Source organism: Ptychodera flava (genome assembly GCF_041260155.1).
Source record: "Ptychodera flava strain L36383 chromosome 3 unlocalized genomic scaffold, AS_Pfla_20210202 Scaffold_27__1_contigs__length_13241970_pilon, whole genome shotgun sequence".
NCBI lineage: Eukaryota > Metazoa > Hemichordata > Enteropneusta > Ptychoderidae > Ptychodera > Ptychodera flava.
The window spans coordinates 11,290,719-11,412,614 of record NW_027248281.1 but is presented as its reverse complement, the minus strand read 5'-3'; the positions used below and the strand labels follow the sequence as shown (position 1 = coordinate 11,412,614).

The 121,896-nt window shown below is 37.8% G+C and overlaps 3 protein-coding genes and 1 long non-coding RNA gene across 7 annotated transcripts; 3 read left to right on the top strand and 1 right to left on the bottom strand.

The window, feature by feature from the left end:
• Positions 1–13,772: 13,772 nt before the first annotated feature.
• On the top strand, positions 13,773–19,786 carry LOC139126263 (uncharacterized). 3 transcript variants are annotated; one of them, XM_070692310.1, is made up of 5 exons: positions 13,773–13,811; positions 14,344–14,374; positions 17,171–17,506; positions 17,966–18,064; positions 18,661–19,786. In XM_070692310.1, the coding sequence occupies exons 3-5, from the start codon at positions 17,195–17,197 to the stop codon at positions 18,820–18,822; spliced, it is 573 nt and encodes a 190-aa protein (XP_070548411.1). In that variant the 5' UTR covers positions 13,773–13,811; positions 14,344–14,374; positions 17,171–17,194; the 3' UTR covers positions 18,823–19,786. The 3 variants fall into 3 exon arrangements, with proteins under 3 accessions (XP_070548411.1, XP_070548412.1, XP_070548413.1); XM_070692311.1 differs by lacking the exon at positions 14,344–14,374 and having other exon boundaries at positions 13,780–13,811; XM_070692312.1 differs by lacking the exon at positions 14,344–14,374 and having other exon boundaries at positions 13,801–13,811; positions 17,193–17,506.
• A 16,332-nt stretch (positions 19,787–36,118) lies between these two features.
• On the bottom strand, positions 36,119–49,066 carry LOC139126500 (guanylate-binding protein 6-like). 2 transcript variants are annotated; one of them, XR_011550604.1, is made up of 15 exons: positions 48,749–49,066; positions 47,142–47,412; positions 45,892–45,933; positions 44,553–44,833; positions 43,793–44,000; positions 43,058–43,229; positions 42,553–42,826; positions 41,640–41,932; positions 39,895–40,173; positions 39,639–39,763; positions 39,180–39,239; positions 38,183–38,399; positions 37,439–37,489; positions 37,150–37,185; positions 36,119–36,940 (listed from the first exon to the last, which is right to left on the bottom strand). XR_011550604.1 is itself a non-coding variant. In XM_070692554.1 (7 exons), exons 1-7 carry the CDS (start codon positions 44,569–44,571, stop codon positions 39,665–39,667), a joined length of 1,344 nt encoding a protein of 447 aa, XP_070548655.1. In that variant the 5' UTR covers positions 44,572–44,708; the 3' UTR covers positions 39,638–39,664. The 2 variants fall into 2 exon arrangements, 1 of the variants encoding a protein (XP_070548655.1); XM_070692554.1 differs by lacking the exons at positions 36,119–36,940; positions 37,150–37,185; positions 37,439–37,489; ... (3 more) ...; positions 47,142–47,412; positions 48,749–49,066 and having other exon boundaries at positions 39,638–39,763; positions 44,553–44,708.
• A 5,565-nt stretch (positions 49,067–54,631) lies between these two features.
• Positions 54,632–59,855, top strand: LOC139126517 (C-type lectin domain family 10 member A-like). The gene is made up of 6 exons (XM_070692567.1): positions 54,632–55,195; positions 55,883–56,032; positions 56,286–56,377; positions 56,514–56,661; positions 57,241–58,684; positions 59,521–59,855. The coding sequence occupies exons 1-5, from the start codon at positions 54,844–54,846 to the stop codon at positions 57,324–57,326; spliced, it is 828 nt and encodes a 275-aa protein (XP_070548668.1). The 5' UTR covers positions 54,632–54,843; the 3' UTR covers positions 57,327–58,684; positions 59,521–59,855.
• Positions 59,856–114,185: 54,330 nt separating this feature from the next.
• Positions 114,186–119,835, top strand: LOC139126386 (uncharacterized). Its single transcript, XR_011550557.1, has 3 exons — positions 114,186–114,286; positions 116,025–116,115; positions 119,613–119,835. It is a non-coding gene; the product is annotated as an uncharacterized lncRNA (long non-coding RNA).
• The last annotated feature ends 2,061 nt before the right edge of the window (positions 119,836–121,896 follow it).

The following is a 121,896-nucleotide window of genomic DNA, read 5'->3' as shown; positions in this document are numbered from 1 at the left end:
AGTGAAAATTTCAGAAAAATCAGTAATTCAGAGCGGACATTTTTACTCTGAATGGTCTGTCGCTTTCAGCTTTAATTTAAATAAGGGAGACTACACGTCTGTGAAAGCTTATCCTCCGACAATATTTAGTTGATCATAGCATGCTACCAAAGCTTTGATTAATTCAGAACAAAAATACAGAAATTTATCAAAATTCAGTTACTGACCCTTGGAAGTTTAAATCTACATTAGAGATGAACTGAGGTTCTTAAGCTTGTTTCCAGGCAGCTACCTGTACACTCATCTTCTTCGTTATCTGTACCACCAGCTTCTATAACAACTCTTCGATTTTCAGTTAAATCCAACTTTTTACATCCTGAAAAAATGCAACAATAGGTAATATGGCGAGATGAAACTTTAAATGAAAGACAAGGAGCTGATTAGGTAAAGGAAAAGGGGAGACTTTCATATACAGTGCCTCTCTTCAATACTGTTACAAAATATTTGCTGCTTCTTGTCATCAACTGATTAAAATAAAAAAGCCAAACTCTCATATGCTGAAACAATACATTGTATACTCTACGATGTTTAACTGATGTTTTACATGCGATTGTGTTTGCTAAAAGACATGTATTAGCTGTGATTACGCAGCAGTACTACGCAAGGCGTATCGATCGCGCTGAGGTCAAGGGTTATCGCTACATCAGTGTTGAGTTGACCCTTGACCCGAGTGAGATCGATCGATAGGCTATGGCCAAAGTACAAATGCGTAGTCACAGCTAATTGTTGGTATAGCAGCCATGAAAGAAAAACAAGGTTTCCTCACGCAGTTAAGCTATTTCAAGGTACAATACAATTAATTTCAAAGGACGATAATATAGATGCTTCAAAAATCTAATACCTTTTACTATTTTGGAGAGGAAACTTACCCTTTCTGGTCTTGCTTCCGCACGATCACGACTTCAGGGTGCGCTTACAAGAAAAATGTCGCAACTTCCGTTTTGATGCATCATGGGATAGGAAAAGGCACCAAACTTGAACACCAAGTGTTTAGAAGTAGAACGCCTCTTGCACGCCGATGTTAAAATTAAAACATTCATGGTGGTTTTCAGATTTTCTTTTCTAATTTTTGAACTTTCAACCCGTAATAAACGTGTAAAATTATTTTGTATACTTCCTTTTTTAGAAAAAATATGCTTTCAGCTATTGTAGGCCGGAAATATTTTTCACTTAGTGTGAAATTCGTTACACCAAAATCCGTGTACGTTTACCGGACAGTGAAGCAATAGTAAATTTAATATAGCCATTGTAAAGTAAAAAACACAAAAGATTGTTAATTGTTTCACAGTTTTGTAAAATTTCTGTGATTCTCAGTTTTTGAACACTTGAAGGAGATTGTTGTTAACACATAGTGTTCAGGTTTAGAACATCATTGTTAATATTATGAACACTGTTGTTAACAATATGAACACTAGCCGTTCAAATTTGACCACCGACATGTACATTTTGAACGCGTAAAGACGCGTCTAGCATCCGCTATTTTTACAGTGTATAAGAGACATGATTTTAGAACAGTAATTAGCATGTCAATTAAAGTTCGAGATTGTTCTTATATGCTCTTATGTAAGCACATGGGTATAAATAGGGACGAGCACAGCTTGCAGTCAGACATTTCGGGATCGTGTCTTTTGTGTGTTACTTCAAGTCTTTGGAAACTCCAGCAGTATTAATTTCAAGATTGTTCAAGACCTTCACTGCCAACGCTGCACTGTAAAGTTAAGTGTTAAAGAATAGAACACCAATTAAACGCCTTTTTGTAACACTTTTTGAACGCGTCTAGACGTTCAGAAATTTAACCCTAGGTGTTCAACCAACGTTCAATTTTTTAACACACGAGTGCAGATTTTGAACACTATGTGTTCATCAGACATTATATTGAACACCATGTGTTCCATATCTGAACACACGTTGCACATGAAATGCGTTCAAAAAATTGAACGCATTTACGCGTTCAAAGGGCTGTAACACTTTTTGAACGCATGGACGCCGTTCAACGATAAGTGTGTTAAAGGTTAGAACACATGATATGCACTTGTTGAACACCTTTAATTTTGCGCGTTCATGGGGTGTTCAAGCCTGGAAATAACAAAACAGACCACTTATATTCAGTAAAATTATTTTATTTAAAAATACAAAAAATTCCTCTAGTAAAATACAATTATTTAGCGTCAATTGGGCACATAAACACCGTTGGTGTTTTCCTCTGACAAACTTTACAAAGTGGCCATATGGCCACTTTGTAAAGTTTGTCAGAGGAAAACACCAACGCTAATTAACACCTTCCTATCAAAACATAAACAAAAGAAAATCCCCATGAACACTGTAGATCGTTTTCAAACAATATGAACAAAGTAGTGACAAAACAGGTTTTACTTATTGTGGATTACGTTATATGTTCGTACTTGCAAAAACGTACGAAAACATCTGTTTGAAAAAGCTAAACATTCGGCTTACTTGAATATATCACATTTTGATAATTCCTTATGTCTTAAAAATGTCTGAAATGTCTTTAATGTCTCAAAAATACAATTTTGTGTATTTCATCATAACTTGTACATATATGATTAGGAAAATCCCCGGAAACCTGTACTCCAAATATTAAATGAATCGTACTGGCCGTTTTGAAGAAAACGCTTGGGATGTAAACATTTGAGGATGATGCCACACATTTACCTATGATATAAGGTCTACGTCCTTAACAGCAAAGCTAAAATCAGTAACAAACCGAGAACAAAAGACGTCTTGATCTAAAATATAAAATAATCAAAGATTTGGTAGCAGGTTATGATCAACTAAATGTTACTGGCATAAGCCTTCAAAGACGTGAAGTCTCCTTCATCAGATGCTAGGGTGCAATGAAGATTTGAAGCAGAAAGCGACAGAAAATTCAGAGTGGAAATTTCAGAAAATTCCGAAATTTAGAGTGTAAATTTTTTACTGTGAATTTTCTGTGGCTTTCTGCTTTAATTCTTCATTCCACCAACGCATCTGATAAGGGCGACTACAAGTATTTGAAAGCTTATTCTCCAGTAAAATTTAGTTAATCATAGCGTTCTGGACATAGCTCAGATAAATTCAGAACAAAAATACAGAATCTTATCAATTCAGTTACTAACCCTCGAAAGTTCAAATCTACATTAGAGATGAACTGAGGTTCTCAAGCTTGTTTCCAGACAGCTATCTGTACACTCATATTCTTCAATTTCTGTACCAATAGCTTCTGTAATAACTCTTCGATTTCACGTCCATCCAACTTTTCACATCCTGAAAATAATGCAACAATAGATAATATGGCGACATGAGACTTCAAATGAAAGACAATTTGGCCTTATTAGGTTAAGGAAAAGGGGTGACTTTTGTATACAGTGCCTCTTTTCGTCAATGTTACAAAATATTGGCTTCTTCGTGTCATCAACTGATGAAAAGTAAAAGCAAAGCCAACTCTCATATGCTAAAACAATATTCTTCGATTTTTTAACTAAAGTTTTAAATTTACATGCGATTGTGGTTACTAAAAGACATGTGTTAGCTGTGATTACGCAGCGGTAATGTGGCATATCGATCGCGCTCGGGTCAAGGGTCATCGCTCCAGTGATGACCCTTGACCCGAGTGCGATCGATACCCCATGGCCCAAAACACTGCTGCGTATTCACAGCTAGTGTATGGTCCACCAGCCACTGAAAGAAATAAAGGTTTCTTCACGTAGTTAAGCTTTTTCAAAGTACAATACAATTAATTTCGAAGGATAATAATACAGATGCTTCAAAATCCAATACCTTTTAATATTTTGGAGAGAAAACTTACCCTTTCTGGTCTTGCTTTCGCACGATCACGACTTCAGCGTGCGCTTACAAGAAAAATGTCGCAACTTCCGTTTTGATGCATCATGGGATAAGAAAAGGCACCAAACTTGAACACCAAGTGTTAAGAAGTAGAACGCCTCTTGCACGCCGATGTTAAAGTTTAAACTTTCATAGTGGTTTTTTGATTTTCTTTTCAAAATTTCAAAATTTCAACCCGTAATAAACGTGTAAAATTATTTTGTATACTTCCTTTTTTAGAAAATACATGCTTTCAGCAATTGTAGACCGGAAATATTTTCAACTTATTGTGAAATTCGTTACACCGAAATCCGTGTACGTATGCCGGACAGCGAGGCGGTGGTAAAGTTAATATAGCCATTGTAAAGTAAAAAACACAAAAGATTGTTAATTGTTTCACAGTATTGTAAAATTTCTGTGATGCTGAGTTTTTGAACACTTGAAGGAGATAGTTGTTAACACTACGTGTTCAGGTTTAGAACATCATTGTTAATAATATGAACACTAGTGTTAACAATATGAACACTAGCCGTTCAAATTTGAACACCGACATGTACATTTTGAACACGTAAAGACGCGTCTAGCGTCCGCTATTTTTACAGTGTGGGTTTATACTATGGACTTTGTGCAACTTCAAGCCTTCAAGCCAAAGGACTGTTCATTCATCCGACTGACTGTTACAACTCTGAGACTGGAGCTTTGCCGTCCCGGCTGAGATAAGTAATCTGTGCAATTTTACAGTTTGTATTCTATCCCTGACTTAGCAATTAATTTTATTTTCGTAATAAATTTCGTTTTACACGGAAACTGCTGAGTTCACCTTTTGTTCGTTTTTGTCACGTAACACTTGATAACATGTCAAACTCTAGCAATGTGACCACATTTTGACTCGTTTTACTTATTTTGATACATAAATTAAATAGGACGCGGCATTGACCACATGTCGAGTAGTAACCCATAAGGAGCTCAATCATCAGTATTCAAAGACTCGTGTATCTCTCTTATCATTTTGAAACCGAAAGGCATGCCTGGAAATAGTCATAACTTCAGCATTTATAGTGCAGCAACAAACCTTTCGCAGGAAATAGGCGCTTGTGTCTACCATGTTAATGGTGCATTTATAGCTTAGAATTGGTTATACACAGAGAGTTTCTTGCAGTAGTGGAAGTTATCTTGATATGGTTGTGCATTTAAGTTCTATTACATGATATTTTATCCACAAGTGGTTTTTGTTCCTTCAAAATACACCCTTGCTGTAATGGTAGTGAAAAGAAATATCAGGATTTGATTAAAGATGCAAAAGAAAAAAATTACAGAAAAAGACAACGCGTTGTTAACAAGTTGTCACTAAATTCTACGATTTCGAAGAGTGATCAGTGTTTAGTACAGATATGTTTTATGAACTGTCCACACTGCTCCCTTGTTACTTCTAGACACTATATTTCGATTAAATGATTTTGAGATCTGTGGTATCCTTCACTTATTCGTTTGAGTACTCAAGACCTTAAATGAGCAAATTGACAACAAAGGGCTAACACCTTGTAAATACTCAACGTCAACAAGAATTAATCCAACAACCATGGATTTTGGACTGCCCCTTTGACTCACTTGTGTTCATGCTAACGTTGCCAAGATAACCGCTTTCATGTATTTTTATTTCAGGCATCTGGCAAGAATACCTATATTGTTAAGTAATCAATCTTTTCTCTTTTGAGCAACGAATGCAGCTTAGAAGAAGGCCTTGGTGCGATATTTCACTGAAAAGATGAATGTAGCATAGGTTTTCCACCCTTTGAGACCGATCGCAAAATTCGTATTGAAAACTTGTGACGTATTTCTTGCACTGCTTGTAAGAATTACTTTAACAGTGCATTTCATGCCTTGAGAAATATCTGGCTTTTAAATTGATTTGCGAAATTTCGATTTTGAGAAAGACACTTTATGAGCCGCAAATAGGTATCTCAAATGCTAATATATCAAGCAATGATATTGTTGACTGCTCGGTAGATGAAATGACTAAAGGGAACATAATTGAATAGACAAAGGCATGAAAGAACAAACGAAAACCAAACAAACAAATTAGCAAACAATTAACTGAATTGACGATGATTAAATAAAGACATATAAATTATTAAAAGAACAATAACTCTTTCGATTGAAAAATAGACAAACCTTTTACTTTAAATTCCAAAATAGCTTGGAATTATAACGTTCTTAGGTGATAAGATAAAAACGTTTCTGATCATAACGCCAACACAGCATCCATTTCAAACGTTCTCCTGCGATATATTTTGCAACAATTTACCCCAATACGACGTCCACTGTTCTCAATTACAGAATACGTTCAGTGTGGGAGGTAGCAATCATTATACCAAACTATAATGCCGTACCGAGAAAAACGTACCGTTAGCATTATGTGCAGTTTTATGGACGCAAAACGTGATAAAAGCAAAATAAGAATGTTCAAACAGTTGAAAGGGACCTAATTTTGCAGCAAGTGGAGTCAATAAAGTTTTTCTCTGCTTAGTTTGGTGAAAATTGTGAATTTTGTTTGCCATAATGGATATTGAAAGGGATGGTGGCCATTTTGAATTTCAAATCCTGATAAATATTGGATAATTTGTTTCTCTAGTGGCAAAATTTGTACACTGACCTTCAGTTTTTATTCCTGAGGTCGAAAGAGAATGGTCGAATTTGTTTGAGGAAATTTCGAGCGAAAGTTTAAGTCTTTCAGGTGTGAACTACCTTCAAGACAATATAACACAAGGGTATGTTTAATGGAACTCTATGTTATCGATGTCTAGAAGTTATTATCGGCGTGAAATTCAAAATGTGGATGGTAACAGTCATAGCGAATGTACGGTGCTGGTTATGAAATTACATTGTTTAAAGAAAGTCACAATCAATGTCGTTGAATACCTACAATCATTTGAAGTTCCGTTGGGAGATCACTTATACTCGGTGATGTTGATTAATCTGCTGTTTCCAAGTAACCAACTGATGCGCCACATAGAAATTGTGTAACAGAACTTGATTTCAATCATGTATTTTTTACATGAACCATGAAATAACGCTATTATTGTGAGAATGATTGACGATGAAATGAGAGAACCGAAGAGACTTCGACAATGAAGAATAAGTCCTCTATTAAATAAGAGCATTAATAACGGAACAGAACACGAAAATCGATATATCAACATGATTTAAATTGTTCGCACCAAGTCGGTCAACAGAAATAAAAACCAAGCAAAAGAATCGCAATCGATGCCTCTAAACACTTATATTCATCACCGTGTCTACCCCGACTGTATTCGGACTTTACAAACTTGGATTCATCGATTTCCAAAATACAGCCGGGATCACAAATTTGTTCGGAGACATGGTGGCGTCGAAATGGGGAACAAATATTTTAAAAGAAATTAAACCAATCGATAACAAGGTTCGAAAATATAGACAACTGAAAATTTAAAACACCAAAATATACATAAACTGTAGAATGGTGACAAAAAGTAGGTGATATCAATCAAAACAACCGACAGTGCGGACTGATCTAGTCGCACCGCAAGAGTGGTCAAAAAAGCACAAGATAGTTCATTATAGTGTCGGCACAAAGAGTGCGGGTTTGTTCAAAGAGTAACTGAAAACATTAAGGTTTCATGATTGCTTACGCTGACTTCTCTTTGGCAGCTACAGTATTTTAAGGGGTGAAGATATGCCTTTAGAGTCATGTGTAAATGACAACAAATTTGATGTATCGAATGTCAAACAGGTGATATTATGAGGTTATTACAAAAATACCGCAAAGGATGCACGAGGACATTGGCGCGCCGTATTCGCGTCGGGCGATGCGAGGCGCTAATGCACTGTACGATAATAAAAGGTGGAGTAGAATGAGGAAAAGACGCAGAAGACACATTGGAAAATAGGGAAGCAGAGGGATCGAAACTTAGATGAGAATGAAATGAAGAAAGAGATAAGTGTGAACGTGACGAAGAGGAAAATAATGAGGCAGAAGGATCATAAATAGGGGAAACTGAAGGTAAAGGTTGAGAAAAATAAGTGGCATCAGAATCATAGATAGAGGGAGCAGAAGATAAAGGTGGTGAAAAATGAGTAGAATCAGAATCATAGATAGAGGGAGCAGAAGATAAAGGTGGTGAAAAATAAGTGACATCAGAATCATAGATAGAGGGAGCAGAAGATAAAGGTGGTGAAAAATGAGTAGAATCAGAATCAGAATCAGGGACAGAGGGAGTGGATGGTAAATAAAAATAGACGGGTGATGCTTTGCTTAAATGAAAGTTTACTGGAGATTGACTACGAGAACATGGCCGAGGGGGTGAAGTTAGAGAGAGAGAGAGTGAGATGCAGAATGATGAGGAGTTGGGGGAGGGGGTAAAGTTAAAGAAGAGTGAGACTTGGAAGGAGACTGATGAGGAGTTTGGGGAGGGGGTAAAGTTAAAGGAGAGTGAGAAGACCTAGAAGACAAGAACGGCTCCCAACTTGACCAAGTGTGTTGCCAGTAATGAGTTGCCTCATCCTGGCCACACACTCGGCAAAACTGTTGGGAGAGGTGGAGAGGTGAGACATTGGAAGGAGAGGAAGGCAAAGGTGGAAAATCTAAGTGAAGTGAAGGAAGGGAAGAAGAACGAAAAATAAACGACTTTGAGGCAGTGCCGGAAGAGAGCGCAGGATCTGATTTCGAACGGGAAATCTGTAACAGAGAAAACCAGCTATAAGGTGACTGGCTATAGCTAGCTCTGATTTACGTCGAACCTGGGACTGAATCATTGTTTCAAAATACATAAACACCAGCGGTTAGCTCTATGAATTACACCCAAACTGAGGCACACGTGCACACTGCGGATCATTGTCTTAGCTAATATATAGACATATACAAGCGGCTGCGTCTACAGTTAATGCCAAAACTGGGACACTGAATCTTTGTTTCAACTTCTAAATTACATTGTTCCGTTCGAAAGCCTACTAGTTTTACATACATAAAGCAAAGTCAACCATGCGGTATACCGATTGAAAGCTAGAAACATGATCAAAACAGTTACGGTTTCAAAAATTTGCAAAACATCTTCCGAAAAAGCATATCGGGCTTCAAATTTGGGTAAAATTCCAATTTTCAGTATTTCTTGATTTATGAGAACTACAAAAACGACAGAGAGAAAATAAAACCGTACCTTTGTCGCCATTGTAACGCCTGATCGAAAGGTCAAACTTGTACGAAGTCATTTTTAAGTCCAACGAAGAAGTAGGCAAAAAACACACGAAATTCTCGATTTTACGCACCTAATTTGCATAATCATGTAAAAGGAAAGAAAAATCCAAAAGATGGTGGATGTGGTATCACTGTAAAAGTTGGAATTTCGTCTTTTCAATGAGCACACTGTGAACGAGGTTAAATTAAGACCCTCCATGTTAATGGCTAATCTTTGAGTATCCCCGGCTTTCCCCAGGATTTTAATGTGCGCCCTCTTTAGTCCTCTCCTGTACATGCGTGTGCGCTGATCGTGATGTATACCGGGAAACATAGCGTCTAGTGTAATGTCCTCGTGCATCCTTTGCGGTATTTTCTTGATAACCTTATTATTATACATTTTACATTACTGGCTGGGGTATTAAATTATCAGAGTCGTTACCATTTTCGTGCAATGCAACAATTTTTCTTCCGATTTTATCGCGCCAGTGTGGAAAGCTATCTCCGCCGCGCTTCTGCAAATTTTTAGAGTGTGTTCACTGCACTACATACGTTATACTCTCCAAAGTCGCTGTGCCTTGTTTTGTGCGCGCCCACGATGGGCCTGCATTCAAAGGCTACGCTGTGCATGTGATCGTGAGCACGGGCTGCCAGACACAGCGACTGTCGGTTTTTTTGCAAGTATGTGAATATTCATAAGGGCAGTGACGTCAAAAGAAATACCTATCTAACAGGCCGGAGAGAATATATACTATTAGCTGGTAGATCTATATAGGCGGTATGTTTTTATTTTTGATTTTTAATTTTATTTGGCTTTGTTACTTGTCATTTTTTTTAATTAACAGATGTGTGGAGTCTGTACAGTACCCGGATCAGGTAGAACGTCCCTAGAAGACCCTAGGATTCATGTTGCGTTTCTGAAGGGCGCGCGAGTGTTCCAACAGGGAAGAACGCGAATCGCAGGGCCCAGACTATACACGCACGTGACTATTTTGTCCACCGAAGAACGTCCCCGGATCATATGTCCCTGGGACATTCACGAGATTTTGCGAGAACCAGGGACATTTAGCACTACAAATGATCCAGGGACATTTAGCACTACAAATGATCCAGGGACATTTAGCACTACAAATGATCCTGGGACATTTACCATTACAAATGATCCTGGGACATTTACCGATACAAATGATCCAGGGACATTTAGCACTACAAATGATCCAGGGACATTTAGCACTACAAATGATCCAGGGACATTTACCAATACAAATGATCCAGGGACATTTACCAATACAAATGATCAAGGGACATTTACCAATACAAATGATCCAGGGACATTTAGCACTACAAATGATCAGGGGACATTTACCGATACAAATGATCCAGGGACATTTACCAATACAAATGATCCAGGGACATTTACCACTACAAATGATCCTGGGACATTTACCAATACAAATGATCCTGGGACATTTAGCACTACAAATGATTCAGGGACATTTAGCGCTACAAATGATCCAGGGACATTTAGCACTACAAATGATCCAGGGACATTTAGCACAACAAATGATCCAGGGACCTTTACCAATACAAATGATCCAGGGACATTTACCAATACAAATGGTCCAGGGACATTTAGCACTACAAATGATCCAGGGACATTTAGCACTACAAATGATCCTGGGACATTTACCAATACAAATGATCCAGGGACATTACATTTACTAATACATATGATCCTAGGACATTCACCACTTAAAATGATCCAGGGACATTCTTCTGTGAATGATCCAGGGACATTTACCACTTAAAATGATCCAGGGACATTCTTCTGTGAATGATCCAGGGACATTTACCAATACAAATGATCCTAGGACATTTACCACTCAAAATGATCCTGGGACATTCTTCTGTGAATGATCGTGGGACATTGCAGTAGAAATTGAAGAGCTGATTCCAAATGATGAGATGAATAGTCTGGATTTTGCTTTGATGTGATTCGTAATCCACAAAGAAACTTTTTCAAGTAAACCACCAAGACTCGAGTGGAAAATACATCATTACAACTTCTTCGCACAGCACACCTTACACGCACGCCGTAAATCAAACATGGCTGTACGCATGCACCGAATACAGTTCTCGTGAAATCTCATGAATGTCCCTGGGATATATGATCCGGGGACGTTCTTCGGTGGACAAAATAGTCACGTGCGACTATACACACGTATGTACAGACCGCGCGAGACATGTTCTGGCACTCGTCCAACTGGTCCCTTGAAACCGTTCAACAGTGGACTAGGACGCGCAGATACAGCCGCAGGGGATGGGGCGCCTGGAAACCGTACGTGTTACCCGGGACTTAGGTATATTCGTCCCAGGTGTTACGGAACGGACGTTCCGTACGGCTTTTTTAGTGCACGCTAAATCCTATTGTTCTCGATGGTAGATGTATAATAATTTATTTTATTTTATTTTATTTGTTCAGCTTTGATATGAAGCCAGGATGAGTCGCACATATGACTGACACCTATAAAAAACAACCCTCCACAAAAGAACAAAATGTTACAAGTAACACATACAAATTAAAACAGAAAAGACAAATGATTTAAGATAAATTCAAAAATATAACAATAACAAACCTATGCAAAAAAATTTAAAAACCCAGAGAAATTAACAGAGACGGCAACTTTTACAGTGACACTTTCCCACCCAAGTACAAGTGTTATCAGGATCATTGTTTAACAAACCCGTGTAATGTTTTAATATAGACTTGTATGACCTATTACTTGTTGAGAATTTGCCATGGAAGGGCATTACACTTCTTGAGTAAAAACTCTATTAAAAACAAATGACGAAACTATTCAGTTTTAAAAAGTAGCATCTTCATGGAAGTATTATCAGGGGATTTGAATGTGCCAAAATGACTTAAATTTAAATCATACATACCAATAAAATATTTAGCTAAAAAGACACAGTCATTTAATTCTCTCCTGTAGCTCAACGGAAGCAAATTCAATTTGATCATACGTTCTTTGTAATTCATCTCCTGGGGATATCCCAGAATAAATTTTGTGGCTCTCTTTTAGACACCTTAAAGATGTGGCAATGATTGCTTTGTCGTGACAGTCAATGGCTGGGATGAATAATCGAGAATACTACGGACAAGCGATAAATACAGTTGGAGTATCATTTTAGTGGAACAGATGTGGCCATATGTACGTTCAATCAGTCCCAGCATGCATTTTGTTTTTGTAACAGATATATTGATATGCTTATCCCATGACATATTGGAAAAAACTTCAACTCCAAGATAACGGATGCTGTCAACTTTTTTCTAGGGTAACACCACGCACTGAATAAGTATAGGTAATGGGCTTGCGTTTTCCACTAATGGTAAGGAGCTTGCATTTTTCAGCATTGAAAAGCATGCTCAATTTCTCACTCCATGATACTTAATTGTTGATATCACTTTGCAGTTTTAGACAGTCAGAAATGTCGTTGATTTCATCGATATATTTAGAGTCATCTGCAAAATGTGCAACCATGTTGTATTTGAACTAACATGGTCTGGTAAATCGTTAATAAATAACAGGAACAACATTGGCCCCAGTATTGAACCCTTAGGTACTCCGGACGATACATTACGCCACTGTAAATTTGAGCCCTCTACAACTACTATTTTTAGTCGGAATGAGAAAGAATTATTGCAGCGAAGATATGAACTTACTTACCCTAAACTATAAATATGATTTTGGTCTTCATCAAACTTACTCTAGCTCCGACACTTTGGTCAACTCATCACAATTCCGGGCCCAAGCTGTGCTTTACTTACACAATGACTAAGCAGTCGGAAATTGTGAAAGTAATTCGAAGAAGGTGAAAATTCTTTTTGTTTTAGCTTTATTAATTAGTCAGCGATGTTATTGCTAGGTGTCTGTGTTATGCGTACAGGGATTTTGACGTCATTACACATTGGTTGTACCTTTGTAAAATTGCACCCTGTGAAGTTTTAAACTCGAACCCCTCCCCTTTTGCAGTGGCTACCTGGTGACGTTCTTGAAAGTGCAAGTTCATCATGTGCATCTTTGTTAAATATACGCTTCTACACTGATATATGAACACTGAAATTGACGGGAGTGGTTGATTTCTTTATATGTATGAAGTTTGACTTTAGTCAATGTGACATGTGTCACTCGCCCCTTTAGATAGTTGCCTTGAGATAACACCGATGATAGATGTGATGGCGTTGTTGTAATTGGTGAATATTTACCGAGGACGGCGACTGTGGCGAGGACGAAAACTATACGTCGATGGTGATTATGTCGATGATAATGATGATGATATGGATAATGATTATTATGGTGATGATGACGACGACGATGATGATGATCATGATGACATCAGCCTTTGTGCTTGAACGTGTAAATTTCCATTTACATGATGCAAATTTCATTGGGTCGAAAAATAGCAAATGAAAGACATTGGCATTCTACAGAATAGTCTAAAACAGGTTGGAGAGCTTCCTTACACATGATAGTGCGGTACACAGAGTTTGCCTTTTAATTTTATATGCATGCTCCGCCCCGCCCGGGACTTCGAATGGCTGAAGGATAATCCTCCGTCAAGTAACAGGATTGGATAAATCTGCATGTGAATAATGTACATATCTATAAACAGAATCTATATAAGCACCAGTCAAGTATACGTTGGTCATTTAGCATCCTTGGCATACTGATATTTACAGGTAAGTCCCTGTTGCAAAACATTACTGGATACAGAAAGGTTTACGTTTAGATCATAAAAGTCAGAGTTATCAAAATAGCTGCTCAATGATACCGTGGTGAATATTCATATTTTCAATTCAATTCATTTCGATTCAAGGAGACTGCGAAATTTGCGGGTCTATTAGTCTCAATTAGTGTTTCAATCAAAGTAAGTTACTATGTACCGTCTGCAGTGTATCGGAAGTTTAAGCTGCATGAAAAACCTTGAAAACGACACAGGCATTTTCTATCATTTAGTCAGGAAACTGCGACCCTTGACCCCATTCAAGATGCTTTTTATTTGTTATTGTATGAAGCAACTTTTATTTCTGTGCTTGATTATTATTGTATTGCATAAAATAGTAGCACAAAAACAATGTACATAGACTTAATCAACTTCATAAAAGAGCTGGTAGGGTTTTTTGGGGAATTTTATAGTGGGAGAATGTTTACATTTTTTCATGTCCTACTAATATGTAATATACACTAAAATACTCATTTGCTTCCTTTCAGTTTGCTTTTAAGTCTTCGGCCTAAAGTTAATGTATTCTTCGTCAGATTGATCTGCATGTTTGAAATTGTTTTGTTTGTTTATTTCTCAGCTTTTAGAGTTAACGCTTCCTCGTTCCTTTAAGTTACCATTCCAATCACCTAGCATGCCACGTATTTGGATATATAATGCAATATCAAATTCAATTCAAATCGAATTGAAGTCATTGTCATGAAAATATCGGACACACACGCACACATGTTGCGGTTCTGCCGAAGGCAGCTGTTGCCCACCAAACTTAGCGGGATTATATTTATATTGATCAATCTAAAATGCAACTTTACCATGTGCAAACCTCTGCCACACCTTCTGGGCGGTCTTCTGACAAAGCTGCCACAAATACAGCTGATTCACACCTATCTTTACAGGGGTTTATCGTTATTAATACATTTGTCAAACACGGCAGGTTCGTTAACTGCTACGCTTGTACAAACTTAAGGAAAGCTTTCGCTTAATTTTATGGGGATGTGTGCAGCACAACAACATGCTTTAAGCGAGAGCGGTGTTTTCACAACAAACCTATTTATTAAAACAATGTTCAACAAATGATAATTCATTTCGCTTTTTCCTGGGCTCTTCCACTAGTTAGGTATTCAATAAAACGCAACTTTATCATCGATCAATATTCAATAAATGACCTTTCCTAAGCTGAACATAATTCCTATCATTTACGTTTCGGGAGAGAGGTTTCTCGCCGAGAAAGATGTTTCTTACAACAATGTGTAAACATTGTCCTGCTAAAAGATGCATCATATGAGCACCAATGACTTAGATTGTGCCTAGATTTGTGATGGTGTCGTAATGTAACACAGCCCTCCCTATCAACATGCTTCTCTCATCTTGTGCTCTCTATTTACTTCATTATCATACATGCTATGCCTGTATTGCCATTCTTCTATTGTTCAGACGGTACTGATATGAGCCCATATTTTAACTAGTGAAAATACGAATTATATTTTCACTGTAACCGAACTACTTACAGCGACGCGGACGCGTGACCTTCGCTGTATGCATGACCTTCGTTGGTATGTGTACATACAAAACAGCTGAGCGAATAAGACAAATGACAATCCGAAACGTCATTATGATTATGGTCAAAATTCTGTTGTTTGCAGTCACTTCATGGGCATTGCCCTTAGACACAAGTACAGTTGTACCAAAAACATACAAACAAACGTATTGAAAATTTGTATAATTTGCCGACACCTGTCAATTCACGGCCGGTCCCGTGGGTGGCGGTGCACGGTGCAGTGTTTTCGTGTCGTCTACGCTGCTGAAGATTACACCATGGAAGTATCATTACACGTAAAGATATCGGTTGACTGAGCATCATGATAGAATCGCTTTACGACAAGTTTCCTGTTGATGAGCTTAAAGTATCTGAGCGGTGAATTACATCGTTTACAAGTCGTAAATGAGCCACGAAAATCCAACCGCACTGAAAATACTCGCGACAGACAAGGTTGAAGGTGCACATATTTCCGATTTGTACCTGTGAGTTCACAGGTCATGATCGTGTCTGGTGGCACCGATGCGGTGCGGGTTTCAGATACAATGTACCATCTAGGGAAAGTCAAACTTTCGTTTCGGTTGTTAAAGGAAGTTTATTTCTATTTAGGCCAACCAGGAAGGAAAATATACGAGCAGACGACGGAAATACCTTTGAAATGTACTTTTATTCGTACAGCAACAAAATCACGAACGAGTTACGACACTACAGCTTACAGTGTACTCACTTCATGTTTTCACTAATCCGCTTACTGAGATGGTAAATTCGGCATATTTGACGTCTGGGAACATGTATAATTCTTCGAGATAAACTGACTGGTACGAGTATTATATCCACCGTATGTGCATTCATAGATGTCGCAGAGCTGCTTGCTCTGTGCTCTCAGCTGTTCATACTCGATAAGAGTTTGAGCGTGGCGCGAGTATTTTGACCCGATTTTGGCGGCCTCATAACTTTCACGCAGGGATGAGGTTATGTATTAAAACACGAAAACACACCCATTTTGTGAACTCCCGCCTATGTTTTACATCCACCGTCATTTTAAACTAAAAATAAATCTTCTTCAAATTGTGAAAACCTGTGTCGACATCATAATATTTAAATTGTTTGCTTTAAAAGTGCTCCATAAACCCTCCTTTGCAGTGGAATGGCCCAATAGCGGAATAATATCAAGAAGTGATACGGTTGTCATCACTCCTTAGCAACCAACTTTTTATAAGTACAGCCTGGAGGAAGCAAGGTCGATTTCAAGTTGATTTCGTTGCTAATTTCGGAGCGTCTGTAGGAAAACAGTCATAACCAAAGCATGCATGTATGATAAAGGGGTTATTACACGAAGTTAGGGCGATACCGCGTCGTATATTCGTGATGTGTCCGTATTTTGACCCGTTGCTGCGCAACTCGTCAAAATACGGACACATCACTCGAATACGACGCGGTATCGCCCAAACTTCGTGTAATAACCCCTAATTAGTAATTGTTTCTTTACGGATCATTTGAAATGTTCTGCTTTGTAAATATTAATATGGGATTAAAGTTCTTGATATCTGGTGAATTTAGTTATTTGTATCAGTTATAAGGTTATTAAGCAAGCATCTGTAGTCCTAAGATTTTTCCATTGTGCGATCGCCTACATCCTCATGCACATCCTATACAGAATTCATCTAATATAAATCGTCATTTCTTTATGCTCCATGGGTGACCGCGAAAAAAAAACTTCTTCATTCCTTCTGAGAAATACCCAAGCAAACATATGTATTCCTTTCTTTACATTTGTTCAGCACTTTTAATTTCAAAGCAGAGAAATGAAATCCATCATCGTCATAATTTTCGCATTACTTGCGGCCGAGATTGGCGCCAAGGATGGAGCGTTTTACTCGTCCTCGTGGGTGTGTGCGTTTGCAAGCGTACGGGTATACGACGACGCCATATGGAACGTGTATGTTACAAAGGGTGTCGACTGTCCCGAAGACGTAAACGAGATACCTAAACTTGTTGAAAATGAAACACCGGCGAAGGCATTCGATGTATATTACGACATTGGTTCATTCATAGAAAACACACGTACGTTCCGTCTGATGTCTGTGGTAGTGGATCAAGTAGACACGATTGATTTGGTAAACGCGCTATTCAAAATATCACTGGAGTTAACTTGCCATCGCTATGCGTTTTCTCCATCTTTATGCATGTTTTGCGTAAAACCCGTATTAAATCGTTTCCGTCTGTATCTATTTGTACCTTGTTTGCCTGCTACTTGTTTTTGCCGATGCCCGGGAAATGTGTGACAGTGTCTATATCTGGTCCATGTGCTTATTTCTCGCCAATATCTATCTATATCTATACATTAAAAAAGTCGCTGTGTATGGATGTTTAGTAGTGCAAGACCTTTTCGCCTCTCTCTATCTCCCTTGTTCTGCTCTTCACATTCTTTCTTCCTATCTGGTCTAGGTCTCTAGCTGAAGTTATTTACTTCTTGAAAGTATAGAAGGGTAGAGTAAAGGAAATAGTTTCCTTTAACCAAAAAAATCAATATCACATAGAAACATTCAGTGACATTATTTCCCATTCTATTGCAGGGTGAACTCTTGCCTGAAGAAGGACATAGGGATTGTTTAAACTGCACCCTGAACTACTACAAAGGTGACATACTGGAAGTGATATGCGATCCACCTGAAGTAAGTTCACACATATATCATTCTATTCAAAAATATTCATTAGTTGATATGGAAATGATGAGAAAATTAGTCCAGTATCTGTATTGCAAACAGGTAGTGTAATTTCAGTAATTTTAGTATGTGACACATATCATATTCGTTGGTTTATATGCAGATCTGGAACGATAGGTTTCGTCATTGCTTTACCTTAATATTTACTCGAACGTTGTAACATTTCTTGTACTCACAATGTACCTTTCCAGACAAAGATAATAACAAACAAAAACAGCTGGTAAAACGCTTTGTCAATTCATGCGTAATTACAAATACTTCAATTTAGAACACTTTACTGACCTTCTTGGCTTTCAATTGAAGAACTCTTTTAGGCGTAATTTTCCAAAGAGATTCAGTATACATTGTGTTTAACAATTATCGGTTGTTTTTTGTGCATTAATTTTGAATTGTACAATTTACAAAATTTTCTGATTTCTCCCGCCTTCTTTATAATTCAAATGTTACACAGTTTTGTCTCTTACAGTACTCAGCGACTAATGAAAAATACTTACATGACTTTCAGTCACTTTGAATAAGTTATGCTCTCTGCTTTTTGGATCCAGGTTTGTCCTAACCGTCTTACCGAGGGGGTGTATTGGGGTCAACCGGAAGGCACGAGCATTACCTTCTCAAGTCCAGTCGTGTACTGCGCCTACCAGCAACTTGACGGTACCGACTATCTCTTCTGTAAAGATTATCACCCTGACAATCATATGGTAGAATAAACAACATATCTACTCAATTGTTCATGTTGTTGCATCGCTATCTTGTGACAACAAAGACAAAACTCCAGTCAACAAACATAAATTTTTACTATAACCCAAACGGGATTCGAACCCCCGCACACTCACGGCAGCATGTAACCCGGGTATACGGTCTGACATCAAATTGCATTTTGTTGGTCACGTAAATTGGTTGTTTGAAGTTTTCATTCTATTTGAATTCTAGGTATAGACGACAACATAGCATTAGTATAATTTGCTAGCATATTCATGATTGTATTGTCAAATTTTCATTTTTTTTGGCGGGCATTTTCTTTAGGAAGATACATCCTTACCTTAACATATTATGTTAAAAGAAATATTATTGCATATCACTATCAGCAGCTCTTTAACTCCCCAGAAACCTTTAAACAAAATATAAGATGGGTTGATTAAATATTAAAGTTTACCAAAGGCAATTGTCATAACAGTGAGAAATAGATCATACTGTAATAGAAGCAATTTGGCAGGAAAGATAAAAACCTGGCTTTAGATCCGTGGTAGATTGATAACCTGGAGTCACCCGAATATCTGACAGGTAAATGTTGCATTTAGTTTAGATAGGCCAACCTTGGACAATACTGGTACAATTCGATTCCTTTATATCGCACAGAATCAGGACGTTCGAAATCCTGTTAACATAACATTTTATGTATTTTCCTTGATTTTTAGTTCTGTTTATAAAGTAATTTGGTGGAATGCCTCATCCTCAATTAGTCATATCAGTCCGTTTGCTAATGATATCATATTTTGCCATTATTTAAAACAGCATTTAAGTCCTTACTATGGTTAATGTATCAGCTATAACATTGCACATTGCACATTATGTATTAATTGTGTTGGCATTGCTAAGACCTTGTATTGGAAGATAATAAATCGTACTTGTTTCATGGAGCAAGAATTACGAAAATTCAACCAAAGTTAAAAAGTATTATTCCTTTTAACTAGTCTTCCAAAGAATTGTGCGCCTCACTCATATGAAAGCAACACATTAACGGCAGCAAATCAAAAGGCATGTGGGTACATGCCAGGCGAAGGATGGGTCCACATCTTCAGAGTTATTTGGAAGTTATCTTTGTTTTTTTATGAGTTCATGTGGCGGAATTACTCCTTGATGAAGCTGATGCCTTGAAGAAACTTGCTCTACATATTTTAGTTTTATATCATTTGCATTAACAGCCCCTTCATCCACCCAAACTTCCCAAAGCTCCATGTTGTGCCATTTAATTTTATGGACAGCCAACAGTTCACAGCACGTCAAAGTTTGATGCTGAAGAGGCCGTAACCGCTAATGTGTGACACTGGAAATGCACAAATCAGGCAAAGAAATGTGTCCTTTCTTTGACAATATATGGTCTCGACGTAAGGAATGGAAAACCGATTTTTTGCACTCTTATACGTTATACACATCATTAATTGCTGGCATTTGTATCATATAACTATCGTGACATCTTCAACGATATTTGTTTACATTTTCATCTATAATAACAATGAAATATTACATTTCATACATATTGAATGATGAACTAATTTTATAACAGGTGCAATGCAATAGTCAACCCATATCCTTGGTATTGTAACAACTATAAGCTCGCTTATTGAACCAATCTTTTTTAGATCGGGGATTTGGCTGAGTAGTTTTGTCCGTGGCTTCTCCTCTAGATGACTGGGTGCCGTACGTTGTGAACCCAATTGAAACCACCGTATTGAAACACAAGTAAGCAAACATGACAAATTTCAACAAAAATATCAAAAACAAAGTATTCAGCATAACACCCTGAACAACCACAGCTCTTGAGTAACCATGCAAACAACAAATAATATAAAAGTTTATTAAAACAATAACAAACCAACACACAAAACACGACAATAAAAAAACCAAAATAGGAATAAATAAATGATAACATAAAAGGCCATTAATTAAATAAAGAAAAGACTAAACAAAACCTAAGCCAATTTAGTCATTACATGTGAACAGAATAAATCAGCCAGTTCCTGTGTAGCATTTTCATCTTAACCTTAATATGAGACACTATACTTCCTTTTTGCATCTGAACTCATGAAGTACTGGCTATAGGTAGTGCTTCAAATACAAAAGGTCCTTGTTTTAAGTCCCAGTAGGGGTACTGGTTATTATTAGAAAAAAACATAGTAAATGAACTCATGAATATCTCAATCCCGCCCGGTTTACCAACTATTCTTTTTTCACAGGTATCATGCTGGCTGAACTGCATGTGTACAGAGTTAGGACAGTAGAGTAGGATGAGACATTAGGAGGGCTCGACGTGAAAATTGGGACTCTTCTTTTTCAATCATCTCTCCCTGTTTTCGAGCTACTTTCCTTAAAAAATAAGTTATTGCCCCTTAAAGAAAATAACCTTCGACCTTATTTCCATGAGTACATACAAACATTTGACGTCATCACTTAGTGACTATACCAGTTGTAATATACTGCAACTAAAGCTATACGAAAAGATCATGCTCTAGTTATGAGAGAACTAAATTGCAATTAACACGTACATGAAATTTTAAACTAAGAGCTCAAACTATGTTGTGTTACAACCCTAACTTAAGTTTCTGTTTACTTGATATATTTTTGTGATACTTGTTTTGCACTAAAGTTCTTGGTTATGTGTCGTTGTCTACACGTCATGAATGTGCTTTAACTTTGCACTCTGCAACTGACTGCTGTTAATAAACTATGTTGTGCCACAATCTGGTGCCGAAATCCGGTAAATAAGGACTGCCAAAAATGATGTCAAGACCTCCTACCTGAATCAATTGAAGATTTGAAGAACTTGTGGAACTCAAGACGACTAGGTGCGACGAGTAGAATTCTGATTCTGTTCGTTTACTACTAGACTACTAGACTCAGGCAGTCATAGGTCTTACATAACTGAGCAACTGGCAGAAAAACTGAAGCTAGCTCAGTAAGATTGAAGAAATTCTCTAGTTTTATTTGGGACTGAGAAAAGTAAAATCCCCAGAGCACCTGTTACTGCCCCTTACATTAGTTCTCCAAGACAATACTTTAATTATTATCTCAGCAAATGTGATATCAACAATTACTGGAACGATCCAAAGAATGTCCGTTGTTCCAGAACTTTGCCAAAACTTTGAGTCACTGTGGGATGATATTCCACTTGCTGACTCTCTCCCAAACGTCTACCAACGAGATGCTCATTGGAAATGACTACTACTAAGATATGATCCTGGCTTCAAAACCAGGCTCATCCTGGCTTTCAACTATCTGGCTCTAGATTAGAAAGAATGCTCACTGGTAGAACAAGTGGACTACCTTAACAGCACACAGACCCAAATGTGCTGAAACTTACCTTTGGTACTCAGGTGAGTAACCGATCAAGATCCTTCCTTACCAATATGGCCAGACTTTTGTCATTTGGAAAAATTGGCATGAAAGGTTCCTGTCAAGAATCTGAAGAGACAAAGCACTGGTAAACTTCAATCAAACTGTCAAAGTTCCATGATTGACGGTATTGTGTCAATTGACCTTGAAAGGAAGAAGAAGCTACCGGAAAGTCACTTTTCAAACAACTTACAAAGATTCATGAATTGCTTGAAAGCTAAAACTCTATCATTATTGATCGACCAGACAATCTCAAGTAAATATTCTTTTGAGATTTTGACGGATGAAATTGAAGAGGGTCCTATCAAGCACTAAATTACACATCATTCTATCATCAATAAAAAAATCAAGCAATAAATTTCGCATTATGTGTGATGCATCTGCAAATATTAGGAAAGCAAGCAAGAATCTTAATGTCAGTGCATATATCATGAAACTAATATGCTGAAAAACGTATGTGTCTTGGTGATGCGAATCAGACTGTCCGAAATTGCAATCACAGCTGCCATCGAGAAGGTTTACCTTCAGGTTTGTTTACAAAATCCACATAAAAATGTCACTCAATTTTTCTATCTGAAAAACCAAAAACAAATCTTGTAGAAGGTAACATTCAAATTTACAGATTTTGTATGAAGCCATTTTGAGTAATGTCAAGTCTTTTTTTCTTGCTGCTACCATCGATCATCACCCATAAAACGATTGAAGTCCCACAGCAGATCAGATAAAAAAATATTTTTTTTTGATAATTTGACTACTGGGATAGATTCTTCTCAAAAAAACCTATAATTTCTACACTGAAGCAAAGCAAATACTTCAAGGTGTGTCCATGAAATGTATTGATTGGTCATGAAATTCTCAATGTTTGTTGATTTATTTTCCAGCTGGAATGTGCAAGACTACTCCCTCCCTGTTTTTGGTTTAGACATGGACAAAATATCATCAGCTGCGTTGAAGAGAGAAACACTTCGAGTTGTTTCATCTGCCGTTGATCCTCTGGGTTTTCTGGCACTTATGAACCTAAAAGCCCAAGCTTTTTCTGCTAGAATTAAAAAAAAACTTATAAATTTTCTGAAGCTAGTCTGTGCCAAAATGTGCAGCATTGTTAAAGACTTTACGTTTGTCCAACTTATCAGATTTCTAGATTCATAGGATCAGGAATGCCTCAAACCGCACGTATGCAACGGTAGTTCCACCACAGTTGGTTAACACAAAGCAAGGCTTTGTCATCGAAGTCCTTAACTCGAACGATCATTAGCTATGGTGATGTTGTACTTCCTATCTGTCACATTGCCAATAACGAGTTGCAATGAAATGCCACAGACTATTACCTTGACTTATTAATCGTCAGATAATTGACTACAACATTGAACATATAATGACAAGCTAGAGCTGGGCTAGATTGTGACTGAAGCTATTCACTCGCTATCTCTGTATAGTATTATAGTCAAATCAGTCTTTTACATTTTGAGGTGTTGACGAGTTGTTCCGAGAGGATAAAAATTTTCCCAATTGATGATCGGTAGCAAAAACTAATAGAGGGACCAGGTTTGACAAAGCAATCATGGACTATTTTGTTTTCCTTTTTAGTCCCTACGGACACCGTCCAGAGGGACTGATAGCTTTGGTCATGTCTGTGCGTGCGTGCCTACATGCCTGCGTTCGCCCGTCCGTTCACGCAGATATCTCAGAGACGCGTGGAGCGATTTCATTCAAACTTGGTACATGGATTACTTCATATGTCATACATATGCACGTTGATTTGTTTTGTGATACAATCCAATATGGCCGAAGTGGGGCCATTTTATTACGATTTTTTCATGTACGGAGCCATAACACAGGCATATCTCAAGCGATTTCATTCAAAGTTAGTACAAGGACATTAACCTATGCCATACATATGCACATCAATTTGTTTCACGATATGATCCAATATGGCCGCATGGCGGCCATATTATTACAATTTTTATTTCCTTGTCCATAACTCAGGCACGTCTCAACCAATTTTTGTCCAAAGTTGGTACAACGACATTGACCTACTTAATACATATGCATATTGATTTGTTTTGTGATACGATCTAATATGACCGCTGTGCCGCCATTTTGATACAATTCATTCATGTATGGAGCCATAACTCAGGCACATCTCAACCGATTTTTTCAAAGTTGGTACAAGGGCATTAACCCATGTCATACATATGGTGGCCACATGGCGGCCATTTTGTTATGTTGTTTTTTTTCATGTCGAGAGCCATAACTCTGGAAAGTCTCAACCGATTTTATACAAAGTTGGTACATTGACGTTGACTTTATGTCACACATATTCAAGTTGATTTTTTAGATGGTAAGATCAAATATGGCTGCGTATTAGCCATGTTGTTATGTTACAGAGAGCCTTATCTATGACATATTTCCACCAGGATCATTGAAAATTCGTAAGAGGACATTGACCTATGTCATATATATGCACATCAATTTGTTTCAGGGCATGTGGCAGTATCATGTGAATAACTGAAGCTTCGTAATTAGGCTAATATGTCAAGAAATACTGCATCAAATTTCATAAAACTTTGTACAGATGTTAAATTCACATTGCTTTAACAGGGAAATAGACATTTATCAGCGTAATGTTAATTAATTTGTGACTGCATATGTAATGAACTTTTCTAATTAGAGTGAGATATCCATAAATACTGTGTCAAGTTTGATGAAACTTGGTACAGATGTTGATCTCATAGTGTTGTAAATACTGCATCAAACTTTATGAAATATGGTACAAGTGCAAAAGTGTTTGGCAAAATCCTGTTGATACATTACCAATTGACTCATGCTGTAATTAGGATTGCGGGCTACATGTGGTCTTTGTATTTACCGCCTTGAAACTCATTCTTGGCCATTGAGCCCCATCTGTATCGCAGTATTTTATCACAGACCTAATTAATGAAGAGGACACTATTCTCTCTGAGGACTTATAATTAAAGTACTCATTAACAAGTGGGGACTGTGTCATCAGCGATGACTTGTTATTGAAGTATTTAACACGAACACAACCTGGCACTGTCGAAGAAGGTGTTGCAAACTTTTTATGTATAGAAATTAATTGACCCTGTGGTCAGTTTGACAGATGATGTCAAATACGAAGGGTGCGATGATATCGGGGCCTGTCCGTGAAAACACCGTGCCATCCAACTGTATTTTATCTCGTTTACCTCTACGAATTTGTCACACAACCTTCAAATCATAGAGTCTACGCCACAATGAGACATCCTCAATTAATGTCACATCAAATGTGTTCTACCATTTGCATAAATATCCCTATTATCTTATCATATTTATTTAATAGTTCATTTTTATTCCAAAATAACCGTCAGCTGCTTTAAACTCTTGGCCTCGAATAACGTATAAATCTTTCAATAATGCAAGGTAAGCTTATTATTATTGCCCATTTCATACTTGAGCCAGCTCATTAAAAAACGGGACACCTTATTTATGTCTATCAAGTTCATCAAAACACTGAACACACTGTGTGACACCCTAAATAAATTGATCGCCAGAAGGAACAGAGAATGACAATTATGAATTTAATCTTTCTGTTTGATAAACTTGCTCTAGAAATGGAATAAAGAGGAATAATAGCAGCAATGTTAAATTAAAGACTCGGTAAAGGATATTAAGCTGGATTACGCCTCGGGGAAAGATATTTTAATTCTCAAGCCGTTACAGCATGCCTTGTTGCCTACCATTAGGGGCTCACTTTTAAGTTTGTGGAATTTGAAGAGTTTTCCCGTCTTAGTTTCGTGACAATAGTGGATTGTATTTCCCAAATTGAGATAGCACGGGAGTGACGGCAATTTTTATTTCAATATTGCTAAATATCTGGTTGAAAGTTTTCTTAAGTAAAGTTTGAGCGAAAGTTTAAATCTTTTGTCCGTGATCTACCTTTAAGGCAATATAACACAAAAAAGCTTGTTCGAAGAACTCTTTTATTGTCTTTCAGAAGTTGTTATCTGCGTGAAAATCAAAATACGCTGCTGCCTATGAAACACCATCGTTTGAAGAAAATCATATTCAATTTCGTTTCAATACGTGTGAGTTAAATAATATTCCATAAAAATTCTGTAGGAGATCATTTAAGGGCCGTAGATAATTAAAACATGCGCATGGTAAACGCAACTAAGTGCGTTTTGGCCTAAACCCCACCCCCAAGCGAAAGTTAGGAAGTGCGAAAATCGAACCAAGCATCATTCTGTAACAGCATACATACAATCGGTAATTATGTCGCTATGAAAAATCACGCATACGCTACCAACCCCTCCTCCCTGGCAAACCAGTTCTAAAATCAATCTTTGTCCAGCGCCAACTCGACAATGACGAAACCAACAGAATGAAGTGAATTGAAACCGCGTATCCAAATTTATTGTCATGTTATTTTATTCGTACGCTGAACCACATGCTGGTGTAGCGCCGGTGCCAGACTGGCCTGGTACACACCAAATAATATAGCGCGATATTTTGCTCTACATAAAAACGTGTAGCAGGATGTTGTGATATAAAAACAAGTAGTGCAATTTTTGCGAACGGCAATCGAAATACAGCTAAATCCCCTCTCCCGCTAAACATAGAAATTGCGTTTACCATGCACGTGTTTATCTACGGCCCCTTATATGGTAACGTTGAATAATCCGCTGTTTCCAAGTTACTAGCTGATGCGCACTTCAGCCTCATAATTATTAAGGTAGAACGCACCTCTGGGACAGACATTCCGACTCTCAAACTTTTACAGTTCTCTTCTGATATACCACATGTGGGGGTTCATTTTAAAGCTCTTGGTGAAAGAAAACTTTTTACCGGCTTAGTTTTTTGAAATTCGAAAATTTTATTTTTCGCCATAGAGTTAACACAGGGATGGCGGCCATTTTGAATTTCTAATATCAGTAAATCTTGGGTTATTTGTTTCTCTAGTACCAAAATTTGCACGGTGACCCCCTATTTTTATTCTTGATTTTGAAAGAGAATGATTGAAAGATTCCTTGAGGAAAGTTAGAGCAAAAGTTTAAGTCTTTCACTTTCGAGGTGCATATTACCTTAAGTAACAGAACTTGGTTTGCATGCGTGGTTCTGCATGAATATTTCCATAAAATAACGCTATGATAATGATGATCGTAATCTGTTTTACGCGTCGCTTTAACATAATCGAATTACTAATGGTTGTTCAGTAACTGATATCAAATACAAGTGAAAACATGGTAACGCTGAGATGTCTATGAATACTTTTTTGTCATCCCTTGTCTTATTTGTTCATTTTGATTTGTTTTGGAAGTACTTCCTCATTCAAAGTGGGCATTACACTTCAACTCTTTACCAACTTATTGGTACCATGCCACGTCATATAAGTTCATGGAAAGTTAGTGGAGATAATGGAATGTGACAGATAAATTTTCAGTTTGATGACTGTACTTATTATTTTTTCGAGGCATGGTTTTTGATTTTTTGTTGGCATATACAGTTTTCATAAAAGGGAACAATAGTAAGTAATGTGTCTTCCCCCAACTACCACAATCACAACCGTGATTACAAATGTCTTGTTGTCATTACATTTACCACGACTGCTCTGTTAGTACATTTTGCCCTCCCTGGGTTTATTTTATTTTATTTTTTTGCTGAATCACTTACTGAAGGCTGCCATTGTATTCCAGCTCCACACAAAGATACCAACGGTATAGGCATAGAGCTCAGCCAAGGATGTATGTAATGTTACATTTTAAGTCCACGTCGAATGAATAACTGGTGCGCTGAAGTGATCGCTTTTAAGAAATGTACATTTTTATGCAGAAGTCTTCAAAAGCATTTTACAATGAAGTGATATCATCGTCATTATCATTGTCACAAGGTCCGGTAACAAGCTCATTTAATTTGATAGAAGTGTTGGAATTGCGTATAAAGACTCCGTCATCGCACATAACAGCTGTCATTGTGTACCGCCCTCCGCCAAATAAGACAAACGGTCTCACTGTCCATAATTTCGTTGAGAATTTTACGAATTTTTTGTCCTCTGACCTTGACAAAAATTCGCCATTAATCATCGTTGGTGATTTTAACTTCCATGTCGACGATCACAATTGCACAAATGCCGGGAAGTACCGTGATCAGCTTAACTCTTTCTCCCTGCGTCAATGGATCTCCGGTCCCACTCATCGTGCTGGTCATACTATTGACCACATAATCACACGCGATGATGATACTACCATTACCGACGTCTGAGTTGTATCTATCTATGCCATATCTGATCACTATCCTTTGCTATTTACTCTAAACCATCGCCATTGCTCTGCGAAAAAAAAACCGACAGCGTATAATATCAAGAAACGTGAAATGTTTTTCTGCTGATTCATTCGCCCGTGATCTCTCATCATCAATTCAGCTTCAGCCAAACACCAAGGTATCGAGAAAATGGGACACAATGAATCGTGTATTACGTGACATATTTGATAACCATGCCCTACGTGTGTGTGATTTGTTCAAAATAGACAACCTGCACCATGGATCACCAAGTCTGTTACGAATGCAAGATCAGAAAGAATGAAAGCTGAACGGATTTGGAGAAAATCTAAACTAGAAGTACATCGACAGATTTACAGAGAGTTGCGGACTCACTTTGTTCGCCTCGTTGAAAATGCCAAACGTGATTATTATTCAGACTTGATTGACAGTAGCAAAGGCAACCAGAAACAGTTGTTTAATATCGTTGAACGGTTAATCGGCCAACCTCGGAGATCTGTTCATCTTCCGAAGCCTAATAACCCGTCAGAAATCGCCAATCGCTCTGCAGATTTCTTTTTATTCGCTCTGCAGATTTCTTTTTTTTTCTTTTTCCATCGTGTGAAGTCTCTAGTCTTGAGCCAGTCATCCGACGATCTTCACCATCAACGCTCGTCTCCGATTTGCGATTTGAAACCCGAGTGTCGCTTCGAAACTTTAATGCCAACAACCACAGAGGAAGTCTTGCATTCCATTCGGTCATCTTCTTCGTCCACATGTTGCCTAGATCCAATCCCTACTAAGATCCTGAAGCAGCAAGAAATCCTACAGGTGTTACTACCGTACATAAATGAGCTCTCCAATGACTCTGTCGCGCTGATAGTCAGGGGTATTACGAGTTGAGGTGCCAGTATGGATCGTAATGCTTTCAGTAACTGAAGCTGACACACCAAGATGTAGATTGTAACACAACCTTGTACTTTATCGCAAGATGGCGACCGTAACGTTCACCGTCCAAGGTCTGATCTCAAGTCTCTAGTCTAAGCTCTCTACAAAGTTAAATACATCTTCAAACTAACATAATTACAAAAGTTATCACGTGGTAATTTTCCCGCCAGTCTTTGATTGTTTCTTAAGATTAAATAAGATCACACCATGGAATATCCCGTTCTCGATTGTTCTCATTGAAATCTTAACCAATAATTAGTTAAACTATCACACTATCTCTTATCTGCTTCTCGTACGATCTGAGTCAATGACCTTCACACGCCTTGGCCACGTGAGGGACGCTTCGAGATAAAATCTCTACAGGGAGGGGCGTTACACACTCTTTACGTGATGGTATTGTACCCACTGATTTTAAACACGCTGTTGTTAAACCTCTTCTCTAGAAACCATCTCTCGATCATAAGATCCTTAAAAATTATCGCCTTGTTTCTAATTTACCATTCCTATCAAAGGTATTAGAACGCAAAGTTGCTACTAGACTGACCAATCATATTGCTAGTCATTCCCTGAGTGATCCGTCACAATCTGCGAACAAATTTAAAGCTGGTCACAGCACAGAGATTGCTCTCTTAAAGTGGCACTTCCACTTGGTAACATTTTTAAAACACATTTATTTAATGTCAACGGTCGATATTTGACGTGGCGACTGCGCGCGGATCGCGAGATATCGAGATAAACATGTCTTCAAAAAAGTAAAAGTTTGAATTCCGGTTGCCCACCTATATTCAGCTTCCGAACATCGAACGTTCGGCAGTTGGGCCATTGTCAACTAAGCTATGGAGTACAAATCTACGCTGACGCTGCTGTACGCCACAGCACCACTCGCGTCGGTGATCGGTCATGCCCTGTGGCAGAAAGCTGAGTCTTACTGACTTGGCGAAAAACGAAAAATAATTTTTGCCGATTCAACCAGAATTCGCAGGGGTGACTAACACAGTTACGCGCGGTTGATACAAAGCGGCCGCGGCGAACCACAACGTACTGTGTGGCAAACGACAAAATGTAGTCATCGAAGGCGGCTAATATTTAACATGTAAAAACTGATGTTTATGTGGTATTGGTTAAAATATAATACAACTGATTTAGAAGAATGAAAACGACAAAAACTAAGGACATTTTTTAAAAACACGTACCTGAGGTAAAGGCATAATGCTGTATAGAAAGTCTTCGCGGTGGGAAGTAAATTAATTGCGTCGTTCGAACTTATTATAGACTCCCTAGAATATCGTCAATCAGAACAACAACAACCTTCGGGGATTTCGGATCAAAATCAGAAACGATCGTAAAACTTCGGTACTTGAAAATACGCTCGGGAAATAATATGTTTTTATCAATATCTCGCGATCCGCGCGCAGTCGCCTCGTCAAATATCGACAGTTGGTATTAAAAACGTGTTTTAAAAATGTAACCAAGTGGGAGTGCCTCTTTAAAGGTACCTAATGACATATTGTTAGTACTTGATGCAAAACATGATGTACTTTTGGTTTTACTTGATCTTTCCGCAGCGTTCGATACCGTTAATCATGATATTTTATTAAGTTGGTTGTCAGACCTTCTTGGTGTTTCAGAAAATGTGCTTAATTGGTTCCGCTCATATCTTTCTAACCGTAGCCAGTGTGTTGAAAACGATTCCATTAAATCATGTTCCCGTCAAATTGATACCGGGATTCCACAAGGGCCAGTTCTTGGTCCAATACTATTTAATGTTACATACATCTCCCTTGGTGAAATTAGTTGCAAGTCATGGTTGCCTGTATAGTTTTTATGCAGATGCTTCATCATTATATATGTCTTTTAAGATCAATGAAGCTTCTGTTACAGCCAGCAATCTTGAACTTTGTATTTCACAAGTTATGTCTGGGGTGTCTGCAAATTTCCTTTGTCTGAATGATGATAAAACTGAATTTGTAACTTTCTCTACATCTTCCAGTAATGCTTAGGATGATGGACTACAGGAGATACAGGTCGGTGACACCTTGATTCCTGCTCAGAATCAGGCAAAAAGTCTTGGAGTTATCCTGGATTCTGGTCTTAAGATGTACCCTCATGTCAACAATATCTGCCGCTCAGCTATTTTTCACTTAAGACGCATTGCAAATATTCGCATCTTTCTAGATCAGACACGGAACAGTTGATTCACGCTTTTGTGACATCTCGCATTGATTCATGTAATTCTCTTCTCTATGGTCTTCCGAAATACTTAGTTAATCGCATTCAACGTATTCACAATATAGCTGCTAGAATTGTAACTCGCTCAAGAGTCACTGAGCACATCAACGAGATTTTGTTTCAGTTGCATTGGCTGCCTGTTTCTCAACGTATTGTTTTTAGGGACGGATCATTTGATCTTGGGAGGGGACGGTCACAATTAAATTGTGAAATTTTTTTTTACAATTATCAATTTCCAAAAAAAAATATTCAAAATGAGAAAAGCTGTGCTAATTTTTTTGAGAGGACAAGTTTTCATATTTATAACTTTTTTTTAGTTCGACGCTGTCTGAGGATACAATGTACATCCATATCACTAGCGCAAATAAGATTGTGTGCTGTAACCCTATAACATACATATGACCTAGTGAATTATATTGCTGATAGATTTCTTGGACACTGAATGTCCAACAGTACTGCCTAATACTGGAACAGAAGGAAATGAAGAAGTGGTGGAATCAGAGACTGCTTTTTGCACAACCAAAGACAGTCCATCCGTCACTCCTGGTTCTGAGACAAAACAGAAAAAGGACAATGTCGGCAATGAGTTTCCCTCCCTGTATGATGACAGTGTCCTCCGTAGGATTTTTTACAAGAGGGTGAAGATGTGGTGCGGAGCACCACAAGCGACCGCTGGCGCGGTCGCGGGGGGAGGTCAGGAGGGGGTGTCCTCCCTCCTGCCATTGGAGCTTTTGAAAAATAGAGATTAAAATGGTGTTATTTGGTGCCACTTGGGAAGTGTTTTTTTTTTCAGATTACACATCTTCCATTGAAACATGGTCTTCTTGCTCCTCAGAAGCTTCCTATAGTTTTGAAAATTGACTATTTGGGTTTCCTGGCTTCCCTTTCTACTGCGTGGCGAAATGCCTACATTCACCCCACCAAACATCATGCATACCTCATGATTTACAATTGATTTTGACAAGCTGAGAAGTTTTTAGCAAAATATATTGAAATTTGCATATTTGTGTTTTTAGGGCAATTTGTGCCCTTGTTTGATCAAAACATCTATTTCTCTGTAGCAGCATATCCAAATTGATTGGATGTGTCAACGATATAGATGTGGTGAAATTTCAATATTTGTTTTTATAGGGCAATTTATGCCATTTATGGTAAAAAAATCTGTATTCTCTGAAAGGGCTTGTCCAATTTCTTTGAAAGTTGCTACATAAGTCCCTTAAGATTTGTTAAAGTCATGCTCTTTTTTGTGGTGGAAAAATTCTTCAGATAATTGTCATTTAGCATTTGCTACACACAAACGATTAGTCATGCAGATTTATTCAGTATTTGCTATACAGACACCTTCAAAGTTCAACCCTTCTGTGTGTTTTTGTGTTGGGATTTTTGGATAGATGGCATTCAACGTAGTGTATTGTTGAATGTTAAAAATGTGTTGCTGTTGTTTTTAAGGCTGTTTTTTGAGAAAAAGAACTGAAAATGCCTTTTTATAAGCAAAATAATACATAATGACTTGATACGTTTTTTTATCATTATTGACGTGTTTCTAGTTGTTCACCCATTCTTGCATTCATCATTGCAATAAAATGCTGTTAAAAAAATGAACCTGATGTGGCCTGCATCTGTTCACCTTGATCTTAAAAGGCAAATATAACTTTCTGTCTTGACAACCATACCATAGTCACTCAAATGTGCCTGGAGGATGTACTAAAAATACAGAAAGCTGCTTCCTGTCGGTAAAATCTAAAAAAAAATCAAGATTTTAAAGACTTTTGCATATTTTTTTTACGCTTTTGTTTTCTTCTTGTATTTTTTTTTATTTTGCAAACTAGTCTGAAGATTTTTTTTCCTAACCTTCTGCTCTGAATTTTTTTTTCTGTTTTTGACCACCCCCTCCCAAGGTCTAATGGTCCATTCCTTAATATTTTTATCTTCACCTATAAATGTATCCATTCACTCGGTCCAAGTTATCTTTGTAGTATAGTTAATTTGTACGTCCCAACCCGTAATCTAAGGTCCGCTGACCAATTTAAACTGTGTCAAAGCAGGTCGCGCACAAAGAAATATGGGGACCATGCCTTCAGTATTGCCGCCCCCTTTTTATGGAACAACCTTCCGATTGAGGTTCGTCGCTCCCCAAGCCTGCCAAGTTTTAAATCAAGTCTTAAAACACTTCTTTTCAATTCTGATTTTAACTCATCCATTGTATTTATGTTTTTTGTTTTGATTTTAATTCTTGTAACCTTTTGTAAAATTGATTGTATTTTACCCATCATCTTTGATCACACTATTTGTGTGGATTTAGTCGCTTTATAAATGAATAAATTATTATTATTATTATTATTATATTATTAGAAATGACAATTGACTCGGATTATGATAAAACGTCACCTAGTCTCCCCCTTTTTCTTTTCTTTTTTCTGGTTCTTAATTAACTGTGAGAAATGTTTATGGATTCTCTAGTGAAATCTATATCTGGCAGATACAATGGAAATTGACCCAAGTAGTGCAAAATTATGATGAAAAGAGGATATAACAATGGATTCGTTGTCAGTATGCCTGTCACAATCTTTCTCTAAATAAGTGCTTTTAATTCACCCTTTTGTTGCCCCCTTTTGTTGTATTTTTGGCAAGAAAGAACCCCAAATAACGACCTAGAATATTACAAGGCTTAGTTTTGATATCAGGCAATAAATCATGAAAACTACTATATCTCGTGAAAATATGACATAAAATAAGTCTCTTGCACAGAAAAATAAAGCAACGACGGTATACGTGCCCTAGATTATTATTGAAGTTTAATTATATATATTATATGTGAATTATATTATAGATCTAGGTGACCACGTAAAATAGCTAAACATGGCAACTGAATTCATTGCGATATACAAACTCACAGTGCTTCGTTTGGCCTTCAACAGGTACATGCGGTCGGTAATGGTAACTTGTCAACAATCCAGGTTGGCCGTGGTACCGATCGCACGGTTTAAGGGGTACAACTACTATTGTTCAGTGATATGGTTCATAAGTTTTCGATTGGGAAGTGACGGTCATTCTCTGGTGTCACGATAGCTGGATCAAACCAGACTACACACACTGATAGCGGTCAAACCAAGCAAAATGCAAACACGTCATACGGTACGGTCTTGGATGGATTCCCCTCAAATGTTTCCAAATGCAAATGCACGGCAACTACTGAATGAAAGAAGACTAGCAAAAGAGCTCAAGTAAACCATTTATCCGTCACAATAGTTGAACCATAGACTGTATTATTTTGCTAGTAATGTCTATGTTATACGAAAGGCGGAGTCATAGATACGAGATTCTATGAAAATCAACCTTCGTAAGATTCTTTCGGAGATACTTGAGGATAAAAAAAACTTGCAAAGAATATACTATTTTGCAGTCGAATTGAATCATGCCTATACTTAATTAATGTCGGCGCATGCGAATTTGATATATGCATTTCGATCTGACAGCACATGTTTTGCTACGTGTACACATAAGGGGTATTCTAGTTTATGAGCGGTACGTCCCCATTATTTGCGTATACTTGTCAAAAGAAGGCTGACCTGACAGCATAGGAGATAAAGTACGTCCAACGTAACAACAGTACCATATGGTCCTATAATCAAGCAGTAGCTAATTAACCCACCTGAATCAAAGACTGGCCAAATAGTTTCATCAGAGATTATTGTAAGTTTTTCCAGTCATATTGGGCGCATTGTCGCAATCCAATGTCAAAAACGAACCGTCACAATGATCTATGTCAGTCGTGATCGGCGTTTGCTTATCATCGTTACGGTTATAAATTGCAGCCACAGTGTAAGATCGATGTTTGCTGTTTGTTGAATATTAACTAGTGCGGTCAAGTGTGTTTTTTCACTCTGACTCTGCGGGTGTAAAGATTCAGTCTATGATGACTGACCATGTTGTATTTGTCTTCTTTAATAAATCGAGGCACGTATATGACATTGCTGTGTAAAACTTGCATGACCTCTTTCTTCGTGTAAAAAACGACCGCTCATAAACCTACACACTCAATATACAGTGTTCTGTTGAGTAAAATTAAGAGAAATGATATGCGATCCAACGTTTTATTGATTGATTCGTCCATCCCCCTGCTTTACGTAGACTAACTTGTTTACACATCTTTGTCCGATTAATCAGAGCTATCTGTGTGGATCTCCAAACTGTTATAATGAATTACATAAATTCATAGCAGTGTTGATCGAATACATTATCCAGGTCATTTTTCAGATTTATTATCAGGTAAAAACCTTGGCTAGGAAAAGATAAACTTTGCAAGTAAGCGTGTTTTTTGCACTTTTAATTGACGTATATACTACAGAATACTATGGAAATAAGTCCACAATCTTTGTATTCTAACTTCATCGACAACAGCGTTAACATGTAAATCAAGGTCATCGAAGGGCATCAATAAAACGGTAAAAGTCAAAGATATTGGGAAAATTGTCTAGCGTTTTATTAACATATTTGACTACATGAATAGCTAGATCAAACATTGTTCAATCATCCCCGTCCAAGAAGACAAAAATATGTAGTATATTGCATAGTATTGGTGAAATTATTTATTTATCTTCATCATTGCACCCCATTGTTGGAAATATATTATGCCAGGTTACACACGGGTTAACATTTAACCGATCGCACATTCCCTTAGACTGTCCTAGTAGCTCTGTCCATGGCACGGTAACCATCAGTACACGATGACAGTTTATGCAATTTAAAGCCCATCATATCCGAAACAAAATCCCTGTCAATTCACGCAAAAAATGGTGAGTTTAATCGACTTCAAAGCGAGAATAGGATATGGTATACAACTGATACATTTGTGAAATACATTCTTGCCAGATACAGAGACATAATTATCAAAAATAACAGAACTCAAATAATGGCACTGCCTCTGACTGCAAATTAAAAGCTACAACAAACCACTTAGATAACAAAATAAGTCACACAAAATTGAATAAAATGATGACTACAGATAACAGCTTTCCGAAAATATATAAAGACACACTCCAAACTGTATAATACTGAACATCAAATGGCAGACTTTTGAGGTTTAAAGGCCAGTGCATATTGCATTCAGAAATATATAAAAACACACTCCAAACTATTCAATACTGACAACCAAATAGCAGACTTTTGACTGGGGTTTCAGGGACAGTACATATTGCATGTCAAAAAAGAGATGACGTAATAGTAACGTCATTCAGAGACAACAACAATGCCATGACGATTTTTTCTTCTTCCAGTCGGTTTCTGTAAAGAGAAAATAGTAATACTTTATCGAAAAAAGAATTAAAACTGGCCCCATATAGAGTACTCTCTCTCTCTCTCTCTCTCTCTCTCTCTCTCTCTCTCTCTCTCTCTCTCTCTCTCTCTCTCTCTCATATATACGTACACACCACACAACACCACACAACAGATCTATGCACGACACATACCATAACAAAATGGCATTCACCAACCTTCTCGTTTCAGCTTCTCGGATTCACGTGAATACTCTTGATTAAAGAAGTAAAAAAGTAAAGGACTTCAGTGAACTTGAACTACGATATTGTGATAATTAGAGGTGCTTATGATGCAGACTGTTTTTGTAAATGAGTAGTGCTGCTTCTTGCAATGATATATGAAAGAAATTACTGAATACGTAAAGAGTAACACTTTGAACTAATAGCCATTCTCTGGCAACCGAAAAAAAAATTCACAAATTATCTATAGCGTGAGACACTTGGCGATGACGATGTGGAATCTCACCTTCTTCTTGTTTTTTGCTGTCCTCTTCCAGTTTTATTTCTTCTTTTCTCACTGAAGTTAAAAAAAGAATAGAAAACCGTTATAAAAATATTGGTGACAGCTTGCTCGAGTTGCTGCGCTAATCTATTGCTTTATACATTACATTCCCTATGCTATAAAGCTGACAAGAGTCTGCAGAGCCGTAAGGTGTTGAAATACTAGGCACACTAACAGCGGTAACGTCGTAGCTATAAAGAATATTGATGTTCGAGGCCGTATTTATACACAAAAAATCGACAACTCGCGGTAGCAATATAGATGAATCAGTATGATGTTTAAATAGATAGTGGTCTAATGGATTTTCCCATGCTTCATCAAATCAATGATTCCATCCGATCGCTGACTGATTTGACAAACCGTCTTTGCCTAGGTAACTTGATGTGACAAATGGCGTTACTGCTCCACAAACAGCGTACAAAGGCGAACTATACATTCAAATGCATGCGTTAAGTCGACGATGTCCCATGGATGACTAAACGTAACCCCTATACTTACTTACTGATGACCTTGATTTTGAGACTGAAGCTCAGTTCGAACTTTCCTTTCGAAGCTAATAAAACCAAATCCGGACCCTATCATCTAAACGCTGGACGTCCAGAACACAAGATTGGTGTCATATACGTGACAAGCATTTTAGGTCGCTTACATTGCCAGTATCGCAAACATTACAGGTTCAAAGTTCATTGTCTCTGGTTAGATACTTACGGCGATTTTCGACCTCACAGGTGCGTTTTTCCAGTTCGTCAGTTTTGACAGTATGTTTTCTCTCCAACTGCCTATCAATTTTCTCTATCTTACCAATGAGTGTGGCGTGAGTCTTGCCAAGGGTTTGACTTTTCTGTCTCAACACTGAGCGTATGACAGTTGTATCGTTTGTACGTTGTTTCTGCTCTCCACGGACGTCTTCCAAGGCGGCGAGTAACTGAAAGATATGGCGATGCCTCTCAGTATATCATGTAAAGTGAATGATCTTAATAAGGGACGGACAACCTCATCAGTACAAAGAATGTTTCTATAAAACCGAAATGGATTTTCATTGGCAAGCAAACAAAACTATCAAAATCCTCTTTGAGAGAACGATCTCACGTGTATGTTGGGAAGCAATCATTGTAAAACAATCTTCTGGTCTGCTGTTCGTGTATGCTCATTTTGAAGCCGATGGAATGCAATTAAAATATTCGCCGTGCATGTTTTTTTCTGCATTTAGTTAGCACAGGGTACGTTTGTGGATGCTGTTTTGAAAGTTAAAGACTATTAAAGCTTTGGTTATCTGTTTCTAATCCCATCTCTAATTTTAGATTGATTAGGCGACAAAACGGTTCAATTTTTCCTTCTGGGAAAGTTTGAGCAAAACTTTCTCTTTCGCAACACATAGTACCCTAGGGACGACGAGTCAAGAGATAAATTCTCTTCGTCTTGGATTGACACCATTATAGAAATGTTTCGTGTTTATGTTGATTGTATTTTAAACTGTGTGCTTTAGTGAATCCTATTTGCATCAGCGGTATGTGTACCACTGATTCAGGATTAAGCTTAAATCCACACTGTACAGATATAGCACGTCAGTCATTGAAATTACATGGCCGTCAAGTAAAACACGAGGATCTGGTACAAAATACACTATTTTCCAAAGTCTGTAACTTGGCCAGTGTCTGGATTACGTAAATTCAAATCTTACGATCAAGATAGACCTTAAACTCACCACAGCCGTCTTCTCAATCTGATTTTGCCGTCGTCTTTTCTTTTGAGAATTTCTTTTCTCCTGTGGAAAAGTAAACGTGGAAAGAGCTTACAGAGGAAACACTATGCTGGCGCTATACAGGTTTTATGAAGCCAAGCCTTGAATAAGATTCATACATATTCCATTTAAGAGACATTGTTCCATGAAATCTGCTTTGATGACAATCGGTGCCTAGTCATATTTGTGAGCAAGACAGCGGAAAATCGGTTGTGATTTCGAAATCTCGGCATCAGGCATCCCAAGGTACTTATTTTGCTCAAGTTGGCAATTGCGGTTAAATGCTAGTACGATATTGATATATATTTACAATTTTACTGTTGTAACAATGTCATATGTTGATTTTTTCTTATATTGATTTTATTTTGTTTCGTGTTGCGGTCCGACTGATTGTAGCAGCATCCCAATAAAAAAAATTATTACCATTGCATCTGCTGCTGCCCGTGCTTTCAGTTCGCCTCTCTTATCTTCTCTGCTTCCTGCGGAGGTCTGAAGTATTTCAACTGACTTAAATACTCAATGTTATCATTGTAGAACCTCATAATTGCCTGAAAATGGACAAGAACATGCCACGTATTAATTGACAAATACAACTGACATACTGGCACATACTGATACCCGAGAAAGTAGTGAAATAACAATTTCAATCGTATCATATCAGTTCTAATATAAAACATACCTTTGCTATTTCCTGCTCATATATTTCTAGCTTTTGAGGCCGCCTAGCGCGGTCGTCGTACATTTCGTCGATTTCCTGAAGCACCTTTTCGATGTCCTTGAATGTGGCATCGTCGTCGGCACATTTCTTCACATCCAGACCCCTTAGCTTGCTCTCAACAAGTTCCCTGGCAAGTCCACGGCAAAACGCCCTCGATCTCTTGATGTTTATTTCGAGGAGTTGAGGCAGGAGACCTGTGCTGTATGCGTTGTTCATCTCATCGTAGACAGCGATTTTTTCCTGCGAACAACACAAGCAAAATAATACAAACATGGTTGGAACTAACTTGGCAGAATTGGATCTTTTAATTGTTCAAGTATATATATATAAAATAATCGCAATCATACCAATCCATAATCCAATAACACTAGGTCAAAATTTGTAAGACAATAGTTGTAAACATAGACACAAAACAGCACAAAACAGACAGTAAATAGTATATATTAACTTATATTAATTTTAGGTTCCCTATAGCTGAAAGTCGCAACATTACAAATTGCTCATAAAATCAAGTGCCTTGCAAAAAAGAAAAGCAGATGAGCTTCCATTATCATATGAAACCAACATTGGTACACTATCCAATAATAGCGAATTAGTTCCAGTGGTGTTTACAATACATAGGTCATTTGAAGTTGCCATTTTGCAAAGGAATATCGTGATACTATCTTCGTCTAACGGCTATTACTTTTAATTTAATAATTTTGTCTTTCTGTTTAATTTTGCCGAATTTGAAATTTTGTTCCAGCATACATGTACGTTTATGTCACTATAAGTTGAATATTGAAAGCAAAATCTAGTCAATATATGTACAAGTAGAAGACGAATAAACGTGTTTGTGATCATGCAGGTAGATAATTTCACCTTTTTTAGCATATTTTTTGTGATTTTACTTCCAAACTAAAACAAGCTCATGGGATTGTACTCATTGAGTGGTGTTTATACAGGTAGAATAAACCGTCAACCTTGACAACATCTGTGATTTTGAGAAAGATAAATAATAAATGTTTGCCCAAACATAAAATGGCGCCCTCATGCAAATAAAACAAAAATACAGTACGCAGTGCATATATATATATATGCATTGGAATCTTCACAGAAACAACAGAGTAGTCCAATGTAATGCATAGTGCTGAATGTTTTCCACTGGGACCCCATATGCTATGTTTTCTTGTAATATTCCCAATTTTTAAAAGTGGCTGGAAATCAAAATAACGGTTAAATTTAAATGTACTTGTCAAATTTTTCGGTGGGAAAAAGACTACATCCTTTAAATCTGTATAATTTAAAGAAAACCAGAGGAAATAGCAAGCCTTTTCCAGGTCAACAAATTTCAAGAGTTACAGCTAGAGGGACTTTAAGTACGGCAGTGACCTTGACGAACTTCGAGAGATTAACAGTATCAAAGTATCAAATCTGAGAACAGAAACAAGCGACATCCCATCATTGATTCTTCGACCCAGCGGGGTTTTTTTCTGTGCCAGCGGATTTATCATAATATATAACTTCTGCTTTGCTTTCCGGATGTGTTTATTCTGTGATAACGTAGCTATCTCTAAAACTGTCTTTCGGGTCAGGTTGCCTTGTTTATACTCCAGTTTAGTAATTCTTCTGCATAAAAATGGAAAAGACCCCTTCTGTTACTGTAAGTTGACAAGATAACGATCGACAAGATATCAGTGACATGAATTGATTTTTGTTGGACTTACCACCAACTGCTGCACATACGTTTCTGTCATTGTAGCCACCTTAATGCTCCGCGTGTTCTCCTTGAAAATACCCAAGCTACCTTGGTGAACTTTGCCGTGTTCCGTTATGATTACATCCTCGTGGCATGGACTCTCCTTGTTGACGAAATCCAACATGGCTGCCTTGTAGTGATCGAAAGCCTTACTGACAGCGTAGTGGTAGACCGTGTTCAACACATTATCCCAGACAGACAGCAAGTCTACGGGACCACTTTTGAGACTTTGTACGTAGTGCGTCAGCAGCTCAGCAAATTCTTAAAGATAGGAACATGTTAAAACGAACGCTAAATGTTTGTCAAATCCATAGTAATATACATTGGAGAAATATTTTTCAATTTTTCATGTTGTCGAAGGACATTTGCACGTCTCGAAACATAACGGCTAGATTATAGTGATACGGGATTTAAGTAGATAAACTATGACACACATTAAACAACTACAAATCTTTCAATTATCGTCGTCAAAATGAGCCATATAAATCCCTCATAACTGGCATGCAGATATCTAGAACTTGGATGGTGTTCGATTGTGGTCATGATTTTATTAAATAAATGGCAGAATTTAACTAACTAAAACTCTCTAACTCTCAAACTCTCTCCCTCTCTTTCTCTCTCTCTAACTCTCTCTCTCTCTTTCTCTCTCTCTCTCTCTCTCTCTCTCTCTCTCTCTCTCTCTCTCTCTCTCTCTCTCTCTCTCTCTCTCTCTCTCTCTCTATATATATATATATATACATATATATAGATATCTGATATATATATATATATATCTTTCGATAGATAGGCTGTCGATAGATAGGATCAATTGATAGATATAGATAGACAGACAGACAGACAGATAGATAGATACATAGATACATAGATACATATGCACTTACGTGTGCCATTCACACAGCCTGCAAAAGGCCACGCTGTTTTAGCTTTCATGGTTTTAGCTGTGGCTGCAGGGAAATCATCAACAGCTTCGACAAAATTGAGTTTCAGACTTTCTCGATAAAACCCACTGTCCATGTTGCCAAGGACATCGACGTCGGCAGATGGTAGAGGCAGTGAGTACACCTCAAAGTCCGGAAAGTAGGTCAGCATTGCTGTTCGTATCTCGTTGTTTTGTTTAGTCACCCGTTTCTTTTCATTCGGTTCCAGTTGGAATACCTGTGAAAAGGATAAGGTTACATTAAGATTCCTTTCTGAGCAATGTGACAGAATTTGTAGTACAAACATTAGCCTCAATCAGTATACGTAATATCTATCAAATCTGAAGTACATACTGTCTACCATATTCATTTAGCGAAAGTCACGCTACTACACACCAATAAATTTTAAAATGTCGTTCACTAAAATAGGCCACCATTACCAATTTAAGGAAGAAGTACATTTCCGCACCTTTCGTAGAATGTATTCTTTAACGTCAACTTCTTCATCGTCAATTTTAGGAACCAGTTGTACGTCGCGCAGTAGCCACAGGAAGTTTGGGAAGAAATGGATGAATTCTTCTTCTGTTGTTGTACCATTTTCATTTCTGATCTTCACCGCGTTTACAAGCTGAAGAACCCAGCTGGAGGGTTGGAGAGTAAAAGGTTTGTATTATCCGGAGTCTTAATTTGCACGTTAGTTAGTCGTCTTGAATGTCGGTACCGTTACTTTTTTCAAAACTGTATCATGCACTTACATTTCAAAACGACGACGATAGCAGCAAAAAAATCAGGAAAATAAAAAGACAATGCTGACGGTGGTGGTGATTATGACATTCTTCTTGAAAGGTTTTTACCAATTTTAAACTTCCCTATCGTTTCTCACACTCTGTTCCTTATTTCGCCTTTTAGACTAAATGCTTGGTGTCGCAAGCCGGTTACTTTCCGCTTTTCACTATCCACGTCATTCTTATTATGAAAGGAGGAACTGTGGCGTCTTAACACTCATCGTCTTTTACTGCAATCTATTTAAAAGGGTTTAAGATCTGAAACTAGTCTTTCAACAATTATATGAGTTACTTAACCTAATGACCTTGTGCTTCATCAACTCTATCTTATCTGAATGTTCGTATCAGAGAGAGAGAGAGAGAGAGAGAGAGAGAGAGAGAGAGAGAGAGAGGGGAAGTGAAGTAGATTATTCACGTACTTAAATTTGCACAGGTCATCAGCCCTAGGCACACCAACACTGTTATAAATCAAAACAGACGACAAGAGGACGGTCAAACAGAATATGTTGATTTCGGAGTCGCCATACGCAGCGTGTGAACCGAAACCTTCCGTGTCCAAGAGAATGACAGTGACCTCCTTCCCGTCATCGAGAGTTTTCTTGAACGGTGAAGTGCTCATCCATACACCTGTGTGAAACGAATCAAATGATACGATGGCGATTTTGTCTTTTACAGCTGAATGCAAATTTTGTACCCATCGATCTTCTATTACATTATCGTTTTTGTATACCCCGTGATGAATGAATCTGAAATGCATAACTATTGCAAGGCTTGAAATTGAAATTGCCACACTAACTGTTTCAGTCAATTCTCGTGATATGGTAGTATTTCTCTTATAAATGTACATATCTACAACGTGTCAGCATACTTAAACTTAACCTTTAGAATGATTTTGTTGGCAAAAGAAGAGAACTGTGGCTAGGATACCCTAGGCAAGAAACACGACTCCACAGACTCAATGTTTTTCGCTAGGCCATGCTAAGATCAACTGTACTTGAACAGATTTCAATAACTACATGTACATGATGGAATAAAAACACACTAGTGCATCTTCACATTATATAAAACTTATGCAAAAAATGGACAGGTCCTCAGATTCTCTCTACTTTCTTACAGAAATATTCACATCGTCTGCTGAGCTCTCTACGCCTAAACTTGTATCGCGATTTCATGGCCTACCTTTGGTCTCAGGGTCCATGCTTTTGGAAGTTCTAAAAATACAATCGATTGGTCGAGGTTCCTGCAGTTGACTGGTAATGTAGGACTTTCCAGACCGGCGGGTCCTAATACAGCGACGGGACAAATGGGACCGTCTATTCCACGCAGCAGATTCAGGGCGTCGGGACAGACCACGAGACTGTCATCGTCGTCGTCGTCGTCCATTTTGATCAGAGTCCCTCCACCGGCATCCCAGTTGTAATTAGCAGGGTAACAAAGTGGTATACACGCATGCTTTTTTTCTATGTACAGTCAACATGTCATTAGATTTGCATTACATAATATTTTTTGAACTATATATATATATATATATATATATATATATATATATATATATATATAATATATGTGTGTGTGTATATACATATATATATATATATATATATATATATATATATATATATATATATATATATATATTATATATATATATATATATATATATATATATATAATGATATTGTGATTTGAAGCGGAATGATACTGCAATTAATCTGACTGTGTTGGGATAACACGTGCCATTAGCTGGTGATTTCATTTGATTTTTTCCACCTAAAAACACGTGGTGAGACTCACTTTTTTGGGATCGTTTTTATTTCAATTTCGATGAAGCCATGCACGTCATCTTTAAGACAGTAATTCTCATCCTCTTTAATCCGTTTTACCACTGAGAAAATACTGAAGTTATAAAATTTTATATGCATCATAATGTGAATATATCCAAGTCCAAGCACGGTTTACACATTTTGATGAAAAAATGCATTTTCTTTAGGGAATACCTTGAGGAAAGGTCTACACAGAGATTGCATTAGGACAGACATCTGGGTAAACAAAATTAAATGCAATGTATGCAGATGGACGCCATTCATTTTTATGAGACGCACAGATAAACAGTGAGTGAATGAATGTAGTCACTCAGACGTTTGTGATAGACAGAAGTGTAACTTCAATTTAGATCTCATCAACTCCATAATTAATTGGACACCTCAATCACAACACTCAAAAGACCCATCTTTTTATCTACTAAGTTGTTTGCTGCACAGAAAGTGTTTAAAACGTGACATATAGGCAACTGACAAGCTTAGATGATCTTCCTGGTAAAACGACAAGAGAACAGTTGCGTATGGAATTCAACAAATAGGACCTGAATGGACACTTCACATTAAAGGAGAAGTAATTAAAATTAAATCATTTTTATAGAGTTGGGATGAGGAACGTACTTCAAATAATTCTACACATTTTGTTTTAAAGTGAGGGGAGCCTAGCGCCTCGGTGACCGTATTACGCCATGTTTGCTTACCAGCTGTGTCGTCATGACCATTCTCTGTTGGTCGCCATGTCCCTGCCAATAACATAAAAATGTACAGTCACCATTCAGTTGTGCATTTATGGTTCATTGTGCTCACCCTACTGCCGTTCTACAGTGGAATGTACATGTACGTCAAAATGTATTTGCTATACTGATGAGGAAGACTGCAATATCTAATCCAATGTCTTATCATTCACCCCGCGCTGTATTTTGGCACCGTGTGTTTCCTCAGCGATAACTTAAATTGCACGTAGAGAAACAACTTCTGATTTTACATCGAATTCCTGATATTTCCACAGGGTCGCCCACGTGTCCGTCCCCAGGGGTGGGTAGGTGTTTTGTTGTATTGCTAATAAAGGTTTATTCCACCAACCTTTGGTGTTTTGGTCTTAACTTAGCACTGCCCTTGACAATCTTCCGTAAACGTATTATCAGCATGCTGCATCTATTATCTTAGGTGTTTGAGTACCCAATTCACCAAAGTAAGCAAGGATAAATTACTAATCTGTGGACGCTGTCACCAGATTATCATCGGATTAACTTTCTCAAAGTCAACAACGAACGCACCAGCAAGGTATATACCTTGCTGGTGCGTTTGTTTTTGACTTAGTCAAATTTAATCCGATGATAATCTGGTGACAGCGTCCATAGATTAGTAATTTATCCTTGCTTGCTTTTGCGAATTAGGCAATCAAACGCATCAGATAATAGACACAACACGGTGACAAAACTTCGATTAAGATTGTCAAAGGACAAATACGAAAACAGAAATCGTTACAAAACCAGTGCTAACATAAGACAAAGACACAAAAGCTGCAAAGAAAGGTCGGTGGTATAAATCTTTATTGGCAATATATATCATAGTCAAACGTATGAAAATAACATAAACCATAGCAAGAAGAACCTTGTCCTGAGACCAAGCACCCCTACCCCTGGGGACGGACTTTTGTGCAGTTCCCTATGATATTTCACAGCAGCGAATATGCGCCGAACGTTGTCTGTCAATAAAATTGCAACCCATTCTAATGAAAAAACTTTGACTATTAGATAACACATGTCTTTAATACAATGACGTTCACTGAACAAACTGATATTACTTATTACAGTTGAAACTATATGATGGCAAAACAGCCATGACTTAATTGAAGAACACTGCTCTATATGACACATGTCAAACATGTCACATGAACATTTGCACTCCAAAAGGTGTACAAGCTCACCAGGAATAGAAAATAACCAACCTCTTCCTTGGTAGACATCCATGACGCTCCGTTCGTCCAGTGGTAGCAGTCCAAGGACACTCATCTTTTTCTCAAGTAGTTTGTAAGTATCGGCTCCATGTTTTTCCATCAACTCCTCGATAACTGCCGTGACCTTACCAGGTAAACCTGTGTTCCTGTCGGCCAGCAGTTCATCAATCCAGTCTTTCTCAAATTCACAGAGCACACATAAATGTTCCACATCTTTCGTGTCAAGTTGTTCCAAGGCTGCCAAGATATCGTTGTCGGCCATCTTAAATAATTTGAAATTACGGGGAAAAAGAAACGTCAGTGTAACAGAATTCACTGTTGTTGAATTGAAGCATTTGTCAATACCTGCTCTGTGAATTTTTGTAACTTTTCAATAGCTTCTCATAAGTGCGCTCTTTTCGCGTGACAGTTTTGTGCCTGTGTGCGTATCCGGTCAGCTAGTACGTGACCTTACATGCCCTCGTCATTTACTTAAAATCGTTAGTTCTTGTTCAGGGAATGATGTCACGGAAACCAACTGGTTGAAATTAAGTCTAAAATTTAACGACCAAAACAAAATTAACAATGTCACGACTGAATCGATTACAATACACATGAATGCGTCGCTGTTTATGAGATATTTAAATACTATTATTCCACTGTACAACAACCAATTGACTGCGGAATCCAGCGACAAATATAAAACAAAGCTTATGTCTAGAGAATTATTAACTTTTTCAGCATACCACCAGACAAATCTGCTCGAAATGTTTGTGTGTTCCCATATCGGTGGGCCACTACCGTTGATTTCTACAACGAAATCACAATAATGTTCAAGTTGTCCTTGAAAACAACGTAAAGCTAGTTCCTCGATTAGCGTGCAAAGTCCACTAGCTAGATTACTCAAACAATTCCTTGATTTTGGTACCATGGCGACACAAAATTCAGTATGAATTTATGCGGATTCTGAAACAAGAGAGATGGCACTTAGAGCCCATTGATGCTTGTGACCTTAGCGTAAATCAGGAAGCATTGCGCTTAATTATGTAGACACAAGCTATTATAAATAAAGTGCCGATCTGCTCGGCCATGTTTGATTGTGTGATCAAAATATCAACACATGTCAGTGAGCGATACCTTCTATTCGCGTTCATCATAGTGTATGGCGTATATCAAATACAGCTTCTGTTAGAGTCTAACAGCACAACGAACAGCGCCAATTGATTAAAAGAGTTGAATGTTGTCTGACATCGAGGTTAGTGTCTTTGATCTGTTACAATGATACGCAATACCCGGAAATTGTGGAACTTAACAAACAACTGCAGAGTGACACATTAAAATAGTTGTCGTAGCCGACACAGTATATTGCTTAAAGATACACCCTCATTGCAGACAATGGTGCAGTAAATGCCTGTGTATCTAGTAGAAAACAGTCGCAATGCAAGCAACACTTCAGTAATACCAATTGATTGACTGTTGATTGTGTTTTACACTGTGTCCATATGCATACCCAAGGATGTGAAAATGTACCCCGACATACCAGAATAACGTCAATTTTGGTTACACATAGTATGTATCATAAACATTATAAAATATGAACATGGAAGCACGCTACTCACCATAACGTAGTCCTATAGCACTATGTATGAATTAACACAGGCCGTTATGAACGTCCCACTGTAACGAGGTTGGTTACAACGTACACTGTGGCTGTGGTGACCTTTACCTGCTATTGAGCGGTTGCATTAATATGCAAATACTGCTCTGGTTTAGCTTCCACCTGTTATGAACAAACTTGCCTGTGACCCCTGCCGCTGGGAGGATGGTTTGAAGCGACACGCCGGCCAACGGTAAAGCTCGACATGAAGTATTTGCAATTTGAATGGGGAAATGTCATATCCTGTTTGGTCTCACGGAAAGGTCGTGATAAAAACTGACCCTACTGTGAGGTCATACATCATACATAGTCATGTGACTTTCAGCTACTACTATGGGACGAACGCAGTGACATTTAATACACGTAACAAGGCCGACACAAAACAGAATAAGACCTAATGATACTTTATAAAAATATATGGATAATTTTGATGGCCTAATGGCTTTGAATATCGTTGTGTTAAATATTCCCACGAAAAATGACACTTGTAGACGACAAGACATTTAATGACATCACCATATGATGTTACAAGGTTCGTCAACGCTGTAGTTGCATGATATCGATTTCAACTATGACGTATAGTATTTTCATTTGACTGTGACAGTCCTTTGTGCCTTTTCTTTTCTGTTATTGGTATGGTCTCTCGCTAATACGGGGAGGGAGGTTCCGTAAACGTAGTGCCGAAGTCGCGTGCTGGGAATGCCGCAGGCGTGGCCTCGAAGTTTGTCTATCTTCGGAACTCGCAGTTTAATATGCCTGCATTGGTATAATGTGCACAATAGATGTAATATAAACTTGTAGGAATTATGGAAAGTAAAGTAGCAGAGTTTAAGAAGCTGAATTTTGAAGTTGGAATTTTTTAAACCTCAATATAACATTTCAGTGGGACAAGTAAAAGCTGCTCGCAGGTAACGTTGTCCTTCCTAAGCGATCTGAAAAAGTTCTCCCCTTCTTTCCAATGTTCCCACTCTGCATTGCAAATTTAAACATCACTTTCCTCTTGCTGCCAGATTGTTACCCTCATTCCCTTTTGAAAACTGGAAAATAATCACAAATTTTACTCAATGCCCGCCCAATATACATTAAATTATTTGCTCAAAGAGTGGTAAGGGAAAATTAGAGCGCCCGCTGAATAACGAATATCGCCCCACTGTAACTAGTACAAGTTAACCTATATTTGTTTCCTAAAAGAGTTGTCGGTTTCCCCCACGTCACAATAAATTAATATTATGCCATAGCCATTCTTGTACCAGAGCTTGTCTTGTCGCATAACCCAAATCTACATAGATCACAACTGACAAGATGAATAGGATGCCGCTATCGATAATTCTTGACAACGTGACAGAAGACTTTCACATCTGGTCTGACCTAGTTAAATGCTCATAGTTTGTAAGAGACGTTTATTGATGTAAAAAGTTTTACGGACATTATACAAGCATTGAAGGGTTTCGATCGTTTTTCCATAGTAAGTGTCCCTAAAAGTTAGTTATTTTGTATCTGTTGTTTCTACGGAAAACCTCTATGTACATTGACTTGTGCCAACCTTGTATTTTTATCTCACTGAAAAGAATCTCGATATTTGTAATGATGAATGCAGGTAACGACTCTACAGTGGTGACCCTGCTCTTGGTTTTCTTCGGTAGTTAAAAACTGTCGAAGTGAATTTGAAATTCAAAAAGTGATGGTTTTAAAACAGGAAGATCACTTACCAACGTCTGAGAGGCGACAGCAAGAGAATACCGCGGAAGTATACTCTATATCTGATTTTAATCAGATCGGTATATAAACGAGAATTACTTGCAGCGGCGAAAAATATCATCGCCTGTATGCAATTGTAATACAAAAATGGGGTCTTGATGTATTGCATGAATTTCAATATTTTATCATGAAATAATCGAAAAGGGACCAAAGCAACAAACGGCTCATTTCCTCTCTACATCGATAAGTGAGGGCGCGCTTTCTTATACTTGTAATCCTGTAAGATCAAAAATCCAAAAGCCAAGTGAATGGAGGATCAGTGCGCCAGCAGCGTTGGAAGTAATTTGATTTACTTACTTACTGCTATTAATATGCCTAATACTGACAACAATGTCCTTCTCATTCAGAAAAGTTTTTATTTTCTCTCAAAAATAGTAGAACTTACTGCTAAATATCCACGACACATGCAGAAATCGTGTTCTTATAATTGCGACAACTTTGTTCGGCAGTTTTGTACACCTAGCTCATCTTAACTCATTGTGAAGTATACTGATTGTCCATCAGCTGCAGTAGAACACGGTACTTTCTCACGATTAAAGATGACTACTCCTTGACGCAAAAATCCTTGAAATATTGCAAATCAATGGAATTGCCGATACTGCACCACCAGGTGGTAATCTATTATCTTAAAAAAAGAAAGTGCTTGGTCACATAACTATCAAATACATGTTTTACAATATGTTGAGCATTCTTTATAAAAGCAAGGAACATTCAGATAGATATCTTCAGTCCATCCATGAAAGTGAGACTTTGGCAACATCTCCTTAATCAGTCTCTGGTGCCCTCAGAAGACCTAGGAATTACATTATTATTATTTCACTTTATTTCGGACATATAATTCTGATTTCATAAGAAGGAAAAGTTTCTTAGAACATTACAAAAATATGTTTCTTTTGTATAATATTGTGTTGGTAGAGAGAGAGACAAAATCAAAGGTACAGGGAATCAATCCACAATTTACAAATATCGGAGATGATATACAGACGATCATGTACCTGCCTTACGATCATATTTTCACTTCTCGATAAGCGTGTCATAAAACCATACATTCGTTTTCTGAGAAGTTCACCGAAGTGCACAAACATTTTACTGGCACTACTCAGTTTATCAAATCCTAGAAATATCCGAGCTGCATTGTTTTAGGCGATCCTCAACTTTTTATTTTCTACGAAAACAAGTTTAACGCCATTAAGATACACCGTAGGCAAACGAACAGTACTTGACTTGTCAGGAGCGACACACAAACATTCAGTCTTTTTAGTATTAAAGGTAATGTCGTAAACATCCATCATAATTACTACATGTATTTACCAGCTTCTATGTCCCTTTGACAGGAAGACTTAACAAACAAATATTGTCTATGAGGTGGTTGTGAAGCAAGCCCCTACGGATGGGGGCAGTGATTAAATTTGTTTCATTTAATATATCCTTGTAAACAATCAAAATGTACATTTGAGCATTTCTGTGCAATAAGGGCATTCTGAGACAATTAAATAGATTAAAATACGGCTAGTTTTCAATCGGATTCGAACCCACAACATACGGCATCAGTCACCTAGCGGAGAGGCCACAGAGAGAACCGCTCGGCTAAATCTCCACTCCAAACCAGATATGAACTGAAAATGCTCACGTGTTTCATTATATATTGCAGTTATGTGTAAATTTGAACCTTTGCCAAATGTTTGCAACTTCATTGAAAGTATTATGATCAACATAATGAACAATATTCACCACCGATTAATTCTAAAAGGTCATGAAGTATACAAATATGTAATTAGCTGAAATGAAAATATTAAAGTTCTTTGACTGCTGTCATTGTATCACCACTTTATATAGCAAGTGTAATTACCTTTGGCCAAGTCCTTCAAGCCATATATGCCGAACTGTGAAAGCTCATTAGATATGCAAATTATAAATTAGCTGACATGAAAATGTGAAATGACTTTCGATATTGTTTTATGCTGGTATAATCATCAATGTACATAGCATGGTTTGCCAACTTTGATCAAGTGAATCTCAGAGGAAAGATCATCGAAAATGCAAATTAGGAATTGGCTGAAGAAAAATTGCTTAATGACTTTCAATAATGCTGTATCATAGTATCTTTAATGTGTATAGCAAGTTTCATCAACTTTGGTCCAGTCAATTCAGATATATATCCCTAATTAGCAAAGTTCATGAAATACGTAAATTAGGAATTGGCTGAAGTAAAAATGCTTAACGATTTTTAATATTGCTGTATCATAGTGTCTTCAATATATGTAGCAAGTTTTGTCAACTTTGGTCAAGTCAATTCAGATATATATCCGTAAGTAGGAAAGTTCATTAAATATGCAAATTAGGAATTGGCTGAAGAGAAAATGCTTCATGACTTTCAATAATATTGTATTATAGTGTTTTTAATGTACATAGCAAGTTTCATCAATTTTGATCAAGTCAATTAAGATATGTATCCCTAATTATAAAAATTCCTTTAATATTCAAATTAGGAATTGGCTGAAGTAAAAATGTCTTTTGACTTTCAATAATGTTATATCACAGTATCTTTGATGTATATAGCAAGTTTCAATAACTAAAATCAAGTTAATTCAGATATATATCCCTAATTAGGAAAGTTCATTAAATATGCAAATTCGGAATTGGCTGAAGTAAAAATGCTTAATGACTTTCAAGAATGTTGTATCATAGTAGCTTCAATACATGTAGCAAGTTTCATCAACAATGGTCCAATCAATTCAAATATATATCCCTAATAAGCAAAGTTCATTAAATATGCAAATTGGGAATTGGGTGAAGTTAAAATGCTTAATGTTAAATCATAGTATCTTCAATATACATACCAAGTTTGGCCAATTTTGATCCAGTCAAATCAGATATATATCCCTGATTAGGAAAGTTCATTAAATATGCAAATTAGCAACTATCTTTCATGTCACCCCTTAATGCTTCCCACTGCTGATATATCTTGGTGTGATCAACATTTGTAGCAAATCTCATCAAATTGTGTGCAGTCGTTTTTAATGTATATCCGTTTTTTCTAAAATCATTAATTATGCAAATGAGCAAAAAGTATGCAAGCCAGACCCACCAAAAACTAATCAGTTCTTGCCATTTGCAAACTCAATCTATGTACCACATCCTGATCTGATCAGACGTTTTTGAGATATCGGACCAACAGACAGACACACAGACACACAGACAGACAGACATCGCTGCGACATATGCTCACGTGTGTGAACACGTGAGCAAAACAGAGTGGTTCAATAGCCGGCTAAGTTGTTGCATTTTTCTGAATGAGACCGCTCCATACGTTGTAGAGTTCGTGAAGCACTCACGCACGCATGCTCACTATCACACATCGCACATACAAACTTTATCGAAGCGAAGCAACGAATACATCGCTTTAACTAGGTGAACGATAACCTCGTGGACAATTCTGTCCACCAGCAGAGTTACCAACCCAGGGTAGAAAATACGGCTAGTTTTCAATCGGGTTCGAACCCACAACATACGGCATCAGTCGCCTAGCGGAGAGGCCACAGAGAGAACCGCTCGGCTAAATCTCCACTCCCAAAAAAGAGTGGTTCAATAGCCCTAAGTTGTTACATTTTTCTGACTGAGACCGCTCCACACGTTGTAGAGTTCGTGAAGCACTCACACACGCATGCTCACTATCACACATCGCACATACAAACTTTATCGAAGCGAAGCAACGAATACATCGCGTCATTTACGGATTCGATGAACTCAGGAGTGGCGGATAAATAAAATCACGCGAGGGTTCCTATCATAAAATATTGATAATCGATAGACTTACATACGTTGGCAAACATAAACCGGGTCACCAAGGTTTGTTTGTCTATTTGGGGTGAAGCGTGCCGACCAGGTACTTTACAATGTCCGTCCAACAAAATGTATAAACAAGAATTGACATTGTTCTTGTGCAAAAATAACACATTTATCAGATTTAATGTTCAATAACAGGAAACCTCTTGACTGACAATGCCTTATATTCAAATTACTTTTTCAATACTGATACAGTTTGCACTGTATATAAAGGCAAACTATACAACAAAACATGTTAATTGCAGTGAGAAACTAACATGGTTCTCCTGAAGACTGTAGCGTGTGCTCTCCTGCATCAACCAACTTACACAGGCTGCTGTCACTCAGCTTGGTCAGCGTGAGTGCCCATCCAATGATGACTACTGTTACAGATCCGATGTGTGTGCTTATGTCTTCACCTTTCCAGCCAACGACGACGAGACTTGCCCAGGCCGCCAGGACACTGTAACTGCCATGAGCGTGGTGAGAGATGAGCTGAACAAGCAGGAATCCAGTATTCAAAAAATTGCTGACGTAAGTGACGGACTGGTCGACAGCTTGAGTAAAGCTAAAACACATCTCAAAAGACACGATGAAAGCTTGGTGAAAAGTCAGAGATATATCGCAAGTGTTTCCGACACACTTGACCAATTCAAGGACGAAGGCAGGGCCAAATCTGAAGTCCTAGAAGCAGAACTTACGCGACTAAAGCGTGAGAATGAAGAACAACAACAGATACTTGCAAATCAAACTAGAAAACTGATTGAGCAAAGAGAAGAGATCAACTCAATACGAGATAGTATCACCATTACAATGCCAGACGCTGGTGAGTGATCTTCCAAATTCACTTCTACTGTGATTTAAACTACCGAAGGAAAATCCAGGGCAGGGTGCAATCGTTACCTGCATTCATCATTACAAATGTCGAGATTCTTTTTCACTGTGATAAAAATACAAGGTCGGCACAAGTCTGCACGCGCATTGAAGTTTTCCGTAGAAACAACAGACACAAAACAATTAACTTTTAGGGACACTTACTATGGAAAAACGATCAACACTGCCCCTATAATGCTTGTATAATGTCCGTAAAACTTTTTCACGTCGTTAAACTTCTCTTACAAAGTAACAGCATGGAACTAGATCAGACATAAGTCCGATGTGACAGTGTTCTGTCACGCTGTCAAGAATTATCGATAGCGGCACCTTATTGATCTTGTCAGTTGTGATCCATCACTGTGGGTTATGCGACAAGACAAGCATTAGTACAAAATGGCCATGGCATAATAACAATTTTTTGTGATGTAGAGGAATCCAGCAACTTTTTTTGAAACAAATGTAGGTTATCTTTTAGATCGCTTTGGAAGGACAACGTTACCTGCGAGCAGTTTTTACTTGTCACTCTGAAATGTTATTTTTAGGTTTTATAATTACAACTTCAACTTTAGGAACATTCGACAGATTGTTATTGACTTATTTCGTTTCCTTGTCCTTGGTTTCATGTCAATCGTTGTAGTCTGTGAGGAGAATTGGCATTACTACAACAACCACTGCTACTACATCGAACAAGACATCAAAACGTTCCGTGCAGCGGAAGACAACTGTCAAGGAAAAGATTCCCATCTTGCGAAAGTGACAGACATAGAAGAATCTCACTTTCTGACTGGTAAGTACAAGCGTGCTATGATTAAAATAGGGTGTTGTCCTGTCATGCCAACTTGACTGATTCCAGCATATCATTAACATATCATCATATTGTTGTAAATATATACAGTCTTATAAGTAGCTGTACAGTGTGACAAAACAACAATAATGTACTGTTCATGGTTTTTCGATCATTTCAAGCTAAAATTGCTGAGACAAATGACGATCGAAAACGGTTTCATGATAGTAATTGCTATTCATAAAAATGTCCACAGGTATACTTGGCGACGCAGACTGGGCTTGGATTGGCTTGGAATATAAGGGCCTTTCGCAAACTGGACGATGGGAATGGATTGATGGAACTCAGGTAATCTCAATTTTGCACACTTAATGCACTGGTTAAACTCTACTTTTCTAATGTTTTTATGTATAGATGGTTTATGTCGAGAATAATTTATATCAAATTACACTAACCTTTCATTACTATCCCATTTTTACTTAAGGCTACGTTTTTCGATTGGGTTCCCGGAGAGCCAAATAATTTCCAGGGAACACGAGAAAATTGTGTTCATATCAGAATGGAAAAAGATGGTCAGTGGAATGACTGGGCTTGCTGGGGTGAAATCAAGTCGATATGCGAAAAGGAAGCAGGTAAGTCAACTTCACAGACAGTGCCGTGTACACATTGTAGTCAAAAGACACTGTACAACACTGCTTACTTGACTTTGTTCACGCTTTGAATCTGAAAGTTATACACGTTTGCTGATATTTGCTTGATTAAACTGTCGGCCATTCTCTTACAAAATCAAGAATAAAAATTAGAGGTCACAGGGCAAAATTTGGAAATAGAGAGACAAGTTATCTAAGGTTTTCCGATATTTGAAATTCAAAATGGCCGCCATCCCTGTGTTAACTCTATGGAGAAAAATAAAATTTTCGATTTTCGAAACAATAAGACGGTTAAAACTCTTCTAACGCCGAGAATAAAATGAGCCCCAACAAGTGGTAAATCAGAGTAGAATAAATAAAAGCCAAATATCCGTCCGTGGGACGCGTTTTAGTCCATGATAATGGTATTATTAGAAAACAGTTACAGAGAGATATCTCAGAAAGTACAAAGCAGTTGCAACCATTGATAGGATACTGTTCGACGACTATCAACATCCACGTTAAAGGATTAACGTGTTTTATTGTTAGTAACTAAAACAGTAATCTCTATTTTTTTATCAGAAGCTGCGATCGAAGATCCTGTAGAAGCGAGACTTTCCCGTCTTGAAAGAACTCTGCTTACAATAACAACAGATTGGCAGCGTTAGCAGATGATGTTGCACAGCTGACGCAACTTATCACCGAACAGGGTGAATTGCTACAACAGCAAAGTCAACAGCTGGACAATCAACAGTAGGATATATGAAACCGTTCCGAGAGGAGTAAGATTTACGATGGTCTAGGAGCTCGAGTCAGAAAATATACATTTACACAGTCAAATGAAGCTTAGAGATATGATCCTTACGAGCCATATTCATGAATTAAGTTAAAGTTATGTAAATGGCAACTTCATTCTTTTTCAAAGGACGAACAAATTAGTAGCTTCTCGCAGATTTGGCTATTGTAGGTTTATACCTTGTCGTCATTCATCTAATATACTGACAAAATCATTTGTTTTTATGAACATGGACCTTACCTTCTAAATTTCTCCATTAGTGTACCATGGCCTGTGTACAAAGTAATGACAGCAACAATGATAGATATAACAAACAGTTCTATATTTCTCTTTATGTACAGTATTGTTAAATCAACTCAAGTGTTACTATCGTGCTTGTACAATTTAGCATCATATATTGCCAGATCACAATTCTGTTATAATTTATAGTAACTAAAAATAAATTCTTGGTGAGGAACTTAAAGCTAGCTATGTCCATCTACCCATGTTTATCCCAAACAATCACTGGACAAATATTACCACTTCGCAACCACTTTGTTGAATTTGTTTATGTATTCAACTATTTACACAAACTAGCGTAACTAATTCAATTCGTACGTGGTACATCAAAAGTGCAATCACACATCAATATGCGAGGTTAATACTTTCGGAGCCATTTTCGTGATATGCTTTACAAAGTTCAATTTACCATGATTTCCGTTAATGTTTTCCAAATTCATTAACCAAGCGGTGACTTTGTCATTTTACAATGACTTGTAACAAATAAATCTAGAAGGACGTTTTCAAGGGCATTGCACTCCAGCGAAACCATCGTCTGCAAAAGAAAATCATACTTTATTGCCAAAAATGACGGCAAATAGCGCCACTGTAGGCGGTACATCTCCAGAGAATATTAGAAAATAGTAGGATATGGGAGTCAGGCTTTTATGAGTTCAAACGGTAAGTGAGAATTGGGTAAACCCAAGTTTTATAATGATTACGTAAAATTGAGTAGGACATACACAGAAACAAAAATATACATCAAGCAAGACAATCACGGGTTTTGCGAAACAATGCAAGAAAGTCAAATTATGTTGAACAAACCTGAAATTGCTGTGAGGGACAAGCGAAATTTGATGACGAAAACATGGGTTTGTACACAATCCCTCCAGTTGGAGGGACTCTCATAGTGGTTTGAGGATGAAGAACGTAAATACGACCGAGCCTACTGCAGTTGTTAGGAACATGAACGTAGGATGTATGAAAAGAGAACAACGGTGCCAGCATTATCGCCTATCTATGTACTCCGTTTATGATGACTATGTCTTGCAAACCACAGATCGATCATATTTGACAAAACGGGCATACCACTTTTAATACATTTATAAACCACTAATAATTTATTTTAATTTGTCAAGATATCTGGATGGATCTCTGAATCTCTGACAAACAATATCGTCAAAGAGTTGTATTTGGAAGTAGTCGTGTCAAATGTCTGATAAAAATCACATTTTACACTTTACAATCTCGAAATTTAATGATCTCGTGTTAACCAATGCCAAGATTATTGGAAGTTCAAACGGTGATGTCCCGTACCATTAGCCCTAGCTCCTTTTCTCTATCACAGACCAAGAGAATCATAGACTAGAAACACGGCATGCCGTTTGATGTCATAGTCGTCTCTATGAACTATGGCTTCTTCATATTAAAAAATGAGCTTCACGGGTGTCCGATTTCGTGCGTGGTTGATAATTGCAGGAGATTATACGAAAAATACGACAAAATTTCTCAGATTGTTTTTTTCTTGTCTGTATAGTTTTGATAGACTGAAAGATCCGTGGCCCCAGGAAGCTCCCTATGCTCCCCTCCTCGTAAGAAGGGGGAGCGTAGAGAACGCCTGGAACGCCTTCGAGTGACGGATCTTCCAGTCTATGGTTTTGACAAGTCGATGGCGTCGTGCTGCCTGTCGCGTGTCAACCATGTTTACCCTGTGTGCTGTCAGGGCAGAAACACTGCTTCGCGCCAATCAAACGTACCATAACACGCCAGCAGTTTCATTAACACTTCCTCCAATGAAAGATTTGCAGAAGAAACAATATGACTAACAATCTGACTGAAGGACTTTCAAATTTGATTCAAACACACTAAGTATTCATTAAAATGTGAGAGGAATTTTTAAAATGGTAAAAGTCATCTCTCGGAAGCTCAAACCTCTTCCCGTTTTCGCCAGCAGGCCAATTTCCCTCAGCACTACATGACATCAGCAACACGAACTTTGCCTAACATACTGTCACTTAAAAATTGGCGAAAATCCGGAAACTTCCGAATGGTGCATGTTTCGGCACTCTTCGGAAAACGGAGTCGAGAGATACCTGAGGCAAGGCATACATGGAGGGGAATTACATTTACATCTTAAACAATACCCGTTTCTAGTCTGTTTCTTTTTGTCTGTATCTATATGGACCTAGGAACCACTCCCGTACCTCTCTAATCATGCTTACTTGTCAGACGAATCCAGCACCTCTGCGGGTGGAAACCTTTTCGTGCAACTGTTTGAGTAAGGTGATTGTCATGGCGATTGCGCAAGAAGAGTCCACAAATCATCAGTTTTAAAAAGCATGTCCTCATTTAGTTGACAGCGTTTGGCGCATCAGCCTCGTCTGACACGTAGTGCTGATAATCTTTGAAGGAACGTTACTCTGGCAAACAATTGAGAAGGATGGTGATTGAATTGCTCTAGAACGAAAGATCGTAGTGTAGCTTGGGGCGTAATTATGGAAATGAGTCAATGGTGTCAATATCGATTATGGTGTTGTGATCGAGGGCAAGGACATTCTACTCACTTTTGCGCGACCGCTTTAAGGACAATCTCTTACTTTGACCTTACTGTGACCCCGGACGTCGACCTACTTGGCGCCGAAAACAATTGTCAAACTTTAGCACTGACGGTAATGAACACAACGGGTACGACGATGATTGCTGAAAATGGTATCTTCATTGTTGCCTCCTAACATGATACAGCATCCTTTGAGTTACAAGATAGGAATATCATATTCATAACAAAGAAATTATTTGTTTAGGCTGCATTCACAAACACATCTTGAGGGGGGATACAGGCCTCAAATACCCCAAAACAAATCACAATGCATTCAAATCCCCCTCCAGATTTGCTATATTTTTGAAATCACGCCCTCAAAAGGATGGAACAGAAAATAAAGGCCTTATAGGTGCGATTGTGAGATAAACCGATCTCAAGTTTCTTTGAATAAGAACTATTAAAAACTCAAAACGTGTCTAACACTGTCATAAGTGTCGAAAGTGGCATGTATATTCGAACGTTATATTATCATTTTAGATTTCCCGCCATTTCAAAAACTAATCATGTGACAAAAAATATAGATTACAATATCAAAATGTTGGCCATCGTGTGTTGTGCATTCAAGTGAATAGAACCATGCTAGTTTCTTTTATGATCACGATGTACATGTGCAGAAAATACTGCATTTTTTGTACTTTTCCATGGAGGCGCCATTTTATAAGTGCGGCATCCGTTTATTATTTAAACTATTAAAATACGTAGGCATAGTCCAAATCAGCTTGCAGTGTTACTTTCATGCATGTCCTTCGCACATTTACATGAACAAACTTTTGTTTGAAAATAAAATCATGCAAATAATGCATAAACGTCCCAGGTATTGGGGATTTAAATGTGGTCATATTTTTGTTTTGACGAACATTATTGAAGGGTCATGAAATTTTACGCATAGCTTTTCGGGGAGGGTCACCTTTTTGGCCGATATAGTGCTTCGACGAAATATATCAAATCATAATACATGGGAGTCTACAGGGCAAACTATTAACATTTTCTCATAAAAACAACTTACATCTGTACATTCATATATGTTTGAAATTCATGTACTTGCACTTTGCTGGAACTTGCAGGTAAAAAAAGCATGTGTGTACAAAAATATACAAAGAATGTACTTGATTCAAATATGGTATTCGAAAGTTCATAAGTGGACAACAAAATAATATGATATTAAAATTTCATTCAAAATTATTATTCACTTTTAATGGTAGTCTACAGGTAAACAATGAATATTTTCTCTATGATTTGCTACATTTGAAAAAAGTAAATAGCTATGTATATAATTATGTAAGTGTTTATTCTGTAATATGTAAGTGTTTATGGTGTAATACGTTTCTTGATAAACAATAATAATGCTCTCCGTACAATTCCAAGCCAAACTATAAATGAAGGTATACATTACAGCTGACGTCACTTTTGCGATCACTAAAGAAGGTTTGGAAACAATGAACATATTTGTTAAAAGGGACATAGGTGTACCTCTTGGCCAATTAAGTATGTTTATTGGATATCGACTGCAGTTTCTTGTTCTACACCCAATAGCATGCTAGAATAACAAACCTTTGTCTGGCAAATTCTTTGTATATGCATGTGTAAAGACCGCAACCATCGTTATTGATGACAAATGAATTTAGTCTTGACTTTAATTCAATATTAAACAATAATACTGTACACATGTAGATGTGCTGGACGTTTTATCACGCTTCAGGGAGTAGAACAAGAAACTGCAGTGGATACACAAAACAAACCACCCAAAATTAGCCAAAGCTTATAGCTTAAAATTCGACTATAGAAATAATGGACGACGCGCTGACCATTAACGTTTATTTATGGGCAAGGGCGAGAGGAAAGGCATGCCTCGCCCCGTTAATTTGGCTTTCCTCTCGCCCGCACCCATAAATAACGTTAATGATCAGCGCGGAGTCTGTTATTTCTATTATATATCAACGAACCCCGAAAAACCGTCAAAATTTACAAAAAATTATCGTGCGAACGACAACGGGGCCTCAGAACCTTCAGTGAGTAGTGCGCGCTGTGAAAATTTTCTAAATGCGTATATTGTTTTGAAAAAAGCGTCTAAACTTTGCCCACAAATGCTTTATTTTATTTGTGGTTGATTATGATCTTTGTACAAATCACAATTTACGTTTTAGCCATAAAGTTACTATGTTTACAATATTATTCATATTGACGGGCATGGAAACAAACCATTACTGTGTAATTGTGGGCAGTAACGTGGTTAAGCTCGACCAATTAAAAGCAATGGACAGGGCACGGTAATATAATTTATATTTAATGCAAGTCAGAGACAGTTTTGTTTCGAGTCTACCCCTTTAAGTCCCCAAATCTTTTCAAATGCCTCCCAACATACCCTCGATATTTTCAAGCCCCTTCCCGTCGATCCCCTCTTGGGGGTGTTTGTGAATCCAGCCTTATTGTGTACGACTTTGAAATACAGAAATTGAATGAACACTCAACGTTCACGTTTTAATAGCAAAGATCGATTGTTGACCGGGCGCTCCGAGGTGGAGCCGCTGGACACCCTTTTCAAATATAATGAAATTTGACCATTATGTGTTCTTCAAAACAACAACAATAGAAAATCGAACTGGACACACCATGGATTTGAGGCGAACCAAGTAATTACTCAGCCTTAATTATCGGGTGTTATCTGTGGTTGAAATCCTGTTTCTTTTTTTCGCATATTTGCCTTGAAAAGTATTAATGTAATATTTTAATCGAAATATCACAATGTACTAACCGGGACGTGCAAAGGATTGGGTATAATTTTAAAACCAAAGCAAATATATTACAAAAAATATGGTTCTTCGTAAAGTGTAAGCTACCACCTTTTATCATTCCATGAATAACAAAATAAGTCTGATGATAAGGGGGATTCTGACTTGTAATGAATATTGCGTTAAACCATGGTTGCTTGCTTGCTAGGAGTATAGATTACAATTAAACCACTCTAGGCATTTGGTAAAAACAATGTGCAGGGAACAAGCTCAAAGAAATTCTGAACCATTACAACACTCTCTCCTTTCACCACAATTAACGCTTGAGGGCAAAATTTAATAGTTCTTATTTTGTTCTGAAGTGACCAACGGAAGGAACTCGATTTCAAACGACGATATGATATGCACAGACACTCGTTCGATTCGTCATTGTTATGATGACAGCGTTTTGTCAAGACACGTTCGCCCTTGCAGTTTTGGCACATTACACCATTCAAGGAACCTGTGTGGCCGACATCAATGACATAATGTGTAATTTGAAGTATGTCTGCGGCATCTCTATTACGATACCCAGTTGTTTGTATTAGGTCAACACACCATCATGCATTCTCTGCACATAATGTGTGTTCACCAGACACCGAAACGGCGAGGTTAACTGAAACGGGCATAATGAATGCAAGAATATATTAGTTACTTATTCATTTAAGTAAAATAAAATAGGCGAAAACTCAGTTACCAAATGCAGCGACAAAGAGCAAAGTGCTTTGCCTCATGGAGAAACAACATACTCGAATTTCGGACACACCATCATTCAACAGTGAGCATGGCGGTACGAACAAACTACCGTCACGATGGTTTTTCCATTGCACGTAAGCGTTACAATAAACAACAGTTACCGTATTGTAGTTTAATTCGTGTAATTGCACCAAGAATCTGTGTGAGTCATTATGACATTTCATACAGCAAGAAAAAGCATCTTAAATGTAACGAAAATAGTAACAAAGTTAATGTCAGATGAGGGGCAGCCTCGGCTCTTTCGCTAACCACTACGCCTTTCCATGTCGTTTGTACATCTGAATGCAATCGATCTGTAAACTAATTTTTCGATTAGACAAATGTGATGCTACAATAATATTTTCTCACATTCGTGACCACTGGGAATGTGGATCGACTGTCGGGGAAACATCAATCCCTTACTCTCAGAACTGTGTGTATATGCGCATACACGAAAGCGGTATATTACAAGAGTTCTGATTGGATAATAAATGGCCCTTCGCTCCACCTACAAAATATTAACCAATGGCGCAATGCGAGTACCACATTGACCGGAACTACATAGTAAATGGGCCACAATGCAGTAGCAGACGACAGCGTTGTCACGATTTAGGATAATTTCGTACTTCGTTTCGTCGGTAACAAACTCACAAAATACGTTCGAATTTTCCAAATAACTACTCAAAAGAAAGAAGTAGCAGACCATTGTAGAATATCACACCCCAAGGATCGGGGATCAGATTTCTCACACCATGCCCCAGTGCAAACGTAGCTGGCTAACAGACAACATAATCATGTTAATTTCATTCAGCGTACTGCAGAAGACGCGTATATATCACTATCGCGTTGAGGTAGAATGTTCCTTGCACTCTCGACTTTCTTACAATTCTTTTCTGAACTATCATTTGTGGAAGTTTATTTTGAAGCTCGTGGAGTATGAAACATTTTCTCCAATTCCGGTTCGGGAAATTGAAAATTGATATTTCCTCATGGAGCGAACACAGAGGTTACAACTATTTGAAATTTCAATTATCTGTTCACGTTTTGTAGTTTTTTTATATACGAAGTTCTGCACAGTTATGCCTGATAGTATTCTTGATCTGGCATGAAAATGCTTAAAGTTTAATTGAGAAAAGTCCTAAGAGAAACACTAGTTTATGTCATTTACTTTCATGTATCTATCTATCTATCTATCCATCTATCCATCTATCTATCTATCTATCTATCTATATTATCTATCTATCTATCTATCTATCTATCTATTTATCTATCTATTATCTACACATCCTTCACTATATCCCGTCACACACATGAACATTTGCAAAGATAATTTTCTTTCCCTTTACGCTGTCTGCTGAAATCTGAACAAAGAAATGAAATAAAAAGCCTTCCCTGGCGTTTCATGTGAATTCCTCCCTCAGCACACAACATGCTCTACAGTATTATCAGGCCGAGATGCCTTTGGGGAGTCCTTGTGATATGCATTATTCCATTTTTGGTTGCTTCTATGCATGTGCCATGACCTGTCAAATAGCCTGACATATCGAAGCGCCTGGCCTGACCCTTTTAGCAGAATAAGTCACTTTCTTGGCAACCAACGACTTTGTCAGTCAAACGCTGTCATAACACCTCTTTCTGGACAGAACAGGTTCCTGCGCAGGACAGTAATTCAAACTTGTCCTCATCATTAACGGATTGGGCGTCGAAGGCATCGCATTATCTATCAAGACTTAACCGATCCCGTGTTAGGATAACAGTCTTCACAAGGTGAGCTGATCGCGATCATATGAGCTTTTTTTTAATTTCACCAATAATCCCATCGTTTAGCGCGATATAAAAACAAAACCATTTAAGCGATTCTTTTTTGATGGCTCTGAAATTGTGCGTCCTGGTAACATTACCTATGCTAGTCTGAGTGTCACTTTGAATGTTTTTTCTGGACACTCTTTGTGTGCTATTAATTCTGTTAGTTTTTCGGTGATAAGATTTCAACACGATATGACCAATCACTCTCCCTCTGAGATTGTTCCTTGTTTATACGTAGTACATGGACGTCAATCAGATATGAAACAAGAGGACAGTTAATGACTGTCCTGTCTTTTCTCTTTATTTCGTCCTCGCTCATTTAAAGCTCCATAAGCTGTATCTTTTGGCCGGATTAGAATTCATTTGTAAACAATAATTAATGATCACTACACACATACAAGCTGTGTTGACAAAATGTATACTAGAAATTTCAGCATGACAAACGGATAGGTTCAGACAAGCTAGTTGATATACAGGAACCTAGTACTGAAAAACTTGCCACAAGTTACAGCTTTTGTCCTTTTAATTCGATAAAAATAATGACATTTCATGGAATGTGAATCAGACTAAATCAATTTTGTATCGATGGTATCATTTTGAACATAGAAAAGCTTCCATCAAACTTTCGCTTGAAATCGATATGGCTACGTTGTCCTCTTGTGGCTTTTATTCAAAACGTCGTAAGGTGGATAAACAAGTCAGATGTTTTGTGTACAGGTACCCAGTTGCTCGTATCTTCGTATTCCTTTAGTTGATTGTGCGCCTGCTCAGCTATTTCAAGGAAGGGAAATTCTGGAAATTTTGCAACAGCAATGTTAAAGCCCCAATAGGTGTGAATGTGTGATAAACTGATCTCAAAATATCCTGAGTCTTTAGGAGATTTCTTTGAATAAGGGCCGAAAAAGTGTATAACACTGTCATAAGTGTCGAAAGTGGCATGTAAATTCAAATATTTTAACATCAGTTTAGATTTTCCGCCATTTTTAAAAAGTAATCATGTGACAGAGAAAATTAAGATTACAGCAACAAAATGTTGATCATCGTGTATTATTCATTCAAAGAAATGACATAATGCTTGTTTCTGGTATAATCACGATGGGCAAGTGCAGAAATACTGTGTTTTTTGTACTTTTCCGTGGGGGGCATTTTATGAGAGCAGCCACCGTTTATTATTCAACCTGTGAAAACATGTCGACATGGTCCAAATCAGCGAGCATTGGTACTTCTATTCACATTTACTACAGCACATTTACACGAACCAACTTTGGTTTGAAAATAAAATCCTGAACATAATGCACAAAATTCGCAGCTATTAAGCTGGCTATTGGGGCTTTAAGGGACTGGACACAAATTACAGGGGGGGGTGGGCCGGTGTTTTTGGGGGTGGGTCGCCATTTTCGCGCAAGCATTTTTGAAGGGTCATAAAATTTTGTGCAAGCCTATGGGGGAGGGTCACCTTTTTTCATGCATCAAAGCTGAAATTGCATGTGCACGTTATGGAATACTGAAAAAAGAAAAAATACCTCCTGGCACTTTCATTTTCTGCCATTACCATTTTCGGCGCGCCCTTCGGGCGCAAATTTCAGGTATAATAAACAATGTATTGATGATCCAAGCAGCCACATTGATTTAAGTTGTCATGATTTCTACTTATTCAACACTATTGTGCATAACTGTCCCCTATAATACTCTTTCAATAACAATTTGGGAGATTACTTATTTGACATCATTCTCCCATTGACAAAACATTGGGTATAGGTCGGTGTCAAACGTTCATGTCGCTGTATGTACATTTTTTAATTTTTTGAGGACATTGACAGAATACAAACTGTTCAGAATAGTGCATAGTGTCATCAATAACAACTGGAAGCTTCAGGTCGAACAACTTTTGAATAACAATTTAGGATCAGATAACCTATGAGTTATTTGTAGTTTCCTCATAGCCTACAATGTATAGTGAATCAACATTTTGGTGAAATTCCAAAATCAAATTTCTTGCACAACCATTGACTGAAACCACTCTAGTCTAATCATGAATATTATACTATTAATTAGGTGTACATAAATGCACAGGTTTACCAAGTTTTGTATTGGAAAAAAATTATTCATAGTTTCATCATAGACTGCCATGTATAGTGAATGGACATTTCAGTGAAATTCCAAAATCAAATTTCTTGCACACCCATTGACTTGAAACTACTCTAGTCTAATCATGAACATTAATACCAATAATCAAGTGTACATAAATGCACAGATTTTCCTATTTTTTTATTGGAAAAAAATTATTCATAGTTTCATCATAGACTGCCATGTATAGTGAATCGACATTTAAGTGATATGCCAAAATCAAATTTCTTGCACAACCATTGACTTGAAACCACTCTAGTCTATCATGAACATTAGTACCAATAATTCAGTGTACATAAATGCACAGATTTACCTATTTTTGTATTGGAAAAAAATTATTCATAGGGTTTCACCATAGACTGCCATGTATAGTGAATCAACATTTCGGTGAAATTCCAAAATCAAATTTCTTACACACACATGGACTTGTAACCACTCTAGTCTAATCAAGAACATAAATATCAATAATCAAGCATACATAAATACACAGATTTGCCAAGTTTTGTATTAAAAAAAATTATTCATAGTTTCTTCATAGACTACAATGTATAATGGATCCACATTTCATGCGAAATTCCAAAAACAAAGTTATTGTACACAGATGCACGTGTTACCACCCTCTTCTAATCAAGCACAATTATGTCAATTATTCAGGGTCATATATACACAAATAGTGCATATTTTTAATTCTGAAATTTTTTTTTACAGTTTTGTCATAGACTCCCATGTATAGTGGATCAACATTTTATGCGAAATTCCAAAAAAAAGTTATTGTACACAGATGCACATTTTACCACCCACTTCTAATCAAGCACAATTATGTCAATTATTGAGGGTCCATATATGCACAAATAGTGCAAATTTTAATTCTGAAAATTTTTTGACAGTGTTGTCATAGACTCCCATGTATAGTTTTGTCATAGACTCCCATGTATAGTGGATCAACATTTTGACAGAAATTCCAAAATCAAATATCTTGTTCACATGTGCACTTGTAAACAACCCATGCTAATCAAGTATATCTATATCAGTTATTAAACATCTGTATATGAACAGATATAGCTAGTTTTATACTGGAAAATACACGTTCGTAGTTTTCTTATAGTCGACTACATGTATAGTGAATCAACATTATCGATAAAATCTAAAAATTACATTTTTTGTACAGGCATGCACTTTTTACCTGCCACTTCAAGCAAAGTACATTTACATGAATTATCACACACATATGATTTGATATTTCTTGGACAACGCGTTATATCGGCCACATTTTGCCTTCCTTTCGGGAGGGCGACTTAAAAAGTATAGCAAGTCAGAAGGGGGTCTTTAACACATTGCAGGTTTTTTTTTGGGGGGGGGTATTGAGTAACAGGGGAGGGTCACTTATTTTCATGCACGGATAAGGGGGAGGGTCACTAATTTTTGTGCATGAACTTTTGAAGGGTCACTATTTTTTACGCAGCGGTTTTTCGAAAAACACCGGCCCACCCCCCTGTAATTTATGTCCAGTCCCTAACATGATGTAACAGCCTATTTCCACTCGCTCACCGCGATAGACATTTTAATATCATTCAAACAATGCCGCATTCTTATACTGGCTCTATATTTCGCACACATATAAATTATTAGTAAGAGAATCAGTAAGTCAATGCTGGTAGCTGCCAACAACTCGTTCCTACTATAGCCTATAGTTGTGACGGTCACTTTGTCTATACTTAAAATTGGCATGGCACTATCGTACTGTAGCTGAAGCAACATCTGCATAAGTTTGTTTCCGAAGGCTGACACAAGAGACGAAGATAAAGATAAAAACAATAACATTACTATAAGACTGAAAAACAAGTGTAAAATAATAAGTTTACGCAGTACCGCTTCTACGAATGGCCGAATCTGCACTTGCCGACCAATTCGTTTTAGTTCCCCACAACGTGCAATCTCAAATCATTAGCTGGGAGAAATTCATGATTTCTTCTTTAAACTATTCTGGCTGTTTTTGTCAGGAATCATACTTTACAAAAGCAGCTTCTTCACGATCTTTTCGTTAAAATTCCATGATGTCACAAGAATACCTACTATTCTCCTATACTATTTATCTATATACTGGAGTAGGACTTCCGGTGACAGGCGTGTAAACAGCGTAGGGCTACTCTTTAACTGTTGAAAACAGTCCGCCACAGTTTCGCAGATCAGCAATCTGAGTTATTGAAGTTGGTATTGAATTAAATCTTACATGATACTTTAAACAATTTTTACCATCAGAAATCACCATTGAATTAAGAAATCCCTCTGAGGCACAGTAACATGTCGGGGCATGTTTTCAAATATATTTAATAGTGCGCTCGGGTATTTGGTTGCGGATATAAATTTCTGGAATGAAAATTAGCATATTTGGCGGGAAATAATCACCAAGCGAAGCAAGGTGACTATTCGCCCACATATGCTAATTTACACCCTTATGGTCCTATATCCATAACCAAATACCCTAGCGCACCGTTTATAACTTCATAATGATATTATAAAGTTAAATACAAGCAAACAATGTTGTTATTAAGAACGCGAACATTTGAACGAGGAATCAGGAGCTTACCTTGAGCACAGATCATTGTAGTTGATTCCACAGAATACGGTAACGAATCGCATCGATACCGCGACTCTACATCGAACTTGAAGGATTTTACTCGAAAAATTTTCAAAAAAATGTGCTGCTGTTGTTGTTTTTACATCATCGTCGCTGCTTGAACAAACTTTTTATATGTGAATCCAGAGAGTTGCACCAGGCAAAACTTTAATAATTAAATTAACCTCAAGTCATACATCTGTCCGACATAATGGCACGTTGAGCTCTAAAGCATGAGTTCGAAATGTGCGCAAGCTTCCAAATGTTACGCAGGTCCGGCCAATCAGATGGCCAATTCCATCTAAGAATATCATAAGCGTTCAAAGAATCGTTCAACATATCAGCAATTATTAACGTAAAAATACTTGTACCTTTGAAAAAGATTGTGGCTAGTAACTTTCAATCGAAAAGCTGTAGTTGAACATATCCTAATATCGTTATTTTCTGGTTTTTCAAAATTGTCGTCGAAATTTGGAACTTTGAACGTGACTGATAATTTAATGTACTCACTTCATGTCTAAGATGGTAAATTCGGCATATTTGACGTCTGGGGACATGTATAATTCTTCGAGGCAAACTGGTATTATATACACTGTGCATTCATAGATGTCGCAGAGCTGCTTGCTCCGTGCTCTCAGCTGTTCATACTCTAAGCTTATCGAATTTGAAATCGAACCGACAACTTTCACGCAGAGATGAGGTTATGTATCAAAACACGAAAACACATATATTTTATACCAGCCTGTGTTACAATCACCGTCATTTTAAACTAAAAATAAATCTTCTTCAAATTGTGAAAACCTGTGTCGACATCGTAATATTTAAATTGTTCGCTTTCAAAGTGCTCCATGAATCCTCCTTTGAAGTGGAATGGCCCAATAGCGGCATAATATCGAAAAGTGATACGGTTGGCATCACTCCTCAGCAACCACCTTTTTATAAGTACAGCCAGGAGCAAACAAGGTCGATTTCAGTTGATTTCGTCGCTAATTTTGGAGCGTCCGTAGGACAACAGTCATAACCAAAGCATGCATGTATGACAAAGAGGTTATTACACGAAGTTTGGGCGATACCGCGTTGTATTCTCGTGATGTGTCCGCATTTTGACTCTTTGCTGCGTAGCTCGTCAAAATACGGACACATGACTCAAATACGACGCGGTATCGCCCAAGCTTCGTGTAGTAACCCCTAAATATAGATACTATAAGATACTATAAGGTAACAAAAAAGACGATATTAAAAAAAGATACGGTAGTTTTTACCGTCATGTTCTTACACTCGGAAATCGTTGTTTACAGTACCGAGCTGCCCAAGTCTCTTAAAGACGTCAACTCAACAATGCGTTTAGGTTTCAGTCCTAGCAGTATTTCAAATTTAACGGACTCGAATATAATGTTGTAAGACACTGCTGTTTGAGACTGTTGCCTTGAAATGTTTGGAGAGCCTGTGGATCACAGTCATGACTTTACTGTGGGTGAGATGAACAGCGCGGTCAGTTTCGTTCCGCCGGTCACGATCAGTGTGCGAACGTCGGTCCGACGGTCCGAGACCGACAGATTTCTCGTCGGGCCGAAAGATTTTAGCAACATGTCGGTCCTTATGACCGACTGGAATTTGGAATAAATGATGAAAATTTCTCCGTCAAGACCTGTAACAGATGCAGATGATGACTGACTTTGAATCATGTGATTCAGATTTGAATGTCATGCACCTATCAATGTTTTCCACCGTGGGAGTGCGGGGCAACAGGGGATATTGATCGCACTTCGTGTCCTCGTAGTGGGGAATTCGATCTATTGGTACGCCAGACCGGGGGGTGACAATGTCGCAACAAAGTATTTTTTTGTCTTGGGACGTTTACATTTACGAAGAGTCTAATCCCTCCGATCGACGCGCATAGCACGGTGCAGCCCTTCTGTTTTACATTTCAATAAAAAAGACGCAGTGATCAATGCTACATATTCATACACTGCCCCTCACTCATGACTATTTTCAGGATACTAAGCTATTTACTGACTCTTCTACCACTCGCGTTGGCTATTAAATTTCAGAAGTGATTTTCAGCTCGCTAACCATTTTCAAATCACAATATCACATGCCCCGGTGTAGTGTACAATTGCAGACAGTCATGTAGAGAACATCATCCTTCATAGAAAGTCATGAGAGACAAACTCTCTCGCTTTCATCATCCACATGTAGCCAGTGCATGAGCCTGTATTCCCCGGCCCCTGGGTGTTTGACATCATTTTATGGTCCGAGAGTTGGGGATTTGACATGGCTAGAAAAAATGTCAAATTCTTCTGTTAGTCCCATATCCCCAATATTGGAAAACATTGATAAATGTGTGCGCATGACAGTGAGAAAGATGAGGGCTGTGATCTTTTTCAGATTCCAGATCATGTAGATGAATGATTCATTCACTTACACTATTCTGCAATCTATGTAAACAATAGTCTTTTGGAGTGAATACTTACTGACTCTATTGATAAAAGGACATGAAAAATTAAATATAACAACATTCAAACGCATATAGTATTGGTGGAGAGAGTGTTGACTTTAATGGTCGTTAACACTGCATTTATTGAGGACCGGCAGTTTTCTGTAAGGACCCGAAGCTATGGCTTGGTGCAGGTCCTTATGACCTAAAGCTATTTTCTCTTAATTTCGCACACTGGACGATCGATTATGATCACGCCGTGGCTCGTGTATATTATATCGATGGCGATCACAGGTGGGACTCGTTCAGCGGGCCTTGGATGAGCCATCGTGACATAACCATAAAAAGCCACATTTTTGGTTCAAAAAGAAATAGTATACCGACGAAGTTAGGGATCTTCTTCTTTGAAATTTGGACATCGGCATAACATTGATATAATGGGCGATATTGTTGAGTTCCAGTGATCTTACACTACCGGGTTAATCCCAGCTGATGACATAGTGTAGGCATGGAGGCGAGTACACACACATACCTACCTTCTACCTCATTCGAATTATCATGAGCATAGTCTCATAAAAATATGAAAAAACTGTGTTAAGTAAATCGCGGCAGTTCAGTGTGCATTCGCACGTTTTCAGGTTTATATCTATTTAACATTGTTCGTTTGAGGATTTCGCTGAATTATGTATATCGTAGGTTATCCGGTGTACACAGCAAATGTTTGATCATTAGCAACTGCTGTGCGTCAGTATGTGATTGACAGCAGTTTGAAATGGTCAACGGCTATGTTGTCGACGCCACTAACCGTGTATAAAACGAACTTTTCATCAATAACTCGCTTGAAACTATTAAATAGATGGTATTAAGCTCACAATGGTATGACCAAAGTATTCAGAAAAGGTACTTTGGTGGCACAGAGCTATATATGTATCTCTATAGAAATATTTATGCCAGTTTTTTTGGAGCAGTTGCTCGCGTTGTTTCCACGTGTCTGTCATTCGAAAAAATGAACCCACTAAAGTAAGCTTTCTTTTATACCCAAGGAATGGCTTTAAGGACTGTCAATTAAAATACATGGACTGATTTGCTGTCGCAATTGTGGCTAACTTTTGATCCTGGCTTCTAACTTTCTATAAGGTGCCAGGTTTAGTTTGACGGTATAATATCTTCTTGCGCCTCAAGAGATTCAACAATTGCATCACAACACCTCCCAATTTAAAATGTGATCATTGTGTCAAAAAAGCAAAATTCTAAAAGCTTTACTAAAATGCAGTATATAATTGTCGGGGCAATATTCCATAGAGCTATCATGAAAGGCATTTTAAGACAATTGTATGCCAACAACAAAATGTAATGCACCCAGCATTTTTAAAGGGATATAGTCGTCAAAACTGCGCCTGTGCGAGTTTCTTGTTTACAAACAATGTATTTCGTGCACGAGATCAAGATGCACCTCATCATCATAGCTGCAACATTTAAATTATATGATGACAGATTATGACAGACATGTTTTAACTGTCATCATTCGCTGTTGTGCCTTGGATACACTGTTGCCATGGGTCGTATGGGTCCCACACGACCTTTGAGCGCAGTTTCGACGACTATATCCCTTTTAGTACACTGTATTCTTTGTTTGAATAATAGCATATTTACGTTTTTACGAAGTCTCAAAATTCGACTTTCCCTTGTAGTGAGCGACATGTCATCAAAACGGTTTTGCACTATGGTGAGCGTCACTTCTGTCTCTTAGGTAGAACGCGCCTTGGGGACAGATATTTGGACTCTCAAATTTCTACAGTTCGTTTCTGATCTACCACGTGCGGGGGCTCATTTTGTAGCTCTTGGCGAAAAAAACTTTCACAGTCTTTATTAGTTTTCGAAAATCCTAACGTTAATATTTCCCCATATAGTTAACACTGTGATGGCGGCCAATTTGAATTTCAAATATCTCAACACATAGGCAGTTTGTTTCCCTAGTTCGAAACTTCACACGATGCCCCTGATTGATACTGTTGATTTGGTTAGAGAATGGTTGAAAGTACCATTTAGGAAAGTCTGAGCAAAAGTTTGAGGTCTTTCACTTTCGAGACGCATACTACCTCAATACGGTTGATGCTGAAACATGTCAACTTTAGCCCACGTGCAAGCACCTTCGAATATTCTCTCCTAAACCTTAACGTTGAGGGCATACGCAGTACTGCTGCGTAACCAGACTTTTTGTTTGCAGTTGCTTCCATGACGTCTTAATGAGCATGGTATACGATGTCCATCTTTCTGGGTTGAAACACCACAGTCTATGTATTGCGAATGAATACAAAACATTTAACCGGAATAGAGTGACAAATTAACTTTTTTATTGTCTTCAACACAGTAGGTCCAATATCTGTTGCTCGCTGATATTTCAATGACAGAAATGTCAGAAGCCATCCACTATAAACTTGAAGTAGTACTCAATCTGATTTTGATCCGCGGACATTAGGTGTGTCTGTAAAACATTCCACCGTTTCGATGTCAAAGTCAATCCAGTGCAAGTACACTCTTTCTTTCTCGTTTTAAATGCATTTTTCTTGAAGTTTGATATTAATCGCGATGAGATAAATTAAAAGCAGGTTGATGTGAAAATATATTATAATTTTCGAGTTCCCTTTCATTGTGCGACGTGCATTTCACGCTGACTCCGTAGAGGTATAGATTGGGGAACTTTCAGACATGAAGAAGACATTGGTAAACCGTGGCTCATGGCAAATGAAGGAGAGTAAGTCCAAACATTAATCTAAGACTTGGTGTATTTTAATTAAATTAATTGACACAATAAATTGAAGAGACACTATCATGTTGCATTCATTAGCATAAATGTTGTCTTGACGAAATAGGATTTTGCTCGGGAACTCGACATCAAAGTTTTGAAATTGCGATTGCTTACCGTAACAGGAAACTGATATGTTCCGTAATATCTCCATAGCACTTGAAACAAGTCATCGTTGATGACACAGTCCCAACTTGTTAATTGGTAATTCGATTACAGGTCCTCTGAGAGTGAGGATAGAGTCCCGTTCATTAATTTGGTCTGTGATTAAAAATACTGCAATACAGATCAGGCTTAATGGCAAAGAATGAGCTCCATAGTGGTGAAAACGAAAAAACCAATCTGGGCTGCCACCCTAATTACAAAAATGATTGAAGTAGTAATTAATTGACAAGATGTTGCCAAATATTTTTCATTCTATTATTATAATGACAGATTATCACCTGTACCACATTTCATACAATTTGGTGCAGTGCTGTTGGGCATACACCACTAAAACAAAAATTCATTATTTATGCAAATTAGCAGTTCATTGAAATGACAATGATAAGTGTCACTGGGATGTATTACGGCACTGTGAGATCAACATCTATACCATGTTTCATCAAATTTGATGTAGTATTTCTGGACATATTACTCAAAACAGGAAAGTTCATTAATTACGCAAATTAAAAATTTATTAATACGGCACTGACAAATGTCATTATTCACTGTTAAAGCAATGAGAGCACAACATATTTGTATCAAGTTTCTTGAAATTTGATGAACAATTTCTTGGCATACCAGCATTAAAGGTATACTGTCACCTGTTCCAATTTTGCCACAGTTACCATGGAAAGAGAAAATCTAACCAATCACAGATTTTAAGCGGGTGGCCGCATTTTAAAAACAGCGCCCTCACATGGGCATTTTGAATACCAAGGAACGCCCCTTTGACCATATATGGCATATTTAGATTTCAGGTGACTGTACACCTCTAATATCACACAAGTTTTCGACCTTGGCGAGCGCGAAAGATTCAGTTCGATGGCACACATTATACATGTAGTGCAGACCGTATTGTGTGTTTGTTTGTGGCCATAATGCTGTCGTCACCGATGTCGATCGTCAATGTTTACATCTTACGGACTTTGATGTTTGCAGTGACACATATCTCGCCCGAAGATACATCCTAGTTTTGTTACTTGACGGAAACTCTGTTATGTTGTGAGTGTTGTCTGAGTCAAGTTTCGAAATACGTCGGATTCCACAGCTTATGTCCTCGTTACGGCCTTGCGCTGCAGGCTTAACGAGCGAGAATTTACGGAACTTTTTGTGTGATGAAGGAACTTTTATCGTTGTTAGTCGAATGACTTTATGCTTTTGCCTCCTATGTCGCTTTCCCGAAGTTTATACGGTACTCAATTATTCAGTTGAACATACGTTGAGGTGTATATTTCAGGTTTACCGCCAACCGGGATCGCCGCCAGGTAGGATGTCCACATTGAGCCTTGCCTTACGACGCGACGTTACTGAGCCATTAAAATAATACGATCGACGGCATCTCCATTCCATTCTTGGGAATAGCTTTAGTGTTAGCGACTCGAAATTTCGTTGGACATGCTTTTCCATGTGTGGATTTGTCGGGTCAAATTTTTGTAAAAATGTCAAGAGAGCACAGTATCGATCACGACAAATCGGTCTGTGTCCGTCGCGACATGCAGGTATGAACGGACACGGTAACATGTAGGAAAAAAGTTCCAGTTTATGACGCAAAAGAGGGTAATATGGATTTTTTATCTGTGCTGGTATACGTCACAGAGGTGGAGATACGGGCAAGTTCATGTAATAAGGAGTATAATCCTATGGTATTTTTCTCTGTTTGACGTCATCGTATACTCGTGTTTTTCGCGGAGCCGTACAACTTCGAGCCGAACACCATAGGATTATATATAAATATATGTACCAACTTTCAATGATTATCGCTCCCAGCATCGTTCAGAAATTATATGAACAGACACACAATCGTCAAATTAAGGAAACATAATGGCTGCCACACGGTCATTTTGGACCGGATCTTAAAAAAAACGGTGCCACTGTGGCATATGATCATATATGGAGTAATCTCTGTACCAAGTTTGTATGGAATTGCTCCCAGCATCACTGACCAATTTACGTGAACGGACGCACCGACATCAAATACACTAAACAAAAATGACCGTCAAGCGACCATATTGGATTTGATCACAAAACAAATCAACATGCATATGTATGACATAGATTTTAATCCTTGTACCAAGTTTAAATGAAATCGCTCAAGGCATCACTGAGATATTTGCGTGAACGGACGGACGGACGTACACAAACGCATGGACATGACCAAACCTATAAGTCCCCCGGACGGTGTCCGTAGGGACTAATAAACGCCAAATTGTTACACGTGTTGTTATTAAATTCGTATTACATCATACTAGTATATTGCTGGCGCAAATACGGTGATCTGATTAGTGGATACGTGAAAAGAACCTAAGCATATTCGCATTACACCACAGCTGGCACAAGCTCGAGCTCTGGGCTGTGGCAAAAATCCCTTTTTGACTTTTAATGCCTGAGTTTTAATATTCTGTCAAGATATAATAGCAATAAATCGCACGCAGCGACGGTATACTACTCGATTTTGACCAGTTCACTTATTATATGCACTCGCTATCTCTCGTGCATATATGCAGGGAAGTGGTCAAAATCTTGTGGTATATCGTCGCTTAGTGTGTTTATTGCTGAAATATACTACTATCAGCACATTTGTCATTCTTGCCTAATGAATGTTGCATGATTCTCTGACTAACATATATGTTCTTTTGGAACTGACTCGTTATTTTGTTTCAGGTGATCATCATGGATGTTGTAATGAAGATCTTGGTGTTTTCTTTTCTGCTTACATTTGTAGTCGGTAAGAAATGACTTAAACTAAATATAATAAATATATAAGTAAACGTATCAACAAAAATACTTAAATTGACTGATCCACTATTGAACGTTTGTGTATTATCTGCTCTAGAAAGCATCTCCATTAAACTATTTCAGAATTTTCTCTGTAAAGAAAGTATGTTGATTTGCAAAGCATAAGCATCTAGACACGCCGCATTTTTACTGTACGCGATGTTTTTTGACAAATGATTGACGTCAAGTTGTCCATAAAAAAACAACAAAAGCTACAACTAATGGAGATATAACAATAATTAACGGCAGATTTAGCGACAAATTAAAAGACAAATTCAAATCACTATCCTCTGCTAACACACTTAATGAAGACTTTGTAACTGAGGGCAGTCGTCTGAAAATAGAAAATATTAGACGTTTATCATTTGATCATTACAATGAAAATGGAAACCGTTAACGTTGCATAGTGTCTACATTCCTTCTCAATTTATTGGTGTCATTAAATCTGTAGCCCATTTATGCAAGTTGGTTTTGGATAATATCAATTCTATAATCTGTGCCAAATGCTGATTGCTCGACAAGATCTCTATCAACGTTATCCATGATTTGCGACTAAAGACAAAATGCCTTACCTATGTTCTGTACAATGGATCGGAGGTTATACAGCTACCTGTATGGCTGTACATACTATATGATTGCAAACACAATCTCTTACCAAGAGGCTGCTATGAACTTGTAGCTGTGGCGGTTGTCTCTGCTGGCAAACACACACACGTTGATATGGGGACCATTGGACTTTTCTGATGTGCGTTAAATCTAAATAACTAATACTACAATTCTGAAAAGAGCAGCATGGGATATATCTGCCACCAATCAAGTACTGTGTAAGAGAAATCACTTGCCATGACAAACTTTTCATTCTTTTGTCCTTTTACGTCTCATTTGACGTCAGCTAACATGCGAGGTCAACGATAGAGCATCTGATAAAATATCCGGTATGCGACAATGAACTGTTATCGTGGATCGTGAGAGACGGCCATGTTGCTCTGAGTCACAATTGTTTTTACTTTTACTGATTGAATTTTCGCTTTTCGAAGAGGCTGTAAAATTATATTAAATTCCTCGTCATATACTCAATCATCATTCTCTGTTGTTCGATTCAAGGAGAATGCTATCACACGACACAAACTATCACGTTTCTTTCTGACAGACGATATGAGCTTAAATTTACTGTATTCACATTATCTCTGGCCTCACAATCAATATCTTTCAAACAGTTACACTATTGAAGATTTAAACGGCAATGGAAGGGGATTCTAATCATGATCTGTTACAATGTCAACTTAGGGATATGAAAGGTGTAATCTGGTGCAGTTTACATGTAAAGACGATTTTCTTTATCAAAGTGCATATAAGTGTTAATCAGTTTTTATTCATATATTTTTGATTTCAAGAGAGAAGCTCAGCTATTGAATGCTACATGTGCACTTCGGTATCGGTAGCGGACAGTGACACCTGCGCTAATCCAGTAGCTGGAACGACTACCACCAGAACATGCGATGGCGAGTGTCAGGTAAAGAGATAGCAGCAAAGGATATTTACAAAATCTGAAGGCAACTCTGATTTTATCAAAGCCGTGATTCGAAACCTTAAGAACGTTTCACTTGTATACTACGTCAATTTACTTCATGGCTCACTCTAGCTGTTGATGTACATTTTACACTTGCTCTAATCTACAAATCCTGTGTGTGTGACACAAACGTGTCAGGGTCAACCTATGATTACGGGCTCTGCCATATTGCCAGTAAAGTGTGCTATAAATTGACTTATGGAGCGTTCAGTTATTACGGCAGGAGTGGGAAGGCAAAGTCTTCTTTTTATGATAATATTCTAGGGTGTGTAATTTATCCAGGCCTAGGGAGAGTCGTGTCAATATGTTGGGTTTGTTCAACTCAAAGCATGCCTCGATGTTTTACACAACGAATATGTAGTAGTTTCTGCAGACAAAGCTTCAAACAATATTACCTGTCTGTAGGTCCGTAGGAATTATATCCAGTGTACAATGAATTAATTAAACGTTCATCAAGATAATGGTACTAGAACCTACACTCTTACCTCCCTTTCTGATGAAGACAATTTTTCAAACCATTCAACTGTGTTAATGAATTTGGTATTCCTTTGAAAGAGAAGGACAAAATACTGCCTATGTTGTGTTGGATACTTAAACTGCACAACAACCCTTGCAATCAACGGTTTATAGCAGGATCAAGCAAATGCACTACTAAACATCTGTCACAATTATTGACTATAATTTTAACAACCATCAAAATGATCTTTTTGATATCGTGACAAAGTGTATGAAACGAGTGGGTTGGATTAAATGTGGATACTAAAAGTTCAAAGGAATTGTTGCTTGATTTAAAAAACAAGGAAAAACAAGTACAGGTCAATCCGAACATTTGACTTTTCCACATTTTAGACCACCATTCCAAACAATAAACTGAAAACAAGGCCATCAGCTCTTGTGAAACAAGCTTTCCTGCATTAAAGTAGCAGTAGAATGTACCGTTACATTACCATCAAACATAGGTCAGGTTATTTTAGTAACAACATGGATGCCCAGCACAAATACACATATGAAGAAATTATTAATGCTTAATATATTGATTGACAACATATTTGTACCAATTGGTACAAATTGAACACCCCTGCCTTGCTGACTTATTTCAGTATCATATGAAGCTGAGTTCCTACAATCTCTCTACACATCAAGGTCTAAAAAACTTGCAAAGCGTTTGAACAACAGATATATTGATGATCTGATTAGTCTAGACAATCCAGACATATCAAATTACTTACATCATATTTATCCAGATGAATTGGAAATCAAAGAAAAACAACCGAAAGAAAGAATTCACCTTTATATCTTGATCTGTTCCTACAAGTGGGTACTGATGGATTACACAGTAAGCTGTGTGACAAAAGGGGTGATTTCGATTTTGAAATTATAAATTATGCTCACTTGTCAAGTAATATTTCGTCTGCACCTGCTTATGGCGGAAACTTCTCTCAACTTCTCAGATATTGTAGGGCTTGTGATTCCGACGCTGATCTTCAAATGAGACACACAGCTCATTGCATCAAAACTATTGAGACAGGAATACACAACAAAAAAGACTAGTGAAGATTGTGGCAAAATACGACACCTCGGTCTCTCAAATGATTAGCGACACCATTCCTGGCTTTGACTTATTACAGTAATTCATATACTGTATCACTTCATACAATATTTAGACAATTTTGACCAATCCTGACGGGTGTAGCATGCTAGCAGGGTACGCTTACCCATTCAGGACACTTGGTACCACCACTTACTATAAGACGTTCAGAATAGTCCTACTTAACTTTGTATATTACAAACGTCCCATGAACCTGGTAATGTATAACCTTGGATGGCAATTGTTATTAGACCATGCAGAAAATTATTTTTAATTTCCCAGAAGGTTTTTCTACACTGATACTAGTCTTTGAGGTGATGGATTTTTAAGAAAATTAAGTGACTCCTCTATGCTGTTTGAAAAATACATGACTGCTCATCACCCTGCAGTTTTCCAATTTAATATGACCCCGCTGAATTTTGCCGGTCCACCCATGGCCTTAATAACTAACTGAAACGCTTCCTTAACCAAATAAAGTTTGAATCAAGCGCTTGGGTTTCCTGTTCAACATCATTCTGAAAGCCGAATATTGATCATTAAGTGTGAACCACGTCAAAAAGCTTACACCGAATTCATAAGGAGATCATTTTGAATAGTATGTATTTTACCGGTACGAACGTAATATTTACACAAATGATAATAAACACGCAGTTTGGTTAACGCTTCTGCAAAGAGCTGTGCTGTGATTCACTTAATATATCACGACGATAACAAGGCATTGAATAAGCAAGGAATGGATTTTAACGCTCGTGTATATACTTCAAAACGTTGATTGGTTTTCTTGAACGTCTTTCAGACTACTTTCACGTATCTGAGCAACTCGATCACAGCTGTTACTCGTACGTGTGTTGCAACATGCTCAGAAACTAATCCAGTGTCAGGGACAGGTAAGTATCGCACAAGTCATGTGTTCAGTATACAGTAAACGCTACTTGCAACCAAGCTAAAACGAGCAGGAGGAGATTTTCACTACATTTGAGGCGACAGAGACGAGAAGACAATATTTTTCTTTTGGTCTGACCCTGTATCAAGATATAGGTTCCTTATCTAATATTTTAGGCAGATTGGGTAGTATTATCTTGGTAAAATGCATTCAACATGGTGCGTTTATTTGTGATTATAATAGCTTCTTTGTCCTAATGCTTCCGTCTGCGTCTGATTATTTCTGAGAGAGAGAGAGAGAGAGAGAGAGAGAGAGAGAGAGCTTAACTATTAGAAATAAGTGTGTTTAGCCAGATTTAGGTACAAAGGTGACGTGCTTTCATTATCATGGGTAATTTTCTACACAGGTGCCGACACTGAATGCTGTGATACAGATAAATGTAATAGTGACAGCGCTTCATCCCATGGTGAGAAAGTTCAAAGAAATATATTTTTTGCTCAAGACTCTCAGTCTTAGGAGGTTTAAACGCCGGCGAAAACATTTACTAGCAAATGAGATTTGTGTGGTGTACAAGTCACTTACCACTATTTTAGATTCGAGGATTTAAAGTTATTATGGCGGTAATGGGCTGGTATATTCTGTGCACCTGGTGAATATATGAATTCGATCCATCTGTGGAACTCCCTGGAAAACGCAGAGGGCGCGTTGCAGTCCTATAGCACTTTTCATGATATTTGAATCCGCTGATACCATAGCAACAATCTAGGATTTATGCAATTCAAGAGTTATGAAAATTTGCGTAACATTTAAAATCTTTACAATTGTATTTCTCAGTCAATAGATGGTTTTAAAATCTGATCGTAAATAGTCTTAATCATGGCAAGCAATGCAAAGTACATAAGATTTAAGGTACAACTCCTTGTATGGCGTAAAATCATGATGAAAATTTGGAAGTTTTTTGTTTCGGTAAGTGACAACATTCGGGTTGAAAGCGATGATAAATACTCTTTACTATAGCCAAACTTTTATTTCATTTAAAGTTTATTATTATAATCACTCTAGTCAATTTCATGTCAGTTGCATTGCATTAAATGAAAATGATGACATCAGCAAAAAGCAGAATGGATAAAATAGATTCGAAAAAAGAAACATCTCCTTGCTTTGATTCAAAGTCAGTTGCCAGATCTATAGATAGAGAAATAAAGTCTGAAACAGGTTGTCTCTCTGACGAACTCGAGAATATGTTTAAGATAGTCCGTGTGAAAAAAACAGTTAAACATTTTAACAAAACTTCAATATTCTGATATTGCGTTGTTTCAAAATTAATTTATATAGCATCTATCTCTACCTTTACCGAATAGAACTTTTTTCTGTAAATCAATGAAAAGAGTGAAGTCAAGTAATATGGTTGGTACCCTATTTCTCGTCCTCGAAATTTCCTGGAAGTTTTGAACTTAAAAAGGAATATACACTCGAATAGCAGCAGTTTGTAACCTATTTCCTCATTAATTGAGTCAGAATCAGTCATCTTTCGTTACTGTCTTCATCAGGAATCGAAATTATAAATGTTGTATCCATGTTTCTGGTAATTTCCCATGTCGCTACGCAATTTAAACACGTCGAAATGATTTTAAAAGACCTTTGTTTTGACTGACTCTCGATTGAGATGACAAACTTGACTTCGAAATTAAGTCGTTTGCATCAACATACGTACTAAATTTGAAAGTCCGTGGTTTAATCGCAAGTAAGAAAACTGACCCTGTATATTGATATTGGGATATTTCTCATCTTTTGTAAACATCAGTAAACCGATCTGCAAAATCTAAACGCTAAATTGTAAGTGACAAAAAAGAAAGTGGCGTTTAAACAAAAAGGATCGCCCAACAAATTGAAATAACCTTTAAATTTGAATATTAGATCATTATGAGAAACCTGCAAATAAATGTATAAGTAATTTGACAATTACTTTCGGGATAATGATCCTTAAACAAACAGTAAAATCATGACACAACACATTTAATATTCAATGTTTGGTTTGAAATTCACAGACATATTATTATACACCATGATTTCGAAATATGTTTTGAAAGCCAATAAAATGAACATGATTTGACTAAAGTGAACAAATTGGAACTAAAAGTTCCATCAAAACATCGGTTTGAGAAATCCGAGTGGCTTCCTCTAAATAAGCAAACAAAACAAATTTTATCCAGTGACCATTTCCGGAAAAAATACTGAAAACGAGACGGGGAGGGTCACTAAGAAATGTAAATACACAAGCTTTCACGGTCATTTGACCATGACTAATTGGAATCGACGGATGATATAATATTGATGTCCCTGGTGATCACCAATCTTATGATCCCAGCGTGCGTTGCGGCCGGTACTAAAACCTTTGGCATGATACCGACAAATTTGCTATTATATTATACGTACACCACATTATTCAAATCGCATTTTGCTCTTTGTGATTTTTTAGATCGAAAAGTGTAAGAAAGGAGTTCAAAGAGCAACACGCTGAAAGGCTTTTCTTATGGATGACGTACCCACAGACGTATTAGAAAGCAAGCAAAATAATTTGTCAACGTTAACCCAAAAGGTTTCAGCGATTTGCTTTAATAAAATGTTATTATCTGTTTATGCCAGGCAATGGTGATGGTGATGATGGTGACTCATGCTACGCTTGCATATGGCCAGGGGAAGACAACTGTCGCACTGTCGATGACACTACAACAACTTGTTCTGGCTCTAAGTGCTCGGTGAGTGCCGTGCGACTTACTTTTCGAGAATACAATGTATAAGTTACACTGTACGTTGCAGTGGCATCTTGGCATATCTTTCATTCCAGCGGGCAAAGTCATTGGCACAGACAGTGGACTTTAACCCTTCAACTGTAATGTCAAACTGCCCTTATTCACGTTAATCAGTGAAACATGAGACAGGTTACACAGTATAAATTTTGTAAACAAGCTAGATCTGGCAGCTGTTTGCTTACCAGTTCAAGATGAGCTGGAACAGCGCTACCATAAGGTAGAGTATGGAAATAATTGTGCAGTTCTGTTGGGTCTTTGAAATGGCTATCAAGAATCGTTCGGCAGTAGGGGCGTCAGCAAAAGCTCCGTTACCTCAAAATTTTACCTTGTTTGATAATGCTTCCATTCTATCAGACTTAAGAAACTCCACTCCATTTATCGTAAAAAAACAGTTGATAAGTTGGAAGAATTTCGCTTGCTTTATATTTCATTTAGGAACTCATTCAAACCGAAGGGCTATGTTCAATATCGTTAAGTTTAAATATTGCTGAGGCCGTTGTATTGCTGCATAAACTTACAAGCTTTGGCCACACTGACAGCTGACTTCCTCAAGAAAACCCATTATGATTTAGTGTAATTCTCTTTGAATTATACTTGCAATTTTGTAATTCTAATAATCGTCTCATTATCATCACACTTCCAAACACGACAATTTTGCAGCCAACGATAGAGATGTTCAAACTACAACGGCAAAGAATAATAACATAGGCAACAAACTGGGGTAGGACCTGTTTGTTGACCGTTTAACCTTGACAGCATTAATCTTAACTGACTCCACTCCTATGAACGCTTTTACATCGTCTCAGACTTCTAGTACTGCTATAATGTCCCCTAATAGCCTTTACCAAGATAACTCCCAATCACTGAGTTGTTTCCATGAACGCTAGGGAATAGTGTCATCGTCATTGTCATCGTTACTTGTTCAGTTTAATTGTTTATATCACAAACAAATTCACCATTGATGGTTCTCGGTTATGTAATTCTCTCAGTATTTCATGCTGCTGCCCGTTGTGGGCTGTTTGTTGTGATTTTCTCTTATGTGTCATACATCGGAGGACAATAATAGAATATAAAGAGGAGTTTAGAAACAAGATAAGACAAAAGGAACACCATAAGACCAATCAAAGGCAGGAAAGAAGAGATACAAAAGTTTAGCAGAAAAACTAATAATGGCACTATTATCTTTCTATTACAGAAAACAGCGATATACAAAGATGGCGAACTTACATCGGTAACTCGAGCTTGCCTTGCACTTTGCTCTGAAAGTGATATCTCTCTCTTAGGAGTTCGTAAGTTGATATCTATCTGTCTTCTTCTGTGACCACTAAATTTAGATACGGCCCATCCATAGAATATAAAAAGAGCCTTTCCCTAGGCTCTGTGATATAACACTGCTGTGATATACTAATTACGGCATTAGTATATCGCGTGGTGTGGAATTTATGCCCGTATAAGGTCAACGCGGTGGACGATTAGGTGATCCCACTGAATAGGTAGTGTTTTGTCAAATTATCAAGAGGTTGTTAAGGGAGAGGAGACCGTCGATAGAAACACAAGGAAGGACTTGCGTCTTTGTTAGTAATATCACAAGTATCACCAAGATTTCATCAAAAGGATGTGCTGATTTGGCGCTTCTCCCTGTGCTCAGACATGCAGCAGTGTTTCGTGCGCATGTAGCGAGGGAAGACAGTAAGATGACCTGTAAGCACGCCATTTTCGTTCGTTATACAAGCCTATGTAGTTTCGCAGCTCCTATTTTTCCACATCTACAGCCGTCCCTCAGTAAGAACTGAACGTTATCAAATGGGGTACATGTAAGAGCGTCTAAGTTTATCTGCACATTTATGTCCTTCTGTTTGTCTCACTGTGTAATCTATACGACCTATAGTTAGCTGGAATACCAGTATAGCACAATATAGCATGACACAACAACGTATCAATATGTTCTCCTAAATTTGATTTGCGTCTTGTTAGGACAATATCGCTTATATTATGCAAATCGACTTCTTAAATCTTCCGATGCTAATGTACTCGTGATATGTTTTTGTTAAGTGATGGCGCGTAAATTGATGTCCTCACAAGCAACACGGGTATCATAAATATATTTGGTAAATACATCATGATGTAAGCATGTAATCACTACCTCTTGATCTAATGTCAAAGTATAAATCAGAATCATAAAATAATTGGTATCGTTGCTTTGTAAAGGGATATCACATCAGAGCTGACGTAAATCCTAGCAATGTAAATGTTTAATGTAACTACAGTGTCATCGCAGAAAAAATGAGACGCTGTGTAAGAGGTACAGTAGTAACCATGGTGATTGGAATCAGATGCAGAGATTGCGACGTGTCTGCCTTTATTTGTTCTTTGCTGCTGCCTTGAGCTGTTGGTCACCAAACAACATCTAACCTACTGCACGAAAGGTTTTGTTTAAATGTCGGTCTTTGCAGTAGCCAATCAAGTTGTTTTGAAATACACCCGCCATGAGAAATTAGCGACATGCCCTAATACGTTATGATATACATACAACGGAGGGGTCGTCACAATTTTTCATGTAACAGCTTTTGGTAAAGCCATTTCATTTCGTGTATGAATAAGGGGAGAGTTTTAACCAATTCTTGTGCAAGGATAATACTTTACATTTAATAGAACTTTGAAACACTGCATAGAAGGGTGAATTCGAGAAATTTGAAAGCGAGGACACTGAACAGGAAAAATTGTGAAATGTCAACAAGTGTATATAGATCGTACAATTAGGCTGTCCATACACATACAGTCAAATTAACCATCTGTATTATTAGTTCAAAAAGACACTCAGCATTTACATGACTTTGCAGAGTATAAATGTTATTATAGTATATCATGCTACTATGCGCCATTCTGATTGGACGAGAGCTCATTCCACCAATGCTAAAACACTGTTTAGCACTGACAGCAGTGCTAAAACGGCCCCTAAACCAGAATATTCGATAATTGCCCAGTCGGTGCATTTGGACGTACCTATCTAAACTTAATCCGAAATAGTCCACTTTGTGTCAAAAGAATTTCGAACAGAGATAAAGTATGGGTCTTTAGCCCATCTCGTGGTGAAAATAAGTTAGGGTCAATCGTGAAAGACATCTCTGAAGCAGCACAACTTGGTATGATGTACACAAATCATTGCATTCTAAGGGCAACAGCGTGCACTTTGCTTCACTGGGAGTCGAGACGTGACATACCGCTCTTTAAAATGAAGCTAGTATTCATTCATACACAAATAAATTGACACTTACTCACAATAAGGTACGTCAGATATCTTTCCAGAAGTTTGAGTTATAACATACTAGGGTGTTCTAACAATGTAGACCAAGGCGATCAACGTAACAATGCGATGATTCCCGGCCCCTGCAACTGCGACGAAAGTTGACATCACAAACGCATCGAGCAGTCAGCGTCCAACTCTCGCTGAATCGGGCAACACATTCTGCACAACTGTTGATCACAGTTGCAGTCGTCCCACGTCTGGATTATTTCAAAACTGCGCGTTTTCTGGTACAATTAACGTCCAAATTATCCATCAAAATAGCACCTGTAACCTCACTGTACCACAGGGGACCAGGAAATCTGGTTTCTGATTTTGTTTGTATTGGTGTTTATTTTATATTAGTCATGTTGTTGTTGTTGACCAATAAAATTCAACAAGCATAACTATTTTATTGTTGTTGCTTCACACCACGATTATTGGGACCGTGTTCAAACGTAATGTAGATGCCATTATTAACAGCATAAGGACGCTATCATTATTAGACCCAATGCAACTCGTTCCCAACGTACACTCTCTTCCAACTTATAATAATGCTCCATTGTTCCATTTCTCAGACGTCGATTTTCTACGTGACGAAAAAACCAAAGTAAGACAACAAAAGCACAAGTTGATATATTATAATAGCAATAACCTCGACGCAGTGGGTATACACTCGATTTTGGTATAACTCGCTCCATATAGCACCCTTCTATCGGCTTGTGCCATATGTCGTGCATTGTACAAACATCTGGTGGGGTGGGGTTATTTAAATTCATTTTTAATGGAAACTGTAGTCAAACAAAACTGAAATCATTAAACTTATGTGAAAGAAATTATATGTGATAAAAAAAGAAACAGATCTTTTTAGTGAACAAAAAAACAAAAACGTCGGAAATCAGTCTCTAAGACTGCAACAGCAACTATTGCATAAAAACCAAACGGTGAAGTACTAAATCGGTCTCAATGAATGCCATAGCAGTCAGGGAAGAAAACTGATAAGAAAAGTTCTAAAACAGTCTCTGTTGCTCCTACTACAAATAATTTGCAAATTTGTCCTTCTATTTCTAATATAGAAAGACCATCAAGCTAAATGCAAATTATTTGGCCTGGGGAAAGTAACTTGTTTTCGACTGAGGAGATGAGGAAAGTCAGCTTCTCAGTGTAAACTATCGGAGAGGATCGATATGTTTTCATTCATTCAGTTTTTGAACTCCTGCAGCACTATCTCTGTAAATTCTGTCCGTGCAAAAACATTCCCATGACCATTATTTAAATAAAGGGATTTACTGAATGGCTTACTTTGTAAGCAATGAAAGTCCTAAAACACATGACAGGATACAATAAACTGTTTTAAAGTAATGCCTTAATCGCTAAATATATGCGTTCATATTGTACGAATACAGTAGGAAAACAAAATAAATGTGTCTGTCCCGGCTGTGAAAATCATATTAACAACTCATTCGATGAAATATAAGTCCTGTGTTTAAGTATTTCCTGAGAGCTTTAGAAAAGAGTTGCCAGTATTGATTGGATAGAAATTGGAACAAAGTTTAATGGGGCACACTATACATTCAAAGCATTCTCTTCTGGCTTACAGTTTGGTTGTACTATAATGGCTGACAGAGAAAACATTTAGAGAGCTCGGTGGAACAGGAGTCCCCACACGAATTTTTCACCGATTGTTGTTCTGCATGAAAATTAAATAAAAGACATATGATTTGTAAACGTCTACACTTAGCTACATGTATTGAAGACTACAAGTTATCTGTAGGTGTGGTTGTGCAAGTGACATGTAGACAAATACCGTGCTATGCAATATATGTTACCAAAAAAGAGAATTGCATTGTTCATACTTATGAAAAATAATTGATGAAAGACTGACTTCAGAAAAATATTAATTTAAAAGTCACGATGAAGTGACTGCCAAATCCATTTTGCCCCCAGCCCCTTCAAGGAAATCAAATAGTTTTATCCTCATATATTTTCTGAGTCAATAACATTCACATCAGTAGATGACGTATTGATCTGCCCGAAATTAATTACTCAGAAATTTCCTCTAATTTGTGATTTGGTCCTTTTTACTTAATACTCAAATTGCATGGGCTATTGATGTCTGAGTAGTACTTCATAAGCACCAAGATAAACATGTTTTATATCTGTGTTTGTTTTCTGTTTCAGGTACTGCGATTGCATGTTGCCAGGGAGACGAGTGTAACAACGCAGTATATTCTGTAGTGTCGTTTGTGGCGCTATTCGTGTCGGTCACCGCCGCTATTTACCACACCGCCCTGTAAGCATCCTCGCTACTCCAGGGCCGAGTTTAATGATGTATTGTTGTTATTGTTTAGGGGTTAATGTTCCCGCTCTCTTTTTAAAAGCTTATTGCTATTACCACATTTGTGTTTGCCACATCGACATCATCGCACATAACTGTATATTTAACGAGTGCCGTCATCTTAGACAGTGGAAATGGTAACGAACGGTGAAATTCTGAAAGATGAAGCTATGTCATATTTTGAATCAGTATAATACAGCATTAAAGGATGTAAAATACATTGTAATATGGCTGAATAAGTCTTGTACCAAATCCAATATACTCATTTCTCTGATTCTAACATTCAATCAAGTTACATCAGCAAATTATGTTGTTCTGTGCATTAAAGGGACATAAGCTATAACTTGTGGCAAGTTTTTCAGTATTCTGCTTCTGTATATCAACTACCGTGTCTAACCCTAATCCGTTTGTCATGCTGAAATTCTTTTTGTCAACACGACTTGTATATGTGTAGTGATCATTCTTCATTGTTTACAAATGAATTCTAGTCCGGACTTGAATACAATTTTCAACAAATACAATTGAGATTGTACTCATATAGGTTGTGTTGATATGCTAAATACTTGGCATTAAATTACAGTTTAGGGATTCAATACAGAAAGTGTAGGGAAGCCACAAAACAAACGTTCTGAAAAATAGCCAAAAGTTACAGCTTATTGAGCTTCAATTTATGAAGCGAAAACATCCGGCACTGATGTAAGTTGCGGATAATTGTCAACGTGTTTGATGTTCTTAATTTTATAGTCTGTCATCCATTGTCTGGCATTGTCTGACAAATCGTACACATATCTTATGTATGTGATTGGCAGGGCAAAACCCAAATCAAGGATGTAAATACATATTTTATACTTAAGTGCTTGCTTTGATTCTATAAACCGGAAAGTTCTGATTTCATCAATTTAACAGACTCTGAGATGACGTCATACATAAAGAATTTCTAAAAAATCGTTCTACGAGATGTTCCCTATACCATTACAGATTTCAACTGTAATTTTTAAGAGTTTAAACGCGACTGTAATATCAGATGCTATATTATTCCAAACCTGCGTGTGCGTCTTGTTGTGTATTAAAAATAAAACTCGGGAAGTTGTAGATAAGCTGTACTGTCTGTCATGAGAATTATTACACACAGTTTAACATCAATTTGGGCTATACCCCATGTCTGGACTATACATAAGCACTCTGCAAGAATAACCTGCGAGCTGGTTTCGATCACACTGTGTTATTGCTATCTGCTAGTCATCGAATTATACCAATTTTGTCATCACTTTATGCCGACATTACTCTACGGGTAATGGAAAAAAGTGTAACATCTTATTTTGCAGTAGTTTTGTTTAGTGTGTCAAGTTAACTTCCGGAGCATTAGGCCACTGTTCATAGTAAGTTTGGACACCCTAGCCTCTCCACTTGTTGCAAAGTTTACCCTTTATGTATTTTTTATGTGTGAGCATGTGTATGAGAGAAGAGAGAGAGAGGAGAGAGAGAGAGAGAGAGAGAGAGAGAGAGAGAGAGAGAGAGAGATATTGTGTTCGAGATAGTGTCCATCCTCACAGGCAAAACTATGCCAAATAAATTTCAAAACATGTGATGCAGAAAATGTTGTGCAACAATCAAATGCAGTTGTATGTACATATGGATCTGTGACTCCGTGTAGTCTTCTGTGTTCACTTCGTGACTCCGGATTCCTAAGAATTCCGTCATATAATATCTAAGTCTGCCCTCATACGACAACAATTTATAATTAGTTGACGCTCAGTTTAGCGATTTACTACTTTGATTGAGTTTCTGTCCGCCATATGATACCGAGTTACGTGAGCCAGTGCTTTATGAAATGTACAGCGTTTGGGGGGTTGCGATCCGAAAATCGTCATGCAACTTTTCACAGTTGTTAAAACCCCCTTTTTAACCGAACGATTTTGACTGTGATATCTTCGCTAAGTGACGTGGTGCCGTACATTGTGATTTCGAATCCGATCGAGACTTTTGCAGATTTAGTCTCGCAAAAAGTGTTCTCTTTCGCAAATAGAGTATCGAATATTAAAGAAAATAATAAAAATTTTAAGTGAAGTAAAATAATAATATATGACAAATTTGCGTTACTATCTCCTAAGGTAACAACAAAACTAAATAGCAAACGAGCTGGCAAGTCATTCCTGAGGTTGTTGAGACAGGGAAGCTCGTCAAACCACAAACGAACATTTTCGTTTGATAACTATCAAACTGTCACCTCAGAATATGCATATTCACACTAAATTGCTGATGTGATACGTGGAAAGGTTTCTCAATGGACTTACATAAAGAGTCAGAAAGACGGTTACCGACATATCAAAATAAAGAGTTATTTATGTTTACTTAAATATCAATGGTAACGATAGCAATAAGGTCTCGTGGCTTGTACAAGGGATGGTGCGCAAGACTGCAATTGATAATGTCCGATCTGAAGACGACGAAAATAATTTACATCGCAGGAAGAATTAACATAATGGAAGAGTGAATGTCAAAATAGCCTAAACAGAAGATTTCCAAACATACAGATACTGGTAGTATACAAGGTAGCATAAGGAGAGAGGCATTGATGTGGTTCCGAGGTCCAGAGATAGGGAGTTAGGGCTAATAGCACGGACCATCATCGTATCACCTGCGATAAATATTGACGCGTATTGGAACTAGTATTAAAATTTAAAGTAAAATGTGATTTTGTTTGAGTATAGAGACGACTATTTGGCGATCTTGTCACAAAGCCTATTCATATATGTCGTTTTTAGGGATGGACATTAATTCGGAGAATACATGTTTGTAACTGCCGAAACAAATCTGTGCTAAATAGCAGCAAACTAAAGCCTCCCTTCCATTGCATGATTGATTTGATTACATTATATATAACAAATATTTTGATTATATTATATTTTTAAGGTTCACTTTCTCATCTATTAAACTAGAAGATCATTGGTAACGCGCGTAGTTCACACTCGATATCAATAGAAATATCAACCGATGTCGCCGGTGCAATGTTCCGCCCGATTCTGCCGACCTTGTTCAGAAAAGTTTGTTTTATCTCAAAAAAACTAGTAGGACCTACTGCAAAATCCGAGGCGACCAGAACATTTTGATCATCTTTATAAAATTAATAATAGCAGCAACTTTTTTCGGCTATTTTGTTCTCCTAATTCACCCTCAGAACTCAGTACTCAGAACACGTACTTTTGTACAACAATTTAAAATAACTACTCATTGACACAAAGTCATGGTAACAAAGAAGACTACCCTGTGGCTGCTGATTTTTTCCCTAAATTAACTTTTTATTTCCATTATTATTTTTTATGAAAGTGTTTATAAAATGAGAACATTACAAAGATGCCGAGGTTTCTTGCACTTCTACTTGAAATATTGCAATCGAATCGAATCGGCTGATACTTCACCACCAGTGGGTAGTCCATTATCTTACAAAAAGAAAGACCCTGGTCATATAACTATCACATAAAATTGTTTTTCGCTTTGGAATTTCTATTAATTAGAATGTAATAGCTTAAGCATTCTTTATAAGAGCAAGGAGCATTCAGCTAGATCTCGTCAGTCCATCCAAGAAATTGAAACTTCGGTACGAACTCGTTCTTCAGTCAATGGTGCTCCGAGGGCACGTAGGAATTCCATTCTAGTGATCAACTTTGTATTAATAAAATATCCTTTTAAGCAATCAAAGACGTTCAGTTGAGCATTGCTATGCATTAAGGGCATTCTGGAGCAATTAAAATCATTATAAATGTTATTTTCGGGGTCGGTAATCTCAAGAGTGGCGGATATATTAAATCACGGGAGGGTTCCTGTCATATGATATTGATAAGCGATAAGTTTACATCAGTTGACAAACACAAACCGGGTCACCTTAGTTTGTTTAACTTGGGCATGTTAAGCTTATCTGCCAAGTACTTGAACATTTCCGTCAAGCAATTGTATAAGCAAGCATTGATATTGTTCTCGGGTGAAAATAACACACTATCAGATATGAGTACTCGAGAACAGGAAACTACTTGACAGACTATGCATAATATTCAAATTGATTTTTCAATATTGATACAGTTTGCACTGTATATAAAGGCAAACTGTACAACAATAACGCTATATTTTGATTGCATTGAAAAACTACTATGGCTCTCCTGAAGACTATATAGCATGCCTATTCTGCATGAACCAACTCACACAGGCTGCTGTTACACAGCTTGGTCAGCGTTAGTGCCCATTCAAAGATGACTATTGTTACAGATCCGATGTGTGTGCTTATGTCTTCACTTTACCAGCCAACGACAATGAGACTTGCCCAGGCCGCCAGGACACTGTAACTGCCATGAGCGCGGTGAGAGATGCTTTTATATGAAAAAGCAGGAAAGCAGTATTGATAAAAATGCTAACGTGAGTGACGGATGGTAAAGGACTTGATTGTAGCCAGGCACATCTCCAAAGACACGAGGGAAGCTTGGTGAAAAGTTAGAGATATAGTGCTAATATTTCCGAGACACTTGATCAATTCAAAGACGAAAGCAGGTCCAAATCTGAAGCCCTAGAAGCAGAAATTACGCGACTAAAGCGTGAGAATGAAGAACAACAAAAGCAATCAACTCGATACGAGATGTTATCACCATTACAATGCCGGACGCTGGTAAGTAATCTTCCTGTCATAAAATCTCACTTTTTGAATTTCAAATTCGCTTCTACTATGTTTTAAACTACCGAAGGAAAATCTAAGCCAAGGTACAATCGTTACCTTGCAATTATCATTACAAATATAATAATACAAGGTCGGCACAAGTCTACGCGCATAGAGGATACAAAATAACAGCGGAAACAAAATAATTTACTTTTAGGAACACTTACTACGGAAAAACGGTCAACACTGCCCCTACAATGCTTGTATCTAAGGTCCATAAAATTTCTTTACATCATTAAAATTCTTTTACAAAGTAACAGCATTTGACCAGATAACACGTAAGTCAGATTTGACAGTGTTCTGTCACGTTCTCAAGAATTAACGATAGCGTCACATTATTGATCTTGATATTGATCTTGTCTTCCAAAGTAATAGCATTTGACCAGATCACACCTAAGTCAGATGTGACAGTGTTCTGTCACAAATTATCGAAAGCGTCACATTATTGATCTCGTCAGTTGTGATCCATCACTATGGTTTGGGTTATGCGACAAGACAAGCTCTGGTACAAAATCTTTATGACATTATATTAATTGGTTGTGTAGTTGAGGAATCCAACAACTTTCTTTGGAAACGTGTTCTAAAATAGCAAGGTTAAGTTGTATCACAATATTCAGCGGGCACCGGAATTTTCCTCATTTACACTTTGTGCAACTTAATGAATAATAAGAGGGCATTGAGTTAGAGTTGTGATTTCGTTCAAGTTTTCAGATAGGAAACTCTGGCAGCAAGAGGAACGTGTTGTTTTGCGATGCAGAGCGGGAACACTGGCAAGAAGGGGAGAATATTTTCAGATCGCTTTAGAAGGACAACTACGAGCAGCTTCTACTTTCCCTCTGAAATGCTATATTTAGGTTTTATAAGTACACTTTCAAAAAATCAGCTTCTCAAAATCTGCTTCTTTGTGATAATTACTGCAAGTTTTATTTACATATATTGTGCACATAATACCAACACAAGCGCGCTGTTTTGGCTCGATTATGGTAATATTGAGGTTTACAACACCGAAAAAAGACTTGTCTTCACTTGTTCAAAGTTTACTCTGACTTTCCTTGAACGGACAGCGAGATGACGATATGACGAAATGTATCGGGGAGAAAATCATTTTTACGGGTTAGAAAATCGAAATGCATAATTCTGAGAAAAGTCAAATGATTTGACAAATTAAAACAAATTTTATCATAAGGAATTCTTCGGTGTGGTTTCATTTTGAGTGACAGGGCTATCAACGTATCTATAATTAGACTGGCATATCAACCCTCATCGGTCAAGTTGTTATAAACGGTCGTCAATATCCATTTTCAATTTAAAATGAAACAAATGCCTTTTTATGTGCGCAAACCGAAAATGAAAAGTCAAGAGAAATATGCACTAGCATACTTTAAATGTACCCACAATTACGATTATAATTGGGGTGTGTTTTTTTATTTAATCACAATGTCTGATATCAATAGGTAAAACTCTTTACTAATTGACAGCGGTACAAAGTCAAACTGCACACAATTATCTGATAGCTTATAGGAACATTTAGGAACTGCCAGCCTCCTCCGACAGATTGTTGTCGACTTCGATCGTTTCCTTCCTCTTGGTTCATGTCAATCGTTGTAGTCTGTGAGGAGAATTGGCATTACTACAATGACCACTGCTACTACATCGAACAAGACATCAAAACGTTCCGTGCAGTGAAAGACAACTGCCAAGAAAATTCATTCCCATCTTGCGAAAGTGAAAGACATTGAAGAATCTGACTTTCTCACTGGTAAGTAGAAGAGTACTGTGATTAAAATACCGTTTGGCCCCGTCATGCTTTTTTGTAATTACTACAATTACATGTACAAAGGAACTTTTTATTTCACCGATTCCTGCATAGCATTCACATATGATCATATTGCTGTACAGCTAAACAGTCTAAGTAGCTGTACAGTATGACAAGAGTAAAAGCAATTAACTATTCATGGCACTGGGCAAAATGCTTGATATACAACAATATATACACATATACGATTCTGTACATGTGTCAAATACGTTAAGTATACACGTATGTATATTAATAAAATGCAAAACTACAGTGTACACTTAGTGTGCAAAGATCTGCATTACGCATACTCATGATCTGCATAGAAATACGCTACGCATATCAACGTATTGGAATGTTCCATATACAAAGATATACGTTGCGTATGCAATTACTATCGTGTTCCATATAACTGAATATATGTAAATATATTGAGCGCATATCAAGCATTTTGTCCAGTGTGGGTTTTCGATCATTTCAAGCTAAGATTGCAAAGATGGATGACGATCGAGAACTATTTCATAATATTAATTTTTTATTCATAAAAATGCCCATAGGTATACTTGACGACACAGACTGGGCTTGGATTGGTGTGGAATATATGTGTGTTTCGCAAACTGGACGGTGGGAATGGATTGATGGAACTCAGTTAATTTAAATTCTGCTCATTTATTGCACTGGTATACTCTACTTTTCTATTACTTTTCTACCTGTGAATGGGTTTCATCGAGATTAATTTATATCGAAATGTCACTATATCGAAATTTACAATAATCTTTCAAAACTATCAAATTTTACGTGTAACGCTACGTTTTTTGATTGGGTTGCCGGCAAGCCAAATAATTTTCAAGGAACAACTGAAAATTGTGTTCATATCAGAATGGAAAAAGATGGTCAGTGGAATGACTGGGCTTGCTCGGGTGAAATCAGGTCGATATGCGAAAAGGAAGCGGGTAAGTCAACTGGACTGACACATCTTTGTACACATTGTAGTTAACAGATACTGTACACCGCTGCTTACTTTAGCAAGACAGGCATGGGTTTTGCGAAACAAGAAAGTCAAATTATGTAGAATAAACCTGAAATTGCTTGGAAAAAAACCGAAATTCGATGATGAAAACGCAATCCCTCAAAGTTTGAGGGACTGTCAGAGTGTTTCAAAGGATAAGGAACGTATAATTTAATATGGCCGAACCAAAATTAGTTGCAAAGAGTATGAAATGTACTCTGTATGAAAAAACAGGCTTTCAAGATTATTGGAATATGTAGCTTGCCATAGGCAAAAATGCAGTGTATCCCGAGGTGACAACAACGGTGCTAGTATTTGTGTTTCCTCTGTGTCGCCTTTATGTGCACTCCGTTTATGATGTTCATGTTTGACAAACCACAGATAATGTTTGAAGAATAATGGAGCATACCACTTGTAAGCCATTTGCAACCACTAACAATTTATTGTAAACTGTAATGAATCCCTTCTTTCCCGAATGCATGATCTTGTTGTACCGAATCAAAATGTCCTTCCACTTCTTTGACCAAAGTATCAAAACTCATATTACGCCATTATGCAGGAACACAAGATCGAAGTAATAAATGTTGTAACGTAATAAACAACAGCAATTCACAAAATATCGTTTCATTTTTGCACATATGCACTTCAAAGGTATACTTTTATTAAAGCTCATTCAAATACATTTCCCTCTACCACAGAGTAAATAGCATTCACTGTTAAAAACTTGATTGTAAAAAATAGACTCTTTGAATATTAACTCCATCCGACACTGATCTTGCAGAGACAGAGTATTCTGGAAATCAACCAGCCGTCAGCCCTGGTAGTTAAACTATTCTTCTTGCCGTATTCCTCAAGTCACATTCCTCATAACGCTATGGGGAAAGCATCCTCATATATGAGTAATAATTTGTTGTGTCATGCCAAGGCACACACTGTCCAAATATGGACAATTGCATGTATCTCTGGACGACTTTCATTCTGGTTACTACGTGTCTTGCTATGTAATGTTTCATTCGTACACAAGCGCAAAGCCGGCGCGGGAATTGAACGTCGTTTGATCATAAAGGCGACTTTGTAGCGGTCGACATCGGTTGATATTTCTATTGACATCAAGTTTAAACTCAGCAAATGATCTCTGCTTTTTATAAGATGAGAAAGTGAGCTTAAATAATGTGATGAAATCTGGTGCCATCATACAAAGGAAGAGAAGCTTAGGTTTGGAACACTTTTACCCGGGTGTTGTTGTAGTTACAGGACATGCAGTGTCCGATTTAATGTTCAATACGAAAATTGATTGTAAAAAAACAGTCTTTGAATATAAACGCGCATATCAAATACAGGGTCTTATCCAAGGACAGACTTCAATATCCCACACGTTTATACCTAACATGCAATGTGTGACCCTAACTTGCATTGCTCTAACATGTCAAACATGCGCGACTAAAATACAAACATGACTAGAAATTAAAAAGTCAACACTTCTAGCCATGGATGTGCTATTGATGGCAAATAAGTTCAAGTGCGGACTTTAATTCAATTTTAACAATGCTGAGTGTACACATATGGCTGTGCTTGAAGATTCATCACCCTTCAGGGAGTGGAACAGGAAACTACAGTGGATACACAAAAGAAAACCACCTAAAATTAGCTAAAAGTTATAGCTTAAATTGACAACCAAACACAAATTTAATGTCGATCAGAGACAATTTTGTTTCCAGCCTAACCTTAAGCCCCCTAAACATACCCTTGATATTTTCAATCCCGTCAATTCTCCCGCGCCCTCCAGAGGTGTTCGTGAACGCAGCCTTATTATGAGTGACTTTGAAATACAGGAATGAAATGAACACTCACCGTTCATGTTTTGATAGCAGAGATACATTGTTGACCGGGTGGTCCGGGGTGGAACCGCTCGACCCTCTTTTCAGTGATAATGAAGTTCGACCATTATGTGTTCTTCAAAACAACAACAATTGAAAATCGAAATGTAAAAACAATGGATTTGAGGTGAACCAAGTATTAGGCATTTGATCGATCTCGTCAGGACACAACGCGATATTATTATTTTAACTCTTTCCTTTTTTATGTTTTCCGGGTAACTTTGTATTCGTGGGTTTTTTTCTCGCATCTTTGCCTTGAAAATTTGTAAAAATCATATTTCAATCGAAACATTACAATATGTTAACTGGGACGTGCAAAGGATTGGATGTAATTCTCAAACAAAAGTGACGGCTCTGTACATTACAAAAAATGTTTACAAGAAATATGGTTTTTCGCAAAGTGTCTGACTCAGCTATCACCGTTTATCATTCCCTGAATAACAGCATAGTGTGATTCTGACTTAAAATGAAGATCAAGTTAAACTATGCTTGTTGCTTGGAGTACAGATTACGTAAACCACACAAGGCATTTGGACTTAACAATATGTAGGGATCAAGCTCAAGAAAATTTAGAACCATTACAACACCTTCACCACAACGCGTGAGAGCAAATTGTAACAGTTCTTATTTTGTTCTGAAGAGACCAAGGAAAGGCACTCGATTTCAAAAGACGATTTGACATGCGTAGACATTCGTTCGATTCGTCGTTGTCGTGGTGACAGCGTTTTTGTCAAGACACATGAGTCCTTGCAGCTTTGACACAATACACCATGCAAGGAACCTATGTAGCCGACATCAAAGACGTTTGTAGAGCACAGTCCTGCGTATCTCTACTGACGATAAGAACTTAGCCATACAGCCAAGAATCTTAATTGCTTACCTTGAAAGAATGAGACGGTGTCATTTTAGTATTACATGTGTGCGTCATCAATCGCCAACGTTATATTGCTGCCAGAAATTATCTTACAGGTCGATCGCATTTAGATGTACAAAGACGTGAAAAGGCGTAGGTGGTCAGCAAAAGGGTCGAGGCTTCCCCCTCATTGGACTTTAATTATCTATAATTTTCTTATATTTAAGTTGCTGTCTCTTGCTGTATGAAATGTCATAAGGACTCACACAGATTCTTGGTGCAATTACACGAATTAAACTACAATGTAGTTAGTGTTATGTATTACACACTGTAACGCTGACGTGCAGTCGAAAAGACTATCGTGATGCTGGTCTTTTCGTAACGGACTCACTGTCGAATGATGGGGTGTCCAAGGGCAAAGCACTTTGATCTTTGTTACTTCATTTGGTGTCTGAACTTTCGCCTATTGTAACTTAAGATGTGCTTACATTCATTACGCCCGATTCAGTTGACCTTACCGTTTGGGTGTCTGGTGAACACACATTGTGTGCAAAGAATGCATGTTTTTCAATAGTACAACTAGGTGTCGTATTTGAGATACCGAGGACATACTTCAGATTACAGTTGGACACACTGTTTAACAAGGGAATAAATTAAAACATACGCGACTACCGATACATATTGTTATTCACATAACACTGAACGAGAAAAAACAGTAAGTACAATATTAGAACAATGTAATTTTTATCAGTTTTCACACTGCCTAAGAGAACAGACACGGCAACACATGAATTTCTTTTAGGGGTGGACCTATTGATATCCTAGGTGTCTGTAAGATTTACGAAAAAATTCCCCGCCAACAGTTGTATTTTTTCCTAACAAAACTTTGCACGGTGATCCTTATAGTATTCTTGATATGAGGATGGTTTAAAGTTTGACTTCGGAAAGTTTAAGAGAAATAGCTATAATTTTAAGTCTTTTACTTTCGAGTATGTATGTATCTATCTATCTATCTGTCTATCTATATAGCTATCTATCTATCTATGCATCATCAATATGTCCTTCCGTATCCTGTCACACATATGAACGCTTGCAAAGATAACATTTTTTCTTTTTCTTTATCCTGTGCTCTACAGAAATCTGATCAAACAAATGAAAAATCCTTCCCTTTGCGTGTTATGTGACAGCTTCCCTGGGAAGACAACACGCTGTACAGCAGTGTCAGACTAACATTCCTTTTGAAGAGTCCCTTTGATGTGTATTGCTCCATTTTTGAATTTCATGATCGTTGAAGAGTCTATGGCGTTATGGGCTTGGCTATTCTTTTATTATATTCTTTGTTGAATTCACATGCATGAGTGAGGACCTGCGAAGTAGCTTGACAGATCAAAGCTTTATGTCTGACCCTTTGAGCAGAATAGGTCACTTTCCTGGTAACCGACAACTGTGTCGGTCAAACGTATTCATAACACCTTATTTTTGAAAGAAACAAGTTCCTGCGTAGGGCAGTAATTCAAACTCACTCTTATCATTATTGGATTTGGCGTCGAAGGCATCGCATCTTATTTCAAGACTTAACCGATCCCGAAGTGTAAGGGTAGCAGTCTCCACAAGGTGAGTTGATCGCGATCATATAAGCGAGTTTTAATTTCATCAACAATCGCATCGTTAAGCGCGATATAAAAACAAGAACCGATTTAAGAGATTCATTTTTTGAATGGCTGACGTTTTGCGTCCTGGTACGGTACTAATTATGTTAGTTTTTCGGTGATGTGATTTCAATACGATATGATCAATCAGTCTACCTCTGAGAATTTTCCTTGTTCATACATTGGCGTAAAGTCAGAAATGAAACATGAAGACAGTTAATGACGGTCTTGTCGTTTTCTTTTCATCCTCGCCCGTTTACACTTGGCGCAGGAGTTATCGTAGGTAATTACCCAGCTACTTGGCTGAGTACTTTGCTATTTGACCTGGCATTTACCTAAACAAGAGCCTGTTTTATTGTATGAAGACTGATAAGATATCCACCACACTCAGCAGGCAGCTCCTCCACTGAGTAAACTGATATGCCTACACTGGAAAAAAACATTTTCGACTGGAAGCTACATGTAGTTGATGGGAGAGTTTTGAAGGGGAATAAAATGGTGTAACGTGTAAAACATGATTTGCCGTTGTCATTGTGTCTTTTGTATATATGCATATTATAACTAGTTTTTGAATCAGAATTACATACATTGAAGAAACATTGACTATTAGGGCAACTTTCCAATCATATAATAAAAATGGACTGTTCCATTAACGTCGGTGGTGGGCTTATGGAAGATGGTAAATTTGACGACAGATTTGTACACTCTAGATTAATACAAGGGATATTGCGATGTTTCAATTCCAAATAACCCACCGAGTCAAAAGCTGTCAGGTTTACGCCAAGGACACAAAATAAATACAATAGATTGTTTTAAATAATAATATTTATTCCCCTTTTCACAATTGTCCCATGAAAATGGGTTGTCCCGATAACTGAGGCACTCGCTGTAATTGTCTCTATGATGCTTTTATTCAAAACGTCGTCAGTTCGCGGGTAAACAAGTCTAAAATTTTGTAGACATGTGCCCTGCAACTTGTATCTACGTAACCCTTCAGTTGATTGTGCGCCTACTCAACGACTTCAAGGAGGCGAAATTCTGGAAATTTTGCGACAGCGATAGCTATAAATGATGCGACAACCTTTTCCCACTCGCTCAAAGCGGTATACGTAAACAAGGCGTAGGGCTACACTAGTCCTGCTAAGAATGTCCGGCATTGTTAAGCAGATAAGCAGTTTAAATCATTGAATTTTGTTATGAATTTTATATAATATTTTTAAACAATATTGAAAATCTGAAATCACTGTTATTGAATTAAGAAATCCCGTTCAAGCATAGCAACATGTCGATGCATGTTTTCACATATATTTAACGTTCAAAGAAGACATTGTCACAAGTCATCCATTATTTACAAAAACTGTATGTTAGTTGCTAAAAAGACTGTGACCATTAGTTTTGATTTCACTAAAAATAATGGAGTCAAATGCATCCTTAATACCGTTATTTTCTGCCTTTTTTACACTCTCGGCGAAATTTCGAATTTTCAATGTACCTGATAATTTATTTCAAGTTGAAGGACCATGTCGAGTGACATTGACTAGAAATTGCGTTTTTGGAGACTTTCGAACGACGGCTATTCCGCGCTTGTCAAAGAGACGATATAAAGCTATGATTGTGTCGCAACAAGTATCTGTGGCGGATCTTTAAATTATGAAGAACAGCGCGCCCTCCGATGACTTTGTGAATCATGGTGAACTTTTGTGTCGCGGGTTGTGTACTCCTATCGCTCTGACATATTACCATATACGGCCACTCTCCATTAATCTCAGTCTTCAGGTGATGTCATACACATGTAGATACTGCATTAAATGACCAGTCAACGTCAACAAATTTGGACCTATTTTGTTTCAATGGGTCATGTTATTAAGAATATTATCGCTTTAAATGGCCGATTGCATTGTGCTTCGTTAAAATTTTAATAATTTTCCCTCGAGTCTAAACTTGAAAATGAACAATATATACTTTGGTCATAAAAAGTCATCCTGCTAGAGTCAAACAATCACCATCGATTATGAGTAGAGTGAAGTGCAACGAAATGTGTCTGAACCTGTGAAGATGGCCTACATTGCCGTCATTTACATCAAACTGGGGTCTACGCACGTCTTGCAATAACATGATTTACGCTGTGATACACTCAAGGCTATTATTGTAATTCTTACAGCATCGCATATTTGTCGCCGTCCTGTGATTACATTTTCTTGTTTCCCGTCAGTGAAAATTGTCTAAAGTGTTGTTTATCATGTTGTGTATTCGATTACCGCCAGTCATCGTGGTAGCCATAGTGACGAGTTGGGTAAAGAAATAGGTTATTGCACCATTGTGTGACCGATCATGAACGCCCCAATAAGCAGTCACTTGAAATACAGCGACTGATCTGCTGTCGCAATGGTGGCTAACTTTTGATTCTGGCTTCTAACTTTCTATAAGGTGCTAGGTTTAGTTTCACGGTATTAATAATATCGTCTTGCACCTTAGGAGATTTTAACAATTGCATCACGAAAATGTCCCAATTTAAGATGTATAATGGTGTCAAGAAAAGCAAAGTTGTACTTAAAAGCAGTATATTCCTAGGGTCAACGTTTCAATTGAGCTACATTTGTGTGTGCTTTGATTTCAACACTTTTCAGTTGCCTTTAGAGAAAGGAAATGACATTGTTCACAACCTTCTGTTTATTACTGATATCACTTTAAAGAGACAGTAGCTGTAACTTTTCATAATATTTTCAATATGTTTGTTGTGTGTATGAACGTCAACTACTTCCTAAAGCATGTTGAAATGCACAATATGCAGCCAAACTGAATTTAGAGAAGAAACTGTTGTTGATACACAGATGAAAAACGATAAAAATATTATCAACAGTTACAGCAACGTACTGTCCGTTTATTTTCAATTTCAAAATGCTGCAGACAAACACAATGACAGTGCGCATTGCTGATATGCAGGCTTAACAGACCAGATCTGTCTCTGAGTCACTGGAATGTAGATCATCAAAAACCAGTCTTCGCCTCTTGGCTTGCAGCCAGCCGTAGTACGCTTTGATAGAATCGCGTGATCCCAGTCCTGAATAGAAAAGTTTTACTGGCAGAAGCATATCTAGGTGTCGAGCAGAAAGTCTATTTTTTGCTTAGTTGTAATCAAGATTGTTTGGCTGAACCCCCTCTTTACCTCAGCACTGCTGACAGCCTGAGCCATAACAAGACACATTTCAGCTAGGGTATCAATATTAGGATACTGTTGTCTCTTTACTGGATCCATTGTAAATCAAACATGACAACTTTTCCCCACACAGACTTAGACGTGGTGGCTGTGACCAATCTGGCTGAAATTGGTCATAGCCACCACGTCTATTACAATTCATGAGTTTACTTTTCTTGTGTATGTACATACTTATATCAGATGGAAATCTGAGGATTTGCGATTACATCAGGTTGACAACCCCCCACACAAGAGCAATTAATTAAAATTACTCTTTACAAAGCATGACAAATTAGTTGGTTCCACACATGTCACTACAAATACAACACTAACGTTCATTGGAAAGGGACAATTTGAAGCCGCCTATTAAAGCTCGTGCCCGTGTGCAGTGATATGTTCGTCGGTAACGCTGTGAATGAAACATGCACACAGCGGCCCATACAACATCGTAAGCTTACTATCGTGGTATTTGTACGTGCGTGGTACGTCCGTGATCGTATTTGAGTGCATAAGTTACCGCAGGCTACCACTACCAGTAACTCGCGGTACTGGAAAAGCCGAGGGTAGCCTAAACTGAATTTTCCTGTAAACGTCTTAATTCTTCTTAAAGCACATCACAGCAACTGGACTGCGAGTCTCCTCTTTGAAAATACATTCGCATTTACTCAATAAAAATATATAGGTGAGTGACAAGGTTTTGAGGGGGTGTGCAATGTGCAACGTAGAAGAAGCTGCCCCAAGGCACCGTGTGTCCGCGGAAGCGGCCGGGATGGTCCGGAAGAGAATAGGCCTATCTGCCCTGTACTGGCTGTTAGGCCGGAAACGAAAACATAAAAAACTGCTTGAGATTCAATGTTTCTAGTGTTTTTTGACAGTAAATAAGGAGAGAAAACCACACTTATGATTGATATTATTCGATGTCATTTTCTTTTTGTCATGTTAGTAAATTTGGCTATATGACTAGAAATAAAGTATCCGACACCGTTCTTTTGACATTGACCCTAAGTGATATTAAAAAGGATTATCTGTCACAACATAACGCAATGTGCAGCAAAATCATGTCAGTCTGAGAAACCGTAGCCATTTTAATCGTTTAGCTGCACATAATTATAATTTGAGTGTGTGTTTGACTGGTATTTATTGTCGGTAGTTCTCTTTTTGGAGGATGTGTTGGCCCTGAAAAGGGCCGTTTTGTTTGTGCCTATGCATATTAAAGGATGGCGTATTGGAATGGTGAACCACTGAGGATATTTTCAACCACTTCAACCACCCTTTCGTCGGCATAGAACGAAACGTTGCACTCTTGCGCAACGCCACTTCTTCTGGAATGGAAGTACGCCTTCTTCTTCACCTTTAAAAATATGTTAATTGTTTTCCAAGTCAACTATCCAAGCGTTTTAAGAGGGGTGATCAAAAAGGCCAGAACAGCCAATTTTGACCAACCGGGTTCAAGAACCCGGGAAAGGTGTTAAAAGTGTGCGATAGATGTGTTTACGACATAAACATTACGAACAGTAGGATTAAGATAGGTATGAATAATCCAAACTGCCCAGTTTCTGTGTGGGGAAAAGTTGGAATGAAAAAATACTCGGAGGAAGGAAGGAAATGATAAGAGAGAGCAATTCATTTCTTTGACATTGCCAAAAATGTAGAGGACTAATTATACCAATTTATTTCAGTGATCATACTTACTACTTCTTGAGAGCAGTTCAGATAGGATTCCTTCATGCAGTATTTCAGGTCATCCCACTCATCAGAATGGTTTCCAAATATTCTGATTGTAGGAGTGTTCTATACCTCGAATACAGGCCCTCTATCTGGTCCACTCCATACATGACTGACCTCTCTTCATGATACAGCGCAAGAACAAATATTTTAAAGTTGTTAACAAATGCAGTATCAGGAAATCTATCCTGCAAATGCAGTTCACTGACCTGAAAGATAAAACAGGAAGAGAAAGAAGTGACAATGGCAAGTCAAATCAATACATGATACATATTTCACTCATCGATAGAAAAAACACGTCTTCAAGTATCAGATAGCTTTATATTTCTTTCCTGCAGAGTCTTGTTGAGGCTGTTAAGTTTGCCTAACAAGTCTTTAAGAAAGAAAAGTGTCAAGCAAACCCTAGAGAGAAATAGTATGCACATTTTAGCAGTGATGTAGATTAGGCTGATACCTACAACAACCTACTTTCTCAGTGTATAAACATTTACTGGGTAACATGTTCAACAATTTCCATCAAAAGGTTTTTATGACTACTCAAAAGAAATTTGAATAGACGACACTATACTTTATATGTTTAAAAGATAAAAAGCAGTATTTACGTGTAAGCAGTTATGGTTTAAAGGATTCCCATTGCAGTATGGTCTTTCCAAGAAAAATACGAAACAAGGACATCATAGCATCTGACAAAAACAGTAACGGCTTACCAAGACTTAACCATCTTACATGTATATCATTCACCCTCTTCATGCGAATCTCTTTCTAGTCCAACACACGGAAAATGTCCTTCAGGGTTCTTGTCTTGTACTGGATCTCGAAATTGTTTAATAAAGTCATCGTTAATATTATACAATGGTAGACTCAAACGGTGATTATGCACTTTTAAAATATCATATACATTGGAATTGAAATAGAAAAACGTGCAAGAAAACAAAATAAAGTCATTGTACACTTGATTTATATTTTAGAATATTCTGAATAATGTGCTCCGTTATTAGGGAAAAAAATTAACAGAAATATAGAACACTTTTTAACTGGAAAAGAAAATTGTTGCCCCTTTGTACTGGAAACGTTCACAGGAAAATTGGTTCGATATGTTACCTGATATCTGTACTTCACATACAGCATGAGATTGTTTAGTGTTTGAGATGTCAGTAGGCTCAGAGTATAAAATCTGGCCTACTTCAGTTCTGCTAAAATCTCTTGTTCCTTCACATCACTCAATGAACCAAACTCCAAGGCATAGTTTTTCCCTTGTGGTTTTGATCAATTTCTAGGCCTTGTATTCCTAGTAATCTGTGTGAAAATATAAATCAAACAATTATTATAATCCTTTGTAAAGGCATATTTCGAAACTGAAACTACCGTTGCCGTGCAGGCATGGGCACCTTCTCTCCTACACCTCAACGTTGAGGGCGTATGCAATACCGTAGGGCAACAAGACTGTTTACGTGTACTGTTCCTTCTGCATGACATCTTGACGAGCATGGTGTTACAATATCAATCTTCCTGTGTCAAAACGTCACAGCCTATATAGTGCGAATGGATATAAAACTTTTAGTCTGGATTGAGTCAGGAGGAACCCTTTAACCTCTGTTTTGTTCTTCAACACAGTAGGTCTATCTGTTACTCGCCGACATTCCATGACTGAAGTATCAGAATCCTGCCACTTTGAATTTGAAGTAGTATTCAATCTGATTTTGATTCTCGGACATCGGGTGCATTTGTAAAACATTCCACCGTTTCGATGTCAGAGCCAAACCAGCACAATAACACTTTTTTGTAAATATAATTTTCCCGCAAGTTTGATATTATTTGCTATGAGATGAATTAAAAGCGGGTTAATATGAAGGGGGATTATATAATTTTCGAGCCCCCTTTGATTGTGCTACGTGCATTTCACGACGATTCCTTACTGGTATAGTTAGGGCAACTTTACGAAATGAAGCAGATATTGGTCAACCGTAGCGCAAGGAAAATTTAAAGGAAAATAAGATGCATGCGCGTTCTCAGAGGCGAGAAGGTTGAGAATATTAGACGTTTCGCAAGATGGCGTCAAAAGGTTCGATACAAACTTGAAGCCAATCCGTAACAGCTGCAATACAAAATTACAGCACAATTAATACAATAAATTGAAGAGACACTATCACGTTGTATTCGTTAGCATAAACGTAGTCTTGACTGAACAGGAGGTTGCTCGGGAACTCGAAATCAAATTTTGAAATTGCGCGACAGCATACCGTAACAGGAACCTAATATGTTCCTTAATATCTCCACAGTACTTGAAATAGACGCCACATTTTATACAAGATGTCACTAAACTCGTAATATACCACTATCAGCACATTTTCATGTCGTGCCTTTGAACAATAATACTTGCTTTATTGTAGTTTAAATGGGCCGGGTCAGGCCACTTAGCAGTTAATCACAATTGACTTCGACCTTAGAGCGTTCACATGTGGATCGCCTTCATCCATAAAGCTATTGTTCCCGCCAACGAATAGCAACAATGGCAGACAAAGCACAAAGTTTTCGCGAATGGTGTGAGACAGCAGGCCTAACGGAGGATACACAAGACGTGCTAACTGCACAAGGCATCCCATCAACTGATGTCCCGAAGCGCCTCAACAACCCAGACATCACTGGACTTAACCTGCCAATCGGCCAACGCGGACTGCTCCGCTGGGCATCGAACTCAGACGCAAAACCATTAAAACAACAGGCACCTCAAGACCAAGCTGTACACGGGACAAAAACATCGGGGGTGACTACAAAGTCCCTTGCCAAAGATGCAGAGCTGAACTAACTCCTCGAAGCGTTTAGCAACGACGCGCTAAAAGGCATTGTATCGGACCAGCGCACCACCGCCCAGAATCTAGCGAAGGATGAGTGTAACCGTTACTGATTCCGGACCAAAGATTGCTTTGCTGGACTCTATCGACGAGACGGAGGTAGCAGCCTGAGGGGACATGAAGCTAACTATGCGGACCACCAAGCGTAGACCGAAACCTGACGAAGTTTCCCTTCCTCCTTGGATATCATCCGACGCCCGAATTTTAAAGACGCTCATAAGACAAAAAAATAAATTGTGCTGTTCCGATAACATAGTTATCAAAAACAGGAGGTGTAGGTCGGCAGGGATTTTTTCAAAATATTTTTATTTTCAAATATGCATTTTTCAGGGGTTCAATGCGATCAAACAATATTGCCAGAACGTTTACAGAAAATCGTATCATACATAAAAGGAATAAAAACAGAAAATACGTCTTTGTTCAAGCAAAAATCAAATGCCAGGTAACAAACACATGATTTTACGGTTTTTTCTTTTCTTTTTTATTTTACTTCCGTGTTTACAAAGCTTTTAAAAGTTTAGGGTCGACAGGCCAAAAATAGGGTACGTCGCGTTATCGGAACAGCACAATTTTTTTTCTTTGGCCTTAACCGTGGCCTGTCCATGAAGGACACGTTAGCGTAGCTCGATCACATATTAATAATTGGGATTACGCCAAACTTTTACGACATCATCAGTTTTATCGTATGATCACGAGTATCGCAAGAAACAGGCGACGGACTCAATCACATTGGGATCCATGGACCTCTAATTATCACTGTATACCTTGATAAACAACAAACTATTCAGCAGGCAAATGGAAATAATCCCAAGAAGGCGCCATGCGCCGCAGCTTTTTCACATGAGAAACAGAAATCTGCTTCGATTTTCGAAAAACCAGACGGCTGCAACCGCATGTCCTGCCGTTTCCCGACTTGCGCATAGAGGACGGCTGCCGCCAAGACCATTCACAACGCCGCCACAATTCACTACTCAGCCAAGAACAGGGTGGTCAAGACTAGCATAAGATCTGACTGGCTGCCTGAAAAAATGGGAAAACGAACTCAAATACGACAATCGCGAGTACATATTAAAAGGCATAAAATAGAACAGTAAACCACACATTATAAGCAGCCTCGGTGCTATACCCAAGAAACAATCAAACAAGGTTAGACCCATTCACGATTGCAGTCAACCTGCCGGCAAAAGCGTGAACTCATATGCATCTACAAACTCGTTCAAAATGAAACTATCGATCACGCAGTCGCTATGTGCAAGCCAGGATCGTACCTGGCCAAAGTCGACCTGGAATCCGCTTATCGCTCTGTACCCATAAGTGTTGACTCACAGCGTGCTACGGGCCTACGTTACAAATTCACGCAGCATAACACTTGGACATACATGGTCCACACACGCCTTCCATTCGGTGCAGCGAAGAGCCCGGAAATTTTCAATCGCATGGCACGCAAAGTATTACCAGAATGATGCTCTCGAAAGGGTATGAAGTCGTAATCGTGTATCTCGATGATTTCCTAATAATCGCGGTCTCTAAATTAGCGTACACGTGCGAACAAACCTTTACGGCTTTGCTACAATTACTTCAGCAGTTTGGCTTTTCAATAAACTTGGAGAAGGTGGTCGATTCTACGCAATGCTCAACATTCCTAGGGATCGAGATAAACGCGTGCACACGGACTTTGTCCCTAGGCGGTACCAAACTTCAGGAAGTGAGCGACCTCCTGGAATATTGGCTTCCAAAGCGGCGAGCGACGAAACGCGAGCTTCAGCAATTAATCGGCAAACTCAGCTGGGCGCCAACAGTTATTCAAGGCGGGCGCACATTTTTGCGGCGACTCATCGATGTGACAAACTCGGTCTCACGACAGTCACATCACATTCGCCTTAACGGGCATTTTCATGTCTTGCCTTTATAGTCGTACATGATTCTCTGAATAACATCTATGTTCTTCGGAACTGAAACCGTTTATCTCTTACTTTGTACAGGTGATCATCATGGACGTTGTAATGAAGATCTTGGTGTTTGCTTTCCTGTTTACAATTGTAGTTGGTAAGAAATGACTTTATCTGCTAAATAGAATGAATATATTTAGTAAATTTATCAATAAAAATAGTTACTAAATTGACGTTTATGTACGCGTCTCCATTAAACTATTTTAGAAAGGCATGTTGAGTTGCGAAGCATAAGCATGTAAACACGGTTCATTGTTTACTATACTAAACGCAACGTTGTTTGACAAATGGCGTCAAGTTGTCAATAAAAACAGACGTCAAAAGTCACAACTTATTGAGACATAGATGATAATAATTAATGGCAGCACTATCGGTCTGATGTGACCATCCCCAAATGACAAATTCAAATCACTATCCACTGCTAACACACTTGAGTTCATAAAGCCATTACTTGACATGTTGTTGTAACAGAGGGCACTTGTGTGCAGAGAGAAATTACTAGATGTCTGTCGGTTGATCAATGAAAATAGCATTAACGTTAACAATTCGTAGTGTGTACATTCCTTTTCAGTTTATTAGTAATGTCATGAAATTTGTTGTCAATCTGTGCACACTGGTTTTGAATACGACCCATTCTGTGCCAATTGCTGATTGCTCGACAGGATATTTATCAACGTTATGAGTGATATACGACTGCCTTACTTACTTTTTGTTCAATGGAGATCGCGCTTCTACCTCTATGGCTGTACATATTTGATTGCAAACACATTCTCTTGCCAAAAGGTTGCTATGACCTGGTATAGCCGTTGTCTCTGCTGGCAAACTCACATTCTATTGCCATGGAGACCATTTGAAGTTTCTTTTGTGCGCTCAATCTAAATTACTAATACCACCGTTCTGAAAAGAGAAGCATGCGATATATCTGCCATCAATCAAGTACCATATAGGAGTCACCACTATTCCATGACAATCCTTTCACTCTTTTGTCCCTTTAAGTCAGATTTGACGTCAGCTAACACGCGACGACGATAGAACATCTGATAAAATATGCGGTACACGACAATGAAATATAATCGAGGATCATAGAAGACGGCCATGTTGCTCGGAATCCCAACAATTTTATCTTTGTTGGTTAAATTTTTGCTTTTCAAAAGCTGCAAAATTATCTGAAATGCATTCATATGTGCGCAATGACTATTCCGTTTCGTTCCATTCAAAGAGAGTGCTATCACCGGACACAAAACTGAACGTGTCTTTCTGACACACGATATTAACTTACATTTACTGTGTTTACCTTTTGCTCTGGCCTCACAATCGACATCTTTCAAACAGTTACACTATTGGAGAAACGGGTAAGGAAGGGTGATCTGTTACAAAGCCAGCTTAGCAATGTTAAAGATGTACTTGGTGCAGTCTACATGCCAAACGTATTCCTTCATCGAAAGTGCCTATTAGCTTAAATGGTTTTGTATGTCTCTTTTTGATTCAAGAGAGAAGCTCAGCTGTTGAATGTTACGCTTGTAATTATTCGTCATGGTCATGGGTATTTGAAGGACAGACCTGCGGTAAACCAGTGGCCGGAACTACCGCCACCGCATCTTGCGATGGCAAGTATCAGGTAAAGAGATGCTAGTATAATACAATTCACAACAATTTAAGCAAAGTCTGGTTTGATAGAAATCGTGATTTAAAACCTAAATAAAGTTTCACTCGGGAATATCGCAAATTTACTTATTGGCTTATTCTAGCTGTCGAAGTATATTTTATCCTAGCTCTAATCTACAAATACTATGTGTATAACATGAACGTGTCGTCAACTTGCTACCTTATTGCTAGTAAAGCGTTTTATGAACTGACTTAGGGAGCGTTTAGTTATTGTGGCCGGGGTTTGCCGGCAGATTCTTCGTACGCATCAGTCAAAATAAAAGAAAACTCTCACATCAATTGCCCCGCAAAGTCGATAAACCCATTTTGAAATGACACAAATTTCAAGGAACCCCCCTCGATTGCTTGAGCTATCCAAATTTGAATGATAACACTGTCCACTACTAGTGCATAGATACAATGTAACATGTCGTCTATACAGTTCTGAAAAAATCATGTTTAAAATGCAAACGTTTCATTATACGTTTTATTTAATTCTGTGCAAATCATCTGTGTGTATATAATATTGATATAGTTTTCCCATTTAGATGTCATTTAGCTTGTACTTCGTGCATTTAAACAAAACATACGAGGACATTCCCGTGATTCCTTCTTGGACCACGCATCCTGGTATTTCTTTTGATATGCGTGTGCCAGGTTGATTGCAAACTGTAACATTCAACCATATTGCCACCAGGCCGACTGCCAACGGACATTGTGCATCATCACATAAATACATTGTTCAGAGAAAAATGTCTCATCTGAAGTTCCCTCATATCACCGAAAATGCATGGATATATGAATTATATACACATATTTTGTATTGATTTTAAGAGTTATAATACTAAAAGGCATATTTGTGTATTTCTTCTTTATTGCTGATTGACATACAAAACAAAGTCATTGAAACTTTTCATATAATATATTCCAGCCTTTGTGTTCACTTATCCATATACGTTTTGTACATCTCTTAGCTGAAAACTGATCAGATATCACAGTAGTGCTATTACACAGTAAAAGGAGGGCATTTTAATGTGAGCCAGTTACATTTTGATATATAGCTTGCACATTATCATTGCTAAATTTACAAGAATACAAGCCTGTAAAGAGTTTCCCTGTCAAGATGTTCATGTGACAGATATAAACGTATTTTTATTCAGGTTGATAGTGAAATGACTCCGGGGAATGAAATTATGCAGTGAATCATTTGTATTTCCAAGAATATTTTTGTACACTGATACTAGTTTTTGACGTGATAGATACTTAAGAAAATTAAGTGACCCACCCCTCTGCGCTGTTTGACAAATACATGACCCTCTTGCAGTTTTCCAATTTAGGGTGACCCCCTGGATTTTGCCGGCGCACCCTCGACGTTATTAACTAACTGAACGCTCCCTTAAACAAATGAATTTTAAATAAAGCGATTGGGTTAGGGGGTTTCCTGTTCAATGTCATCCTGTGAGCCCAATGTTGATCATTATAATTATATTGAAGTTCATATAAAAAGATCATGTTGAACATTACGCATTCTGCGTGCGAATGTAAAATTTACAAACTGAACAACACCCGCAGGTTTGTTAACGCTTCTGCAAAGAGCTGTGCTATGATTCACTTACCACGACGATAACCAGGCATTGAATAAGTAAGACATGGATTTTAACGCTTATGTCTATCCTTCGTGACGTTCATTGGTTTTCCTGAACTTCTTTCAGACTACTTTCACGCTTATGAGCTACGATGTCGCCACTATTGTACGTTCATGTGTTCCCACATGCGTAGAAACGGTTTCAGTGTTAGGGTCTGGTAAGTATCCCACCAGTATGTTTTGAGTATCGAGTGAAATGCACTGGCAACCAAGCAAACGAGTACGGGAGATTTTCACAACAATTGAGACAGAGACCTGAAGAAATTTTTTTTTTTTTGGTCTGACCCTGCATTAAGGTTTCTTATCTGATTGATATATTTTAGGCTGATTGAGTAATTGAGTAAAATACTGACCCTTCAAAATCGCTTGCAAGAAAAAGAGTGACCCTCCCCAATTTTTATGCGACAAAAACACTGACCCTCCCCATACGTGTCACAGTCAGTATCAATAATATCTTAATCGACAGATAATTTCTCATTTGATCTTCGGACTTTCAAAGAATACATTTTCACATTTACAAATAATCATTTCGGTGAAATTCCAATATCATATTTGTTGTATTTATCTGCTCTTTCAAATACCCTATTCTTTTCATATACATTTATATCGAATGCAAAACTTTTATAAAAGCACATATTTAGCTAGTTTTGTATTGGAAAAAAATATTCACAGTTTCCTCATAGACTACAATCTGTAGTGAACTAACATATCGATGAAATTCCGAAATCAAATCTATTATATACACATGTAGTTGAAACCACTCTCATCCAATCAAGAAAATTAATATCAATATTCAAGCATCTATAAAAATACAGATTTAGCTAGTTCTCTGTTGGCAAAGATTATTCATAGTTTCCACATAGACTACCATGTATAGTGAATCAACATTTCATTTAAATTCCAAACTCTAATTTCTTGCATGTACTCATGCACATGTAACCACACTAGTCTAATGAATGACATTAATATCAATAATAAAGTTTCTATAAATACACAGATTTAGCTTGTTCTGTATTAGAAAGAAATCGTTCATAGTTTCCTCATAGACTACAATGTATAGTGAATCAACATTTCCGTAAAACTCCAATTCTCAAATTTCTTGTACACACGTGTACCTGTATCCACCAAGATCTAAATAAGTACATTAATATCAATGATCAAGTGTCTTTAAATACGCAGATTTAGCTAGTATTTATTGTAAACAAGTATCAGAGCTTTCTCATAGACTACAATGTTTATTGAATCAACACATGTACTCGTAACCACTTTATTTTTACCAACTATATTTCTATCAATCATCAAACATCTAGAAATGCACAGATTTGGCTATTTTTATATTTGAAAAATGTTAATAAATTTCTCAAACTCTACCGTGTAAAGTAAATGAATATTTTTGTGGAATCCAAAAATCAAATTTCTTGTACACACATATACGTTTTACCTCCCTCTTCAAGCGAAGTGCATACACATAAATTATCAAACACACACACACACACACACCCACACACACACACACACACACATATATATATATATATATATATATATATATATATATAATGTATAATGATTTTGGGTGAACCACTGCATCGACCACATCTTGCGTTCTTATAGCTGCGATAGTTGCGTAATCAATTATAACCCTTCCTAAAAGGCATGTGGGAAATAATTTCATGCCCCTTCAAAAATGCTTGCGCAAAAAATAGCGACCAACCCACCAAAAACACCGGCGCTAACCCCCCCCCCCCCCAGTATAATTTCTGTCTATGTGTTTGCACGACCTTAAGATGTCTGAATAGTTATTCCATTACTCTCAAGTGATCAAACGATTACTGACAACAACCAAAATAGCCCTGATTATCGTTTAGTCCAAATTATTATTGATAATACGCAGTATTTTCACGTAGTTGAAGCTACAGCAAGAAAATACCGCGTAGTTATAGACGTCGCCATATTCTACATCTGATTTTAATCAGTCGCGATATGACGACATCGTGGCAAATACGACACCTCTGTTACTCAAATGTTTAGCGACATCATTTACGGCTTTGACGTAGTGAAGTGATTCATATTGTGTATCACTTCATTAATATTTAGACAATTTCGGACCAATCCTGGCGGATGTAGCATGGCATGCTAGCAGAGTACGCTTACCCATTTGGGACACCTGATACCACCCCTAACTATCGCTGGTTCAGGGTGGTCCTTCTAACAGCGCTTGTCATTCGAGTTTGGAGTTTCATTGTATGGCATAGACGGATTTCTTGACTGTAACGTACAAGTTGTTTTACTCTGACACACATTGTCGCACATTGTCTTATCGTACCGAATGTTTCAAAATAAAAACTCTGTAGCAGAACTTTTCCCTCTCCAAAAAGTGATAGTCACATTGTTTTTTCCGATTCAGGGTTTGATTGGCTCAAAACTTTGCAGCCTGTTCAACCCATTGAGGTAGCTCACAGAGTGTAATACCTCACAATGGTCAACCAGCCTGCAAGGTTCGGCCATTTTACTGATAAATCATATTTTATCGGGAATATCAAACCAAATGCAAAACTGGAGCTGGTCTTTATGGAATTGACGAAAATTACATGTGTGTTGAACGCAGACACGTAGCTCAAGGCATGCTCCTAATTCGTTTTAAGTTGTGACCGACGACTCATCAATTTTGATAGCTGCAATATATTGTGGCCCACGGGCCGTGCGCCAGTTTTTTCTGCCGTGTTGGCTGTGAGCGCCGGCCGGGGCCGCGGAGCCGGTGCTATAAGGCCAACACGACAGAAAAAGTTATAGCATTACATTTTTGATGGCTTCTGAATTCAACGTCGAACAACATTCAGTGATACTCATTGTCGACGACTGCAAGGCAGTTGTGGTTTCTCAGAGTGAATTAAACTTGTCCCGCAAAAACATACTGAAATGTTCTTCATTATCGATACTGCCAAGCAAAATATATCTCTTCGCCGTTTGTACGTATAAACTACGAAAACAATAGTTTTATCACCACCAATTTCTTTGTATATCATGAACTAGCAATTGTTGGAGATCACTGCAGGTTGCCTTTCCAGGGACGTACATTCTTCCCTTTTGTATTGTGCATTCTATCGACAGATTACTCCAAGGCAATAAATATGAGAAGTTTAGTTCTGTATGGCAGAGCTGTGTGTTACCGGCTATACACACAGCCCTGCTACGCACAACTACATGTGAGCAGGTATGACGATAATCGTTAGACAAACGTCACACAGACTCACAGACAGGTTCTTATTTTGTCTAAGACATGCTCAGAGACACGCGGAGCTGACCGAGACTGCGACTTTTTGAGCCAATCATACGCCCAAATTGGGAAAAAAATATTTTTTTTCCGGAGGTAAAATTTCTGATACAATGTATTTATTTTGTGTGATAAAAGAACGTGCTGTTGTGTTTCAGTAAAACAACTTGTACTTTACAGTCAAGAAATCTGTATGTGCCAAACAGTGAAACTCCAAACTCATATGACAAGCGCTGTAACTTTGTAAACCACAAATCTCCCATGTATTGCTAATATAATGTATTACCTGGAATGAAAATTATTATTGGGCAAGTTTAAAGCCATATTTAGAAACACCTCGATAATACCTTTCAAGGTACATTTGTTTGTTTTATGTTTCAGGTAATGATACTAGATGTTGTGAAGAAGACAAGTGTAACGGCCGTGTCTATTCCCATTCTGAGCACATTGTAATGTCCGTTGTGGCGCTGTTCGTGTCGGTTACCGCCGCTATTTACCACATTGCCCCGTAGACATCCTTGTTTCTACAGGGCCAAGTTCGTAGATGCATTGTTGGTATAATTTGTAGAAGACAATAATCCTTGACTGTACTCGCTCTGTTATTAAAAGCTTATTGCTATTACCAAATTTGTGTTTACCACATCCACATCATCGCACACAACTGTAAATTTAACGAGTGCCGTCATCTTAGTCGATGAAAATTGAAACCGACGGTGAAATTCGTAAATATGAAGCTTTTGAATATTTTTATTTAGCACAATACGACTTCGAAGGATGTCAAGTAAAATAGCTGAATATGTTGTGTACCCAATCCAATATATTCTTTTCCGTGATTGTAACATTCAATTCGGTTACATCTACTAATTCTGTTGTTCTCTGCATGAAGTGTGTCAGAAGCGAAAACGTCCTGCACTGATGTAATTTGCTGAAACTTGTTAATGTGTTTGATGTCGTTTTTATATTCTGTCATCCATTGTCCGGCATTCTCTGAAAAATTATATACGTATCTCATATATGTGATTGGCAGGACAAAAATAAAATCAGCGATGTAAATACACAGTTCTTACATAAGTGTTTGTTTTATTCTGTAATCATAGTGTTAAATATGGGTGTTTATCACTGATTTTGATTTGATCACTTTAAGTGACTGTGAGATGAGGTCACAAGATCCTTTTTAAAAGAATTTATAAAAACGCTCTACGATATAATACCCTTCAACCGTAATTTTTTCCGTTATTGTTAAGAGTTTAAACGCGACTGCAATATTAGATGCTATATTGTTCCAAACTTGCGTGTGCGTCTTGTTGTGTATTAAAAATAAAACTCGGGAAGTTGTAGCTAAGCGATACTGTCTGTCATGAGAATTATTACACACAATTAAACACAACTATTGGGCTATACCCATATGTGGACTTTACATAGAGACTCCAGAAGAAAAAGCTGCAAGTTTGATTTCGATCACACAATGTTATTGCTATGTGCTACTACTCATTACGTTATAGGCCTAATATTAAGCCGGCATTGCTCTATGGATAACAAATGCCAAGTTGATGGATAATAGCTGTAGCGTCTTATTATGCAGTAGTTTTGTTTTGTGCGTCAAGTTAATTTCCCGGAGCATTAGGCAACTGTTCATAGTAATTTTTGACACCCTAGCCGCTCATATATTACAAATGCGCGTTACTTCACTTGAGGTAACAACAAACTACATAGCAAACGATCTTACAAGTCGACATAGGGAAGCTCACCAGATTACAAACGAACGTTTTCATTTGACAAATATCAAACAGTCACCCCAGAATATGCATCTTCACACCAAATTGCTGACGTGACACATGGAACGGTTTCTAACTGGCTTCCATAAAGTGTCAAGACGACGGATCAAATAACTTGTGATTTAGGGCAATAACGCCTTGTAGTTTGTACAAGAGATGATGGCGCTCAAGACGCTTTGTAATTGACAATGTCCAGTCCGAAGATGAGAAAAATAGTTAACATCGCAGAAAGAATTAATAAAATGGAAGGATTGAATGTCAAAAACCCCCTAATTTTAATTAAAATGTTTGATCATAGAGATACTGGTAGTATGCAAGTTAGCATAAGGTGAGATGTATGGAAGTGGTTCCGAGGTCCATATAGATAGGGAGCTAGTGCTAATTGCACGGACCATCTACGTTTGAATTGCAATAGATATTGGCGAGCGTTGCAACTAATATTAAAAGTCAAAGCGAAATGTAATTTTGGCTGAAGATATAGACGACTATTTGGCAATTTTGTCATTAAGCCAATTCATATCTGTCGCTTTTTCGGATGAACATGAAATCGGAGACTACATGCTTTGCTGCAAACTAAAACTTCCCTTCCTTTGCATGATTGTACTCGATTTGATTCGATTTGATTATACTATTAAGTTCCACTTTCTCATCTTTTAAACAAGCAGAGGTCATTTGTAACGCGCGTAGTCAACATTCGATATCAATAGAAATATCAACCGATGTCGCCGGCTAGATTGTAGCCTCTAAGATCAGAACGATGTTCAAGTCCCGCGTTGACTTTGCTTGTTTTCCGTAAAGAAAGTAGTGCAGAAATGCATGCGATTGCCCGTATTTGGACAAAGTATGCCTGGGCGTGATACAACAAATTATTACGCAAATATGACGGCGTA

Bases quoted from the DNA above. Each gene is read 5' to 3' on its own strand.
- LOC139126500 (XM_070692554.1), bottom strand. The intron at 42,827-43,057 runs GTGCGGAAATGT...TCCTTTTCACAG, and splicing joins AAGAATACATTCTACGAAAG to GTATTCCAACTGGAACCGAA. The intron at 39,764-39,894 runs GTATGTTTTATA...GTCCATTTTCAG, and splicing joins ATGAGCAGGAAATAGCAAAG to GCAATTATGAGGTTCTACAA.
- LOC139126263 (XM_070692310.1), top strand. From the start codon at position 17,195: ATGAAATCCATCATCGTCATAATTTTCGCATTACTTGCGGCCGAGATT. The intron at 17,507-17,965 runs GTAAACGCGCTA...ATTCTATTGCAG, and splicing joins AAGTAGACACGATTGATTTG to GGTGAACTCTTGCCTGAAGA. The intron at 18,065-18,660 runs GTAAGTTCACAC...TTTTGGATCCAG, and splicing joins TGATATGCGATCCACCTGAA to GTTTGTCCTAACCGTCTTAC.
- LOC139126517 (XM_070692567.1), top strand. From the start codon at position 54,844: ATGAGCGTGGTGAGAGATGAGCTGAACAAGCAGGAATCCAGTATTCAA. The intron at 56,033-56,285 runs GTAAGTACAAGC...AAATGTCCACAG, and splicing joins AGAATCTCACTTTCTGACTG to GTATACTTGGCGACGCAGAC. The intron at 56,662-57,240 runs GTAAGTCAACTT...TTTTTTTATCAG, and splicing joins GATATGCGAAAAGGAAGCAG to AAGCTGCGATCGAAGATCCT.